Source organism: Pelodiscus sinensis, chromosome 3, assembly GCF_052426305.1.
Source record: "Pelodiscus sinensis isolate ZL-2025 chromosome 3, ASM5242630v1, whole genome shotgun sequence".
In the NCBI taxonomy this organism is placed as follows: domain Eukaryota; kingdom Metazoa; phylum Chordata; order Testudines; family Trionychidae; genus Pelodiscus; species Pelodiscus sinensis.
The window spans coordinates 37,812,443-37,937,418 of record NC_143054.1 but is presented as its reverse complement, the minus strand read 5'-3'; the positions used below and the strand labels follow the sequence as shown (position 1 = coordinate 37,937,418).

The following is a 124,976-nucleotide window of genomic DNA, read 5'->3' as shown; positions in this document are numbered from 1 at the left end:
TGCTCCTGCAACTTTTGTGATCTGTCATCATTTTAGTTAGTTGTCTGCTTATCAAGGCTGTGGCTAAGTTTCCCATGGTCTTGTAATGTTTGTTTACAGCCATCAGTCTTGGTTCTCAGTGTTCTGTGCTCTTATTTAGCTATAAATTACCCCTAAATATTTTGTAACAGACCAACAAGCTGTGGAAGTGCTGGTAATTCTGCAAAGCATAAGCATGTTTTTGTGCTTTACCTACTTATTTCTTTGTGCCAACACAATGAAATTGTCTAACAACACTATCACTTTATTTTCAAAAGAGCTGATAAGCCTTGGTTAGGTGTAGGCTTATTAGGGTATAATCAGGACAGTCATACATTATTAAGTAGCATTGCAAGCATCTCCATGTATTCATTTTATCCATTTGTTTACCATGGTGGAAAAAAAAAAATAGAGACCCACTCGCTAATATCTTGACCTCCCATGGTTTGGCAAATTCTCTGGTTCAGCACCAGTTAGGTCCTGAGAGTGCGGGACTAGCGAGATTCAAACTGTAGTAAATTTGAAATAAGTAACTTGTGTTACAGCCTAAATCTAATCTATTAAATTAGTTTAAATAATACACATGTATTGCTTAATTTTTGTAACCCTTTTGCCAGGTGGGGCCAGCAGCAACTAGCACCAGGTTCAGTTTTTAGGGGTTCAATTATAAACAATACAATGCAGAACTCAAGACTCCACCCAATAACCTGGGAAAATTGGACATCGCTACTGGGTGCCTCTGAGAGGCAATACTTCTCCACTTGTAAGCAAAGAGTCTGACTGTAGAAAAGAAACTTATAATGAAAGGAGGAAGTCCCATGGCATCAGTTAGGGTGCGTCTACACAGCAGGGATAAAGTCAAATTAAGATGTATGCAACTTCAGTACGTCAATTGCGTAGCTTAATTCAGCTTTTGGTGCTGCCTACACAGCAGGAAGTCGAAGGAAGAACACTTTTCCTTCTATGTCCTTTACTCCTTGTAAAATGAGGGTTATAGGAGTCAGAGTAAAAAGCCCTCGAGCTCAACATTATTTCAAAATAATGGCTTGTAGTGTAGATGCACTTTGTTATTTCGGAAGGGTAGGTGTACCCTTAGGGAAAACGCCACTAGGGATGTTTAGCACGTAGTCATTTACATGAATAACCAATAAACCTGGTCTTAATGGTTAATCCTAATGACTACATGCTCTCCTTTGCTGCCTCTGTATCCGCTCCCCCAGCAGCAAAGGCAGCAAGGGGGAGGGAAGCAGGAGCTTTTAAGTATGTGACCCACAGGCTGTGTATTGAGTGACCCTGATCTTGCCCATAGTGATTGTCAGCTGGAGGGGCACAGAGAGGAGAGGGATGATACTGAGAGTGCCTACTGAGGGTAACTGCAGCACCAAGACAGTGGCCAGAAGAGCTGGGGCTCTGCCATCTTGCCTGCCAGCACATCATTAAGGAGCACCCCTACCCCAAATCTGGAGCTTGTCCCCTCCATGGAGAGCCTGCAGGCTGTGAGGGTGGGGGTGCTGGAAGCAGGGACAGCCCCAGAGCCTGGTAATGCCCCAGATAGGGGAAGCCTCTAGAGCCTTGCCTCCCCCCACACAGCCTGCCAGTTGTGGGAGGGAGGGCAGATGCAGGGAAGAACAGCCCCAGAGCTCAGCCCCTCCCCAAACAGCCTGCAGGCCTCCAGCTCCCAAGGAGGAGTTGTCACCAGCATTGCACCACCTTTGTAATCGGGGCGGCCACAGTACCCCCTTCCAACACACCTTCCCTCTGCCCTGAGTGCTGCACCTCTCACCTGCCTTGACCTCAGCACCCTCCCGCTTCCCCCCCCCCACATTCCAACCTCTGCCTTAAGCCACTGACTGCTGCACCTTCTCACCCCTGAACTCGCTCTCCAGCCTTCATGTTAAAGAAAATCATTAAAATAAAGGATGTGTATTTTTCATTTATCCTCCCTCCCTCTCCCCCCCCCCCCCCCAAAAAAAAAATTATCTCCAGTAGCGGGCCTGAGCAATGCCGGATACATAAAGTACCAATTGTAGTGTAAAGTCTCAGTTTAGTTGCAGCTCAGCACATTTTATTGGTTATCAACCAACAATCAACATTTCTTTAGGAAAATAATTTAAAAACACACACAAAATAAAATTACATAAGAACATAAAGTGGGCCATACTGGTTCAGACCAATAATCTATCTAGCCCAGTATCCTGTCTTCTGCCAGAGGCCAATGCCAAGTACTTCAGAGGGAATGAATAGAACAGGTAATATCAAGTGATCCATCCCATATTTCCCATTCTCAGCTTCTAGGAAACAGAGGCAAGGGATACTTCAGCACAGGGGATTCTGTATTCCTGCCCATCCTGGCTAGTAGTCACTGATGGATCTATCCTCCATGAACTTATTTAGTTCTTTTTTTAATCCTTTTTTAGTCTTGCCCTTCATAGCATCCTCTGTCAAAAGAGCTCCACAGGTTGAATTTGCACTGCATGAAGAAATACTTCCTTTTGTTTTAAACCTGCTGCCTATTTCATTTGGTGACCTCTAGTTCTTGGTGTTATGAAAAGTAAACAATAGTTCTTCATTTACTTTCTCCTCACCAGTCATCATTTTATAGACCTCTATCATATCTCCCTCCCCCCTTACTCATCTCTTTTCCAAATTTAAGAGTCCGGGTTTTATTAATCTTCCCTTATCAATCCATTCTGGCTGTGAGGAAATTACACAGATTAAAATTAACCACTGTAATTTAAATATGGTTCTATTTGTTAGGAGGGGAAAATAAGCAATTACATAATTTGTAGACAAAAATCAAATTAATGTTGTGGGAACAGTTTCCTGGTGCTGACCAAAATTGTCTTGTCGTATTTCATTTCTCTAGTCTGAACTGTTGAATTAGTAACTTATGTTGAGGAGACTGCTTCATACTACCTACTCTCTGAAGGCCAATTAATATGAGAAGTCATTTAATAAACTTCTTAAACCTGAAATGGAATGACCCCCATGACTTAGTAATGTCACTCTTTCACCACTGCACCCCTGAAAATGCCATATGCCACTATTAAAACTTCTTATTTCTTTGCTGGCATTTTCTAGATGATGTCTCTTCAAGTAATCTTGAGGAGTAGAAACTACCCGGCTAAATGAGTGCTCTACCCTAAAGAGAGATTAAACAAAGGGGCTGTGTCTACACTGCACCCCTTTTCCGGAAAAGGGATGCAGATTAGACACATCGGAATAGCACAGTCCGCGGGGGATATTGTAGGAATAAGAGATCCTCCGGAAAAGGGCTTATTTTCCGGAGAATCACGTCTAGACTGGCGCTTTTCTCCAGCTTACACCCAAGCCGGAAAAAAGCGGCAGCCATGTAAATGCAAATGCCGCGGAGGATATTTAAATCCCCCGCGGATTTTGCTATTCCGAAGTCTACATTAGCATCCCTTTTCAGGAAAGGGGTGCCAATGTAGACACAGCCAGGAAGTGTGTATTAAAATGTATTTGATTTGAAGGGAAAAATGACTCTAAATTAATCAGGGTAATAATTTCACCCGAAGAAAAGATTCACTCCTGGTACCAATATCAGATATGTTAGGTCACTCTGTGCTGGCTCCAGTCCCTGGTACACCAGTCAGTATTGGTAGCTGCTACTGTTTCAATATCCTAGTGGCTTCCATCAAGGGTCTCCCTGGCAAGGAGAGAAGATCAGTCCTAATACCAGACATTTAACATGAGGAAAATCTGCAAAGGTCCTATGAAAACAGACTTTTCCTTGTTACTGGCCCAGTACTACTTTTTCATCTAGTCCAGTACTGTATTGTTATTGTTGCAGGGCTGTTGTATAATCCACTTTAGGAGGGGAAGTATATGCAAAAGAATCTGTGCTGTTAGTGGTTCCCTTAAGAACCACAGCTTGTCAGGATAAAGGGTATTAAAGCAAAATGGAAAAATGCTTTGAGATTGAGGAATTTTGAGCCACAATATGATCATTGTATGTGAACAGAGAATTACGCCTTTGCAAACTAATTACATTTCCTCCGTCAGTACTCAGTATAAAATAATATAGAAAAAGTGACCATTCAAGGGGAAAGAGACTGTATGAAGACTGTAAAAACATCTAACTTTAAGTAAGACTGTAAAAACATCTAACTTTAAGTAAGATCAGAATTAAGTCATAACCATTTGTGCATGTCTCAGATTGTTATTCAGGTTTAGAGTTGAAGGTAAAATTATCCAGGAAGGGCTTAGAAATTGATGCCTGAGCACATTTTAATCATAATTTAAAAATAACTTATATGGAAAAAAACTAGGGAAAACAGTCACAGCCACTTGTTAACATATACACAGAGGCTATGTCTACACTACAGTGATCTACCGGAAAAAGGTATGCAAATTGCGTGGTGAAATTTGCATATCTTTTTCCGATCGTTTTTTCAGAAGAGGCTTTTCCGAAATTTGGCCCGTCTACACTGGGTCAAATTTCAGAAAAGCCTCCTTTTTCGGAAGAGCCCTTCTTCCTTGCGGGAGGAGGAAGACAGGGCTTCTGAAAGAGCATGTCTGCTCTTCCATAAAAAAAAAAGTGGAAGAGGTTAGAGCAGATGTGTTCCCTAGATGTGGCGGAGTTTTTTTGGGATACTTCTGGTGTTGCTGTTCCTGAAATGGTAGTGCTATTCCAGGTTTCAGTGCAATACAGGGAGACATACTAGGAACTTAGTTTTCTTTATGGTGTTGATACTCCCTCCACCTTCACACATTTGCTTATGAGAGTTCCTGTTCATATGTCCAAATGGGGGGAGAAGGGGAGACATAGCAATTGAATAATGAGCTGGTTTGGCTCCTGCTTCTTGTGATGAGACAAATGTCTCTGCGACGAAGTAGGTGATCAGCAACATGCTGGCTGCAATGTGGCAGAACTTTCTGACACCTGTGAGGTGGCTGACTTTGAGGTGCATGACAATTCATCTGGCTCCCAAGGTAGATACGGTGACTGCTGGTATTGCCCTGTGTGGCCTGTTGCTTCTGGCTCAGGAGAACCAGCACAGTGTGGTGGAATCACATCATTTTGGAACCCTGGTATGGCAGAGTGGTAATGTTCTGTAAAAAAAAAAAAAAAAGTATGAATATTGTGTGACTCAGTTTCCCCTGTATCCTTCACTGTCATCAAGGGGCTGGAAAAAGGCAGTTTACTCTCAGGAATGCTACTAAACAGGTGTGGCTGATGCCTGGCTGTCTTGTGTTTGAGGCCCACATCACTGGATAGTCCATGAAGACACTGGCAAAGCCAGGTCCCAGTGCATTTGCTTTTTAGTGGCTAAAGACCATGGATGGCCCACCTCTCTGAAGGAAGCCAGCTGTATTTGACCAGCTGGGAACAAAGGACTGGGAAGGAGACTGGTCTAGGAATTTGAACAAAGAGGACAGATTTAGAGCCAAGGATGGAAACTGCTTTGCTGGGACTCTGGGTAGCCAGAATGGACCATGCTGTTACTTTCTTTTCTCTGTCCTAATCAAGGATTTCTGGGCTGTGTTCCAGACATCTAATAAACCCAATTGCTTTTACAGTGCTGGCTGAGAAGCACTGCAGATGCTGAAAGGGGGGGGGGGGGGGGGGGGGAGGTCTTTGCTCCCTTTGAGTGTAGATGTAGCTCTCAGGTGTTCATCTGAACTGGACTCACTGACCAGAGATCATTGTGTGAAGCAGAGGTGATGAGGACTCGAAGGTTCAGTTCAAGAAGGCTTACTCTAATGAGAGCTGCACACTGAAGGGGTCTTCCCAGGGATTGTTGCACAGATTGTCCTTGGCACTTGGAACGATCAGCTGTTGCTTCAAGAAGCGGTGCTGGAAGTTTGCACCATTCCTCTAGCGCCAGAGGTCTCGATTCAGGGAAACTGGGTCAGAAGTAGCGGCAAGGAGTTCTGTGGCATTAATTAATCAACTATCCGATAAGTAAAAGCTTATCAGATAGTTGACACACTAGTTGACTAGTTGCTTCGGAAAGAGGCAGCAAGGGGTGGGGGGAAAAGAAGAGAGGGTGCTGGGGGGAGCTGGCTTAAAAGGAAACTACAATATCAGTAAACTTCCTGAAAACACTATCCTGGCCACTATGGATGTAGAAGTGTCAGAAGTGGGTATCTATTGCTGTAGGGAAACTGCCAACACCAGAAAAGTGTTAATCCATTGCAGATCACTTCGGTGTTGGAAAGCCACTTATCAGGACCAGGATCAGGATTGTGCAGGTGTGAGAAACCTGATCTTTGTCATTGAGTTATTAGTTCTGGCACTTTGCTTATAGCAACCATCCACTGTGATCTACACTATCCTAATCATTAGTCCTTCATTCTTGTGATAGTTCACAAAGTACTATAATAACAGAGCACCTCAACTGGGTTATCCTCTTAGGGTTGGGTTAGAATCATAGAGCTGGAAGAGACCTCAGGAGGTCATCGAGTCCAGCCCCCTGCCCAAGGCAGGACCAACCTTAACTAAACCATCCCAGCCAGGGCTTTGTCAAGTCGGGACTTAAAAACCTCTAAGGATGGAGATTCCACCACCTCCCTAGGTAACCCATTCCAGTGCTTCACCACTTTTCTAGTAAAATTTTTCCTTCATATCCAACCTAGACTCTCCCCCCCGCACCCCACTGCAACTTGAGACCATTGCTCTTTGTCCTGCTGATAGGTTAGTGCTGTGCAGAGTGGCAGGTGAGTTGTACTGCAGTCACTGTGCAGTTCTTTTGTCTTAACTCTTCACACTTGTATATAAAGCTCTTATCAGGAGTGCTCATTCTTAATTACCTTATCAATAATTGCTTTTCAGGAATAGGCTATGTACCCATCTTGGGATTTTTTTTTTAGCTATTCTTTTTCAGCAATGTTACCTGCATTTTGTGCTGCTACAAAGCACTAAGCCCAGAACTGAAACTGCTCTAGGTTTGGAAGTGGGAAACAGGAGCTGTTTTATCACAAGGTGACAGATGGCTGCATTGTTACTTGAACTGTGTTGTGTTTTTCTGCAAATGAAGCAAGCCATAAAGACATTTCACTATCCATTTTCTGTGCTGTGAGTTCTTTCCCCATTCCTCCTGCATATCCATTTACCTTATTCCAATCCATGTGCTGTGTTTCATGGGACCCAGTCCTGAATCTGAAAACCTCTTGCATTCATCAGAGTTAAGGAGGGTCCACAAACAAGTCCAATACAATATAACATCTATTAAAAATACTATACAGAATGTCCCAGAGAGGCACCCGTGTTAGCTTGTGTCTGCAAAAACAATGAGAAGTCCTGGGGCACCTTAAAGATTAACACATTTATTTGGGCATAAGCTTTTGAGAGTAAAAACCACATCATCAGATGCATTGGAATGGAAATTACAGAGCCAGGGAGATTTTATATATAATCTCAAAAGAAGGGAATTACATATCAAGTGTAGGACCAGTGCTAACAAGGCCAATACAGTCGAGGGATGTAAGTGACTAATCAATTAATCAACTATCTGATAAGTAAAAGCTTATCAGATAGTTGACACACTATTCGACTAATTGCTTTGGAAAGAGGCAGCAAAGGGTGGGGGGAAAAGAAGAGAGGGTGCTGGAGGGAGCCGGCTTAAAAGGAAACTACAGTATCAGTAATCTTCCTGAAAACACTATCCTGGCCACCATGGATGTAGAAGCTCTCTACCACCAACATTCCACACAAGGATGGACTACAAGCTGTCAGGAACAATATCCCCAATCATGCCATGGCACACCTGGTGGCTAAGCTTTGTGGCTTTGTCCTCACCCACAACCATTTCCTGTTTGGGGACAATTTATACCTTCAAATCAGCGGCACTGCTTTGGGTACCTGCATGGCCCCACAGTATGCCAACATGTTTATGAACAGTACGTTCTCAGCTCTTGTCCCTTAGTACCCTTCTTTCACTTGCACTATATTTATAGCTTCATCATATGGACCCATGAGAAGGAGACCCTTGAAGAATTCCACTGGGATTTCAATTATTTCCACCCCCCCACCACCGGCCTTAACCTGGCCCAGCCCATGCAAGCAATCCAAGTCCTGGACCAGGGTGGGCAATAATTTTAGACAGGGGGCCACCACAGACGTTTTTGAAGTGGCCCCGGGCTGCCCCAGAACGGGCGGGGCAGGACATTTCTGTGCTTTCCCACCCACAGACCCTGATTGGCCTGGGTGTGGGGGGGAGTGGTGAAGTCTTTGCTCCTGCGGCCCCTACCCCCCCCCCCCCCCCCGAGAGAATCACCGGCTGTTCTGAAAAGCTGGCAGTTCTCTCTAGGTTCCCAAGCACCAGGCAGCAGAAGGAGACTGCTCACCGCCCCCCCCCCCCGGTCAATCAGTGCCTGGGGGGAGGGGGCTTATCGGAAGTTTCTTGCTCCCTACCGCTACCCCTGCCCTGCAAGGGAGCGCTGCACTTACAGTCAACCGCCAGCTGGTGGTTGACTTTAAGCACTGCATGCCCCCTGCAGGGCGGGAGGAGCCTTTGCATGCTTTGGCCCCCTCTCCTTACCTCCCCAGGTCAATCAGAGCCTGGGGGCAGGAGAGCAAGCACTGGAAGTCTCTCACTCCCTGCCCCCACCATGCAAGCGAGTGCTGCACATAGTCAACCCTGATGGTTGACTAACCACTGCACGCCCCTGGCGGGAGAGACGACTTTGTGTGCTCCCTCAATCCCAGGCCCTGATTGGCCTGGGGGTCAGGGAGCAGCAGAGAATATGTGGGTCAGATCAACCTGCTTGGCAGCCTAGCGCTGGTGTGTAGAGGTTCTTTTGCCCACGCCGTCCTGGACACTATAGTACAAATAAATGATGGTCACATAAACACTGCCATCTACTGACTGTTATGCTTAGCTACATGCCACTGGCTTCCATCCAGGACACATCACATGATCCATTGTCAATAGCCAAGATCTAAGATACAATCGTATCTGCTCCAGGCCCTCAACCTCCTGCAAGATCATTGTCCAGCATTCTTGACTGGCTCCTCTCACTCAATAGCTAGCTGGTTGGCAGCTGGAGGAGCTGATAATGATGATTCATGGAGAGATGCACCTGTGACAGCAGGTGGCCCTGTACACATTAGGTCCTCAGTTCTATCAGTCTCTCCATTATGCCATGCCCCTGTTTGCTAAGGTGTGTAACCAGCTCTGAACTGATGCATCAGTGTCTCATCCTGGTGGAAGGCCTGTGCCTCCCATGCTCTATGGCACTTAGACATCACATGTCTGTGCATTGAGCAGGTTCTCCAAAGTATTCCTCCCTCTCCGGTGCTGCTCCTGCCCTCCTGGTGGAATGGCTTACAATTATTTTCTGTCCTTTGGAAGAAGCCAATAAATTCTCTCACTTGTGGAAGGCCACAACTATTGATCGTTTTCAGCATTCCAGAGTTGTGACTGTTAGACTCCCCTGAGTTGTCAGACTTTTGCAACCTATGAAGCAGCACTGGCTACAAAGGGTAAGATATATGGATTAATGCTTTTAGAAATGTTCATAGTGTGTCAAGGGATGGGGCAGGGGTGACAATTCCTCCAGGAGCTAAGTTACCAGTGTGCAATTTATTTGTGAAAAGCTGGGCAACCTTTGGAGAACATAGTATGGTTTCATGATACCCAGGATGACTTTCCACTTCTGTGGAGGAAACCTATGCCAGAGATTTTTCTGCTAATGGGCACCAGCCTACCTCTTGCAGAATGGTGGGATTTGGTCACCTATGATTTGCATTTTCATTGAAGCTCAAGATGCAACTGGAGTTTTGGTTACACAAAGTCTGCAGAAATTTGCCTCCTATTTCTGAAAGCCTCTCAACTGGAAATTGAGCCTATTCTTGGGTAGCATAAGGAGCTATGATGGAAAGGGAGATGTGCACCACAAACACCGCCCTCACCAGAAAATCCTGCCCTTGTGCCTGCCTAATAATGATGAAGTAACCAGAGAAAGAAAAAGACACAGTGCTTTATTTTTATTCCCCATTGTTTTAGGTCAGCACCATGTCATTTTTGCCTCTTTGTGACACCAGCTTGTATTTATGCATCTGCCACACAGGCTCCTTCTCTCAGCCCCATTTCATGCTGTATGGCTCACTATGAGGAGATGCCAGACACAGGAATGGTAAAAATTCTGTGACTTTCCAAGGGAGAATGGACAGCTGTGACCAACTTTTCCTCAGCCAACCAGAAAGCATTCCCTTCTCCTTCTGAGGGTCTAATTCCTACCCTCCACCTCAACCCTTGCCTCCATTCTGTGTGGTTTCTGTGCAAAGGGATGTTATGATCAGAAGTAGGTATAAGAAGTGAAAAGGTGTAATCTTTCAAGAGACAGCTATTACTAGGGGCAAATAACTAGCAGTCCCACCTGGGACCTTTCTGAACTCACCCCTTCTTCCTCTGGTCCACACAACATCAGCACTAGCTTTACTGACAGCATGTTGGTTGAGAAATGAACAAAGATTGTTGATAATCTGTTATTGCTTCTGCAAAATGCACAATAATGGCTTACTGGCAATCAATCCAATCATTGATTTATAGCTGTTTGTTGCTTGGGGACCCTATAAATGTTGAAGTGATGTGTGGGGGTTGAGAAACTCAGGAGTATAACACCAGAGCAGAAGGGAATATTGGCAGGGAGGATGGGGGAGTCTAGTTTTAACAACCTTAGGTCCCGATGCAGTTCAGGTTTGCTGGGGTGGATTTTGTCCACCAGCATCACTGGCTAGAGGGGCAGAATCGCATGTTCTTCGTCCTGTGAGTCTTTGTCTTCTGCTGTCCCCTCACCCTGGCCTGCAGATGGGGTAAGAGTCAGGCAAAAAAATGGCTCAGTACATTGGAGGAATATTGAAATTCAGAACCTGAGATATGCTCCTGGCCCCATCGCACTGCACACTGGCACTGGGCTTCGGCATGGCCCTATACCTATATGAGTCTTGTTACACACACTTCAGGCATGCTCACTTACTTCGCTTCAGATGTGTTTCAGGGCTTTAGAGATGGACATCACATACATAGACACATACACAATCACTAGTGACCATGTAGCCTGGGCATGAGAGATTTATGCAATGTTTGTAAAACACTGTGCGCTTTAGTTGAAAGTATGTGCAAAGTAACCAGCCAACTAGCACAAGCTCAAATAATCTGCCCTGTACTACAGTATATCAAGTACAGTGAAGCATTTAATAAATATTTAGCTTGCAGAGGCCAGCCTGGACCCAGGAAATTTATGCTAATACTCTCATGACAGTTTTTCCTACTTTTGCCTTTGAACTGTGAATTTACCCCATCCTGCACTCCCCCCAATCAAACAAAACACTGCAAATAAGCCAACTAAAGTGAGGATGACCAATTCTAGGGGGAAAAAATCCTCACCATAGGCTAAGGTCGATATATTTGAACAAAAGATCTTCAAGGGCTAAAACTTCCCCACTACTAGAATGGGGCAGGAATAAAATTTTGCAGAACCACCAAAGCAAATGAATCAGCTTGAATAGTTGGACCATACAATAGCTTTTAGGGTTTCTCTCTCTCTCTCAACACTGAAGTGTCCACCCTTTACATAGATCCAGGGGCGGATATAGGGCAGGGCGAGCGGGGCGGCTGCCCCAGGCCCCGCGCTTCAAAAAGCCCTGCGCCGTGGCAAAGGGGGGCCCCGTGAGATTATGCTGCCCTGGGCCCCGCAAAACGGTCATCTGCCCCTGCATAGATCTGTTTAGTAAGTGCCTCTAGTAGATTTCTCTTCCCTTCTGTTTTACAAGAAGGGCCGTCTCAGTTAAATACCTACATACACTTACCCAAAGATCTGTAAAATCATTCGTTAGGATATGAAAGCTTCTGAAAAAGGAGCCCCTTGCTTGATGTCCTAAAGTGGTGAGAGGCCATATTGCTCTGACTTCCCTTTGGGACTTTATGCATAAATCAAATTACATGATGTTGCAAGAAATCTTGTAGCCTATGAAGTCAATGGCAAAACTACCATGGACTTTAAGGAGACCAACATTTAAGCCTTTATTTCTGGTTGTCATATGTTTTACCCTCATCTTAGTAAACTGCATTGTCTCAGAGGACCACAACTGTCCTGGGAACTTGGGCATGGAGAAGGGGTTACTAGTAAAGTTTGGTCCTTGTTTTGAGAGGAGTAAGAAGCTGAAACAGAAGCAAACTAAGGGTGTGTCTAGACTACAGGGTTTTGTCGACAAAAGACTTTTGACAAAACTATACACTACCGCTGAGTTCTGTCAACATAACATCGACAAAACTCAGCAGTTGTGTCAACGGCAGTACACCTCATTCTACAAAGAATAACGCCTTTTGTCAACAGAGTTCTGCATCTACACTGTCCTTTGTGTCTACATTATCACGTGGCTTGCTTTGTCGACAGAACTGGCTGTAGTTTAGACGCTCTCCGTCAACAGCTTTGTTCACAGTATCTGTCGACAAAACCTCTGTGGACAAAAGCCTGTAGTCTAGACGTACCCTAAATGTACTGAAGCAAGTGGAGCCCAGTAGTTATGTGAGTTATGTTTGTGTCCCATGGAAGAGGTGTCCACATTCATTCAATCAACAGCAAGTTTTGGAGACATTGAATGGATTGATGATTTTAGGCAGATCTCATACTAGATGGCTGAAGAAAGCATTTACCACTCTGCTCCTGAATCCTTATTTATTTAAGAGCAAGTTAGATAGACTTCAGGGATGGTCTAGATGGTACTGTGTCCTGCCATAAGTATCTGACGACCTTGCTTTTAGAACAAAAAGATTTATTACCATTCACATCTGGATGGATAAGGACATACCAATATTAAATCCAGAGAGTAGTTCAAATTGTGAAAAAGTTAACTTTTCTTTTGAAGCACTTAAATATTCTTCCTTTCTTGCACAAATCACTAGTGCGAAACTTCTGGCTCTTAAAATAAATTCAAATTTTCTTGGACTCATTTACAAATGAAAAACAAACAGTTAAGAGTTATAGGTAAAACATGATTTATTACATTGTGTACAAAACTAGATTCAAAACAAGCAGTGTGATATCACATATTTTGTATTTTGTCTGTACATTGCACAGTTGGCAAATGATCTCCAAAAACTTTGATCACTTGTTATTTTTTCCTGTCAGCACCCCTTCCCTCCTCTGTAATTACTCCTAATTTACAATGGTATAAAAAGGTAGCTTCTTGCAGAATTCATGTCACTATGGGGTTAGTCAGCAGGAGGAGCTCCAGATCAACAACCCACCTGCTGGTATAAAGAATTTCCAGCTCAGCCTCAGTTACTAGAACAATACAGTACCACCACTATATCAGAGACCTAGCAACACAGGGTATTCATTTTCTGAATTAAAGTCCAGTAACATATCTTTTTTGGATGTCTAAAAGTCTGTCTGCAAGTTTAACAGAAAAACTTAAAACTGAAATAAAAATGAAGACTGGGGCTACCACTGGGGGAAAAAAACCATCATTCTTTAGCAGCCACTGAACAATCTCCCATACTATTTAGGATACCTTTAAACAGATTTGATGTGGTTAATAAAATACCTTTTAAGAAAAATAAATATTTTGCATAATGTACAGAGGATGGTTTCCTTCATAACAAAGTTCAGACAGACAGACAATCACAACTCTATTATTTTATTCACAAACTCACAATGACTAATGCTGACTTGATAATTGACTTCATAAATATCAAGGAGTCCAAAAAGGTATCAGATGATTAAGTTCTTGGAAAATGGTTGCATCAAATGAATAAAGGATTAAGACAAATTGTTTTTGGTAACTCTAAGACTAGCACTTTCAATTACTCTCCCCCCCAAGTCCCAACAGTTTGAATGAAATGTCAAATCAGTACAAAATGGACTTACAGGCAGGACTAAACATGTATTTCTTCTTGGATTTAGAAGAGTCTCTTACAGGCATCTCTATAGAATGTGTCGTCTTTGGAGATGTTTATTCCTCGTCAGTTCATTTCTGCACACAAATGATACGTGGAATTTGTTCAATTTTCCCCTTCCTCCTAGACTTCCCTTTTAACTATGAAATACATTAAAAAAGATATTGCACAGGAAGAATACTACTACTGCATGATTCTTTACAAAAATAAAAAAAACAAAAACAAGGCTATTGCACATCTTAAAATTTGAAGAGATCAATGAAGTGTTGAGGAGAAACTGGCATGAAGCAGGTGTCTGGATCATTGGCTGTGCAGGGATGTCCTGTATCCTAGAGAAATTAAAAGGTATGATAAGGTTATTTTCTCCTTAAACAAACAAACAAACAACCTCACAAAAAAAAAAAAAAAAGCTGCCAAGCACTGATTTTGGAAGAAAAAGCTGCAAGAATTCACATTGGTTTTTAAGTCACTGGCCTTTTGGCACTGTGGTTCAAGACCTATGAGGCCCTTAAAAAGAAAAAACTGCCTAGGACACACAGGCTATGTCTACACTACAGGGTTTTTGTGCAAAAATCAGCTGTTTTTGAAAAACAAAACAAAACAAAAAAAAAACACACCAGCGGAGTGTCCACACCTTAAGCGTGTTTTTGTGCAAGAAAATTGACAGAACAGAGGGCTTTTTTGCTGATAGAGTTATTCCTCTCCCCACGAGGAATAACTCCTTTTTGCACTACAGCTCTTGCGCAAAAAGGCAGGTGTGGACATGCTGGAGGGGTTTTTGCACAAGAAATCCCTATTGAAAAAAGCACAGGTGCTCTGATGGCCATTCTCTGATGGCCATGAGAGCTTTCTTGTGCAAGAGTGTCCATGCAGTGCACATGCTTTCTTGTACAAACGCGCATCGCTTTTGTGATGCACTTTGAGATTCGGATGCACTTTTGCGCAAGAACTCTTCTGCAAAAGGCTTCTTGTGCAAAAACCCTGCAGTGTAGACAAAACCATAGTTACTTAGAGAGTAAAGCTCCTTGTACACATGGGTTCACCATGCCTATGTAGCAACAAGTTCTGATTGAGGTTTCTAGATGCTACTGGGATACAAACAAGTAGTAATAGCAGAGATGATGTACCAGATGTAGCAGAAGTAGTTTATGATCTTAGATCCTTACTCTAATTTTGCCTGGCTTTAGACCTTAAGGAAAATATGGGCCTTTATGATGGAAATTAATGTGGAAGGATGGTGCTGGAGGAGTGAATTCTAGAATATAGTGATGGCCCTTCATGAAGAGGAGAATAGTATGGAAAGTAGGGGGTTGCAAGATTGGTGGCATGAAAAGAGAGAATGGGGAATACAATAAGTAATTAAATCTATAGACAAACTGTTGGACAGGACTCTGAATCTCGAGGGGGAGGGTGGGCAAGGCAAACCCAGTGGAGTAATTCAAAAAGGGAAATTATATAGTTTGATCCACCAGCAAGGAGTATAATTTTGGCAGAGAGGGTACACAAGTAAACGGGAGAAGAACTTTATTTAGAGTTTCAGGATTGGATACTATACGTTACAATGTTAGTTTTACACACACATACATATGGTTAATGCTGTTAAGGCAAAATGGCTGGAGAAAGGAATCGGAGAAGAAAAATGGTTGGGACAACTAAATAAAAGTAGCAGCATTTACATTCTACCAAACCAAATGAGCAATTGTTTATTTGATTTGGCTGGTGGAGAAATATTCTTGGAGAATTATACAGTAGCACATTTTCTGTTTCTTTTATCTTCTCTATACAACTGTTTTTTCCTCTGTCTTTTCTCATTTTAGTGTTAACTGTGCACTCAGCAAGGCAGTCTCTACAACACATGTGGTTAAATATGAACAAATAAAGACTGGAGACATCTGTTTGTTTTCCTTTTTTCCTACTGTTTCACCCCCATGCTTTCTTCTTCTTGTATTAACTCACACTTGTGAGTTGCATTTTTTTTAAAAGGAGGAAAGGAGTAATGTGGAACTTTTGTACAGCAGCGGAATATGCTGTACAATTAGATTCTCCTTCTGCAGTGTGCTCCATTTCAAAAGTGCTTCAGTCCTTCCTCTTTTGCAAGGGAGGAAGTAGTCAAGTCACTGAAGTGTACTTCATATTGTTCCTCAGATTAGTTAAGAAGATAGGGCAGGGAACTCATAGCTCTTCCCCTGTACACATACCATGGAGTAGAACCACCAGTTACAATGTAGTTCTTGTGTTGGAGCTAGCTATATTTGTGATTGGGGGTGGGGGGTACATATCAAGAGGCTCACAAGGTAGTGGGGACTGCCACATATATCAATTTGGGAGAAACTATCAAGGAGTACATACTGCGTGTCATTTATAAATTTCAATAGCATTACTTTTGAGTTTTAAAGATTTAACACTCTTAATGCTTAAGCAGTAAACTGTGGACAAAGAGCTTCGTTACAATTTATGCGGTCACAGGAGGCGAAAGCAGCTACTTTTATGGCTGATCCCCATGCTGTTTCTAATTCATAGCCAACAAGCTGGCTCTAAATTTTCTCCATTTCAACATCTCCTTTATCTTCTGAGAATTTACTTTCAGGAAAATGGCAATGCCTTGATGTAAGTATACCAACACGTACACTTCTGAGTAGTTTAAGAACTTCCCTGCTGTGGTTATTTTACTGTTTTGTCACATTTCACTATACCAATGTACAATGGAACAGCATTCAGAAGGAATGTGAGACGATGTGTTTTAAAGATATATTCACCAAAATTCACATATCTTGCAAATATCCAACCATATACTAAGCATACATACAATGCTAGTCATACCCTCATTATTTTCAATGATTAATCAAGTCTAAAATATTCTAGCAAAGACTTGTTTGTATACATTTAGCACTTTAAAATACAGGCAGTCCCCGGGTTACGTACAAGATAGGGACTGTAGGTTTGTTCTTAAGTTGAATCTGTAAGTCGGAACTGGCATCCAGATTCAGCCGCTGCTGAAACTGATCAATTTCAACAGCGGCTGAATCTGGACACCAGTTCCACTTACATACAGATTCAACTTAAGAACCCCAGGTGTCCCCAAGTCAGCTGCTGCTGAAACTGATCAGCAGCTGATTCCAGGAAGCCCAGGGCAGAGCAACTCTGCCTCTGGCTTCCTGTAGTCAGCCGCTGGTCAGTTTCAGCAGCGGCTGACTTGGGGACGCCTGGGGCAGAGCAGCTCGGGTGCTGCCAGGTTGGTCCAGTAGCGCGAAGGAGCGGTGCTGCGGGACCAACCGTCAGTGCCCCACCTGCTCTACCACAGGCCCCCAGCTTTGCTCCACGTCTCCCTGGTCTGCTGGGGGGGGGGGGAGCACTAGCTGCGTCCCCCCCAGCAGACCAGGGAGACGTGGAGCAAAGTGGCGGAGGACCCGGGCCGGACCGCGGCGCTTCCAGATCAGCGCCGCGGTCCGGCCCGGGTCCTCCACGGCTTTGCTCAGCGTCTCCCTGGTCTGCAGACCAGGGAGATGCTGAGCAAAGCCGCGGAGGACCCGGCCGGACCCGCGGCACTTCCAGCTGATCTGGAAGCGGCCGCGGGTCCGGCCGCGGGTCCTCCGCCACTTTGCTCCCCGTCTCCCTGGTCTGCTGGCTCAGCCAGCAGACCAGGGAAACGGGGAGCAGCTTTTCTCGTCCCGGAGGAGGTGGGCGGCGGGACCAGGCATCCCGCCGCTCCAGTCCTCCGGGGCAAGAAATCCCCGTTCGTAACTGCGGATCCGACATAAGTCGGATCCGCGTAACTCGGGGACTGCCTGTACACGCTTTCGTAACAGTGGACCTCTTCATTCTTGCCACAGAGAGACATCTGTTGTACTGTATTTTCCCCTAGTTCCTCCCCCCTCCAAAAACAACTTCCCTAAACACTCAAAAGAATGGCAACAAAGCAATCCTCTAACACTGCACTGGACCTTGTTCTAGGCAGAGCACTTGTAATAGGAGTGAGGAGAATGTAATTTGCATCCATCCAATTCTCTTTTCCTGAACATGTAGCCAATTGTGACCCTGGAACAATGATTGACAGAGCACTAGTTGCTTTTGGACACAGCATTTTCATCTCTGACTTATGATCAATACTGGACTAGTCAAGGTTTAAATTGGTGACCTCAAGTTGAAAGGCTCCATCAATGCTTTCCCATTGACTCATGTTGAACAAAGTGCTCTTTGGGCACTGTGCTAAGAAATTAACTAAGATATGAAAATTATATTCAGCAATGACCAGTAGGTTCAACAGTAACATATATTTACAGTGGTGTGGCCCAAAATGCATTCATTCTTATGTGGGTATATTTATTCTTGCTTTCAAACTGATGTTACTGAGAGCCTATCCTCAGCATGAGGCTTTTGTATTGCTGAAAACATTTAGGATTTGAGTTAATTGTATGATGTAATGCGCACATCTCATTACCTATAACAACCATTATTGAACCAAAATGCTACAGGTGCAGCGAGCTCAAAGTCTTTAACAAGTCTGGATAGTGAGTTTAGTAAATATCTTAAAAATAATCACTCAGAAAGTCATGGACAGCATCTGCTTTTTAATGTACTTGCTATGTGCAACCACAAGGAAGGCTCAAAAGGTGGTGAATACACATTAAAGAAGTCGCACAGCCTCTACCATTAATGTTACACACTATTTCCGGCAATGAAGTATTCCATGACGACATTTCAATAGGTGGGAGGGAGGGAAGAGAGAGAAAGGAACTGTATTTCACAGAAAGCAAGAGCTTAAATGGAAGCTCTGAATTCCTTAAAAACTAGATATGGAAGCACGTATGGCATCCCTGATATAGGATGTTCCAAGACTACTGCAATACATTGGCACAATAAGGTGAGCTAAGGATGAAATATTCATTTTAAACGGGGGACTTTAATTTCTATTGGGGCCCATGAAACTTTAGAAAGGAAGAGTCTCACACTATAAAAAAAAAATACCCTACTCTGGATTTAAAGGAAAAAAATAATAAATGAGATTTTAAAACAAAAGATCTATTTATGTTCCTTCTTTGCTAGCAGCCTGAAAATTAAGCCTGAGGGTATGTCTATACTACAGAGTTTTTTCGGAAAAAAATGGCCTTTTTAAAAAAAAACCTTAGTTCCATCCACACTGCAACCACTTTCTTTTGAAAGTGAATCGAAAGAAAAGAGGAGTTTCTCCCGACATTGGTAATCCTCATTCTATGGAGGAAGACGACTTTTTCCGAAAGAGCTCTTTCGGAAAAAGGCGTGTGTGGATGGGGAAGAGAGAGTTCTTTCAAAAGAAAAGGAAAGAGGAAAAAGCAAAGGTGCCCTGGTGGCCACTCTGTCCATAGTAATTACAGATTAAATGAGAGAGAGTATCCACACTGAATGGAGTGAATCTTTCGAAAAAGCAGATAGCTTTCTCAACGTGCTTTGGCAGTGTGGATGCTCTCTTTCGGAAGAACTTTTACCGGAAGGTCTCTTCTAGAAATGCTTCTTCTGAAATAAGCCTGCAGTGTGGACACAGCTTGATACTGAACATCTAACAATAAAGTCCCTAACTGAATTGGCTTCAGAGAGAGTGAAGAGAGAAGATGCCAAGGGTTCAGAACATATGAAAGCTGAACCTCACTTACTCTCTTGAAAAAGATTTTTACAGGGGTGGAGAACCTACTCCGCACCACAGGATGGAAAGCCCAAGTCTCCATGACTACTCTCCACCCCCCCCCCCCCATGCAGGACTGAAGCATGAGTGCAGGCTCATCCTGCTGCAGGAGTAGCCCCAACCTGGAACCCCCTCTTCCCATGGATCTGGAGCACAGTGGATAGCAAGTTGAATGTGAGTAGGGAAGCAAAACAAAAAAATCCTATCTTGGGAGCAAATGTATCATGAGGAAGCGTTTGTTTTTGCTTGTGTGGCCCCCTGATAGGTTTTCTGTGTGTGGCGGGGGGAGGGGGCAGTGCAGGGGGGAAGGTTCCCCACCTGTTTTGCAAACTACAGTGGCAGAGTAGTTTCTCTCCCTGGAAATCAGATACTGTAATCTACTAGCACCCAACTTCTCCCCACTGCCATCAGAACTCATTTCCCAGCTTCTGGGACCACTCCACCTTTAGAGACTTTCTAAATGTAATTTCAAGGCATAGCCTGCCAGGTGGTATCTGTATACCTCTTCATGACAGCAGGAAAACACCTTCCCAAGCTCTTCTCTTCAGTCAGGAAGAAAAGCCTGAAGAATCTCAATTACAATCCATTTTGGTTTTTTAAAATCTGGATTTTACTATAGGAGAACCTTATGGAGTTGAAGAGCTATATGAGGTTTTTTTTAGGTACAGCACTGCACATCAACTGGTGATTCTGAATGCTCCTGAGAATTATTTGTTTAAAAGTTTGCTCATGTATAATGATTCACTTCTAATCAAGTTTCAATAAATCTGTTTAATTAGATCAAAATAAATGTACATTAAAAGAAAATGTGTACTGTCTACAAGGAATACCTAATGACAAATATAAAATTGTATTCTTCCTCAAATTTCAGCTTAATTGCAAATTATGATGTCCCCATGACAACCCTGGGCCTATAGTGCTCTAATGTGTGTCTCATTGAGAAAGCAATGTGATAATTTCCTTTTCCTCCAATCACAAGAGGTATTTTTTTAAAAATTTGCTGTTTGGAAAAAGTATTCAAGTAAAACAGGTTATAGTGTAATTAAATTATTCAATGGAGTAAAAGCAATTTCAGTGCCTTTGTTTCATAATACAGAGAGAGAATTTTGTGATGTTTCCTTTATTGTTCTTAGATTTCAATATGGAATTTTATTCCATTAGAATGTGGAAACAATCATTAAATTGCCTACTTTTTGCAAAATCCATCCTTAGCGTAAGAGGGCATATAACCTTCTGAGTTTGACAGCAGCACCTGCTTAATTCAGCTAGCTGAATGTAGTCTTTTAAGTTGAAACAGTACAGTAGGGAACACTGCAATAAAAATAGCCATAACAACAAAGGGTGCAAAAGCAGAAGTTGAAAGATGTTAGTATCTAACAGTGTCAACAGCTGCAGGAATAGCTTGTTCTTAGCTGATCATGACAAACAAACAAATTACAAGTTTAACATCTTGTTCACTTCAACATTACAGAACCAGCACAGATTAAAGTAGGGATGAACCACACATGAAATACCTTGAGTAACAAAGCAAGGTGGTAGTCCTTTGGGATCATGAAGGAAGAAGCAGGAAGGAGTGCAATAAAGTAAGAGAGAGAAACATTAAGATTTATTGGAGTGGCTGTCATTTAGAGTAAGAAATTTAGTAATTATTAATTATTTGCCACAGGACTATTCTGCACTAGAGTATTTTAATCTGTTGGGAGACAAAGCCCACATAAGACAACATTAAAACTCGAGAAGTAAGAACAAGCACTAGATTGTACTATCTGTTCAAAATAACTTTTAGTCACTGCATAGTACTTCGATGATGTGCCTACCATTGAAAAAATTACTATTAAAGAGGGACAAATACTCCATCATTCATATCCATCTCTAGACCTGCTGAAATATATCATCCAGTTAGTGGAAGAAATTTACTCTCCTTGGTGACACCACATAGTAACATGGAAGATTTATGATATGAACAAAGTCATGCTCACAAAAATGCATCACCTAGTATTATATGTCAGCTTTTTTACTCCACTGAGTAATTACATATTTAGTCTATATTAAAAGTGAACAATCTTAAAAAAAAATCACTTCTCAAAATGTCAGTTAAGGTGATGAGTGTGCACCATAATAATTTCCTCTTAATATTTAAGAGTACAGGATGTTTTTATATCACCACACTTCCTATGAAATAGTTCATAATGGCTTCATTGCTGTATTTACGTTTCCTATGATTGTTTTATAGCAGGGGTTAGGAACATTTTTAGGGCCAGGGCCGCCGACCCACAGAAAAAAAAAATCAATTGGGGACCACACACACGCACACAAAAGAAGCAAACAACAACACACCTCCTCCCCTCACTGATGAGGCCCTTGACTGAGAAGTAGAAAGACACTCCCCATGTTCCTCTTGTACACCAAGGCCTAAGTGGGCCCTAGTAGATTTTGTGTGCTCCAGCCCCGCAGGGGAACAGTGGAGGGGAGGCGGCGGAGGGTTGGAGTGCTAACGTGTGCTCCCCAGTGCTGAGGGGGAGCCCTAAGCCTCAAGGGCAGGATCTAAGCAAGCCAAAGGCTCAATCTGGCCCCCAGGCCTTAAATTACCCCACCCTGTTTTAAAGGAACACAGTCCCCACCCCCAAAAAATATCCTACACACTGTTGTCTGAAGGTTTTTAAAAGCTATTATTGTTATAAAAACAGCAGATAAAATGACTAGTACTGAATGAATTACAAATGAAAACTGAGATCATTTTCTTTACTGTTTGTATTTGAAAACAATTTTATAGTCAATTTCACTAGTTCCATCTAGTCAAGCCAGCCTCCTTTATGTGTCTCTTGTGTGACAAAAACATCAAGATAGGAAAGCAACTATAAAACAAAAGTGGAGTGTCAAAATTTAACTTTTAAAATTTTACTAGCTTTCAAAATAATGATATCCAATTAAAAAACTCTCTTTATATTCTTCATAGTACGTATTAATAATATATAATTTAACAAAATATAAATGTCTTACCAGATTTCCACCTCTGCCCCAAAATTCAAAATTACTATTTTTCCTTTTAAAAAATACACAAATTATAAAATTACAGAATAATTTAGATTAGATTTGAAAGTATCCAAAAGAATTGTAGAGGGTCACATTTCAGTTGGGGAAAAAATACATGATAAGTACAGATACTACCTTGTACTGTATGCATTTTATTCACACCAAGTTAAGATCCAGTGTAGTACGTGGTTTTAACAGTTGTTTATTCCCATTAATATATTTAAATTAATATACCTCTTTTTCCAGTTAATATAGCTGTTTCCAAAGAGTGCATCATCTCAGAGATGACATGAACAGAGGTTTCATTTCTATTGGCTGAGTGCCCCTTTTTAGGGTTAAAAAGCTTATGAAAGGATCAGAGCAAGGAGGCAAGTCAGGCTCTATTGCTGATCAAGCCTTTGGCATCTCTGCCAACAAAGGTGCCAGGTATAGTGTAGAAATCAGTCTATTTAGAAATGAAGTTAACACCTCCAGTTATTTCAGCAATGTTAAACATTTGTTAAAAGACATGGATGTGGTTCATATTCTAATGTTGTGGATGAGATAAATTCTGTATTTTATCACTAATCTCAGAAGACACCCATGCTTATTCCACACCTGAAGTCATAATCATATTTGATATCATAATCAGTTGCTATGGAAGTGATCATGGTGTCAAAGATTACTGAATTTGCATCTGGAGTAATGAATTAATTATTCTGCACACATCACTTGTACTAGGTCCCTCAAAACAGCAGGCCCAAGAATGGTCATAGTACTGGAATGGTAATTCAGTCATTTGAGCATGCGTGCAACATGCTTCCAGTGACATGTGACCAGGACTTCATCACTAAAATTGGTCCTCTGGTTGCATCATTAGGTTCCCCAGTTTGGGCCAGGTACTGATAGGGAGTTCAGCATGAACACTGATCTATGCCCCCAGTAATTCAATAAATGGCTCTCTTCCCTCAGATTAATTACTGAACCAATAACCCACCACATTTGAAGGGGTGTGCGTGTATGTTCTGCTCAAGCTACCATCCTTTGGAAGATGTAAGTCAGATTCTGAGTCACTAACAATCTTGCTACAATTCCTACATAAAAAAAGTATTAACCTGAGTACACTGGCCATATTCCCAATTGAAGGAGTAAATAATAGAAGGTACACAATACACAGAAGATACCCAACTTTACAGCCCCTTTGCATTGGACACATTCTCCCAGCTTGACTGACATTAACAACTGCTTTGAGATTGCTCTAGTTCAGAACCTCAGTGACCACTGGTCCTGTGCATGCCATAAAGCTTATTTTTCATTCACAGATAGTAGGAAACCTACACAGATTTAGCCATGGTGTCCAGTGATTGGCACATCTGTCAACTTCAAACTTGACTATTGTAATTTTCTGCCTCCAAGGATGAAGCCATCGATTTTTTAAAAAAGCTACTACAGATTCAGAACACAGTAGAATGTGTGCTCAGCCACACCTGAGGCCTGATACTCTGCCTCCTGCTCTTGCTTCCCTTGGATTAAAGGTTTTCATCAAACATCTTGATGAGACTGTCACATACTACCTATAGGACCTCTCCCACCCAGAGGAGGCTGCGAAGGCTAGAACTATAACAGAGTTTAAAGAGAAGCTAGATAAATTCATGGAGGTTAGGTCCATAAAAGGCTATTAGCCCAGGGGTAGGAATGGTGTCCCTGGCCTCTGTTTGTCAGAGGCTAGAGATAGATGGCACGAGACAAACTGCTTGATCATTGTCTTCAGTCCACCCCCTCCAGGGCACTTGGTGCTGGCCACTGTTGGCAGACAGGCTACTGGGCTAAATGGACCTTTGGTCTGACCCAGTGCAGCCATTCTTATGGCCTCCCATGATAACCACATTCCACTGGAACTGGAAACATCAAAGCAAAACATGCAAGATGATGCATTGTGTGTCGTCCTCGCAGGTGAATTTTTAATCCGCTCCATCATAAAATACCAATAAACCTCAGTATCCTTTGAACAAAATACAACACCCTTCTTTGACCTAGTCACCATAAGATAACACAAGAATAAAAAGTCTCACCAAAAAGAGATTTAGTAGCACTAAGCCAAGCAGTTAAATCACTTTGCATACAGGAAAAAAAATAGTTCTCCTCTACAGGCAAACTTCAGTAATTACTTCTCTAGTCCGGCATCCTCTGGACCAGACCAGTGCCAAACAAGAATGTTTGCCAAACCACAGGAGGTCAATTTTGTTTTGCAGCATTACCAACACTTCCCCTGCTTACTGGGCTTTTAAAAGACACTTAAGGGTAAATCAGAGGTAAATAATCGCACAGAACACTGAGAACCAGGACTGATGGCAGTAAACAAATTTTATGGAACTGCAGAAAACTTGGTTACACCTATGATAAGTGGACATCTGGGTAACTAAAATCATGCTGGACCATGGATGTTGCTGGACCAGAGTGTGCCAGACTAGGAGAGGTTCAACCTGTATTTTAGCAAGTTGAACATTTGTCACATTCCCATATTTGCTTTTCCCAAGAGCCTGAAAACTAAAGCCACTCAGCTTAGTTTTTAAATTGTTCCCATCCGAAAGTTATAAAAATCCACCATCAGCCCAAACAAACAACTCACTTCTATATATGAAGTCCTGCAACTGCAAACACTGGTGCCAGTGCCACACAGAAATTATTGCTACCCTGTCTGGGAACTGATCTGCAGAGCAGCACTCAGTACTATAATAGGAGGAAGGACTGAATAAGTACATTTGCATGGAATACTCAACAATTCTTAGTATTTAGCTATTCTACCATGTGTGTGGCATTTCTGCTTCATCCTTGTGATCTCTGAACTTCAGTTTTAGTCTTTTAGGAATACCATGAACCTGGTCATTCCCAGCATTAAATGCACCATACCCCAAATCACAATAGGAGCAAACACTTGAATGGAGGCAAAAAGTCAATACCAGGCTATCCCTTTACACAGGAATACCTTTGACAACAAAGCCTTCAGACTTCAGAAATTAGAAAGAACTAAAATCCAACTCTCTCAACTACATGGTCATACAACCAGCTGCATTTTTCAGAGAGAAAGCTGTATCCTACAGAGTCTTTTTCAAGGGGCACTTATTCCCTAGCAAACCTTTATCAGACGTGCAAAAGCTATGTATTAATAAGACGTCCAGATTTTTTTTAAAAATCAGAAGCATATACTGGCTATGTAAATTTTTATATTGCCGATTTAATTACGGTTTGTGGCTACAGTCAAGATAATATGGATATTCAAATTCAGAATGACACGGTTCATACATTGTTATTGGCATGCATGCTATTACGCGTCATTGGACAAATTACAAAGCCACGCAGAACACCTATGGTCACACAGGAAGAATTATCTTCTTTGGGAGGAGAGGGCGGAAAGTGCAGACAAATTTGTATACAATCCTGCGTTCACATGTCTTTAGAATTTCAGAATCATATAAGTGGAAAAAACTCAATGTATTAAAGCAAAATGATTTCTAAGGAGAAGGCTTTTCAAGGTTTCCAAGCAACTCTTGCTTCTTTTTTGCCATTTGAAATCTTAATTTACAGTAGTCTTTGGCTTGCAAATTGCAGTCAAAGAGGCACTATAATCCACTTTTCCAACCATCGAACGTTCAACCAAAATAGGATTATGACTTCAGGTGAGTTAAGAAGCAGATTACCATAGAGAAACAAAAATCTTTCTTAAAGGGTGAATGTACTTATTTTTAAATAGCAAGATAAGGGAAACACAACATGCATGTATAGAAAGATGATTTCCAACACGTTCTTCAATGCTTTTCATGAGACAGTCATACATGATTTAGTAATCATGCTATAGAAATAATGTGCTAAGATGTGACTATTGATGCCTTTTTATTAGATGGCATAATGTGGAAGTTAATCCTCTGCCTGCCTCCCCATTGCTCCTGAGCACTTGTACATTACAGTTGTACTTAAACAAAAAGGCTGCTGGAAATGGGGGGAGTAACACCCTTCTCTTCCTTCTTTACAATGTACAAGCACAGAATATCAGTTACTGGTGCAGATGTTATCACTAAATATACTGCAGAACTGAACTTCTGAATTCTCATTTTGTCACTTTTGAATCCCTTTTTGGAACACCACCAAGCTACGTGACCACACAGCTTGATTTAAAGCCCGATTACTTTCCACTTAAGATGGCACACAATTATACAATTCTAGCATTTTCCCTGTCAACTATGTAGAGTTAGCTACTGAAAAAAAGTATTTTTTAATATTAAGTTACACATTTCCAGTTCTCACCTTCCAAAACAGAATACTACAATGTCGACAAAAATGCAGCGTGTCTCCATATTGTTCCTTTATGGGATAATATTTTTGAAGTGCAAAGTACATCAGCTTCCAGTCAATGTGACCTTTTTCTGACAGGATCAAATGCCTACAGAACTGGACATAAAATTAATATTTTTCTTTAAATTAGCAGAAAGTATTCAAGACAATAAAAACTAAAAGAATGGTTTAATATAGAATATTAGCACGAAAGAGTCCCAATTATAAAATATTTTTAACTCATACACAGCTTTATGGAGTATCAACTTGAAACTCCAAAAGCACAGTTTTAGAGACTCTCTGTAAAAGTACAGGCAAAGCAACAAAGGCTTTAGACCTTGTAAATGCAGTTGGAGACTACGTATTTTCCAAATTTAAGATATTTTACACAACTATTCTCAAAATTAAATAATGCTTTTCTTTAATTTTAAATGAATGCATACTGGGCTTACTTGCACATACTTTGTATATTTTTTTGGAAGCATGGTACAAAGCATGTGGATAAATGTACTGCCTAATTTTTCCAAGCAACAGTCCTTCAGATCCTTATACAGGTTAGGATTCCCTGGTCCAGGACCATCAGGATCTGAGCAGTCCCTAACAAGGGAGTTTGCTGGACCAGGGGAGGTCAAGACCTTAAGCTCTCCCGGCCAGTGCATTGACCCCAGCCTACTGGTGTGGCTCCTCTTTGGGTTACCGGCCCCATTTTGGGCAGCGGGACTCTCCATCCCCTGTTCAGGCTCTTCTTTGGGCTGATGGGATTCCGTTCCAGGCTGGTTTCACTTTGGCTATAGCAGGCCTCTGCGCCCCAGCTAGCAGGGCTCACTGCTCGCAATGCCACTGGCTACTTCTGTGGGTGGCAGTTCTCTGGTCTTATACATCAAATTCAAGGTGATCAACCCCATCCTGCCTACTTCTCAGCTATCATTCTTCTTATTCCTGCACATTTTTACCACATTACCCTCCTAACCTGGCCTTTGGATACTACCTATTCCCCTGCCTTTTCATCTTTTGCCAAGGTGCCACGTCAATGTGAGCTAATCACCATTTATTTATTAAATTAGTTAAGACCCACAATGAGCTCAATGTTGTATAGTCAATAAAATCATTCTTGCCCCCAAAGAGTTTACAGTCTAAAGACAGAGGAAATAAGCTCTGCCCCAGGCTTCCTGGAATCAGCCGCTCGTCAGTTTCAGCAGCGGCTAACTTGGTGACACCTGGGGTAGAGCAGCTGGGGTGCTGCCGGGTTGGTCCCTGCAGCGCTGAGGTGCGGCGCTGCGGGGACCTACCCGGCAGCGCCCCAGCTGCTCTGTCCCAGCCGTCCAAATTCAGCCACTGTTGAAACTGATCAGCGGCTAATTCCAGGAAGCCCAGGGCACAGCAACTCTGCCTCGGGCTTCCTGTAGTCAGCCGCTGGTCAGTTTCAGCAGCGGCTGAATCTGGACGCCAGTTCTGACTTACATACAAATTCAACTTAAGAACAAACCTACAGTCCCTATCTTGTACGTAACCCGGGGACTGCCTGTACAGGTTGAACCTCTTTAATCTGGCACACTCTGGTCCGGCAACATCCCCACTCTGACATGATTTTAGTTAGCCAGATGATCATTTGTCATGGCCGTGGCCAAGTTTCCTGTGGTCCTATAAAGTTTGTTCACAGCCACTAGTCCTGACTCTCAGTGCCCTATGCTCTTATTTAGCTCTGTGATGGATAGGAGGAGTTCTGACCAGCACTTGGGGACTAAAGAGTTAAACTCATGTAGCTAAGGATGTTGTTGGAAGAGAGCAAGAAGAACTAATGGGATACAATGCTGAAATTTAAAATTCAAATCATTCTCTCCCCCCCCCCCTGCCCCCAACTCCTGTCTTAAAACTTGCACAAAGAAAATGGCAGCAGGTATATATTTACACATTCAGGCAGGACTACAATGCCGCCAAGAAATTTGGGGCATGAAAGTGGACTGGGATATGAAGGGATCATGAGTAAATAAGGGAAAAGTGTATATTTAGTCACAATCAGGGTATTTTTCTTTGTTTTGGTTGTTTGGTTAAACTTCTGTGTGAATCTATCATGTATTCCCTCTCCCACTCGCCATATGTGAGCTACTGCTCAGATGTGTCATTTTTCTCTGTTTTAATCTGTTCTTTTCTCAGTTGCTCTGTACCATCTAGCAACAAGTATGCTTTATCATGTATATTTTCTTTTGTTAATAAAAAACACCTTTTCTAAGGCGATGATTTGATTCTTGTGTCCTGGAAAGTAACAGGAGTTCTGTGTGTTTGCCTGCCTAAACTGAGAGAGGTCAGCAATCATGGACACAGTTTATTTTCTGTGTTTTTTGTTTCTTTCCCCCCCCCCCCATAAGGGCAAAAGAGATTGGGGTACACCTTAGGAAGTATTCCAAGTGTTTCTCCCCCCTTTTTTTAGGGATTAAATCACTTGATGGTGGCAGCTACCTCACAAAGTCAGTGAAACCGTGACTCTGAGGAGTTTTTGTGAGCAGAGACTATAAAGGCAAGGTACTTAAGGTCTCTTGAGGGCCCCCACCTTCTGCACTCTGAGGGCCAGAGTGGAGAACAGCTCTGACAAGTTCTAATTTACCCCTAAACGTCTTTTAAGAGCCCAGCAAGCAGTGCAAATGTTGGTAATGTTGCTAGACAATACTGACCTTTGGTGGTTTGGCAAATTCTCTGGTTTGCCAGCGGTCAGGATCCAAGGGAGCCAGACTAGAGGGGTTCAACCAGTAATAATAATAATGTGGGATTATACTCAGAGAAAAGAACCTGGGTTACAATTGTATTAGCTCAGCCTAATGAGACGAGAACAACTTCTATTCAGCTCATCTGATTGATAGTTGCAGGAGTGCTACCTTGAATGCACCACTTTCAAATCTTCAGAAAGCAGGAACTTCCCCCAATCTCATGTCTGCTAGATCTCGAGAATCCCAGAATTACTTGCATAATGAAAAGTGTACACTATTTTGTATACATATTCAATATTTAAGAAATAATTTACTAGTGCAGTGTATAAATTCATGAATGGACAGCCACAAGGTTTTACACTGTTCTCCTCTTTGACTATTAAGGGTGGAAGTAGGGTTAATTTTGGTAAGTTGTGTCCAAGGCCTTAGAGTTCACCCAAGTTAGCAGAAAGAGGTACTCTGATTCACTTCCAACCTGTACTTAGATTTTCTTGACAGTTGTTTGGAAAAACAGATCTTCAATAGTTAGCCTTGCATGTTAAAAGGTAGCAGTGTACGTGTACACATATACACCTACTAATGGGTGTTTCAAGAATGGGTAGGTTAATGCCACGGGATCTCAATGTTATTAGGTGAACTCTGAAACTACTGCAGGCCTGATAAAAGTTACTTGTATACCCCTCCCTCCCAAAAAAAGAAAATCTACACAAAATAGTCAGGCAGAGAAATGTAATCTAGGAGTTCATGGCTATTTGTGGAATGAATGAACCATCTTAGCTTGAAGCACCTTGGCATCTAACATACATATAACAAAGCTTTAAGACTCAGATTTGCCACAATTGGCAGGAAGGATGGAAAATATGAAGGAGAGCAAAAGCTTAGTGTAGACGTTGCCTACACTACCTCTCCATCCCTCCCACGCATAGGAAACATCCAGATGACATCTCTTGGGATGATTTACAAAGCACAATTCTCGCAGAAATCAATAGAAACCAAGGGTAGACACCACCTCTGAAAAAGTATTTTCTTGTTACTCATAGTGCCATAGTTCAACATTAAAGCAAGAGAAATGTCACAGAGGAATTTATACTGAGATCATCTACATTCAGTGTGACAAAACAGTATTAGATTACATACACACACCTCCCTCTCTCTCTCTCTCTCTCTCTCTCTCTCTCATTACCTGTTTTTCTGCAAAATGGTACTGGCAAAGTTTTTTCCACAAATGCCTGTCTTCACTGAGCATGTATAGTGTTGGGGTCACTTGACCTAGTGTAATAATATCCCAGCCATCTGAGAATCTGTATAAAATGTTATTCAGCATATGCAGAGGGAGGTCGCTGAGTGTGAGACCGTTGCTGACTTGCTGAAAAATAAGAATTAACTTTTAACTGCATGGAATTATTAGTTTAATTTATAAATACAGATTTCAATTTTACATTTACACCAATAAAGCTACCTCACTTTTTTTCCCCCTCAGCTTTTAGAATTATATTTTTTTATAATTTATAATTACATAAAAACAGCCATACTGGGTCAGATCAAAGGTCCAGCTAGCCCAGCATCCTGTCTTCTGACAGTAGCCAATGCGAGGTGCTCCAGAGGGCATGAACACAACAGGCATTCATCAGGTGATTCCTCTTCTATAACCCATTTCAAGCCTCTGAGAAACTATTTCTACCCAGCCTGGTTGATGAACCTATCCCTCCATGAATTGATCTAGTTATTTTTGAACCCTGCTAAAGGCTTGGTCTTCACAACATCCTCTGGCAAGGAGATCCACAGGTTGTACATTGCGTAAAGAAATACTTTTGTTTTTTTTAAAACCTGCTACCTATTAATTTAAATGATATAATTTTAAATTGTGTGCGTGCTCCCTGAAAAAATTTGCACATGAGTATTTTTGCTAGTTTGATATTTTGATCATTTTATTTTCAGTATTTGTTAAGATTATTCTGCAAGTTTGTTGTTTAATTTTCAATAACACAAGGAACAGAAGTTGAATAATGTGATTTTGCAGCTCTTAGTTCTTCTCGTGTAAAGTGAGTGATAATTCTGAGAATGTAAAGTTATGATTTTGATGCAAAAGCTTTGGAAATTAAAAGCAAATTAATTCAAGGATTACAAAATTATCCAAAAATATGGAATCTGAAAGTTAGTTAAAAGTTACATACAACAGCATAGTATAAATTGTGTATATTATTTTGAGTTTAGGATGTTGTGTATACACACTCTTATTCTATTAAGCAGGATGTGCAATAGATTTGGAATGTAAGAGTTGGAGGGAAGAGAGTAAGACAAATCCCACCTCTGTAGAGAGCTCCCCAACAGATGAAATACTGCCACTGTCACACTTACAGGAGATCAGAATATACAGTGGGTGACCAAAAGGAGTCCTCTTTTATAGTCTCTGTGCAGCAGAACCTAAGGTGGGGGCTAGGGAGAGTCTCTTCCTTGCAGTAGGGGAATGTAAAAAGTACTTCTCACTTTCCTCTATTTGAATTTATTTGAACTTAATGGAAGAGCGCTATCCCTCCAGGATTTAAATTTCCCACTTTTAATTTGCATAATGGCAGCCGCATTTGTTTCCAACACGGGGCTTTTTGATAGAAAAACAGCAGTTTAAACGGGGATCTTTCGAAAATAAAACCCTTTTTTGAAAGATCCCTGTTTAAACTGCCATTTTTCTATCAAAAAGCACCGTGTTGGAAAACCCCCCGCGGCTGCCACTATGCAAATGAAGTGCGGGAAATTTAAATCCCAGCTTCATTTGCCATTTTGAAGTGTCTAATTTACATCCCTTTTTTGAGAAAAGGGATGTAGTCTAGACACAGCCTAAAAGACACTGTTAGGGCTCTACACTCTACCCAGAGCTCAAAATAAATTACGCAATTTTTTATTTTGAGTTAATTTTGAAATAGCTTATTTCAAAATTTGATGCTGTCTACACAGTGCCAAATTTCAAAATAGAACGCTATTCTGAAACATCCCTTACTTCACGCAGAATGAGATTTGCAGGGACGTCGGACTAGCAAGTCTGTTATATTTTGAAATAACGGGCTTGCTCAAAAGACACGGAACAGCTATTTCAGGATACTGACAGTATCCCGAAATAACTCCGCAGCGTAGACGAGCCTTAGGGACTATATAGAGCTAGCATTGCTGTCAGTTGTTTGTGCAAGAGAGATAACAGTGGCCTCACTGAGTAGACCTGATCAGATGTGAAGGAGAGCCTATGCATCATTCTCTTCAATGGTATTATAACAGCTGCACTTCTTAGGATGGCTGGATATAATAGACAGCTCTAGTTTAATGCCATAATTTAGTTCATTAAACTCATTTAGTTTTGCTTACAGAATATAACTTTCTGTAGTGATATCTTGCATAGAGTTTGAGAGAGATCACACTTAGGCATCTGTGAACATAATGATTCCAATCTTGCATTTGTAACACATACCTAAAGCGAAAGCACTCTAGTGGCAGATACAAAGAAAACAAATCAAACAACTGTCATTTGTCAAGCCACGATGGTGTTTTGGTTTGTTGGCCACATGACATCTTCAATGCTGAATGTCCCATTTCTTCAGAGTGATCTATCTTCTATTTCAAAATTTGTTGTGATTCATTCAGGGCAGAATGATAAAGTCAAAAGTTAAAGAAAAAAATTCCCCTGCTGCTCCCTACCAAGTAAGCAAATTTGCATATTAGATAATCAGTTATATTAGTTTATTGCTGCCAAGATCTTTTGACTTTGCTTCAGGGTAGATTTAAATGATTAAGATATAATATGCTTTGCGCTGGTACTTTTTAGTTATTTTCCTAAAAAAAGGTCTATTTTTTATTGGTTGTTGACATGTTGATTTGCAATTAAATATAGACTTTACACTAAATGCAGTACTTCTTTTTGCTAACCAGGAGAGAGACACTGCATCTATATTCATGTATTTAAACAATTAGATATCTTAATATACATTCAGTCTTAATTTGTATATGTTTAATATTAGAAAATGGAGAATGATATGTTTCTCATTTACTAGGTAAGCAGGGGGCTAAGTACTCTGCCTTGAGTTAAACTTGTGCACACCAGAGAGAGGAGGGGGCTAGCAGATGCAAGAGACAGGAAACAGGTAAAAATATTTGGGAATCTCTCTCCTAGGGTATGTCTAAACTGCATTCCTTTTTCGATAAAGGGATGTAAATTAGACATATCGAAATTGTAAATGAAGCCGGGATTTGAATTTCCTGCACTTCATTTGCGTAATGGCATCCACGGCATTTTTTTGAAAAGCCGCTTTTCAAAAAACAAAACAAAACACAAAACCACCACACACCACTGTCAAGACAGGAATCTTTCAACAGAAATGCCTCATTTTGAAAGATCCTGTAAACCAGCAGCTTTTCGAAAAAAGCCACAGCCACCATTCTGCGCATGCACAGATCGCCCAAACCCGGCTCTTCCGGGTTGTAATCTACTCACCACGAGCAAGTAGGTTACATAGATTGTTGAGCCCTGATTATGCAAATGAAGCATAGGAAATTCAAATCCCGGCTTCATTTATAATTTCGATTTGTCTAATTTACGTCCCTTTATTGAAAAAGAAATGTAGGTTTAGACATACCCCTAGTCTACAGCTGACTGCCTCTCCTTTCTTCTTTACCCCCAAGTCTCTCAATACCTCTGCTTGCTTGCTCTCCTAACCTTCTGCCCCCCCATCTTGTACTGTATGCTTTAAAAAAAAGTTGTAACCATATCCAAACTTTTAAAGCTTCCAGGAATCCACGAGTTACCTATTTTCATGGCTGGCTGGCAAAGTTTTGGAATCATTACTTCAATTATCTTTTTTTAGTCCATCTCTAATCTTGGATTTCAGGTCTGAGTTTCCTTAGTAAGAGAATTATTATATCTAAATAGTCAGAGTAAGGCCAACTGAGAGCTATCAGTTTTGAAATTTATGATTGGACTATCAGAAAATTTAGTCTCTGAACATCTGTCATGAGTCTGTTAATGTGTGTTGCTAAAGTTTAAAGTTACTGTGGTCCTCACCACAAAAAAGAGGATAAAATACTGAGTGTAAAACAATCCTGAACTTTAATTTTATACCTGTATGAAATACTGTGTACAAAATGACTAATGAATTAAAAATAGCTTTAGACATTTAAAACTTTGCTTCTATGCAAACCAAAAGGCAGTATTCAAAGCACCTTCTTCCTCTTTCCCAATACTGATTTAACAAACTTAATATACCTTGTTCATCTGAAGATTTTTTAGCTGTTGTTGCCACGTAAGGATAGTTTCTAATCGGCAAATCCAAATATTGATGTTCCCGACCAATACAGATTTCCCTACTCCCCTAATAAGTATACAGAGGGTAGAACTCAAATCCTGAAGAAGATCTTTGATTAAGCGTGGATTATGTTGGTCTTCCAAAACTAGAAAAAAAAAGAATGAGAGATACTGTTGATTTTTTAGATTTAACACCAAACTGACATTCCCCTACCTGAGCTAACTCAAAACTACAGCCGAGCAGTGGGTTCACTTACAAGCTGCATGTCATGATTCCACAAAGAAGTTTGCTCTGGCAGGTCCCATGGGTGCAAGATTAATGTTGAAAACAATACCGCTATCAAAGCATCAGTGCAACATTTCATGCCACGTGTTAATAAAATTAATGCTATGTCTTAGTTTTTCAAATAGATTTCCTATTTTCAAGACAGACAGTATTAAATATACAATGGTCAACTTTATAAAATTCATTTTTCAACATTACCATGCAAGACCCAGTTTTCTTATGACACATACCGGGAATAATTGTGTTTTCTTGCATACTTCTGTGGACAACTTGGCAAATTTGGATTAAAAGTGTTTTAGTTCATGATGTAAATGTTTTCAATAAAGACATACACAGTAGTCAGGTTAATAAAGAATGGTTTTGTTCTGAACTAAGAACTTTCAGATTGGATAAGGAGTATAGTATAGTAAAAGAGAGCAAAGAACTTTTGACCATGAAGAATAATGTCTTCTTTGACTTTATAAATTGTCTGAATAATATTCTTCAATATTGAGAACCTGATTAAAAGTGTATTAGATTTCTACTAAGTAAACATGTTTTTTCAAAATAGTTAAACTAGCTGAAAGTCAGAAAAGCAATATATTCAATGTTAATGAACCCATAACATACCCTTTCGTACAATTTTGTCCAAAATATTAAAATAGTTCTTCTGTGCTGCACCACTCAGTGAAGTTAGCTGTGATTTTGCAATTAACTGCAACAACTAAAAATAAAAAAAAAAAAACATTAAAAGGAAAGACTACAAAACCAAACATGTTTTAGATATTCTTCTATGAAAGACTGTAGCATCACAGTTATGCCTTATGAAATAACAGTGCAAGAGAGAAAAAGCATAAAAGTAAAAGAAAATTAAAAGTACACATAAGGTTCCACTAATTAACCTCCCATTACTAGCTCAAATTGAGACATACATTTTCAGTGTACTGTACAAATATTGTATTCTTGAGATTACTACCAAATGGCTTCTGAGAAAAATCCACGTAGTCTAAGAATAATAAAATAGTCACATTTCTTACAGTTCATGGGATAGATCCCCTTTTCACCATAGCTTTTAGAAAAGCTACCCATGTACAACTGCAAAGGGCACATAATTCATAATTTACTTTAAGCAATGTTTTCTGAGAGAGCATGTACACTGATTGTAATTTTTCTCCTCCTTAATCTGAACATTCTTATCTGAAATTGCTGTGCCAAACTCCAAAATTACAAAAAAAAAAAATCAATCAAATTAAAGGATTTAGTCTAGACTAGCTGTTCTCAACCTGTGACCTAGATAGCATACAACAGTGGCCCAGCTCAGTTGTGTGATAAACACCACGATGTCCTGGCTGTCACCTGGCCTCACACAGTAGGGTTCGGGGTCACAGCTGGCCCTGCCCCCAGCTCTCTGCTCTTGGTCCCATTCAGTGGAGGGGCATCTGGGCAGAGAACACTGGATATGTGGGATTGAGGGGAGTTAAGTGGAGGACATAAATAGGTTGAGAACCACTGGTCTAGACGATGTTAACAAACGCCATGCAGCTATCTGAAAGGAGCCACTGCCAAAATTCTTAGAAATGTAGCTGAGAATCTGAGGACTAACTCAATGGTAACATTCAACTGCTCTTCAGGTACATTATATTTGTCTAGTGAGGTTTGCTGAACAAGATGGAGTTTTAATACTTTAGATGGAATACATGGGCTAAAGGCATTAACCTAACTCACCCGCTATCACTCAAACAGTTTTAAAACAAGTTTCAGAGTTTGGTATATAGCAACCTTAGCCTGTGCAATACCTTATTGAACCATATGAAACATCCTTTAAACTTTATACTAAAGTAATAGAAAAGAAAAAACAGTTAAAGCACTTGAAATGTGAAGTATTACATAAAGATTTCATTGTTAACATCTTCCCTTTCTCTTTAGCTGCAGACAGTTTTCAGAAGAAAAATCCCCTTCTTGTTGGACTTTCTTTTATATGGTATTAAAGATGGCAATTGTCTTTTTGGTAGAGCCCTGCATAGGTTTGAAATTTGTATTAGCATCCAATCTACAAACATGATCCATGAATATCTGTATCCACAAAGACAGATATCTGCAGATTTGAGAAGCTCTACTTTTTGAGAAAATAAATTAGTTGAGATGGGCTGACACTCTCCTTGCTATTGTTAAAGTCTAGAGAGAACCCTCCCCCCAGCAAGGATAGAAAATGCAGCTTCTGTCAAGATGACTCATTTGCAACCTCACTGCTGATGAGACACGCAGGCAGCGTTAACAGTCTTATTTCTAAGATATGCAAAACATATACCAGCATCAGGCTCTTTAGGGCACTGATCTTAGTCTATTATTCTGGTCACAAGAAACAGCAGTAATGCACAATGTACAGTCTTGACCACATAAGGCCAGTCTCTTATTAGACAGAGGGGGAAAAAGGAAAGAAGAAATATTGTGGGGAAGGACAAGGACATACGTGGGGGAGGAAGGAAGAGACTAAGTTGCATATCCTAGGTTGAGTTTGGCATTCAGGCATAGATGGCAGTGTCAACTAGATCTCTTTCTTTAGCCTGGTCTGGTCAGGACATGTCTCAGGATCAGGACAATGAAGGCCTGAGGTCTCATGTGGCAGTGAGGGTTAACAGCCATGTTGGCAAAGTTCATTCCAGCAACCAATTTTTCTACCAAAGTCTCTTACTTTACAGATCCTAATAGGGAATGGCGGGTGAATTAGACCATCCCCTCACTATTTTGTCCACCATTTAAAGCTATTTCTGACAATTTCTGATGCACTGATTCCTTGTTCCACAATTCTTTTATTCACCATGCATGATTTTAAGTCCTTGAGTTATGTCAGCAGGCCTTTTGTTTGACTGATTTGGTCTGTTTCCTTTTCATACCTTTTACATAAAAATTTGCTATAGGCTGTTCTGATATCTTATTAACTTATACCTCACTTGTAATAATTTCATGGTTTCAGCTATTTAAATCTGAAATTTCATAGCACTGTAATTTTAGGGATCCTGACCCAAAAAGGAGTTTTGCAGTAGTCACAAGGTTATAGTGGAGGAAAGGTTGGTTGCAGCACTGCTACCCATGCTTTTCACAATGCTGCTAGTGGCAGTGCAGCCTTCAGAGCTGGGCAACTGGAGAGTGGTAGCTGCTGACTTGGAGCCAGCTTTGAAGGCAGAGCTGCTGCCATCAGCAGCATAGAAGTGAAAGGTGATACGGTGTCATACTGCCACCTTTACTTCTGGCAAGGCACTGCTTTTGGAGCTGGGCACCCAGCCAAGAGCCACTATTTTCCAGCTGCTCAGGAGTAATGGTGGCACTACCACAATTCCCCTAAAATAACCTTGTGACCTCCCCTGCAACTCTGTTCTGGGTCAAGAACCCAGTTTTAGAAACACTAGTCTCCTCTGAAATCTGAGTAGTATTGGGTAAAAGCACCCACAAGACCAGATTTCACAGGGGAGATCAGGTTTCACGATCCATAATACATTTTTCCATGGCAGTGGATTTGCTAGGGCCCTAAAGATGTGGCCTCTGATAGGTATGGACCTTTGCTCATTGATAGATTTGAAGATCAGGGACAGGGCTTAGAATCGCCAATGGTAGACCATACACTGATTGAATCATGGGATGATGGGCTCATTGTAATGCATCAGAGTCAAGAGGAAAGGTGCAACATCTTTCATGAATTCAAGTACTCTAGATTATTTTCACATTCAGCCTCAGAAACAGATAGCAGCAATAATCTGATGAATGGTGTTCACATTACAAGACATGCAACAGTTTAATAGCAGTCAAAATAAAATACAACTGTATATTTTTCAGATTAATACTAATTTATGAATAGTCAAAATAGATCCGAGTATTCATAAGTTAGTATTAATCTGAAAAATATACAATTGTATTTAAAGAATTAAACACTGCCTCTTAAACATAGGTTAGTATGGAGCTGATCTAAAGCACAGTGAATTGCAGATGGAGAACTCTGCTTTTGATTTCAGAATAGCTTTAGTATTTGACATTAATCATAGCTCCTGGCTGGTTTTCTCACTTCTACAAATACTGAGAGAGACATATTTATCTCAAATGGTCTCCACCACTTATGCTGGGGAACACTGCTGTAGGACCAGCCAGAATGCAGTTGTGAGGCAATTTACAGAATTCTCTCCTAAGATCCTGCTTTAGTTGGTTAACAGATTAACTGGGATTTTACATCCTCAATACAAATGCTAGAAATCTAAATAGTAAAATGGGAGAACTAGAGTGCCCTGTACTAAGTGAGGATATTGATATATGTATCATAGAAACTTGGGGGAATGAGCATAATCAAAGGGACATAGTAATACAAACCAGGGTACAAAATATATCGGAAAGACATAATAGGTCATTCTGGTGGGGGAGTGGCAATATATAAAAGTGTAGACTCAAATGAACTAAAAATTGTAAATGAACCAAACTGTTCCATAGAATCTTTTTGGATACCAATTCCATTTTCTAAGTACAGTAAAACTCCATTAGTCCGGCATCCAATGCTCCGGGACTCCTGATGGTCCGGCACCATTAGGAACCCGGAAGTGCTGGGGCAGCCGGACAGGCTTCCCGCATTCAGTTACTGCTGAAACTGACCAGCAGCTGAATCGGGGAAGCCGGCAGCAGAGCAGCTGGGGTGCTGCCGGGTTGGTCTCGTAGCGCTGCCCCTCGGGGCTGCGGGACCAACCCGGCAGCACCCCAGCTGCTCTTGGGGACCCCTGGGGCAGAGCAGCTGGGGTCCTGCCGAGTTGGTCCCGCAGCGCCGAGGGGCAGCGCTATGGGACCAACCCGGCAGCACCCCAGCTGCTTTGCCCCAGGCATCGGGATTCAGCCGCTGCTGAAACTAACCAGCAGCGTCAGTTTCACCAGCAGGCTGAATCCGGATGCCTGGGGCACAGCAAGCCGGGGTGCTGCGGGTTTGGTCTCGTAGCGCCGCCCCTCGGCGCTGCGGGACCAACCTGGCAGGACCCCAGCTGCTGTGCCCCAGGCGTCCTCAAGTCAGCCGCTGCTGAAACAGATCAGCGGCTGATTCCAGGAAGCCCCGGGCAGAGCAGCTCTGCCTGGGGCTTCCTGGAATCAGCCGCTGATCTGTTTCAGCAGCGGCTGAATCGGGGACCCCTGGGGCAGAGCAGCTGGGGTCCTGCCGGGTTGGTCCCGCAGCGCCATCCTTTGGCGCTGCGGGACCAACCCGGAAGCACTCCAGCTGCTCTGCCCCAGGCGTCTCCAAGAGCAGCTGGGGTGCTGCCGGGTTGGTCCTGCAGCCCCGAGGGGCAGCGCTACAGGACCAACCGGGCAGTACCCCAGCTGCTCTGTCCCAGGCGTCCCCAAAAGCAGCTGGAGTGCTGCTGGGTTGGTGCCGTAGCACCGCCCCTCGGCGCTGCAGGACCAACCCGGCAGCACCCCAGCTGCTCTATTGCAGGCATCCCCGATCCAGCTGCTGCTGAAACTGACCAGCAGCGGCTGAATCAGGGACGCCTGGGGCAGAGCCGGACTATCGTAAGGGGGGGGGGGCTATGAGAGGTCTGGGGTGGCATCCCCTCCCACCCCACTCCAGACCCCGCATAGTCCCCCCTTCTGATAGTCCGGCATATCTGATAATCCGGCACCTATAGGACCCAGGGGGTACCGGGTTATCGGAAGTTTATTGTATATGAATATAGCAGTAGGGATACATTAATGACCATCACCAAGAAAGTGATCGTGAATGTGAAATGCTAAAGGAGATTAGAGAGTCTATAAAAATAAAAAAAACCTTAATAATAATGGGAGATTTCAACTATCCCCATACTGACTGGATATGTGTCACCTCAAGATGGGATGCAGAGATGAACCCACAAAAGGAGAGGCAATTCTAGATTTAGTCCTAAATGGAGCATAGGCTCTGATCCAAGAGGTGAATCTAACTGGACCACTTGGAAATAGTGACCATAATATAATTAAGTTTAACACCTCTGTGTCAGGAAAAACACCATAGCAGCCTAACACTGTGACATTTAGTTTCAGAAAGAGGAACTACACAAAAATGAGGAGGCTAGTTAAACAGAAATGAAAAGGTACAGCGCCAAAAGTAGATTTCCTAGAAGCTGCATGAAAAGTTTGCAAAGACACTAGAATAAACTTAAATGTAAACCCAGAATTAAAAAACACAGTAGGAGAAACAAAAAAGTGCCACCGTAGCTTAACAATCCAGTAAAAGAAGCAGTGAGAGATAAAAAGGCATCCTTTAAAAAGTGGAAGTTACAGCCTAGTGAGCATAAAGTCTTATAATCTGCAAAAATATAATTATGAAGTCCAAAAAGGAATTTGAAGAATATCAGCAACTACCTCTCAAGCCCCAGCCAGGGGTGAAAGAGGGCCCAATCCTGGACTGGTGTGAAAATTCTAGACCTTGAAGTGTGGGATGAGCAGTCCAATCTCCAGGATCTCTGCACCAGGTGCAGGAATGCAGACGTTTACGGCTGAATGGCCACTAGCTTGGCCCAGTAGCCCCCTCACACTGGACTAAGTACGCATGAAAATAAAAATGGTAGTAGTCCTACACCAGGGTATGCCCACATCTTGAATACTATGTGCAGATGTGGTTGCCTTATCTAAAAAAAAAATACCTTGGTTGGAAAAAGTTCAGAGAGAGGCAATAAAAAATGATTAGGGATATGGAATAGCTGCCATATGAGGAGACATTAATCAGACTGGGACTTTTCATCTTAGAAAAGAGGAGACTAATGGGGGGGATAAGGTAGAGGTCTAAGTCATGACTGATACGGAGGAAAAAAAATAAATAAAAGGACAAGTTATTTACATGCTCCAAAAACACAAGAACTAAGGGTCACCAAATGAAATTAACAGGTAGCCAATTTAAAAGACAAAAAAAGGACATATTTCTTCACGCAACCTGTTGAACTCCATGCCAGAGGATGCTGTGAAGACTTGGACTTTAGCAGGGTTAAAAAACAAACAACAAACATCCTAGATGAATGCATGAAGGATAGATCCATCAATGGCTATTAACTAGAATGGGCAGAAATTGTGTCCCTGGACTCTGATTGTCCTACGCTAGGAAAGCAACAGGGGTTGGATCACTTGAGGATTCCCTGCTCTGTTCATTCCCACTGCATCATCTGGCATTGGCCACTCTCAGAAGCCAGAATACTGATCTAGACAGACCTTTGGTCTGATCAGTATGGTCATTCTTTGAACTCATGCTCATCCCCTACCATTACAACAATGAGAAAATAGTTTGCTACCTCACTAATGATATTCTTAGTTTCTCAAATTTTCTGTATTCTTAATGAGTAATATTAAGAACTTGCTTTGATAATTTTCCTTTAAAAAAGGGAGGTGGAAGTTACAATATCTAGCATTCATGAGCTGATATTTAATGTGTACTAAGTACGCTCAGCCATTTTAATTTCATTATTTAAAAAAGGAAATCCCAGATCAATTCTTTTTGGCGACATAGTAGTTACGTCATATTATGAGAGAGAACTTTTTGAACTTGGTCTGGACAATTTCAACAGAGCTCAATCAATCATTTTATAGAATCTCACACTCAAGAAGTGGTATTCCTGATCCACTGAAAAGCTATTTTGAAAGTGAACAATTCTGGTTGTTACTATACAATGTATTAAACTATATTTTGCAAATATTAGAGGTGGCATACGATTGTGTTATAAAACCCTCAATACAAAACTCAAATATTTTCTGGAATGTTTGGGGGGGAGGGGAAGGGGAGAGGAAGGGAAGACTGCCAGTTTGGTGGGAATGTTTAGTATAGATTAGGACTGTTCATTTTTTTTAATGGGGCTTATACTAATCCCTAGCTTCCTTTCTGACAAGATAAGATCCAACCAAAGGGGAGATGCATTAGGTCATTAAGTAGGACTAAAAAAACCCTAATAGATAAGGGGAAGAAAAAGGAGATCTAATGCCACTTCATGAAATACTAACTCAATTTAGATAAAACTGGAACGGTCTGAAACTTGTAATTGGGAACTAGTTTATTTCAAGCAAATCCACATTAAGACTTGGTCCAATGAGTAGTCAATTTGTAGCAACCAGCTATGGAGATGATAGTGTCAGCAAATCCTAGGCCACCACCACCACTTTTTGCTGGGTCAAAGGCTGACTGCTTTTTCTCTCTTCTCTTCGACACCGCTGAACGCAAATGCACAAGATGTGGCACTTTTAAGAAACCAAAAACACAGAGTACAAGAACTTAAGATGTATTTAGGATGAGATTTTAAAAAGCCATTTTTCTAGACACTCTTAGAATGGTGCACTCTTGAGAATAAGTGGAGGAAAATGAAATTCTTAAGTTTTCCTATGCAGCATGGGCTTTGAAACTGGCTGACCCTTTTGCAAATAATTGTCAGTAGTGTCTGGTAATGAGAGATTCCCATGCTGTTACAAGAGATCTAAGAAATGAATGAAGTAGAAATTTAAAGTGTTTTTTATTGAATTCTTGTTAAGCACTGAAGCATGAAGTAATACCCCTTTCAAAAGTTATCATTAAATATCACTACTTTGGATATTCTTAATATGCATATAAATATCCAATCCTTTTTGAACCTTGATAAGTTCTTGGCCTTAGCACCTTCTTGTGACAGAATTCCACAGTTTAATTACAGGTTATGTGAAAAAGTATTTCCTTTTATTGGTTTTAAATTTCCCTAACTGTAACCTTAATTCAATGTTGCTTTGTTCTTGTGCAATGAGATAGCAAGACAAGATTCCTAATTACCTTCTATTTTATATACTTTCAGTATATCCCTTTGTGATGCAAGTCACCTCTATATTCATCTGCTACACACTAATGCAATGATATTTGTATAAAATATGCCTAAGAGATATCATTAGCAAAAGTAAGCACTGTAAAATTATGTAGTATTATATGTGAAGTTATAAATTCTCTGTATGATGTGATTACGTGTTTAAATCCAGACAGGTAAGCTTCGGCAGAGTTTTATCCTAGACAAAGAAATGGGGTTTACCTCAATATACATATTAGCAGTTTAAAAAAAAAAAAAAGGCAATCAGCTAAATCAGCAGGAAATATCATGAGACTCAACTGGAGAAATGGAAAATTAATGTAGCTCACGAGGCATAACGGATCAGTCAGCAAAGGCTTCCCTAGCCAACAGACCCGCATCTAGACTGCCGCGCTGTGCTGGATCAGCTGATCGTCGGCACAGCGCAGTGGCCACGGCTTTTTTTAATTGCTTCTTTGCCAATGCTGGGTAAACTAGTTTACATGGCTCCGTCGACAGAGCCATGTAGTCTAGACATACTCTCAGTGAACTACATGCTTATGCACTGGCTGTTACCTGGGCTGTGAGCCACAGAGGCAGAACATTTCAGCCAGCCAGGATTACATCTCAGGCAATGACAACCTATTGCTGGTCTGGACTGAACCTCCAGATATTACACTACTCCAATTTCTCTCTTTTCTGGGGTAAACATACACAATTTTTGTACTCTTTTGCTAGGACATTTTTTCCATGCCCTTGATTATTCATCTTTCTCTGAACCCTCTCTAATGCGCAATATCCTTTTCAAGATGGGAGATTAATACCACGATGGGAGATTAATACCACATACTATTTCAGAGGAAGCCACACCACTAACCTATATAGAAATATTTTAATACGTTTCGCATTAATTCACCACTGCAGTGCTTATGCATCCAAGCCTTGATCTCTCTACAACAGCCATGTCCCTTTCTTAATTTGATGCTGCTAATTTAGCTTTTTAAAAAGGTGTACACATTTACATTTTCCCCCTTCAATGCAGATTAGTTCGCATTTACCAATATTTTATATGTCATCACATTGTCATTTCAGCTTAATGTAAATAACTTTGAGTCATTTTGCAAATATAACTCATTACTTACCACTTCCAGATGATTAATAAATGCATTAATCATAAGACCTAAAATGGAACTTTGAGATACCCTGCTGGTAAACTTACCACACTGAAAATTGGCCATTTAATTTACTCTTTTTGCTTTCTGTCTCCTAGGGTAGCCTGCACAGCAGTGTTATTTCAGAATAACTGACATTATTCCAGAACAACACAGTCTGCGTCTATACATAAGCAGTTATTTTGACAATGTCAAAATAATGTTGAGCTGGAGGAATGCTTACTCCAACTCCTGTAACTCTCATTGTACGAACAGTGGAAAGTGTGTTCTCTCTCAAACTGCTATGTAGACAGCACCAAAAGTCGAAATAATATATTTCAACAATGCAATTAGCTTAGCTCAACTTGCGTAGCTTATTTTGCAAGGTGCAATACTAAAATCTTGGATTGCATTCCAGTTCTGGAGGGAAATTGGTACCTGAATCATCCTGCAATCAGTCACGTTCTTGTCTTTTCCCTTTAGCATACAGTTAAATTTTGGCAAAGCTAAAGGCAAGACACAGAAGACAGGCACTATACATGGGAAGAATGATGTAACATTAACTAAGGCAGATCTGCTTGCACTGCTTATAATGCCAACCAGTTCTCTTTAATTCACTACTTTGTCACGTTCTTTGCAGAGAACCAACTGCTTAGTCTATATTATACCATGATCTTCTATGTGGTTTGTTATTCCTTTGCAACCAATTTGACAGGTACAATCCAGTAAGCATTACTTATGTAAATCCACTGGATCAACCTCTAGAATTGCATTTTTGTAAACTTTTTACCTTCCAATCTTCTGAGCAGTGGCTGTTTTTAATGACTGATTGTTTTAACAGCTCTGCTGCTTCTACTTAAGACTTCTTCAAAACTCTTCGATTTACTATTTGGGCCTGGCGACTTACTGTTTTTTTAATTAATTTTCTCCAGCACCTATTCTGACATCTCTGAGGACATCATCTTTATTACAAGAAAAGAGCAGGTGCAGGGTAAGAAACTTTCCAGCATTCAAATGTGCTTATCTTCCTTAATTGCTCCCTTGAACTATTGATGAGTGAATAGACACATTGATTTATCTGCAGGCTTTCTGCTTTTGATATACTTAAACAAAATTTTGTTTGCAACTTAAGTTGTTTGCTCTTTGAAATCTATTTTGGTACTTCTAGTTCCACCTCTTATTGGATACTATAATTTATGCTCCATCCAAAAAAAAAGTATAACTACTGAAGTTATCACTAGTGTTATACTTTTTTTATGGTTTTTCAGATAAACCATCCTATTTTCTTCCTTCTGGAGTCTGAGAAGTTTCACAGGATAATAAATCAGTTTCACACACAAAAATCAAAGTTTACTCCAGAACTTGGACATTTTTATATTTGTGCAGCTTATTTGTGTATTTGCCAATTGCCAGAATATTAGATCCGACAATCCAGCAAAGTGTTTATGAAATATATAAACAACTTACTTTGACCACGTAATTGAACCTTCTGATGTCCTGAATTGCACTTGAAAAGTCTAAGCGATTAAAAGCTTCTCCCAGAGTGCAATAGCCATGTCTCTTGAAAAAGAAAAAAAAACACTTTAAAAGCAAAGAATAATAATTCAGTTCATCACCATTAATGTTCTGATTCAAGAAAGCAATTAATCATTGAATTTTAAATATCCCTATTCAATAAGGGCACTTAGGCATACTTTCCCAAATACAGGCTGGGGTGAGGAAGTTCTGGAGCTTTGGCCACACATGGTTCATCAGTGAGCTGCTGATAGGCTGCCAGATAGCTTGAGTGTCTGGAGACACAGCCACTCGCAGCTCCCAGAGGCCATGGCTTGCAGTCTTGGCGCAAACCAGGTTAACAGCATTCCCAGTGCAGGTAGGAGGTTCCTCACCCTGATCTAGCCCAAGCATCTATTTTACTTCTTAGGGCTTGTGTACCCTAGCACTTTACTGTGCTGTAACTTTCTCATTCAGGGATGTGAAAAGACATGCCCCTGAGCACAGTACAGTTAGTGCCTGTTAGCTCTCACAGTCCTGTAAGTAAGCCACCTCCACCAGGGAGTTGCTCTCTCCCTCCACTAGTGCTGTGACCACACTGTCACATTAAAGCGCTGTGATAGCAGTGCTGCTGCAGCTGCACTTTACACTTCAGTGTAGACAAAACCTGTGGGCTTATCTAGACTACACGGAACAGTCAAAAGAGGATATGCAAATTCTGCGGGAATTTGCATATCTTCTTCCGATTGCACTTTCGAAAATAGTTTAGATGCAGCTTTTTGATGGGGAGGAGGGGGGGGAAAAAGAGGTTCGCTGAAAAAAGCTGTGTCTAAACTACTTTCACTTTCATAGAATCACAGAACTGGAAGAGACCTCAGAAGGTCATCAAGTCCAGCCCCCTGCCCTAGGCAGGACCAATTCCAACTAAATCAACCCGGCCAGGGCTTTGTCAAGCCAAGACTTAAAGCTGTGCTTTTGAAAGTGCAATCCCAGAAGATATGCAAATTCCCACTGAATTTGCATATCCTCTTTCAACTGTTCCGCATAGTCTAGATAAGCCTTGAGAGAGAAGAGGAGGGAACTACAACTAAAAGGTACCTGATTTCACATGTTAATGAGGCTTTGTCTTTATTACCTGTGAATACTCCCTGGAGAATTCTGAACCAAAAAATTAAAAATTCTGTGAACAATACTTCATAATTCTGCAAAATTCTATATATTTGTCAAAGTAGCACAAGTTAATCACAACCATTTCAATTATCTGGCTAATTTATTCCAAAATACTTGGCTGCACTTTTTCAGAACTTGATGTATCTTTGCTGACAATTATCTTCTATTTTGCAAAATTAAATATTTCATTTAAACTAAGTCATTATATATAAATGCATTTTATCATACTTAAGGACTGTTTTGTGTCTATGTGTATTATAAGGTTTTATGGTCATGTCACTGTAGCAAGATGGGGGTTGGTGTGTTAGTAATAGTGCAGTTGTAGGACACGGTGCTTAGCATGGAGAATGGAGAATTCAGGTAGAGTATGTGTTGAAGGAGTGTATGCACTTGTGTTGCAAGTTGTGTTGAGTACATGGTTCACCAGCCAATGCCCTTTTGTTTTTGGAGGGGGTATGTGAACCCCCATGACCAAAGTAAGGAAGAGTGCTGAAGAGGTACAGTAATAAGTGAGAATGAAGGGGGGCGGGTTTGAGAAGACATGTATACATAACTAAAACCTCTGAAACACACAAAACTGGAAAAAGGAAGTCGAATTTGACATTTCAACCAAACTACATGAAAAAATAAATGTCTGTGGGAAACATTAAATTCTGCATTTTGCAGTGGTGCACAATTTCATCAGGCGCACACATGAACCATGGAATAAGTAATCATGTTTGTAAGTGCCTAGTAGCCTACCCTACTACTACACAATTGCTGTTGACATCAGTGCACTGTTGTCATGCCCAGTTTCTATAATGACATATGTGGCTATGACAAACAAACAAAGGGTACATCTAGACTACATGCCTCTATTGCCAGAGGCATGTAGATTAGGCTACCAGACATAGGAAAATGAAGCGGCGATTTAAATAATCGCCGCTTCATTTAAATTTACATGGCTGCCGTGCTGAGCCGACAAACAGCTGATCAGCTGTTTGTCGGCTCAGCGCGATAGTCTGGACGCGCGGGTGTCGACATCAAAGGTATTAGTCGACCATCCAGGTAAACCTCATCCCAGGAGGCATCTTGGTTCATATCTTGAGATTCATAGTGTCACAATTCACTGTGTCACTCTAAGCTTGCATTAGCAGGGTGCTGTAGAACAATTTGGCTGTTTATTCTTGGGATTGAGAGAGGAAATTGTCTGGCCCACAAAATTCACTTCCTGGCAGTAACCAAGCTGATGCAGTGATGTGCCATTTGGTTCCCTAATCACTAGGGCCAAGAAATACTGCTTTTTATTAATACAATTTTTTGTTTTTGTGCCTCTGCACTAGGTGTCTGGAGATGCTGGCAGGGTTTTCAGAGGCTGTTCTGTTGCCAGAGAAGACCGACTCAGCAGCTTGTAGTCAGAAGTAGCAAAAAAGTAGTTGAATAGGGCCAAGTGGCCATGGAGGCATAGACTGAGAAAATGCTGTTTTTAAATGGCATTACAATCTTACACAAGCCACTGCTTCCAGGTAGGAATACAAGCACACACTGGTGGGAGCACATTATGATGGAAACATGGGGTGACTATGAGCCCAGAACTTTCACATGAAAAACAAACCACATTCATTAAGCTCTGTAAGGTGCTTCCCTGTGCTCAAGTGACAGAGTACTCCAATATGAGAGTGAATAAGGTTTAGTAGAGTGTTACTATTGCCCTGTATAAACTGCTAACTTTAGACTGCTGCAGAACTGTTGGCAAATCAGATAAGATGCTGAATTCTTTCCTGCTTCTTCAGTGTGGATACACGCTGCCATATTGTGCTTTTCCTGGAATGTTTAAAGGGATTAGCGCTTGCCAACTAGAGACAAGCTTGTGGAATCGGCAAGAGCCCTCCTCTTCTGCCTCTCCATGCTGATTGGCAGGGCTTGCCAAACCACGGCGAGCCCTGCTCGCCAGCCACGCTGTCCGGCGATCTGCACATGCGCAGATCGCCCGAACCCAGCTCTTCCGGGTTACAATCTACTCACCCGTGGTGAATAGACTGTATTATTTGTCGAGCCCTGCTGATTGGGCTAGGTCATATCTCTATGGACATCCAAATTCTGAACCCACATCTCTCCGAGTTCCACACATGAATTCATGCTAAAACAGATCTCTGCTCATTGAGCTGTTCAAAACAGTTCATTTCATTGTAAAATGAACCCATTGTTGTGGCATCACCAGATTTCTTTGTTTTGGTCTTCCAATAGCTTACCTTGAGCCTTTTTACTGTCTCCCTGCACTGCTGTTTTGTCTGCTGAATCTTGTGATCAGCTGGAGACTGCTTAGATTAACTTTTTGTAGTTTAAGATTTCTCTTTGTACAATTAAAGATGTCAGTTTGATTTACTTCAGCTCAAATCTGCACCAAGATTCTGGTTCATTCATAGGGCCAGGAAGCTGCATATCTACACACGTGCTTCTTAGGGACCACTTTGCTGATGTTTCCAACACTGGGGATAGGGTAGCTGGGGAAACTGCATGTAGTGGTGACCATGTACTTCCCTGAGTAAAGGAAAGTAAAAGTAGACCATTTCTGGCCAAGGCTCAGGGCACAGGGAAACAGCAAGGTAGAACACATGAACAGGTGCCTAAGTAGCTTATGGGAATTAACTAAAGACCATAACTCAGTTGTTGAGCAGCTATGGATAACCATGTTTTAACATGGTAGCTACACATATTAAAAGCTAACTTATAGACCATCCTATTGCTCAGAGTTGACACAAGGGTGAGAAAAAGGGCTTCCATGGGTCCACCAAGCAGGTTAATGTGGCCCATGGAGGCCCTGTCACTCCCCTGCTCTAAAGCCAATCAGAGCTTAGGGACATATTGTGCTTAGAGTCAATCCTGGCAGTTGATGCCAAGCACTGCATGCTGGAGGGCAGGGAGTGAGAGACTTCGTGTGCTCTGCCCTGCCCCTAGGCCAATCACAGTTTGGGGGTAGGGGGGGGAAACAGGTGAAGTCTCCTGCTACCCTGCAAGAGCTCGGCACTTGAAGTCAACCGCCAGTTGCTGCTCAGCTGGTGGTTGACTAAGCACAGCGCTCTCTTGCAGGATGGGGTCTGTGGATGGGGAAGCATGGAAGTGTCCTGGCCCCGCCCCTTCTGCCTGAGGTCCTGCCCCATCTGGGACAGCCTAGGGCCACTCCAAAAATTTCTGAAAGTGGGCCCCCAGCCAAAAATTATTGCCCACCCCGGTGTGACAGCTGCCCTAATGTAAGGCACAGGTAAGTCACATATGAATATATACAGCGTTAAGTGTGCACATGGTGGTGGGGGTGGGCGGAGGGGAGGGAGAGAGAAGAGAGACCAAGGATTAAGCATAAGGTTAGCATGCAGTGAAGATAAAGCTTAAGATGCATACTTAAACATCACATGTAATTACACAGTAAATAGACTTCAAGTCTTGGCCCACAGCACAGGACACTTACTTCTCTGGTGCTTTCTTTGTGAACATAGATCCATTTTTCATGATAAAAACCTAAAAATAAATCAGTGTAACTATTTTAATAAATGCGCTGAAAGTTAAACAGAAAGTTACATAAATGGATCCTTTTTTGATAAGACCCTTTGCAAATGAGAGGTTTTATTAAAAAAATGTAATAGGTTTAATGAAGGCTACTTACAAAAATTTGAAACAGCTGATTAATAGAGAGTTCCAAAAGTACTTAAGTGACTTAGATACTTACCAAAAAACAAACAAACAAAAAAGCCCCTAAACTAAATGAAAGCTATTTATGTTGCAAAATCAAGCATTCAAAAAGTAAGGAAACGCCAGATTTAAGGCTGTATCAGCAATCTATAGTCTACTCTCTTATGAGCACACATTAAGATACAGTTTTAATTACAAGATCACATATTTTACACAGGACCCCACCAATGTTCCCTCTAAGATTTTCCATCCATGAGCAGAGTGAATTGTGTCTTGGGCACCAATATTAACATCATATATGCTTGTTTGTATGTGACACACCATAGTACCCAAGTTATTAAGGTTATATATAATATATTTTTTAAGAAAGAAAGCTAAAATAAGGGATAATTAACAAGGTGCATGACTTTAAGCTTTTATTTAATATGAAGTCAAATAAAAAGAAAGTTAATAATGCAAAGTTTTCAGTATGTTCAATTAGCCTCAAGGCTGCTCTAAATTCATTTTTCCTAAAGCTGTCAAGTTGAATTAAAATGACATACAAAATTAGCACAAATTTACAAAGGAAGTATTTGAAAAGTAAATTTATATACTAAGAACCTTAAAGTAAAAACCCTCCAGAAAAAAAAAGTAGACTTTGATTAGGAGAGTGGTATCACAAATGAATTTTCCATTAGGATTAAGGTCTTATGCCCTTCAATGACAAAGTTTAAAAAAAGCTGCATAATTTATGTATGCATTATTAATGCTGATTTTTGTAGAAGCAGTACTAAGGATTAGTGAATTATGTCCACTTCATAGAAATATTTAAGTACAGGTTGAACCTCTCCAGTCCGACATCCTTGGGACTTGACTGGTGCTGAACCAGAGTATTTGCAGAGCTGCAAGAAGTTAGTATTATCTGGCAGCATCATCAGTACTTCTACTGCTTATTGGGCTCTGAGAAGACATTAGAGGCAAATTAGAGCTAAGTAACAGCACTAAACACTGAGGGCTCATCTAGACTATGCTAAAGTGTCGAAAGAAGATATTCAAAGCTATGTGGCTTTTTGAAAAAGGGGGTTCGCCGAAAAAGCCACATCCAAACTACTTTCACGTTCGAAAGCTCTGCTTTCGGAAGTCAGATCAGAAGAAGTTATGCAAACTCCTGCGGAATTTGCATATCCTCTTTCGACGCTTTCGAATAGTCTAGATGAGCCCTGAGACACAGGACTGGTGGCTATAAACATACTTTATGCAACTGTGGGAAACTTGGTCACACCTCTGAGAAGTGGACATCCGGCTGACTAAAATCATGCCAGACCATCATTGTTGTCAGAAGAAAGAATGCTAGACTAGAGAGGTTCGCCTTGTACTTCCACATTATAAACTATCCTCTAAACTAGAATTAAAAGCAATCCAGTCTTACATTGTGATTTTGTGTTACTCCGAATATGATCTTTTTTCCTTTTCTTGGCTGCAAATTCACAGTCTTCAGTCCTGTATATTTCTTCTTCATCATCAGTTAAGATGCTGAAATAAATACATTTAATTAAAAACTGTCTAATGATAAGTCTGAAACACTCACTATACTGAAAGAAGACTATCAATTTGAAATTCATAATGTAAAGAGAACATTGTGTCAGGTGGTTCCCAATAATTACCATTTTCGGGACCTTAATAGAGCAATTGTTATGTTCAATACTTCCTCTCATTTTTATAGTTGTGTAGCATCCTTGTTTCAACTATAGTAACAACTTCCATAGAAAAATTCACATTAGGCACATTTTAATTTTTTTTTTTTAAAAGGAGAATTTATTAGGAGGATTCTCAGTCAGGTGGGGGAGAAGCAGGGCCACAGTGGTTGGGGAGCTCCATCCCCAGGGAGCCCCAGTAGGCTGGAGTCCAAGTCCAAGCCCTGCAGGCTGGAGCGGAGCCAGTCGCAGGGCAAGGAAACGTCCTGGGTGGTCGGTGGCAGGGGAACCTCCCCATATCTGGCAAATTCCCTCAGTCGGGAAAGATCAGGTCAGGGCCTGAGGTGCCAGATAAGGGAGGCCCAACCTGTAGTAAATCACATGAGGCTGTTTCAGTCGTTTAAGACTGAAGACTGGATGTCAAAACACAAACCTTAAAGTCACAGAAGTACGGGAGTAAAAGCATTTACAGATCATATAGGAAAAAAACCCCTGATTTAATAGTGTGTCAACTTTTTTTTTTAAATAAGAACCTCCTTTTAAAAAAAATAAATACCCCCCAGTACCTACAGGTTCCCCACCCCACACACACACTTTTTTTCTACCATTGCAACACAATTGTTTAAGTAACTTAATTGTAGCCGGGTGGGCAATGAAATTTTTGGGTGTAAAAAGTACAAAAATAATAAAGCGCTGTAAAAAACTTAACACAAAAATTTTCTCCAAATTTCAGTTTGTTGATTTATCCTCCAGACTTCTTGAGTACCCCTAAGGGTACTTGTACTACTGGTTGAGAAACAATGTAATAGAATACTTGCTTAACTGATAAGCATTTAATACCGGATACAGATTTGGTTGAGCTCCCTGAGCTGACACTTGCCAGACTGCTGTGAGGAGATCCACGCACTCCCAGATTCTGCCTGTCCCACTTCATGATTGCTGGGCATCTGGTGTTTGACCAAAACACCCAGTCGAAACACCCACATGGCTTCTGGTTCCTGGTGGCTCCAGTCAGCACCGCTCATTAGGTCATTGAAAGTCTAGTCAGTGACACTAAGGCAGGCTCCCTGTCTGCCCTGGTGCCACGCAGCTCCCAGAAGTGGCTGGCTACCTCTGGCTCCTAGGTGCAAGGGCAACCACAGGGTCTACATACGCTGCCCCCATACTGAGCAGCAAACAGAGGCCTCTGGCCCTCCTCACATCTGGAGCTGGATGCCACCATTTCCAGAAGCCATGTGGAGCCAGGGAAGGCAGGGAGCCTGCCTTAGCCCAGAAACACTGAGCACTAGGAGCTGTCTGAGGTAAATGCTGGTTGGCTAGAGGCTGCACCCTGAACTCTCTCCTACATCCTAACTTCCCCATCCAGAGCCCCCTCTTGCACTGTGAACCCTTCATTTGTGGACCATACTCCTAGTCGGAGCCCTAACCCCCTCCTTCCCTACTTTCGTTGAGCTGGAGCTGGGGCTTGGAGTGAAGAATTAGCAAAGGAGGAAAATAGCTGAGGAGGTGCCTGTGGCAGGACCCTGGCGGGAGGAGGGGAGGAGAGGGCAGTGGAGGACCTGGGCTGGATGAGGGGGGGGTTGGGACTGGGGTGGACCTTGGTCCCCTCAGTTGCTGCACAATGGCTGGCTGAAGCTCCAGCAGTCACCACATGGCGGGCAGCTGTCAGCTGCTCCGTCGTGCCAGCTGCGGGACCCGCGGGGTTGGGAGGAGGGAGAAGAGGGCCTGGCTGACAGAGGTGTGCGTATGTGGAGGAGAGAGCGGGAAGGGAAAAGGATGGGGGCAAAGAGCCGGGGTTGCCTACCTCCTGTAGTGGGTTGGCAAGTGCAGCGGGGGAAAGAGGGAGGGGAGGGAGACAGAGACAGTGTGTGTGAGTTCCAATAATATATAAAAAAAAAATCCAGTAAGAGAATGGCCCACAAAGATTATCTGAAGCACTATATTAGAAGCTGCAACCATGACATTTTGCAATTGTTTTAAATATTTAATATATTCTTGAGCAGCAAAGAATCAGAGTCCCTCCTGCTTTCATTCCTCTTTTTAATTAACTTATTTTAAAACAAAAAACAAACAAACAAAAAAAAACTCGCCTCTACAATAAAAAGCTTATTTATAAAGCTGAGAAAAAAAACCTACATAACACAGCATAAAGCCAAAGCAGTTTCTTAAATTAAAGCTTATCTTTCCAGGTCAGCAGATAACTAGAGGAAACAGAAACACTAACCATACAAAGACACAAAGATAAGCATGAGTGCTCACTTTTCCAAAACACTCCTAATAAAAGATTGCCCTCATTGTGAAGGCAGCAAGCCTTGCATAGATAAGTAAAGTCACTAAAGCTATATGGCATGGATGACCAACAATAAGGAAGTAAAATTGCTTTATTTCCCCAGAATCATTTTTGACAAAAAAATATGTATACAAGCCTTTTATTACTCATGAATATTTGATTTTATTAAAACAAGTGAATTTGTCAACTAAACCTATTTTTCATTATCAGTTTAGACTTCAAGCAGCATCAGCAATAGTCTAGATGTTGTAAAGCACCAGTGCAAATACAAGGGCATTTGAAAACAACCTTTGCCTAGGCATTACATGGCTAACATTAAATTACATCAACCCATAACTATTTATTAATACCAATTAAAACCAGCATTAGCCAACTTATCAAAGTGACGTAACACAGGGTACTGAATGCTTTTAGATTAAAACCTTTTAACAGAATATTATACTATTCAGCAAAAACTATGTTTCGCTTTTACCCTACAGAAATGCATGTTACAGAAAGACTTTTACATTACCAGAGCTGAAAGAAAGAGTCCAATTTAAACAGAAAGTGATATTTTAGGCTCTAATCCCGCAATGTGCTCTGGCACACAAATGTCTGTGTTTCTGCAAATTCTACTTATTCAAATCCTAAATAAAAGCTACAAATGAATTTCTTGGTAAAGTGGGAGTAGCAAAAGATGCTTGCTTAAGCTTTTTGAATTGCATTACAGCCCCTTAAAGGAATGTTTGCAGAAAAAAATTCAGGAAGGGATTTAAAATAGGACAAATAATTAGCTTTGTTGAACATAAAATGGATAAGCATCAGGAACTTTTGGAATACTTACAACCAAAATTCACACCCATGAAAATGAATCAGATATCACAGTTCTTGAACTTTTCTGTGCTCTGCCCCACCCCCACATTATACAAATTTTAGAGAGACCACCAACATTTCTTAAACTGGGGGATCTATCTGAAAAAGGAGGTGCAAGAGGGTCGCAGGGTCATTTTAAAACATTGCTTTTAATTTAAATGTGTACTTAGACAAACATTACTAGCTTAATATAATGTGTGTTAATAACTTGGACACTATAAGAGCTACCGCAACCAAACTTTGCATGGGATAACCTTTCATCCAGGAGAAGGTTTTATGGTACTTTTGGAGCCAATCAGGCCTGAGCTCAAGCTGTAAAAATAAAAAAGTAAGCCGCCATGCTGCGCTACAGGGGCCACCCCACACACCCTAGGTCCTGTGCCTGCCGCCTGCGGCCCCCAGTGCTGTCCGGGACTCGCCACCTCTTGCCCACGAGGTTACATGAGTGATCCTCTTTGCCCCTCCCACGCTGGCACATAATGCCCTCACCCCCATGTGCACAATGGCTCGGGCACCCACCCTGCCCCCCCTCCCCCGGCACCTGCAGCCCCAGGCGCGAGCTGGGGCACCCCTCCCATATGTAACTTCCCCTCCACCTGGGGTCACCCCATCCCCCGCTCCGGGGATGATGCGGACCTATATTTTAATCCCTATAGAAGTCAGTGCAACTTTTCTACCATTCAAAAAAAGATAATGGACTACTGTTTTTCTACATTTTGTTCCTCCGGTTTCCTGAGCAACGCTGGTTAACTCCAGCTAGTTGAATTAATATATTCCAATAACATGGTGACTCCTACCTACAAATAGTGTGGTATATCAAAATGCTAGAACATAAGCTTTCTTCACATGGTCATAATATACTAACAGTGCTCTCAGAGAGACTTTGCCTAACATGTACTTGCGAAGTAATCAAAACTTCAGAAATTCTTGACAGGTCTGTCCAAAACCACATAAGTCACTCCAATAGCCTAGCCTATTTCTTTCAAAACACAGTAACAAACAGCAAATGGTTTGTAAGAGAGTGAACCAAAAAAACCCCACTAAGATCTTGTTAATTGCCATCGAACATCGTACGAGAGAATGCTAGGTTAAATGAAACACAGCCCAGATCCAGCTTGCTGGATGCTCCACTAGATTTCCGGTCTGCCCTGCCCCTGCACATTGCTCAGAGCAGCTCTCTGAGCGCTGTGAGCCCAAGGCGAAGGGGGAAAAAGAAGCTTCGTGTGCTGCCCCTACCCCTAGCAAAATTTTGAAGTTCCCATTGGCCAGCGAGTGAAATATCCTCTTCCTTCTGGCCTTGCAGCATTCTGAGCCACACAAGGCCCTTGCAGCCAGTGCAGGGGCATGGAAGAAGGAGACCCTAGCTGAGGAACCCATTAAGCTGCTGATCAGAAGCTGTCCATGTAAAAGTAACTTCTGGCCACAGCCTCTCTCTGGCACCCCAGTCCCTCCTTCCCTTCAACCCTCTGTCCCTCTTCTGCCTCCTCTACCTCATGTAACCCAAACGCTCTGCATGTGTTCCTGCACCCGTAACCCCTCCCACACTGCTCCTCAAGGTCACAATCCCTTCCAAGTCCCTGCATTCCCTCCTACACCGCTCCTTTGGGCCACAACCCCCATTCAGACTTTGCACCCCAGTCTCTGGTCATAACTCTGTGCCAGATCTCACACTCCCGATCCCTTACCCAAGCTCCCTTCTGCACCGAACCTCAACCCCAGACCAGGGATATTAAATCTTGTTAAACTGAATAGTCCATTAGTCTCATGAATTCTTATTGGTTACTCTACTATTCTATAACTAGCCAATAAGTCCGTCATAAGATGGGATTTTCAGGTCTCTCCTCCATGTCGGTCTTCTCTCCTGAGCCTCCCCCTCAGCTCTCCTCCGCCTCCTGCCTCTCTCTCTCTCTCTGTCTCTCTCTTTCACTTCTCCTCCCCTTCCTGCCTCTCACTCGGGGGACCGCGGAGCCTAAACAGCCATTTAAGGCTCTGCTCTCCCCTTGCTGCATGGGGGGGGGCGCGGATCCCAAATGGTCGCTCGCGCTGCTTGCTCCCACGCAACGGCCCAGCTGAGCAGCGCAGAAGTCAGCTGAACACCACGGCGGGAGGTGAAGGGAGGTGGGGCGGTGACGTTCACGGCTAGGGGGCGGGGCCTGCAGCCACTGTCACACCACACATCACTGCCCCACCCCCCTTCACCTCCCACCGTGGCGCTCGGCTGACTTCTGCGCCGCTCAGCTGGCCTCTGCAGGGGAGCAAGCAGCAGTTTGGGCCCCGCACTCCCCATGCAGCACAGAGCGGCCCCGCACTCCCCATGGGCCGGTCAGAGGGAACAGCCAGCATTTCAGGCAACAGCACCCCCCCAGAGGGAACAGCCAGCATTTCAGGCAACAGCGCCCCCTCCCCTCCCCCCCCAGAGGGAACAGCCAGCATTTCGGCATTACAGACTCTCAGACACTGGGCTACTATATGTATATGATGTCAGGGCTGCTGTATCAGAGGCAGCAGCATGGGGTACCAGGTAGGAGGTGGTCTGCAAGGGGAGACAGTTTAAAAGCCAGCTCCCGTTGCAGACCAGTTGCCCTGCATTGCTGCCTCTGATACAGAGGCAGCTGCACAGGGTGGCAGCAGCCCGTCGGGGGGGAGGAATGGGGGGTCGAAGGGGGATGGTCTCAGCTCTTAGACCTGGTGCGAGCCGGAACTGAGCTGGGCTGCCTGCCTGGCTCCTAGTACACTTTAAATGCAGAGCCACAGCAGGGGTAAGTCCCGGACCCAGTGCAAGCTGGGATTGAGCCAGGCTTCTGGCCACCCTGCTAAAAAGTTTACTGACTGGGGAAAAATGCGTGTAGTCTAGAGCATTAACCAATAAGCTATTGCTTATCAGTTAATCGACTCTGCTATTACATCCCCACCCCAGATTTCACACTTCCACTAATATCATGGAAGAGTACAGCCCTTGACCATTTACCAAATTCTTGGAGTAGCCACCCCCACTTCCCAAGATTATTGCCCACCCCTGGCCTAGGCATCTCTCACAAGGACAATTTACTTGTTAAAACAAATTTATGTTGTGCCAATTATAACCAAGACTAGAACCAAATCTACAGATCCCTTTCTAATGCCACAACCCTTATTTTGTTGACAACACATCTCACTTGTGGCAAGATATTTTGTGTAAAGCAGAAGAAACCAATGGGTTTTTAAAAACATCCTAATGAATAAAGTGACAAAGAAGTAAACTCCCACCTATCAGAAGGCTCAACAGCCATGCTGGGCCCCTGGGCAAGGTGTGTGTATTGGGAAGGAGGGGATAGGGGGGAAGAAGGTCTTGAGAGCACAGAGGCAGGGCCTCAAGCAGAAGGGGTGGGGCCTAGGCAGCCAGCCCTCACCACTGCCTGGAGTGCACCACCCCACTCTTAAATTGCTGCTGGGGTGCCACATAGTGCACTCTATGCGGCTATAGAGGGCCCAGAGCTCTGGCCACTGCCACAGAAGCGATGGCGGCTAAGAACCCAAGGCTCTTTTGAATCATCAGGTCCTGAAGCAGTTGCCCCTTTTGCTATCCTTTCCCTGCCCCCAAAGTCAGCAGGTCTGCACCTTAGCACTAAATGATGTGCTAAAGTTCTTCTAAACAGAAGATATTCATACATAGCTTCCACTTTTCAGACAATCTGCACTGTTCACAGGACTGTATGGTTTTCTCCAAAATTCCTCCCCAACAGAAAAAGAAAAATATTTTTAAGGTAATTATATTCCCCTTTCAGACCTTGCACCCCAGTCTCTTGCTCCAGGTCATAACTGCAGGAGGAATGTGAAAAGAGACCAATTACGGCAGACACGGTCAGAGTTCAATCAATAGCTAAGTTTGATAGCTCATGTTTAAGTGCACTTTATAATCTCACGGTGCCTCATTCTGGCTGCTAAGTAAAACAGATGCTTAGGCTTTTCTGAGAATGAAGTCTTTCCACAACATCCTACATTAGAGATTTCCAAAGGAAGGAAGCCAAAAAAAAAAAAAAACCCAAACAAAAAAACCCATAATCTGAAAGGTTATCCCCATGAAAGACATTGACCTGCACCGACCATAGAAGTATTTGAATTGTTCCCTGCAATTTCTTCAATACTAGAAAATTCATCTCTGGACAGTGTGGCTCTAGGCTCAAAGATGAATAGAATTTTAGGACAGAATAGGTGAGCATTTATTTCTGTAGATGTTCCAGGGCTGTTGTACACCCGGTTTTAAGGAAGCTCCTCTTTATACAAGGATGAAACTTTGGCTTAGAAGGCCATCTAAACTGGGACTCTCCACTAAAATCTGGTCTATATTATAAGAAGTCTAGAGTGCCTGTATTTGATTTCATGTAAACTCTGTGGCAATTATATCAGTCAGAAGAATATATGTGTTTTTCACTATTACTTTACAGAAAGAAAAGATGAGAATGTGACCATACTTTAACAGTAGTACAAGAGATCCTTGGGATTCACAGGTGTCTCCTATCCAGGCCTGGAGGGTGTGGCAAGGATGGGAGCCATGGCAAGTTCCCTATGGTAGCAGATGCTGGCAGCTGTGGTGAGTTCAGAAGCCACAGAAAGCTCAGCATGGTGACCGAGAGCTGCAGTTCCCAGTATTCATGAACTTGGCTATTCACGGTGGTGAATACACCATGAACGGCAAGTGTTTCTGTATCTTTTTCATCACACTAAAGCAGTATTGTCTCCAACATGCTCATTTCTAATTATTTTGATATCTTAGACACAATGAGCACAATAAAACTTCCTTTACTCACGCCAATAAGCAAAAGCATGGCAAAATTGAAACCCTATTTTTCCATCTCAGTTCCCATAAATGTATTTAAAATTACACCCAACAATCTCAGAGTTCAGGAACAATCCTATATCTATTTCTACATTATGCGGTTTAATTTATAATTAAATGGCTGCATGTGCCAGACTACAATTTTCATTAAGTCCTGATTTGACAGTCTGCCAACTGAATTACCTGAGGCAAGAGATGTTTAACCAGTCCCTCTGTTTCTAAGAAAGCCTCTGCTGTAACTATTAGATAATTATTCTCATTTAATTGATTATGAATAAATGTAAGAAGTATTCCAAGTGATTTACAAAGATAAGATCCAAAGGCAACTGAATATTTTCCCCAAAATAAGAATATGAGAATGGCCATCAGAAGTGTGTGTGTGTGGCGGGAAGGGGGTCTTACATTCATACATTTTATATTAAAAAAGCATTGTGTTTAACTTTTCCAAAAACTTTTGATTCAGAATTTTAATGCATCAATGCCTACCATCTTGTTTATATTGAGGTAAGAGGTAGAATACCAACACAGTAAACAGTAAAATAACTTTCAGAACTTTCAGACAGTCAGATAAATTCTAGTTCTCTATATAACAAAACTGAACTTAAAGAAAAAGAACAAACACTTAATTCATTTAATCACAAATCAAGTAAAGCAACTTCACTCACCCACATTCACTTTCAAGCCTCTCCCTATGATGGATTTTAGATGGAGAGTAACAGATTCATAGTTACTGTATATCGCAATTTAAGCCTAAAGAAACTGTCCATTATTTCTTTCAAGGATATTTGCTATGTATTTTATTTATTAATACAAAATTTTTCACTTGAAATTGATATTTCCAAAAGCCAGCAAACATTCAAGTACTGTCATCAGTGTTACGGTGGATTTTTGTTTTTTGATAAATCCATTTTCGGAGAATAGACTTGTTCAAAACCTGTCTAAAATGAAGACTACAGCTTTTGCCTATCCACTTACACAGATTGCAGTGAAAAAAAAATCCAGACCACTCTGCATCTGGGATGTTAAAATAAGTTTATTTTTGTAAAAACGTGTAACTGTTGAACATTTCAGCAGCTACACATTCACATGCAGGCGGGAGCAGCTTTTAAGTTAGCTTCTCCTGTCTCCCCGCTCCCCCCCCCCCGTATCGACTCCCGCCTACCTCCCCCCCACACACACAGCTGCCTCCGCAGGAGGTAGTTGCTTCTGGGGGCAGGGAAGAGACGAGGTTGTCGACTTGGCAGGAGCCAGTATTAGCGGGGAGTCAGCTTGAATACAGAAGTGCCTGGGGGAGCAGGAAGGAGAGGAGGAAGGTGCAGGTAACCATGAGGGTTACAAGATGAGCCCAGGCATTCACAGGTGTAGTAAAATATACTACTACTCAAGGACACTTACTACCTGCTACTTCCATTATCTGAAATTAATCGTCCCCCATTTAATGAAGCATGATTCTTCCTCATTCAGCGCTACATTCCATTTTCAAAGGTAAGAAGGGGCTAATGGGATTAGTTGTTATTTGAAGTCTGCAATCTTTTTTGTTTCAAAGGATCTTAAGTGATATCCTAGAATCAGTAAACAAAATGGGATGTATTCTTGCATAAATAGCTACATATACTGTGTTTAACAGTGAGAACAGAATTCTATAGATGGAAAATCAAGTTTAAAGGAAATTGAGCAAAATTATTACAGGACAGATGTCAAGTCCACAGTAACTCTAAATATTTCATATGTAGTCACTTGGAAGTGCATGAGTTCACCACATCTGCATAGAACTTAAATTAAAATCATCCTTTTATAAATACATTTAGTTTCATGTTAAGATAAAACAGATTCTTAAAGATTTTTTTTTCAAATAGCAGCAGAGTAGTTCCTTTGGAAAGAAAGCTATAGGCATGATCTTGAAATCAACTTTTAAGAGATCAATCTGGACCATTTCTAACTGTGAAGAGGCAACCTAAGGACAAACAGAAATTAAGATTTTTTTTGAAAGTCAATACATTTAGGATAAGCCGAACAAAGTCCTTGACAATTTAATGTCGGCTTACAAGAATAAAGAAATACAATTCATACCATATATACTAGGAAACTTTCATTACGTTAATAAAAAAACCCCTCAAAGTACTACATAGAATGTAACAGTGTCTTTCACAAAATGCTTCAGAAGTTAGGTTTCCCATTTTCATTTTTCAACTGCAACTATTAAAGAACACAGGCAAATGAGAAATCTTCTGAAATAGATCCTATCTGAAGGCAAGAGTTGATAAGATGAAGGGATAACTGAACACTGTTCCAAACAAGAAGTTACAGAAAAGAAGTCTGTCACAATCATACCAACAAAAGCCTAAAAAACTAGAAGAGTCTGTAGTAGATAAGCAGAGAAAAAAGATAAGTAAAAAAACTTCAAAGATCTGAAATGTAGGCAAGTCTCAAGACAGGTTTAAACGAGATGGGCACATAAGTCACTCTTTTCTGTCAACAATTCAAGACTGCATTTTGTACATGGCTAATTGAGGCATTTGTCAAGCACAGGGTACCCTTCTATGCAAAGTTTTCTGTATTTGCTAATAAATTCCCTTTTCAGTTATTTTCCCCATACTCAAATCAGTCAATATACTGTGCTCATTTGTTCATTAATAACAGCTTTCAATGAACTAACAAACTTGAATACTGTATGCTCCCTTTCCTCAGGATAGTAAACTGGTTGCACTTGAAGTCCTAACCAAGAGAACTGTCCCCTAATTTTGGGGAAAAGGAACCGATATAAATTGAACGAAAAAAAAATTCATAAGAGTTATCATAGATTGGATCTTCTTGGCCAGGCACCCTCAGGACCTGACTGGTCACAAATGAGGGATTTTGCTGGACCAAGAGAGATCATTTCTTGCCCTTTGCTACCAGCCTCACCCCTTATCCCGCCACTTTACTGGGCTCCCCGGCTCCCTTAATAGCCCAGCTGGGTTGTTCTCTGGACTTTCTGCAACCCCTCTTAACATTCCCCTGCAGCCCAGCTGATCTGCGCAGCACACTCCCCAGCTCCCTCATGCAACCCAGCTGAGTCATGCATGCTAAGCTTCCCACTCCCATTCCGCAGCCTGCCTGGGCTGCATGTCAACCTTCCTGGCTCCCCACCCCAACCTCCAGCCCAGCTGTGTCACATGCACTAGGCTCCTGTGCCCCGCATCCCCCTTGCATTGCGCTGGGCTCCCATCTCCCCTCACCCTCCCCGCAGAGTGCCCCGTAGAGTGCTGGGATTCTCTGATCCTGGAACATCTGTGGTCCTGCCAAAACACAAATATTGCCAGATGAGAGAGTTCCAGTTTACAGAGACGCAACCTGTATTTTACTCTCACATTAGCTAACATTTTAAATAGGATAAATTTCTCAATAGAGCCAAACAGCCAAATGCACTCTCGACTCATTGTGGAGAATTTCCAGTAATAGCAACGAAACTTATGTATGATCATATTTACCATGTGATAGCTGTAAATTAAAACACCAATTAAAATCAATAGAAAAATTTCCAGCTCCCACTGAACTTGGTGGACCAGTGTTTTAATGCCTAATGTTTTAACCCAGAAAATGCTATCCATGCTGTTTGGTAAGTAAATGAGATACAAACAATGGTGACTAGACTCAGGCTTAATTTTGGCAAGAGTTCTGAAATCTGCACTATTAAAGCATCTTCATCTCTAGTGCTCCTGCTTAGAATACATTTTTATGACTGTCCCAAGAGAAAAGCTACAGTTGTAGTCATATCAGTCACAGAGTATTACAGACACAAGCTGGATATATATTTTATTGAACCAACTTCTGTTTGAGAGAGAAACAAACTTCAGTTCTGAAAAAGAGCTTTATATAGTTCAAAAGGTTCTCTCTCTCTCAGCAACAGAAGCTGGTCCAATAAAGGATTATTCAGCCTTGTTTGGTCTCAGAGAAGAATGCCATTCATGACATACTGTATGGCAGCTGTGAGCTGGACGATACTCCATTAAGGACAAATATACTGCCATCAGCCTTCGCTTCTACTAGTGGCTAAATATGACCCCCATTTTCTTTCCAGAGATGATAAACTAACACACTATTTCAGATTATAAATGAAAGTCATTCTAATATTGCAAATGTTTAGGGATGTAAAATCCCGTTTAATCAATTAACTGGTTAAACATTATGTTTAACCATTAACCACTTAAACAAGAATGGGGGCTGCTCTGGCCAGGCTGGAGAGCCCTAGCCCAGGATGGATTAAATTTTGTTTAATCAACTAACTGATGGATTGTCCATCAACTAGTCAATAGGCAGGGGAGCCCAGCCCCAGGAGCTAACACCGCTGCGGCTCTACCTTTTAAATGTATTAAAAGCAGGCAGGAGACAGTGTGGAGGAGACGGGGGGGGGGGGGGGGCAGGAGAAGGACGACTGGCTTTTAAGCCATGTCCCCCCCAGCACCAGCCCTTGCTCCTCCCTCTTGCAGCCTCGGGAAGCAACTAGTCAAGGGATTAGTCCACTATCTGATAAGCTTTTGCTTGCTGACTAGTTGCCTACAGTGAGCCTCGCTGGACTGGAGCAGCTCTCTGCCCGTTGTGGGCAGGGGGCTGCTCCAGCCCCGATGGTTAACTGTAACCAGTAAGCATCACCCATAGCCAGCTTTCTATCCATCTTACAGTCCATTTATCCAATCCATACTCCCTTAACTTGCTGGCAAGAATATTGTGGGAGACTGTCTCAAAAGCTTTGCTAAAGTCAAAGTATATCAGATCCACAGACTTTCCCATATCCACAGAGCCAGTTACATCATCATAGAAGCTAATCAGATTGGTCAGGCATGACTTGCCCTTCGTGAATCCATGTTGACTATTCCTGATCACTTTTCCTCTCTTCCACGTGTTTCAAAATGGATTCCTTGAGGATCCCCTCCATGATTTTTCCAGGGACTGAGGTAAGGCTGACCGGTCTGTAGTTCCCTGGATCGTCCTTCTTCCCTTTTTTAAAGACGAGCACTACATTTGCCTCTTTCCAATCATCTGGGCTCTCTCTCTCTAGCTCCACGAGTTTTCAAAGATAATGACCAAAGGCTCCACAATGACATTTGCTAACTTCCTCAGTACCTTAGGATGCATTAAATCTGGGTCCATGGATGTGTATGCTTAGCTTTTCTAAATAGTTTCCAACTTGTTTTTTCCCCACACTTCATTGCCTAGTGCATTTGTCTGGGACCTGACCTTGTCCGTGAAGACAGAGGCAAAAAAATAAATAAATAAATAAATAAATAAATAAAAAAAGCATTGAGTACTTCAGCTTTTCCCACATCACCTGTCACTAGGTTATCTCCCTCATCCAGTAAGGGCCCCACACCTTCTTGCTAACATGCATGTAGAAACCTTTCTTGTTATCCTTCACATCCCTCGCCAGCTGCAATTCCAATTGTTTTCGCCTTCCTGATAACTTCCCTGCATTCTCGAGCAATATATTTATACTCCTCCCTAGTTATCAGTCCAAGTTTCCACTTCTTGTAAGCTTCTGATACTTATCAGTTAACCAGTCACATCCCTATGTTGTGTACCTTTTATTTATAGTAGACAGATACTATTAAGAATGTAAAGTATGCAAATTTACTAATACATCTAGAGCAGCCATCTGGCAAGTAGACACCAACCCAAGATGAAGAAATGTTACTTATAAAAAGAAAGGTAATTTGTATGAACTGCCATGCATTACTGCTATATTCTAAATGAGGATTTAATCAATAGTTTAATGAAGATCAAAACTTATTGTAATTTACTCCCATTACTTTATACATTTTGAATAAAAATTAACCACACATCAAGTGAGCCACTTCCCTGCCCAAGTTAGTTTTTAAGATAATTCCTTTTCTTATTAAGATACTGATTGCCATTCCGTGTTCAAGGTGCTTATGATAACTGTGTTGCTGATAAGTGCAGGTGAGAAGAATGTGTAAAACACAAAAAAAAAGTCATAATTTGAGTAAGAAACTCTGTCATAGCAAATATTAACCTATTAGCACAATTTCTTCTACTTCCTGGCTGAATTTTATTCATCATTCTTTGTTCTGAAACTTACACAGAGTGACTGATGCTCTTGAGCTGGCTGTTCTCATCCTCAAGTTCTGGACTGAAGGATTCACATCTTTTCCAACCATCTTCTGTTTTAATCCATCTCCATCCTGGAGATCTCCAGTCTTGGCCCAAAAATGGCATGGCTTTCCTGTAAGCAATAAGTAGTTTATTCATTACAGGTATGATATTTAACTGAAATATTCCTGGACATATTTCAGAACCTCCCTCACATTTGTGTCATTACTCCACCCTTTCCCCATTTTAAAGGGGCAAGCAAGTTTCAGAAAAATTAGATTTCTACAGTTAACGGTGTCTGGCAAAGAAAAAAAATTATTCCCTTTTCTCTTTCATGATAAATAAAGGATTACCTGAAATTATAAAACAAATGTTTTACTGCATTAGAAATTCAGAAGTCATGTACCTTCCCCCCCATCCCGAAATCTGAAAGAGATGGAGAATTGGTAAGTGTAACAAAGGTACAGCAGAAGCTGAAACCTGATTAAATTAAGAAACAAAGTGATTTTTATTCAGATCATTTAAGATGAACGATGTATTTAATGCAAGCAAGACAAAAAGATCAAAGAAAATCTTGTTAAAGAGTCAAAAGCTCCTTCCATTAAAGAATTAGTGAGTTTCCAAACCATCATTCTTCATTTTCCAAGTCTCTCTCCAGAAAACAGGAAACATTAAACTAGAGATGTAATAGTATAGTTGATTAACCAACAAGCAAAGCTCATACGTTAATGCTATAGACTACACCATTCTCCTCCACCTGTACCAGTAAATTTTTTAGCAGGCTGGCCAGCAGCCCAGCTCAGTCCCAGCTTGCACTGGGTCCTGAACCTACCCCCACTGCGACTCTGCATTTAAAGTGTATTAGTAGCCAGGCAGCCCGGCTCAGTTCTGGCTCGTACTGGGTCCAGAAGCTCAAACCCGTCCTGCCCAACAGGCTGGCTGGGGACTACAGAATAGTCAACTAATGGATAAGAATTCATGACTATTCAATTAACTGATATTTCAAAGGCACTAATCTAGAACATATGTTTGAAAATTGTGGAGGACTTTTAAAACTCAGTTGCTTATTAAATCAGAAAGAAGGCATACAAATATCATCACTCTCAACCCTCAGGTCACCTTCAAAGTACCTACAGTACAAAATGAACTATTTCTTCTGCTCATGCATTTTGCACAGGAAGAATTGCTAGGTTACAGATCATTAGTGTTCCAGAAGTGAGAGAATCTCATGAAAAATAGTAAATTAGAATTACTATGAGTGGGAATACACAGGAGTTAGAGAGAAATTAAAAAAAATGGAGACCTGCAAGCCAAATCTTGAGAATTTATTTATGAATAAAAGATAACTAAGTGATTCAGTGGATGTATATTTCCAAGAAGATATATTATCCACAATGAAAAAAGTTTGAACTTTAAGTGAAACACAAAAGAGTTTTCACACAATAAAATGCTAAGATGTCTACACTATCCCACAATTTGGACTATGGAAGTGTGAACAGCAGTGCACACCAAAGAGATGCACTATAATTCCCATCTGTGGCCTCTCACAGACATTTAAGTGTGTGCCCACAGCATCCACAAAGGGGAGTTATAACATGGTACCTCACTGTGCGCTGGTATTCACAACCCCTTACTCCAAGATGTGGGGCAGAATAAACATTCCCTAAGCCTGTAAAAATATATTGGAATAGGACAGATGAAAAACAAGTTTTGTCACATATTTTCTTTGTATTAAAAAGATTGCCAATAAAGTTGTGAGGTAGGTGGACAGAAGTGCAGATTCTGGAAAACTGACAAAAGTATAATTCAACTCTCCGGCCTTCCATGATTTTGCTCATACAGTAGCATGGTATAACGTTGTAAGGAACTACGCAAAAAAGAGGTGGTGATTTGGAATCAAGTTTCTGTTCCAGACTGAGGATCTAAATTTGGGTCTCGCACATTGGTTCCCAAATCACCGGGTTATTGGCTGTTAAGAGCACCACTTCCTCCTCCTGGGGTTTTTGTTCATGATGCCTATATACCCCTGTGCATCTAGACCCCAAATTTAAAATGTTTCAGTTTGATGTTTGGTTCATTTTGTTCCACTGTTATTCCCCCCCCCCCCCCGCCATTTTGACCAAAAAACTTTGGATAAGTCTATTCAGGATCATGCTTCAGCCACCCTATTTTAGTCTTGTATTAATAGAGATCATCAACAAGCTCCACAGAGAAGTCCCATCATGCTCATTATCAAGTGAAGTACACTTATGATAGCTTACAAAAGTATGGAAACACAATTATCCTGAGAATTCTAATGTCAAGAGGAAGTAAAGACAATAATCTTAATTATTTGGTCAGTTAGACACGAGGCTGAAGACAGTTATTCATGTCTGAAATTCTAAAATCTGTTTTAGAGATTTTGTACAAGTCTGGTAAGAATTGAAAACATTTCATAACATTTTAAATAGAAAATTATTTTTTTTAAAGTATGTTTAAAAAATGTTTGGGAAAAAAATTCTATGTACTGGATTTACTGCTCTCTTTTTTTCTTTAAGTGGCAAAAGGAAAAATGAAACCATCTAAATTTGCCACTAACTTCTCAAACTTTGGAAAAGCTTTAAAAATGTATAGAATGGTAGAAGGAAAGAGTCTAGATTTCATTTTATTGTTTTCAGTGGTTAATCAAACATTGAAAGGAAAAAAAAAAATCAATTTTCAAATCTGAAGACCCAACAAATAATAATTTAAAATGAGAATTTTCCATTTTAGTGCTTCCTGATTTTTGCATGGGAAAAGGATCAACATACACGTATCCTAAAAAAATTGTTTGATAAACACCCTTGTTTTTCCAATGGAAATTTTAGTTGAAAATATTGAACAGCTCTGCTTAGAGAGCCATTATTCATCTTGTCCAGCACAAATTTTAAATGGCGTGCTGACCAACAATTTAGTACAGGTTATGCAAATAGCGTAAGCTGTTTATATTTTCCTGGATTCCTTAATGACAACTTGGCCACAATATTCTGTAGAGTGTTTAAAAAAATTAAAAAAAAAGAGAGAGAGAATGCATATGAGCGACAGTCAGTTGGCATTGCCGGTTGGCTGTTCCATCAGATCACATAGTCTTTAACCAAAGATTAATCTTTAATTCTTGAAACTCCAGGACAATCCTGGAGGTTGCCAACCATAGAATCAACAGTATTAGAAAAGAATATGTGAAACCTTATTCAAGATGCTTCTCATGTTCCTATTATCTCAGGCGTATGTCAATGTTATGCTTCTGCTTCTGCCTTCAATTTCTCCTGATTCTGACTTGCAGCTTCTAGCAGGTGAGTTTCAATTTTAAATGTCTGCAGGACTGTATCCCTCCCCAAAGAAGTCTTTCAATCATGTCTTTCGACCGCATACATTGTGCTGTACTGAAAGCAATGCTGTTCTTATAAAAGGTTGTTTTACATTTCTTATCAAGGTACAGTAAAACTCCGATGGTCCGACATCTGATGGTCTGGCACTCCTGATGGTCCGGCACCATCAGGAACCTGGAAGTGCTCCGGGCAGCCGGACCATTGAAGCTGCTCTGCCCCCAGCTTCCCCGATTCAGCCGCTGCTAAAACTGATCAGCGGCTGACTACAGGAAGCCCAAGGTAGAGCTGCTCTGCCCCGGGCTTCCTGGAGTCAGCCGCTGGTCAGTTTCAGCAGCAGCTGACTTGGGTACACCTGGGACAGAGCAGCTGGGGTGCTACTAGGTTGGTCCAGTAGTGTCGCTCCTCGGCACTGTGGGACCAACCCGGCAGCCCCCCAGCTGCTCTGCCCCAGGCGTCCTGATTTAGCCGCTGCTGAAACTGACCAGCGGCTGACTCCAGGAAGCCCGGGGCAGAGCAGCTCTGCCTCAGGCTTCCTGGAGTCAGCGGATGATCAGTTTCAGCAGCAGCTGACTTGGGGATGCCTGGGGCAGAGCAACTGGGTGCTGCCGGGTTGGTCCAGTAGCACAGAGGAGCGGCGCTGCCGGACCAACCTGGCAGCACCCCAGCTGCTCTGCCCCAGGCCTCCCCAAGAGCAGCTGGGATGCTGCCGAGTTGGTCTTGCCGCGCCAAGGGTCAGCGCTACCGGACGAACCTGGCAGTCACCGATTCAGCCACCGCTGAAACTGACCAGCAGCGGCTGAATCAGGGACGCCCATGGCAGAGCCGGACTATTGGAAGGGGGAGCTATGAGGGGTCTGGGGCCAGACCCCTCATAGCCCCCCCCCCCCTTCCGATAGTCTGGCATATCTGATAATCCGGCACCCCTGGGTCCTAAAGTGCTGGATTATCGGAAGTTTACTGTATCTAGCTTTCAGGTGTTTGTGGCAATCACCAACTGAGCTATACCACTACAGTGTCAATAAAAATAGAGCCTGCTACGTTAAGACAATGTGTGAAGTGCTGCTGTAAGAACTGGAACACAGGCAAAGTAATCACTCACAAAAAACACAAACTGGTATATCTCATTACAAGAAAGGTACTGACAATCTGGAAAGATTTCAGAGCATCAAAAGTCATTAGAGACTAGATGGAATGATTTGAGGGAGGAGGAAACAAACCTTTGCAAACTGTTCACTAGGCAACATTTGTACCAGACAGGGATATTGACTAGATGAAGTAGTACAATTAATACTGTAATTATGCATCTATTTATGGAGAAAACTATGGTGATCTCAGAAGCCAATGCAGTTCTGTGTCATTTTTAGAGTCTTTAATATATCAGTACTTCCATCAAAGTAAAGAAGTATTCTAGATTAGAAGATATTACAAAGAAAATTCAATTTCATTTTTTTAAAGCAATGTTAGCACGAGTTGAACCTTTCTAGTCCAGCACCCTTGGGACATGACCAGTTCTCAACCAGAGAATTTGCCAGACCATGGGAGGTCAATATTGCCTACCAGAATTATCAACACTTCCACTGCTTATTGGGCTCTTGGAACAAATGTAGGGGTAAATTAGAGCTAAATAACAGTACAAAATACCAAGAGCCAGGACTGGTTGCTGTAAACAAACTTTATGGGTGTACCCAAGTTTCCAGTGGTCCCATAGTATGTGGACACTCAGCTAACTGAAATCATGCTGGACTACAGATGTTGCCAGACTAGAGAAGTTCAATCTATAGTATCCAATCAAGCCCTACACAAAATCACAAAGGAGTAGCTGAACCTCTCTGTACTGAATTTCTTCATTACCTTAATGTTTCAGTTTATGTTCTTAACATGTTTTTATAAATGTAGAGGGATTATTCACATCCACCAAGATAAACAGATGTACAGCAATTAGCAGGATTGGGATCTAAAATTGTGTCATTCAAATTTTACATTAAATAGGAAGGATATGATTACCAGTGAAACCCAATTAAAAGAGTGAATAAATTAAATTCTTAAAGAGTTAAATGTGCCTTTAAGCTCTTGAACTTTGACAATTCTAGCAGACAGAGTCAGTATAATTATGCACAAACCCTCCTATAAAAGTTATATCTGCTTTAAAACAGCATGCCTTACTATACATGTTCAATAAACTCTTGATTAGTTGATAGGCCTTAAAGATGACTTGTAAATCACTGGGATTAAAATCGCACTCCTACTGAACTTGTATTTCCTTATAAAATGTTTTCTTTATCCCTACAAAACAGATAACTGAATTCAAGCTTTTAAAAAGTACTAATGAAAGTGATAGGCAATACTTCTGTTGCTCCTACACAAACTAGTATTTAAGACTTTGTCTCTCAGTGCACTTTTATGACCTCCCATGCTTAGGGCAAGTAAGCATACTTCTATTTCAGAGGCAGAAAAAAACCTAGGAAACCAATTTAATTAGCAATAAAACCTTTGTGGAGAAATCCATAGTGAGAGAGAGCCACAGAAAGCCAGTAACTCCGTGTGAGATTAGCACAATTACGTGAATTGTGAATTCAAAAGAACAAAATATTCTCATCCTGTGCAATATTAAAAATATGTCTAGCTCTGCCTGAAAATGCTGCAACATGGTTTCCATCTTTAGTTGAGATATATACACCATTAGTTGAGACACAGCCCTTTAGTATGCAGAAACCTGCTTTCATAGACTTTGCTTCTCTGCTGCAGCATGTAAAGCTCCAACCTCTTACTGACATTAGAAAACAAGGGAGGCTGCATTAAGGAAATAAGACCCAACAGGGCACTCAGAAAATGGTCCAGTTGTAAAATTGGGACTTAGATTTGATCCTCATTTCCTGGAAAATGACTAACATAGCCCTCAGATGAACAAGATTTGGCCACTCCTGAGATCATCAGTTTAAAGAGCTACCAGCCTGCATAAACCCACACACCTCATACATAGAGTGAGATCTTCATGATCTTATTACCTCATGCAAAGAAAACTAGCACCACCACAAAAAAAGTAGAGTTCTCTAGGATTTCTGAATGCTGGACCCATTATATTTAGTTTTCCCTCACATCTCTTTCCCTGAAAAAGTTATCCTCCAACTTCACACAAGATATAGTTTACAATAAACTTGTTTATTTAAATGTGCAGTGACTGGCACTATATAAAGAACAGATATTGTTTAGCTTCTTTGTTTCCATGCATTTACAAGCACAAGCTAGAGTCAATTTCTTGATCTTTTGGGATTCTACCCTTTCCTGAAAGGGCACGGGAAATCATAAAGTCTGTTTAACAAAGCATTTCCGAGACTTTTTCTTTTGGTGGCGCGGACAGAGCATCACACAGGCAACTGACAGAACCAGAATTCCCATTCGGAACAGGGTATGCTACTAAGTCATTCTTATGGAGAAATCCCCCATCAAGCAAAGAAAGAAAAATGTGATCCCAAGTTACTCCATCCCTTCCTGTTGAGCACTGTGCACCTGGAGGATTTCCCTACTCAAAAAATCACCTCCTCATTTTCACGGTCTTCCATCCCAAATCTCTAATGCCTCTCGTCACAGACAGCTGCCTCACTCCAACCCTGTCTGCCACTCTTAACCCCGACCACTTCCTCTTTGCCTTGAACTCACCATGTCTCCCTCCTCCTCCGTTTCTCTACCCTACGGGCTCCCAAACGTGCCCTGCTTTTAACTATCAACCATGACCCCAACAACCCGAGGAATGTGTTTCCAACCGCCGTCACTCCTCATTGCCCGCCCCACAGCTCGCCTAGTCCATGCTCCTCCCGACACCCCCCCCCCCGTAATCCCAGCACCCTGTGCCCGTGCTCAACAACACAGCCCTCCCCGCCCCGCCCGTCCCAACCCCCCGATCCCTGCCCCCTCCAACCTCAGCCCAAGCCCGGCCCCAACCCAGTCCTCGTCCTCGTCCTCTCCTGACCCCGGCCCCGGCCCAGCGCGCGCTACCGTAGCCCCGACGCAGGCCCGAGGAGACGCGGCGCCCACCTGGCGAAGCCGCAGCAGCAACAGCTCAAGGCTGTTGACGGAACTAAGGTTGGGGATGAAATCCCCGCCCCCAGCTTCCCGCTGATTGGTTACTTACGGCTGGGCTTGTTGCTACCCAGCAGCACGATTTTCGATTGGCGGCGGGTGTTTGTGACGTCACGCGCCCGCAAAGCCCGCCCTCGTCACGTGACTGAAGGACGCGAGAAGCACATGTCAATGTTTTGGTTGGTGGGAGGGAGGGAGAAGCCCGGCCCCGCCCTATGGGCGGGGCAAGGGGCGTATCCCGTGCCCTGAGGCTATGAGAACAGTTGCCCCTCCCTCACTCGCGCCCAGGACTGGTCGTTGCGCCAGGGGTCGGTCCATTGTGATGTCACTAGCTCAGCTTTCCCTTACTCCTTTTACGAGCCTATTCGCTGGGGCTGCTTCCCGCCCCCCACGTGGCGCCTGCCTTGAGGAGCGATCTGAGCGCGGCCCTGCGGGGAAAGTTGGACGCGTAGACGAGTGTTTTCTTTTGGTGGGGGCGGCCGGTTTGTGGGGTTTAACTCTCGAGTTGTGAAGGTCTGTCCCCGCTGCAATGAACAGCCCACGGGTGGCCATGCTATCTGGGGAGGACTCCTGGCGCTTGGGCTGCTGGCTGAATTACCACCTGGCTTGTATTTGACTTTTTTTTATGGAGTTGCCAGAAAAATAATCTGCCTTTTCCCTGGGTCTAAAGATTTGCAGTAACACTACAGACTCCACTAGGTTAGCTAATGTTAAAAGTTTCTGTGTATAGCTGGAGATACTGCTTCTTCCTACTTTTGTATTTTAAGTGAAACAGATCAAAACTGAAAATACAGCAGCTGTGGTGCCCACCATTATGCAAGTACACTGAGTGTGCAGTGTGAGAGGGTTTGTGTCATGGGAGAGTGAGCTGATGTCTGTGGATGTTATTCTTCAAGTATGTAGAGAGGCTGGACAACTGCCTTAGGAAGGCCTTGCAATTTGGGGGGGATACTGTAGGGCACAGAGTGGCCTGGGGGATTACCGTGGGGACAGGTGTCTGCAGCAGGCAGCTGGCCATAGTATTATACCTTTCTCTGCTAGATTTATTAGCTCATTATTAAATATTTGTTCTGCAGGTGGGTAATAGTGCATGGTAATCGTCACTCATTAACTTTTCTTAAGCAAAATGTGAGCTTGTTAGGTCAATCACTAATAATTCTAATCCTTCAATCATTCTTGTAGCTCTTTTCTGAACCCTTTCCAATTGATCAAATCCTCCTTGAATTGTGGGCATTTGAATTATATACAGTAGTTCAGCAGCAGTTGGACTAGTGCCCCAGACAGCAGTAAAATAACTTCTCTACTCCTACTTGAAATTCCCATGTTTATGCATCACAGGATCACATTAGCTCATTTTTGCATTGGGAGCTCATTTTAAGCTGACTATGCACCACAAACCCTAAATCTTTTTTAGTGTCACTGCTTCTCAAAATAGAATCCCCCATCCTATACATTGGCCTACATTCTTTGTTCCTAGATGTCCTAGATTTACATGTAGTAGTATTGAAATGCATGTTGTTTGCTTGCACTCAGTTTAGCAAGCAATTCGAATCACTCTTTATCAGTGACCTCTCCTTTTCATTTTTTACCACTCCCCCGATTTTTATCATCTGCAAACTTTATCAGTGATGATGTTAAAGTTTTTGTCCAAAAATGGTAAATAGGTTCTCTGTCCGATGCTATCTGTGGAAACTGGAGACATCTGATTAATGATCATTCCTTGTTTACAGTTATAGTTTGATACTGAATAGCCTGTTTTTAATCCACGTAATATGTTAGGGCCCTACCAAATTCACAGTCCTGAAAAATGCATCATCATGATGTACTCCTATTCGTTCAAACAATCTTGCTGACAGAAGGAGAGATGGAAGAAGGGAGGTGACAAAGGCCTTCTTTCCTCCCTTCTTATAATCTATCCCTTTTTACTGGAAAAATCTTTGCTGGGTAATGGGATCAGCAGTTCCATCACCTATGTGCACTGCCAGCTGTCCTGCAGGTGAATTGTAAATACTTTGTTTATAACTCTCCGATCAAACAGATACTGACCTTTTAGCACTTAGTTGGTGTGCGGGTATGCCTTTGTCTTAAAGAAAATGGTCCGAGGGCATTATTCAGAACTACAACATATTTCAGTAACAATCATAAGTAAAATCAGCATTGATACACACATTGTAACGGGACGATGATGTCAAGTCGATAATGTATTTTTAAATGATATCTCACAAAACATAATTTTGCACAAAATATATCAAGACCATATAATAGGGGTGAACACCTGGTACAGTGTTACAGTAAATAACCATTCATTTGCTGAGTGGATATAATGCAAATGGAAACTCCAAGAAGCTGCTAGAATTAAACCATTTCTAGTCAAATTTCCCAGTCATAAACCAAATAAATACACTAAATAACTTGAGTTTGCACCCTTTATGGTTTTATGCTTCATCTCATAACTGATGGAAGCAAGAATATTTTCTTGCCCACACTGTATGCTATCTTTTTAATTATCTGGAATAGGCTATTACTTACTTGTATCTTTGTTATAATCTTGGCAGAACTGTGCGTGACCCATGTGAATAATAGGTTTGAGATCAGAATACAAGTTGGCATATAGGATAATATACTTTATGCTTTCTTTTTTTCCTTTGACAGCAGTTGAATGAATATGTTTGTGGCTGCTACTAATTGTTTACTTGCTGGAGTGACACATGTAGCAACTATCTTCTTCCATAATTGTAGACAATAATAAGTTTGACTTAGTGCCAAATGTTATAGCATTTTCCCTTGTCTTCCCCCTTCATACGCTCATTATAAATTTGTGGGAATTATAAAACATGCCTCTTTTCGTATTTTGATTTGTTCCAGCACAGGAGTGCTAGTTGTATGGGACAGTAACTTTAACCTTTTATTGTCCAGTATTTTAATTCAAATGGATCAAAATCTTTTACTAAATAAATGTACTAATTGTCTACACCATAGTTAGAGTTGAGTCATCCTTTCTGTTTCAAGGACAATTTTAGTACTCTATGTATTCCAACAAAAGTCCTTTCAGCTTCAAATTTTGCATATGTGTTCTTTGACCATCTGACAATATTTTGACTAAAATTGACATTCTTCAGAAAAGGGACGTTTCTAACACTATTTTTGAGACAGTCACCTCTGATAGTATATGACAGGTGATAAGACTCAGCTATGTTTATATTTAAACAAGAGCAAAAAATGCAAAAAAATAACATGAGCTGATTTGGTTACTTAGCAACTGGACTAAATCCAGATTCCATGGGATTGATGATGACATCACAAACAGGTGAGATGTTTATAGCTGGTGAGAAACAAGGATGTGATCATGCAGCAAGAAAACAGTAAACAGTGGCACAGGGTCCATGACAATAGTAAAGAGAGATAACATAGGGCAGGGGTCGGAAACCTTTTTGAAGTGCCAAGTTAAGAAACCTCCTGCCCTGGGCTGTGCTGCTCTCCCAGGAATTGGAGTTTTGCTGGCAGCTGCATTTTTTTTCAGGACAAAAATTAGAACAAGAACAAAACTTGGCCAAAAGCCTTGCTGACCTGAAAATTATTTATCATACTAGGGGATTTATCTGGTGTTGCTCAGGTCCTTGTGGAGCTCAGGGCAAAGGGATGCAGGAGTCAGGGCTGAGAGCTGGGAGTGTTCACCAGGGCTGCCTGCAGCAGCGGCGAAAATGATGCTGCTCGAGCAGTTCCCTGGAATATCCAAGGCCTTGCTGTCTTCGGGAGCTGAGGCTGCACTGCCTGGCCTGTGTTACTCCTCCAGGGGGTCGAGGGCTGCACTGCCAAACACCAGCCCACATGTCTCCTCCATGGGAGAGTGGAGGGAATGGGACTGCACTGCCTAGCCCCATCCCACCGCTCTGGGGGTGGGGCAGGATTGCACTGGGGCTCAGGGCCAGGAGAGAGGTTTGGAACAGGGGAGCCAGTGGCCAGCAATACGGAGAGCTCTGGCCTCGGCTGGCCTCTCTCTTCCTGGTGAAGCCGCTACTCTGCTGTATAACTGCTCCAACCCACATTTACTGTTCCCAATGGTCATTATGGAGCATAACTGTTCCTGCTCTCAGACCCCTCCCTTTCCTTGTTATGGAAAACAATCCCATTCCAGGCACTTCCTGTTTTCCTGGCACAACCAAAGCCTGACATTGCTTTAAGTTAGGGGTCCCCAAGGCGGTGCCTGCAGACACCATGGCGCCCACTGGGGCATTTATGTGCACCCGTGCCAGTGTTTTAAAACAGTAGTCTCCAAAGTGGGGTGTGCACACCCCAGGGGTTGCGCAAGACTATCGGAGGGAGTGCATGCCAGTGTGCAACAGCTGAGAGGGGAGACGCTGGTTCCCAAGATATCCGAGGGAGCGCATGCACAGTGAACACGCTGCTCATGCGCTCCCTCGGATGTCTTGCCAACCAACATCTCCCCTCTCAGCTGTTGCATGGCGGCATGCGCTCCCTCCGATCGTCTCGTGCACCCCCTTCACACAACAGCTGAGAGGGGAGATGCCAGGTTCGCAAGACATCCGAGGGAGCGCATGTAGGGTGGGTTTAAGTGCCCGCGCAACAACTGAGAGGGGAGACACCTGGCATGCCGTGATGTCACAGCCTGGGACTTTAAATTTTAAAACCGTGCAGCCCAGCTCCAGGCCCAGCATGTGGCCTGGGGTCACGGAAGCAGTTGGGGCCAGGCCCAACCACAGACTCAAACTGGAAGGCAGAAGGTGGGGATGCGGGAAAAATAGGGGGGAAGGTGTGGGAGAGGAAGGGGCTTGTGCTGAGGGGAGGAGGGCAGGTCAGGAGAAGAAAGGGAAAGGCACCAAGGGACAGCGTGGAGGAGAGACAAATGCCAGGGGGCCAAGTGGAGACAATGAGGAAAAGGGCAGAAGGGGAGGTGTCAGTGGGAGGGGGGGACAGGGTGATGCTGGGAGAGGAGAGGATACGGGCATTGGGGGCTAAAGGGAGAGAGGAAGGTTCTGGGAGAAGGCTTGAAAGAAGGGATGGGCATGAGGAAGGCGGGATGGAGCAAATCATGTGTGAAGGCACAGGGCATGAGGGGAACAGGGGCAGTGAGGGAAGGGGGAGGCACCAGGACGGTGCAGGGGTAAGGGAAGGTGCAGGTGCCAGGGGATTCTGGGGGTGAAGCAGAAGGGCAGACACATGCAGGAGAGGGACCAGCACCAGAGGAGAGAGGCAGGACAGGTGTGTAGAGGGAGGTGGGGCTACTAGAGGAGTGGGCACAGGGGGGAGAGAAGGGCTGGTGGAGGGGGGCAGGTCTCAGCAGTGAGAAGGGCAGGAGTCAGGACAGCAGAGGAGAGTGAGAGGTTGGGGGGCAGCAGGCACCAGGGAAGCTGATGGAGCAAGGGGAGGAGACATGGCAGCAGATGGTGGGGACATGGTGGGGATGGGAAGTGTGAGATTTAAAGGTGCCATGATTTTTTGGGGGGGAGGGGAGGGCACTTTTTTGTTCAATATTTGGACATCCCCCCTTTTTATTAATGCAGAATTTTGTTTAAAATGAATTACAATATAATTAAAATAAAAATTATCCAACTAAATTAAGTTTCTATCAAATTTACCCAATTCACATTTAATATGAAAATAGCCTTCAATTTGCGCATTTGATGCCTTTTTTCTATTTTTTCTCCAAAGGGGGGGGGGGGCAAATAATTGCTGAATAATTTAATTAATACCTTTTACATGTAAAAGTACCTTTTTTATCTTATGGATTCATATATTATGTAATATTAAATATGATGTTTTTCATATTATTTAATGTACAAATACAAAATAAGCCTTGAAAAATTGTTAGTGCCCGCCACACTCTTCTGAAAACATGAATGTGCTATTAGCCACAAAAAGGTTGGGGACCACTGCTTTAAGTTTTTATAAGAGGAAGCTGCATACTAAATTTGGTGGTCCTAGCTCTTATAGTTTAGGAGGATTTCTTGAACAAACAGACTTACAGTTGGACGGATGGACTCACAGATAAACAGACGCACAAACTCTCATATATATATATATATATATATATATATATATATATATATATATATATACACACACATACACACACACACACACACACACATAAAAAAATCTGTGAGTGGACAGCTGCTAACTGGACTTCAAGGGCACGTCTACATATCAGTTGCATAGCTGAAGTAGAAATAGCTTAATTTGGCCTTTGGCACTGTCTACACAGCAGGAAGTAGAGGGAAGAACACTTTTCTTTCAACTTCCCTTACTCCTCATAAAATGTGGGTTACCGGAGTTGGAGTAAGAAGTCCTCCATCCCCACACTATTTTGAAATAATGGCTTGCTGTGTAGATGCGCACTATGTTATTTCAAAATAACGTCAGTTATTCTGAAATAACGCTGCTGTGTAGAAGTACCCAAAGGAGGACACTTTGGGTATGTCTAGACTATATGGCTCTGTCGCCAGAGCCATGTAGATTAGTTTACTAGACATACCCAAATTGTCTGGCAACAGAGCCATATAGTCTAGACATACCCTTGAGGTCTAGAGGGGAGAGCTTGCTAGGTGAGACCTGTCAGACATCAGGAATTATAGAGTTTAAATTCAGAAGGGCCCACTAAATCATCCAGTCTGACCTCCTGTATATCATAGACCATCAGCACATGAACCTGACACCAAAATTAGGTCAAAATGTTATAGCCCATGGGAAACTATACTGTTATGTGCCACAGGCAGAAAATATCAGGTGCCTGAGTCCTTGTTAATGGCAGGAAATGATCAAGTGAGATGTATGCAGATAATCCTGGTAAGTAACTTGGATTCACACATTTCAAAAGCAAGTGAAAACCTCACAACGTCACTGCCAATATAACCTTGGAGAAGAATCTTTCTCAGTCTCACATAAGCTCCGTCTACACTGTCAGGTTTTTGCTGAAGAGGAAATGCAAATGAAGTGCTCTTTAGCATTTCTTGTGCTGTCATTTGCATATTCTCTTCCGATCCTTTTTCTGGAAGAGGTTTTTGCGGAAAAAAATGCATTGTAGATGGGATCATTTTGCGCAAAAAAAACAACAACCCCTTTTCTGTAAAAAAAAACCTTCCTCAAAAAATGAGGAATAAGCGATCTTGCGCAAAAGGGATTTTTTTTTGCACAAAATGGCCCTATCTACACTGCATTTTTTTCCACAAAAACTTCTTCTGCAAAAAAGAGAAACCTCTGAACTGTCATTCATGCTTAAATTTGACACTTTACAACTAGGCCTCAACAAAGATGCTAATTATCTTACCCATTACAAAGATAGCTTCTCCAATTATCACCTCTAATATCATTAGCTCACAGACATTAACCTCCTCCTCACATCCCCCCTCTGTTCTGAAATTTGATTTGTCCTTTTTTATACGTATTCACTTTTTTTGATTGTATCCCTTTGGTATACATGGTCATTCCAATTTTCTTCCACAATTTGATCTGAGGACTGGGTCTGGCCCATGAAAGCTCATTACCTAATAAACCATCTTGTTAGTCTTTAAAGTGCTGCATAATCCTGTCTTTTGTTTAAACTTAGAACAGTATTCCTTAGAATCAGAGACCTAATTTTTCAACTACTGTTCCCAGTGGCACCAAAGGATAAATATTTTCTTCAGTGGCAGCCTTCCAGGTGAGTTTAAGTGTGACAATGGTTGAAATTATTGACATTGTTCCAAATAATTTTCCTTAATTCCAATGGCATGTTTCCATTGAAACGTCATCATGTATAATTGATTTAGCCACACTTAGCAACCATGTTGCACCTCTATGCAAGCAAAAACTTCCAACAGATTTGATTGTCTAATTCCAATGGTACCTAAAACCTGGAGATGATCTTGCTCTTGAATTCCCAACCACTAAGGCAACCAATTTACCACATCAAATTCGGTTGTTCCTAGATCTGAAGACAGAGGTTCTGTCAAAGATTAAATATGGCCCAAATTTCCAATCCTTCTAACTAAAAGATGCTGCTCAATAGTATCGATCATCTCAAAAGAGTCCTTTATGGGCCACCTTCCATTGTATAGAGTGCTGATGTTTACCATGAGGTATCTGATGCCAGATACTGTAAAGCAGCACAATTATCATCCATTCTACAGAATTTAGAATTAACATAATTATTTAACATTGGAGAACATTGCTTTATACAGAGATGCCAGTGAAGATTCATGATTAGGTGTTCACTTCAAGGAGGGTAGATGTATATTTTGATTGAATAAGCATATATGTTATGTTATACAACATTGGCCATGAGACTCTCAATGCTGGTTTATAAGAGGGCTATCCACTTTAAAATACACATTGATGAATTCCAATTGGCCAGTTTCTTAGAAACCTTTATCACATGTTCCATGTCCATCATCAAATCACAACCATTGAGAGCTCTTTTTCCTTAATATTATCAGACCAATTTTCTGGAACTGATGTGCCTTTAGAAGCTGCCTAAATGGATTAATTTGGTTCCTTTTCAACTCTTCTTCTGTGATAAGGTAACAGTACCTCTCATTTTAATACCTGTACAAAATAGCTGCTAGAAATTGGTTGTCAGGGTCAATTTTTCAGACCCAGAGGAATTAATTAACTTTGGCAGATCTCGTCGTCATCTTCCATTACTCAGTACAATATCTGGTACAATCCTTCCAATGGCATACACTCTACTATAGCCAGAATATCAAATTTCAAAACAAATTCTACACCATCTGTCATTTGTACTGTCATTTAATTGACACTTCCATTGTTCGTTTTCCCTGATGTTCAAACAAAAAATTGAATACCAAGTCATTGTTGTAACTATGTGTAGTTCCCTTGCTAAAGGGGCCTCTGTTTTATTCTTGTAAGCGGGGGAATGGTCCCGCTCTTGTGGGGAACTTTCCTGGCTTCTATACACCCCGGTGAAATGAACCAGCGAAAGGATCTGAGTCCCCGCTCCCACTTCCTTTACCCCACGGCTCCCTGATCCTGAGGGCTCCCCCTCCACTCTCCTGAGTAGCAGAGCCCTTGAAACCCCAACAAGGCTGGGCCCAGGTTTCCTGGGGCTTAATCCCTGACCTTGTAGTCACTAGGGGCAGGAGTTAGGGTGTCCCCACTCCGAGGTGCTCTCTTTACACTGCAGGTCTTCTTGGCCCAGTGATCACTTCATAAGGTTCAAAGCAAATACAATTTATTAAACATCAACTGATTAAAGAGAATAGAATAAGAAACAATGAGAATGGTTAAATGAGAACACACAGCCCTGCTCTGTAGCACAGGGACATCAACACAGCAGTCTGCAGAGTGTAAGGACAGTTCACAGTCTCTTCCTTAGAAGCCCTGGAAGTGCTGCAAGGGGCTGCAGGCTGGACACACTTGCACTGGCAGTGACCACACAGCCTCAGTCTCTAAGTGGCCAGACCCCTCTCCCAGTCCAGAGCCTTTCCCCACACTTTGCAGGTCCCAGTAGCTCACCACATCCAGCTGCAGGCTGTGCTGCTTGGCCAGTTCCAGCTCCTTGTGTTGTTTCTCTGTTCCTTTTGGCTTTCTGAGCACTGCCAGTCTGCTGCTCAACACAGGGTCTGCACTGCTTGGCCAGTCTGTGTCTGGTTCTGTCGCTGCAGGACTTCTTCTTGTACTCCTCTTTCAGGTCTCTGTCTTTGCAGGACCTCTTCTGCACACAGCTTGTTTGTTCAGAGACAGAGCCAGAACAATCCCCACTTACAACCTGTCAGTCAGGCTGAGCTGGAGTGTTGACTGCTTTCCATTGTCTCTGGGGTCTGTCAGTCTCATGAACCCTTCCCCTTCTGAAGCTGGTAAACCAAAAAACTCCCACAGAGTTTTAGTAAGGGGTAACAGTCCCCTTACATTCTGAAAAGACCATGTGTGCTACAATCCAGACTACAGTTCCCACGAGCCCTTGGGAAAAACAGGAAGGAAGAACTCTTGTGTGAGAGAGGACTGCTCTCTCCATGTGCTTGAAGAAAAGAGGCCTAGTAGTCTGGGACTCTGCCTTAGAGTTTGGAACCAAAGGAGGAGCCAGGCTGCTGCCAAGGACATCGATCCAGTCTAGGGGCTGTTGGAGCGCAGCTACAGACCGGACTAGATGCCTGTTGGAACTGGGATTTAGCAGGCTGCTTCCGATAGGCACAGCATGAGGCAATAAGTTTCTGGGCCTTGTTGAAAAAGTGCTGTCTGGGACAGAGCTGCTGTCTAGCCTGGACCAAATCTCCACTACAGCTGCAACATCAGCGTGCCAACGCAAGCGTCTGGGACTGTGAGTCCAGGGGTGTGCACACTCTGGGGTGGGGTCACTGTTAGTACAAATGTTAGCTATATAAGCTTCAATTATTGTTTTATGTTTTGTTAATGCTATTCATTGCTAATCTGTTAATCCCTGTTAAGTTAAGTAAAGATTGTTTATTTTAAAGTATTCTATTAGATGTATATGATTTGTAGCTGTTCTGGAAAAGGGGGGTTATATATGTATACTAAAATTTCTGTATTAATCGCTATCCTCTTTGTTTTTTACAAAGAAAACGGAAGAATTAGTTGTCCATTAAAATGGGCTTTTTAAAATCATCTTTCTTTTCCTTTTCAAGAGCTCTATTATTGATATTGCTGTAAGTTCCTTTCCTGCGAGCTATGAAACCATTTCTGCACACATTTTCCAGATCTTAGCTCAAGCAAATAAGTAGCTTGATTTGCCTTGTTAATAATGGTCACAGGTCTTATCCATATTGGGCTTAAAGGATGGCTCTTTAAATACCTAAAGGGGACTTGGTCCCCGGCATTCCATTTAATATACTTCAAATTATTATTGAATCTTTGATCAACTTTTCAGGTTGCTTCCATCAAATTAATGGGTACTACTCTCTGTACATCAGTTCCAGTGTTCATAGAATCATAGAGCTAGAAGAGACCTCAGGAGGTCATCAAGTCCAGCCCCCTTGCCAAGGCAGGACCAATCCCAACTAAATCGACTCAGCTAGGGCTTTGTCAAGCTGAGACTTAAAAACCCCTAGGGATGGAGATTACACCACGTCCCTAGGTAACCCATTCCAGTACTTCACCACCCTTCTAGTGAAATAGTTTTTCCTAATTTCCAACCTAAACCTCCCCCACTGTAACTTGAGACCACTGTTCCTTGTTCTGCCATCCGTCACTACTTTGAACAACCTTTCTCCATACTCTCTGGAACCTCCCTTCAGGAAGTTGAAGGCTGCTATCAAATCCCCCCTCACTCTTCTCCAGACTAAACAAACCCAAATCCTTCAGTCTCTCCTCATAGGTCATGTGCTCCAGCCCCCTAATCATTTTGGTTGCCCTCCACTGGACCCTCTCAGATGTATCCACATCCTTTCTATAGTGTGGGGCCCAGAACTGGACACAATACTCCAGATGTGGCCTCCTAGAGCTGAATAAAGGGGAATAATCATTTCTCTAGATCTACTGGCAATGCTCCTCTTAATGCAACCTAATATGCCATTAGCCTTCTTGGCTATAAGGGCACACTGTTGACTCATATCCAGCTTCTCATCCACTGTAATCCCCAGGTCCTTTTCTGCAGAACTGCTACTAAGCTAGTCAGTCCCCAGCCTGTAACAATGCTTGGGATTCTTCCGCGCCAGTGCAGGACTCTGCACTTGTCCTTGTTGAACCTCATCAGATTTCTTTTGGCCCAATCCTCTAATCTATCTAGGAAACTCTGAACTCTGTTCCTGACCTCCAAAGTATCTACCTCTCCCCCTAGCTTAGTGTCATCTGCAAACTTGCTGAGGGTGCAATCCATCCCTTCATCCAGGTCATTAATAAAGATGTTGAACAAAACCAGTCCTAGAACCGATCCTTGGGGCACTCCACTAGAAACCGACCAACAACCTGACCTTGAGCCATTGATCACTATCCGTTGGGCCCGACAGTCTAGCCAGCTTTCTATCCATCTTACAGTCCAAGAGGGCCAGTGTAGACAGCTAAAAACTGTTTTGCGCAAAAAAGCCGCGATAGCGAAAATGGCGATTGGGGCTTTCTTGTGCAAAATTGCATCTAGATTGGCATGGATGCTTTTGCGGAAAAGCACCCGTGCCAACCTAGATGCTCTTTTCCGCAAATGCTTTTAACAGAAAAACATTTCCGTTAAAAGCATTTGCGGAAAATCATACCAGTCTAGACGTAGCCATTGATTCTATTAACTGCTGGTATTATAATGCCCACTTCTTCATCCTCACCTCTGGTAAGGCTTAGGGAGGCTGAAATACATAAATGTTCCACAGAGCAAAGAACTGCCATGAAAGGTATTGAACTGTCCTTTCCATTACAGGGTATGAGAGTTTGCATATCCTTAATAGGTATTGCCTTTACTTCAGGATTGGCCTTTGTATATATTAAGCTGGTAAATACCCCTGTATCAACCCAAATTTGTTGATTAATACAGCTGAAATTCCCTTTCAGTTGAACCGTCATGCTGAGGGTTCCCTGTTGATCATTAATTAAATGAGTAACATAGCTGAACTTCCCATGCTCTGGGTATCTCAGTACTGTGTCCATTGGTTAGACATCACTGATGATTAATTCACTAAGCTGGAAGCCACTGGTGGAGTATTTTGACTATTTCCTTCTTTATCTGTCCTGGTTTGTTCTATTTTACATCCAGCCAATTTCTGGAACATTTCCTCTGCTAATAATCTTTGCTTTATCCAATTATTCTATGCCTTGTCATATTTACTAAGTTTAAGTAAAAAAATTTCATCTCTGCCAAGCCATGAAATAGTTTATTGCTAAATTCAGGTGTTGTAATTTGTTGCAGGATTTGTCCTTTATTTGAAAATTTACAAGGAGCTGTTTTGTTATTAACCACTTCTACCCTTTTTCTTGTTCCTTCACTAGGGTATGCTACCTGATGTAGCGTGCATACTTCCTTTACCCTTGCTTCTAACACAGGTAATTGTGAAACAGGCATCTCTTGGGCCTAGTCTGAACCTTATACTGAGTAACAAACCCTGAAAATATAATTCTCAGTTCAGGGACATTATAGTTAATCATACCACCATTGTTCACACCCATGGCAGCCACCCAAAACGAACATTTTTTTTCCTTTAAAATTACCTTTCTGGTTGCTCATCTGGCATTTGCTTTCCGCATATGTCTTACTCTTAATATTCTCATTAGGAAAGTACAATTTCAATACACATTTACATACAGTTGATTATCAGCATTAATATCAACTATTGTTCCATATGGTAAACAAGTAAATATCTCGATGGACATGAATTCCCTTAGGAGTGTCACTACATCATCTTGACTAAGATTTGGTATCACTGATAGTTTAGCCTATCAATTGAATACAGTTTCCTTATTACAAGGACTCATCTGTTTCCCATGATCCCTAGTCTGCTCTGGGGTGAAGGTCTTACTCTCATGCTTGATCACTGGAGGTCTCTGATTATCATACTGCATTATGGCAGTCACTGTAGGAGCCAATGGGCACCCTTTAGCATCAGGCATGTCTTCCCCAAAGCATTTAGGTGCTGAGGGTTCCAGCCTTTCTTTCAGAGGATACCTTGGTGGAAGGTCTCCTGTTTCAAAATCTGAGTTTGATGTAATCTAGCCAAGAATTAAAAGCAGCTAAAGTTTTAATTTCCATTGCTCCCATCAAACCCTTAGCTAACTGCAGTTGTCTTTGCAGCTTTTCTATCTGGTGTTGGCAGTATAGATGGCTTACTGACCATTTGCAAGCATGGGCCTCTTTCACTGTGGCAAATCACCATTGCAGTGACTCCTGGAATTAGGTCGCTCCATGGAATTAGTTCTTAAATCCAGAGGTCACCTCCTTCGAGCTGGTGTCTCCCCCATCCTCATTCAACACTCCTGTTCCAGACCCACATCACTCTCCAACCACAGCATCCTCTTCAGGACACTGACCTGCAGAAGTACTCACTCCATTGGTCTCTCACCCTCTTTTGGGATGTTATCAGCAGTCCTTCATTTAGTACTTGCCACCATGGCCAACCACACTCCTTCCAGGCCACACAACCACAGTAGGTAGAAACAATACAAGGTAATAATATGGGGGTGGGGAGCAGGCCCACACAGTACTCTAGGTTCCAACCCAGAAACCCTTTTGTGGCAGCCTTTTCCTACCCTACACTACTCCCCTTCACTGCCTCCTGTCCCCTGGGCAACTTCCCTTGTGGCCCTTTGGACCCTTTTGGTCCTTGAAGCAAGACCAGCAGCCAAACAGGTATCAGACCAAAGCCTCCCTCTCTAACCTGCCTGAGCATACCCAGCACTGCTCCCCCAAAGGTGCTTCTCCAGGTTTTATACCTTCTATGGGCAGGGCCTAACAGGCTTGCTCTGCTCTGCAGTTCCTTATATACAGGGATGGCCCAGAAAACTACTCTGATTGGCTACTAAAAAAGCCTCTCTTTAATTGGTCAAGGCTCCAGCAGGCTCCCTCCTGCCTGCATTAACCCTTTTTGGCCAGTGTGGGGCAGTCATCTCACCACATACTGCTTGCAACTCCTGATGCTTCCTATATTTCACCTCCACAGCAGTTTCTGTAGCAGCAGCAGCAGCAGCTGAGGTGTTCAAGTTCCACAGTTGTGGTTCTAATTAGGAGCCTTATATTGTAAGGCTGGTGAACTGGACAGTTGTTGCCTGCTGTTCTGCCATTTGCCATTTGCTTCTTAAGCTGCTGTTCCTCAAGTGCCTGTGCTGTCTGCTGTGCAAACTGCTGCACTTGTGAGTTTAACTCCTGTCCCACCATGGCTAGGCCATAAATCAATGCACATTTTGGTGCCCTTTTGTTTGGATCAGGCTGAGTAGTTAAATGCCCAGTCCTACTATTGAGCCACTTTCCAGGAGTTTTTACCTTTACCAAATAATCAATACAATAGTTTCAACAAATAGAAAAATAAAATAAAAGAGAAATTGCTATCTAAGAATAAAATAAGTAACAGCAGAAACATCAAAGAAAGCAACATCTCATAAAATTAGAGGTTTGTAGGGTTTTTTTGTTTGTTGTTGTTTTAAAATCCTAATAGATGTTTTATCCTGAGGGGCAATTACAGTTATCAAAAGATGCAATTATTTTTGGTATTGATGCATAAACAAACGTAGATAGAATTTTGGTATAAAAAGTACTTCATTGGAAAATAATCCATGGTTGGATTAACAAATTATTGTTCTCAGAAAAAATTGGCAACAACTTGCACGGGAAATAGTAGAAAAGGTGAAATAGAGTGAGTCCAATAATGCATTAGAAACCTTGGTTTCTCCCTGATACGCAGGGCTTAGATTCAGCAGGAGGTGTCTGGAGTAGAGTGCCAGTAAATATTTTTAACCCCACTGCAGTTTTCATAGCATGTTAAGGGGAGTGTCTGGGTGACTCTGGAAAATATGAAAATGTAAGTCCTGCTGAGAGGAATGTTGAGAATAAAACACTGGAGAAAACATTAAGTACAGTGAGTATTTATCTGGAGAGACATATTCAAATGAAAGTACTGGGAAATTAACACATGAATTGCACTGGTTGATAAAAGGCAGGTTGTATGGTATTCAAAGTAAGAAAAAATGGGATGTGAGAAAATATTTAGAGTTTACATTTAAAACTTTCAAAATGTAATGTTTGTATTGATGCTGTAATGAAATAACTATGTTTTAAGAGCAGCAATACATTCTTCTAGAAAATTGCTATGCTGGGTGGATTGTGGCTGGATTCAGCAAAATGATTCAGTGGAGAAATCAATGGGAGTTAAAGGTATATCTACACTAGCCCCCTAGTTTGAACTAGGGAAGCTAATGTAGGCATTCGAAGTTGCAAATGAAGCCCGGGATTTAAATATCCCGGACTTTATTTGCATCATCCCGTCCATTCGCCATTTTGAAATTTCACTAGTCCGGACTAACTGCCCGGGCTATATGTGGCAGGGAGCCGGTAGTTCAAATTAAATCCCTAATTCAAACTACCTGTTATTCCTCCTGCAAGGAGGTCAAAGACTTAAAATGTGTATCTCATGTATTAACAGCTGGTAAAATTGTGTCAAATGTTGCTTTAGATTATAAAATGGAAGGATAGAATGATAAGAGGCCAATTTATCAGAGTTGGGAACACCATTTAAAGCCGCTTAGCAAAAGGGAAATATGATGGTAATGGGAGAATGGGAGTGCTCAGTTTTTTGGGTAACTGGGTTTGGTTCTTTAAAGGATTTGAAACCACAGAGAGAGGAATACTTCTTTTAGGGTCAAACAAAGATTTTTTATTTTTTCTATTTACTTTATAATTAATTTTTCCATTTAAATCAATTCACTATTTTTTATTCTAAGACAATATAATATACAAAGAAAAAGTAGAAAAACAGTACAGTTAAAAAAACATAAGAAATAATAACTTCTCCTACAGATATACCCTCCTGAGTTACCTTTAAACAATTTATGGAGTTAACAAATATATAACACTCACGTTAAGAAAGATAGAAGCATTGCTTAGATTCAGGAGATATTCTTTTCTTTATGTTTTTCCTTTCTTTGGATTTTTCGTTGCAACTTACGACCGGTGTTCGTTCCCCTTTCGGAGCTTATTTGTTCCCCTTTCGGAGCTTATGTGCGGCAGCGAGATTCAGCGCCGGGGAGGGAGCCCAGGTTGATCAGACCTGGCTTTTCGGATTCGCAACCCGTCCGCTCTTGGTCTGTTTCAGCCAACCTTATATACCCTGTTTCGGTATTTTGGTACTCCTCCACTCGCCTGACAATTGCTGACGTTAGATTTTTGTTGTCTCATTCTGCCCTTACAAAAAACTTTCATCTGCTCCATTTGGGGTAATCAGCACTTTTGTTGCATACTGCTGTCTGAGTTACATACTTCCCTAAAAGCGGGATTATTGTTGGTTAACCAATCAAATTTTGTTTTTATTTTTATCTCCTGTATCTGACAATGCTGCCTTTCCTTTCCACTTACAATTAAACTGGTGCTCATTTGACATATTCTGGGTAGGCCTCAATACCTTCCTTTTACAAGTTTTACCTCATTACTTTTGGGTGTTGCAGAGTCTGAAACTACTGATTTTCTGTTTGGGAGGCTGGCAAATTGTGTTTTTCCCTTTTGGATATGATGTTAATGAAACAGGATTAAAACCTGTAACTTTCTGTAATTTCATAGAATCATAGGACTGGAAGGGACCTCGAGAGGTCATCGAGTCCAGCCCCCCGCCCTCAAGGCAGGATCAAGCTCCGTCTACACCATCCCTGACAGATGTCTATCTAACCTGTTCTTAAATATCTCCAGAGAGGGAGATTCCACCACCTCCCTTGGCAATTTATTCCAATATTTGACCACCCTGACAGTTAGGAATTTTTTCCTAATGTCCAATCTAAACCTCCCCTGCTGCACTTTAAGCCCATTACTCCTTGTCCTGTCCTCAGAAACCAAGAGGAACAAATTTTCTCCTTCCTCCTTGTGACACCCTTTTAGATATTTGAAAGCCGCTATCATGTCCCCCCTTAATCTTCTTTTTTCCAAACTAAACAAGCCCAGTTCATGAAGCCTGGCTTCATAGGTCATGTTCTCTAAACCTTTAATCATTCTTGTCGCTCTTCTCTGTACCCTTTCCAATTTCTCCACATCTTTCTTGAAATGTGGTGCCCAGAACTGGACACAGTACTCCAGCTGAGGCCTAACTAGTGCAGAGTAGAGTGGCAGAATGACTTCACGAGTTTTGCTTACAACACACCTGTTGATACAACCTAGAATCATATTTGCTTTTTTTGCAACAGCATCACACTGTTGACTCATATTCAACTTGTGGTCCACTATGACCCCTAGATCCCTTTCCGCCATGCTCCTTCCTAGACAGTCGCTTCCCATCTTGTATGTATGGAACTGATTGTTCCTTCCTAAGTGGAGCACTTTGCATTTCTCTTTATTAAACCTCATCCTGTTTACCTCTGACCATTTCTCTAACTTGCTAAGGTCATTCTGAATTATGTCCCTATCCTCCAAAGAAGTCGCAACCCCACCCAGTTTGGTATCATCTGCAAACTTAATAAGCGTACTCTCTATCCCAATATCTACATCATTGATGAAGATATTGAACAGTATGGGTCCCAAAACAGACCCTTGAGGAACTCCACTTGTTATCCCTTTCCAGCAGGATTTAGAACCGTTAACAACCACTCTCTGACTACGGTTATCCAGCCAATTATGCACCCACCTTATCGTGGCCCTATCTAAGTTATATTTGCCTAGTTTATCAATAAGAATATCATGCGAGACCGTATCAAATGCCTTACTAAAGTCTAGGTATATGACATCCACCGCTTCTCCCTTATCCACAAGGCTCGTTATCTTATCAAAGAAAGCTATCAGATTAGTTTGGCATGACTTGTTCTTCACAAACCCATGCTGGCTATTCCCTATCACTTTATTACCTTCCAAGTGTTTGCATATGATTTCCTTAATTACCTGCTCCATTATCTTCCCTGGGACAGACGTTAAACTGACCGGTCTATAGTTTCCTGGGTTGTTCTTATTCCCCTTTTTATAGATGGGCACAATATTTGCCCTTTTCCAGTCTTCTGGAATCTCCCCTGTCTGCCATGATTTTTCAAAGATCATAGCTAAAGGCTCAGATACCTCCTCTATCAGCTCCTTGAGTATCCTGGGATGCATTTCATCAGGACCTGGTGACTTGCTGACATCTAACTTTCCTAAGTGATTTTTAACTTGTTCTTTGTGTATCCTATCTTCTAAACTTACCCTCTCTCTGCTTGTATTCACTACGTTAGGCACACCTCCAGACTTCTCGGTGAAGACCGAAACAAAGAAGTCATTGAGCATCTCCGCCGTTTCCAAGTTTCCTGTTACTGCTTCTCCCTCCTCACTAAGCAGTGGGCCTACCCTGTCCTTGGTCTTCCTCTTGCTTTTAATGTATTTATAAAAGGTCTTCTTGTTTCCCTTTATGCCTGTAGCTAATTTGATCTCATTTTGTGCCTTTGCCTTTCTAATCTTGCCCCTGCATTCCCGTGTTGCTTGCCTATATTCATCCTTTGTTATTTGTCCTAGTTTCCATTTTTTATGAGACTCCTTTTTTATTTTGAGATTGTGCAAGATCTCCTTGTTAAGCCAAGCTGGTCTTTTGCCATATTTTCTATCTTTCCTACACAGCGGAATTGTTTGCTTTTGGGCCCTTAACAACGTCCCTTTGAAATACTTCCAACTCTCCTCAGTTGTTTTTCCCTTCAGTCTTGCTTCCCATGGGACCTTACCTACAAGTTCTCTGAGCTTATCAAAATCTGCCTTCCTGAAATCCATTACCTCAATTGTGCTGGTCTCCCTTCTACCTTTCCTTAAGATCATGAACTCTATTATTTCGTGATCACTGTCCCCTATACTGTCTTCCACTTTCAAGTTCTCAACTAGTTCCTCCCTATTTGTTAAAACCAAATCCAGAACAGCTTCTCCTCTGGTAGCTTTTCCAACCTTCTGAAACAGAAAGTTGTCTCCAATGCAGTCCAGAAACTTATTGGATAGCCTGTGCCTCGCTGTGTTAGTTTCCCAACATATGTCTGGATAGTTGAAGTCCCCCATCACCACCAAATCTTGGGCTTTGGATAGTTTTGTTAATTGTTTAAAAAAGGCCTCATCCACCTCTTCCACCTGGCTAGGTGGCCTGTAGTAGACTCCTAGCATGATATCACCCTCGTTTTTTACCCCTTTTAGCTTAACCCAGAGCCTCTCTACACAGCTATCTCCTACATTCATCTCCACTTCAGTCCAAGTGTGTACATTTTTAATATACAAGGCAACCCCTCCTCCCTTTTTTCCCTGTCATAACATTTGTCTGTTTAAATGTTATGATTTCATGAGGGATTGTTACTGAAATAAATTTGTATCAGTTTTGGTGGCAGTGGGACCAACTCTGGACAGTGGATTTTAGTAGCTTAGGGTATGTCTACACTACAAAGTTAATTCGAACTAACAGCCGTTTAGTTCGAATTACCTTTAAAAGCAGCTATACATGCAAACCGCTATTTCGAATTTAATTCGAAATACCAGAGCGCTTAATTCAAACTAGGTAAACCTCATTCTACGAGGAGTAACGCCTAGTTTGAATTAAGTAGTTCGAATTAAGGACTGTGTAGCCACTTAATTCGAACTAGTTGCAGGCTAGCCCTTCCCAGGTTGCCCTGGTGGCCACTCTGGACCAAACCAGGGAAACTCTTCTGCCCCCCCTCCCGGCCCAGAGCCCTTAAAGGGCCACGGTCCGGCTACAGTGCTTGTGCCAGTTGCAAGCCTGCCAGCACCCAGCCAGCAGACCCTGCACCTGGCACGGCATGAGCCAGCTACCCGCTGCCACCCAGCCCTCCACCTCTTCCCAGGACCAGGCTGGCGGCTCTCAGGAGACTGCCCAGGGTAGCAAGAGGCAGGCGTCCACCTGGTCTAGTGCGGAGATCGTGGACCTGATCGAGGTTTGTGGGGAGGCCTCCAACGTCCACGATCTCTGCACTAGGCACAGGAACACGGCCGTCTACAGCCACATGCCTGTCTGCCTGGCCACCAGAGGCCACATGCGGACCCAGGAGCAGGTCTGCTGTAAAATAAAGGACCTGCGGCAGGCCTACTCCAGGGCCTCCCAGCCAAGGGCCAACCTGGAGGCCTGCCCTCATTATGAGGCCCTGGACAACATCCTGGGGGCTCACACAGTCCATGTCCTCTGGGTGGTGATCGAATTAGCGCTGTAGTGTAGACATGCCCTTAGTGATTGTTCCTGTATTGTGCCAGATTGTTCTTAAAAGATTATTTTAAGAGGGATAAGGGATCTTTCGGAAAAGGCTTTATTTTCCGAAAGATCCGCATCTAGACTGGCAAAGCTCCGTGCCAAAAAAAAGCGGCAGCCATTTTTATGCTAATGAAGCAGGGGAGATTTAAATCCCCGCATCATTAGCAATTGCGATACATCTAATTTGCATCCCTTTTTTACAAAAAAGTGATGCAATCTAGACGTAGCCTTTAAATTTCTGCTCTCGAACCTATGCAAGAGGTACTATTTTTAATTTATTTCCATTGAATCTATATTACTTTCTGTATTTAGCATAATTAAAGTATTTAAAGTATTTTAAAGTATTTAACCATATCACATTTATCTCCTATTTAGCAATCTCTCTTCTAAAATAACCATTGCTTAATGGAATAATATAAAAACAAACTGGATAAGTATGGATAGGAGTTATGCTATCAGTATCTCAAAAGTTATAACCATATATGTAACAGTGGAATCATTCTCTGGATAAACAGAATCAGACACACAGCAAAATGATAACAATGGGAAGAAAAAAGTTTGCAGCTATAATCAAGGGCTGAATGAGCTTTTCCCTGTCACCTGTTCATGAACTAAGAGAAAAGATCACAAGAGCAGGCCATATTTGAGTAAGTACACTTGTTTTATGTAGGCGATAAACAGATGGGCCTGCTTTGCTAAAGTGATTAATTATATCTATTTTGGGTTCAAATTTACTTTTGTTGTGGATGTAGGGGTAATGAAATGTTATCCTTATTGTATGACTAATGGGTAAGTAGAGCTTAATACTTAATATGTACTTAATATATATGCTCTACTTGAGGAGGTCTTTAAGGCTAGGTCTGCACTGCAACGCTATTTCAGGATACTGGAAATCCCAAAATAGGTATTCCACATCTTCACAGCAAGCCCCTTATTTTGGGCTCGCTATTCTGATGTCCCTGTAAACCTCATTTTACAAGGGGTAAAGTGACGTTTCAGAATAGTGCTTTATTTTGAAATTTGGCGCCATGTAGCAAATTTCGAAATAGCATCAAAATAAGATACTAATTTACGTAGCTCAAACTGCATATCTTATTTCAAGTTACGGTGCAGTATAGATGCACCTAAGGCTATGTTTAAGGGTTCTTGCGAAAGAATGGCCGTTCTTCCGCAGAGCTTCCACACTGCCCGCCCGCTCTTGCGCAAGAAGATTTACAGTAAAGTGTGGTAAGAGAGGGCTTCTTGCACAAGAGCTGCACTCTTTTCTAACAAGTGTAAGCTCTCTTGTGCAAGAGCTCTTGCAAAAGAGGGCAGTGTGGATGCGCAGTAAGGGTTTCTTGCACAAGAAAGCCCTATGGCTAAAATGGCCATTAGAGCTTTCTTGCACAAGAGTGTGTCCACACTGCCACGGATGCTCTTGTACAAAAGCACATGGCAGTGTGGATATGTTCTTGCGCAAGAGTTCTTGTGCAAGAACCCACTAGTGTAGACAAAGCCTAAGTGTGTGATAGTAATCAGTGTTTCCTCTAATCTTTCCATCCATATGCAGATTTTTTTTCTATCCATGCACAGAATAAAATTTTATGTGCACTGAAGCACGTGTGAATGTGCACCATCAGTAGAAATAAATAAAACTTAGCTGTGGACACTCTGCTAATCATCTGTCCAGCATTTGTATTGCTCCTGAGTGGTCACACAAGCGCACAGCTTACAGGGAATAATGGTTACATGGTTATCGATGTTTTATAGCTCCATCGACTTCAGTACAGTTTTTATTGACTATTAAATGCATGGGAACAGAATCAGGATCATTGCTTATACTTAGCACTATGATAAATTGATAGATTTTAAATGATGACATTTCCTAGTGTGGCAAGGTCCTTACTCAGATCCCTCGCCTTGGGACACCTTCTTTGTCCACAAATCAGCCAGAAACCCTTTCTGGTAGAGTCACCCATGCCTTTTATTGTCAGTGCCAATGTCCCACCACCTTCTATTTACAGAGCTTTGGTTTTCTAGCAACTAACTCAGCCCAGCCTTGCCTTGCCTTATATAGCCCTCTGACTAATGCGGCCCACAGCTGCTTCTATTAGCCCTTCAGGCCAGGGCTTGTTCAGCTGGCTTCCATTTGGCCTTTTCAGCCAGGCTGTAGTAGCAGAGCTCTGACTTGGCCAGCAGTCTGTCACACTACTTACATTGGGAGGAAAGTTCTGCTGTGACAGACACAGAGCAGATGGCTACAGTAGCTTGGTGGAGGGCAAATATACAGGAAACTGGGTAAATAGTTTTCTGTTCCCTGAATGAACTGACCATGCACTGCTGCACATAATCAAGGCAGACACCAATTAAAAGGCTTCCCAGCAGGAAGTGCAGGGGAGAAGACTAAGAACTGAGAGGTGCAGTGAGAGAGATAGGAACTGGGAGTGTGAAAGAGGGCTGTGGAGAAGCAGGAAGAATTGCTCAGGTATTAGGGAGAAGGTACTGGCAAGAATCGTTTGGGGGAAGCGGCCCAGGAAAAGTCTGCACGACTGGTAGTGGAAGAAACGCTGACACTGCCTTAGGGTCCCTGGGCCAAAACCTGGAGTAGTGGGTGGGTCTGGGTTCCCCCCAACTCTTCCCATGCCACTATAGTCTTTGCCCCTGAGGGTGGGGGGACCAACACTACAGAGTTTTATGCCAAACTATGGATTTGCTTATGATGAGGATGGTTCAGTATGCTGTGACCTTTGCCTTGAGTAAAATGCAAAGGTTGTGTGGAGGGTCACAGCGAGCCTGTGAGGCAATCACTAACCACTAGGAAGTGCAGGACCTTCAGGGCATGGCCAGAGCTTTGCCACATAACTCATGTCAAAACATCTGTTTTCCAAGTCTAGACATGGGGTTAATTACAGCAATAGATCCCTACTAATGTTAATGAAATGTAGCCCGAGTTCTCTAAGGGTACGTCTACACATCAGGGCTAAAGTTGAATTAAGCCATACGACTTCAGCTACCTCAATTGCATAGTTTAAGTTGAAATAGCTTAATTTGGCATTTGGGACTGTCTACACAGCAGGAAATTGAAGGACAAATACTCCTTGTGAAATGAGGGTTACCTGCAATCAGAGTAAGAAATCCTCCAGCTCGAAATTATTTAAAAATAAAGTCTTATAGTATAGATGTGCACTATGTTATTTTGGAATAACATCAATTATTCTGAAATAACACTGCTGTGTAGACATCCCCTAAGTGGTCCCCTTCAAATATCCTGTAATGTAAGTAAACTATGGGCATGGAGCAAGAAAGAGGGAGGAAGGGAAAGAAAATGTTTGTACAATAAAAGCCCCATCCAATGCCCATTTAAGTCAATGAGAGTCTTTTGATAGACTTCAGCAGATTTTGTATTAGGTCCTAAATTAATTAGCCTGTTTTCTGATTATTTCATCTGTCTTCTCAATTCCATACCCAAATAATTTATCAGAATTGGCAAGTTTCTACCTTTTTTTATAAATGGAAAATTTTGGATGTGCAATTTAATGGATACAGATGGTGTGTGGATATATGCATGTTACCCCTCCACTTTCCTGGCAATTATTAATTTAGTTCTTGGTTGTTTACATTTTTAATGTCTTCTGTTCTTTTTTCAGTTCTGTCATTGTTTGAATGTGAGTAATTAATTGGTGGTAGAGTTAGGTTTTTGATGTTCAAATGGTGACCTTTGGAGAACTCTAATGTATTTTATTTTATGCTGCTCAGTGTATGAACTACATAGGCTCCGGAGTTGTGCTGCTGATCATTTTTATTTTATTGAAAAGGTAAAAAAAAATACCCTTGATTATTTGTTACCTCACTATAAATTTTAAAAAAATCAGATTTAGTGGCTTTGTCACAACCCCTTATACAGTTGACACTTCAATGGAAAGGGGACACTGAACATTGATGGAGCAGATGCAGTTATTGTAAGTATCTTAGGGTATGTCTACACTACAAAGTTAGTTCGAACTAACTTAGTTCGAATTAGTTAATTCGAACTAAGCTAGTTCGAACTAACGCGTCTAGAACTAAAAATTAGTTCGAACTAGCGTTTTGCTAGTTCGAACTAGCAAGTCCACATTGAGTGGACTCTGAACAGGGCTTAAGGATGGCCGGAAGCAGTGCCGGCAGGGCATAAAAGGAGGACTTAGAGCATGGAGATGCTGTCTCAGGCTAGCCGAGGGCTGCGCTTAAAGGGTCCCGACCCCCACCCCGGACACACAGTTCTAAGGGGTGCCCCGCTTGCAAAGAAGTTCTGGCTTGGAGTGCCCTGAGTGCTCACACTGGGCACATCACACCACTCGGCCATCAGCCCGGCTGCACTTGCCGCAGGCTGCCATCTGGGGAGAGGGAGTAATTGGGGGGCTGCAGGAGAGCTTCCACCCCCAGAAGCCCGCAGAGCCAGCCCAGTCCTCCCCATCGGGGGCTCGTACCCCATTCCTCCCTCACCTCCTTCCACTTACCCTTCCTTAGCCCCCCTTCTTATTGATGTACAAAATAAAGATAACGTTTCTTCCAACATTGACTCTGTCTTTATTGAAAAAAACTGGGGGAGACTGGGAAAAGGAGGTGGGAGAGGGGAAGAGAAAGGCTGGGAGAGGGGAGGGCAACTAACATGATCAGGGGTTGGGAACAGGTCCCAGATGAAGAGAGGCTACAGAGACTGGGACTGTTCAGCTTAGAAAAGAGGAGACGGAGGGGGGACAGGATAGAGGTCTCTAAAAGCAGGGGTTGGGTGGAGAGGGTGCATTCAGAAAAGTTCTTCCTGAGTTCCCATAAAGAAGGACTAGAGGACACCAAAGGAAAGGAATGGGTATCAGGCTTGAAACTAGTAAGAGAAAGTTGTTGTTGTTGTTGACAAAGCAAATAGTTAACCTGTGGAACTCCTTGCTGCAGGAGGCTGTGAAGGCTACAACTAGAACAGAGTTTAAAGGGAAGTGAGATAAAGTGATGGAGGTTGGGTCCATGGAGTCCTATTAGCCAGAGGGTAGGAGTGGAGTCCCTGCCCAAGGTTTGTGGAAGGCTGGAGAGGGATGGCACGAGACAAATGGCTTGGTCATTGTCTTCGGTCCATCCCCTCCAGGGTCCCTAGGGTTGGCCTCTGTCGGCAGACAGGCTACTGGGCTAGATGGACCTTTGGTCTGACCCAGTACGGCCATTGTAAGCTCAGGGCTCAGTGTCGGGGGTCTCAGTGGACCCCCTTGATTTTCATGCACACCTGGTCCTGGGTGGCCAGGCTGGCAGCTCTCCTGCCCTAGACGGCCACTTTCCTGTGCCTAGTGCGGAGATCGTGGACGAGGTCCACGATGTCCGCACTAGCCCAGGAAGGTGCCCGCCTCTTGCGGTCCAGGGCAATCTCCCGGGAGCCGCCAGCCTGGTCCCGGCAAGAGGGGGTGGGCTGGGGGGCATCGGGTGGGTGGCTCTGTGCCGTGCCAGGTGCAGGGTCTGCTAGCTGGGTGCTGGCAGGCTTGCACCTGGCACGGGCACCGTAGCCAGCCCGTGCCCCTTTAAGGGGTCCGGGGCCGGGAGGGGGGCATAGAGTTTCCCTGGTGTTGGCCAGAGTGGCCACCAGGGAAACCTGGGGAGGGCTAGCCTCCCACTAGTTCGAACTAAAGGGCTACACAGCCCTTAGTTCGAACTAGCTAGTTCGAACTAGGCGTTAGTCCTCGTAAAATGAGGTTTACCTAGTTCGAACTAAGCGCTCCGCTAGTTCGATTCAAATTCGAACTAGCGGAGCGCTAGTGTAGCGCATAGGAAAGTTAGTTCGAACTAACGTCCGTTAGTTCGAACTAACTTTCTAGTGTAGACATACCCTTAGTATCTTTGATTAATTTTCCTTACTGCTCTTCAAGATGCACTATTGCTGTTGACAGACAGACATAGGCTTTTTTTTTCATCCCCCACCACCCAGGTGTCCATTTAAACCATTTTGAAGTCTCTTTCTCTCCCATTTTTACTCTGTCCTTTCTCAGAAGGTCCGGAGTTCTGGCCTTTCCTCCAAATAATGGGACGTAGATGTAGCTCATTGCTGGGCCTTTGGCCAAAGGAGTCACTTGCAAGTATAAAGAGGTTCTTTTTCCCTCTTGGGGCTGAGTGCACTGTCCCCACAGTCCTGGACAGCTGTTGGAGACTGACTCTGTGTCTAGACTACCTAGTTTTGTCGACAAAAGTGGACTTTTGTCGACAAAACTATACCAGCGTCTACACTACCACTGAGTTCTGTCGACATAACGTCGACAGAACTCAGCAGTTTTGTCGACGCTGGTAAACCTCATTTTACGAGGCATAACACCTTCTGTCGACAGAACTCTGTCGACAGAAGGTGTGATTGCCTGTAACACTGCGTCCAGACTACGGAGTTCTGTCGACAAAGCAGCTTGCTTTGTCGACAGAACTCAATGTGTCTGGACGCTCTTTGTCGACGGAAGTTTTGTCGACAGTATCTGTCGACAAAACTTCCGTCGACAAAACGCGGTAGTCTAGACGTACCCTAAGTATCAGAGGGTAACTACGTTAGCCTGTATCTCCAAAAATGAGGAGTCCTGTGGCATCTTAAAGACTAACATCTTTATTTGATCATGAGCTTTCATGGGAAAAAATCCACTTATCCCACTTTGTTGGAGACTAAGTATAGCTGATCTTTATACTCATATAAACCCAATGATTACTCTTTTATGAGAAATAAAATGTGCTTTAATTAACATTATCAAGTTGTTTTTAAAGGAGAACCTTGCAGTACCTCAGAAGAGCAGCACTAGTGGGATACCAGTCTCACTGGAGCTGAGAAAGCACAGATCGACCAAGCAAGCTGATAGATGTAGTTCCTTACCAGCCCTGTGGCTGATAAACTTTGAAGGCATTAAAGTGGAGGAGCTTAGAATAATTTTAGTCTCTCTTTGAAAGACAAGAAGATAAGTGGTTCTAATTAGACTGAAATTAAAACCTGAAGGTCAAATAAGATATGAGTTACTGTATGTGAAGCTAATTAGATGGCTCCAAAGACCACTGCAGAAATGCAGTAATAGCTTATGGTTACTAATGCTATAAACTCTTGCAGCTGTGAAAGAGTTCCCCTTTGGAAGTGCTAGACTGAGAGAGCATTTCGAGTAATATACATTTACAACATTGTAGTACAATATACATTTGCTATCGTCATTTCCAGCCTTGTTCAACATTTAATTACAATCTGTAAATTTCCGTTTCCTTCTAAAGACTAGAAAATTGACTTTTATTATTATTGTGAGTCCAATAAAAAACTTACCTATAATTCTTTGAATCGTAGTTGTTTATTTTCAGCTTACTGTGTTAGTACTGGATGCAGAGTGGTGAACATATTTTCATAAGAACTGAGGTTAATAAAAGTTTTGTCCTTGATTTCACTGGAACAAGATCAAGGTTGTAACAAACTTAACTGTACACTGATTGATTTGCAGTTCATTGCTGAGTTTCTGGTGCATCTACAGTGCAGGGCTTAACTCGAAATAAACTATGCAAATTGAGTTACATCTTCTACACAGCACTTATTTAAAAATAGAGCACTCTACCTCTGACTTTCCTTATTCTTCTTACAAGGAGGGTTACAGGAGTCAGAGTAAGAAATCCTCCAGCTTGACAGTATTTTGACACTATTTTGTAATAACTGCCTGCTGTGTAGATGCGGACTAAGTTATTTCGGAATAGTGCTAGTTATTTAAAAATAGTATTGAAGTATAGAAATACCCTAGTAAACTGTATCTATAATTTAACACTATCCCAGCAGTAGTTGAAGCTGTAACATACACAAAATCAGATGGTATTAAAAAGCTTGTATCATTCCAGGAGCAAGGCAGAAAGAAAGACCAAATAAAACAACCAGGAGTTCTGTGTCATATTAAAGAAAACAAATTGATTAGGGCATAAGCTTTCATAGTTTGGAGCTTACTTTGTTAGATGCATGAAGTGGAAACTTCACTTTGGCAGGAATATACACACATGCAAAATGGGAGTGTTACATTACTATGCAGAAGACCAAAGCTAATTAGACCAATTCAATCAGGGTGGATATGGCCCACTCCCAACAATTGATGTAAAGCTGAGGAGAATACCAAAAAGGGGAAAATTTGCTTCTGGGGGTGAGCTAGCCACTCCTAATCTCTATTTACACCTAGTCTGATTGTCTCAAGTTAAAATATGAATTCCAGTCCTGCAATTTCATGCTGCAGTCTGTTTTTAAAAGTTTTTTTGCTCACGTATGGCAATTATCAAGTCTGTACTGTGTGTCCAGGGAGGCTAAAGTGCTCCCTCACTGATTTCTATATGTTACCATTCTTGATGTCTGATTTGTGTTCATTTTTTCTTTTGTGCAGAGATTTCTCCAATGTACATGGCACAATGGCATTGGTGACACATGGTAGTGAAGGATATGCATGTGTTCATTTTAAACAAAATGTGGTTTGGAAAGTAGATATGCATAAAGAAGCATGCTGTGGCTCACCACCCTAGGAACAGTCTAGAAAAGGCCAAGGGGAGAAGGGTGAACTCAACATGTGGAGTGGAGAAGTACAAGCATGTGACAGACAAAGCCATATATGGAAAGGTTGAATCTGATTGGTTTAGAAGTTTGTGTTATGTAACCTGTTGTGTAACTGCCATGTGCTATAAAACAGCAAGGGGAGGGGCTCCTTGCTCGAAGGGCTCTGGCTGATTTTAGTACCAGGGGCTCTCCCTTTGTGCACATTGAATAAAGTCTTGTTGAATTGAATTGAATTGAAGTATGGAAGACTCTTGATTCTGCCCAGCACCTGACTCGCTGGGAACCACAAAATCCCAACAGTAGCATATATCATTTTTGTCAATGTGATAAATTTGACTCTATCACAAATAGGTTCCTGGTCTGCCCCTCAGGCCACATACATACTTCCCCTTGGTCAGGCTCTTGGCTTGTATATTTGTGACCCTATGGGCAGACTAGACACATCTCTCATGAATGCAGGTAACTAGACAAGATAACCTTTTTAAGGTTCCTTTCAGTACCATGATTCTATGTTTCTCATGCTAGCCCTAAGTAAGGGTTGATAGCAGTTGACCTTGAATAAACCTTCCCTCTCCCTCTCAACTGGTAATGTTTAGAATTTTATATTTTTACATGAAGCTTTTAAATATGCAGTCACTGTCTTATTAAATGGAAACAAAGGTTTAAAAACTTTTAGATGAGACAGTCCAGCCTATAAAGTGTAAATCCTTTCCCTGGCACACCTTGGTAAAAAAGGAAAATGTGTCTTGGTATGTATATTCCACTTTTAGAGATTTCTAGTGCTAGGAGAGAGTCACACTTATTAATTCCTTTAAAACACAGCAACATGCAAAACATTGAATTATTTTTTAAAACTATTATGATAAAACAAACTCATTTACAGCAATATTAGAAGAGAGAAACAGCATGAAATGAGCAAAGTGCCTTAGAGTAGGAAATTGATGCTAGCAAATACCAGTAAACAACTGTGAGCAGGCATGCAGGCAACATCAGGCATGCTATTTAAACTGACTTTGCACAGTTGGATATACAGTTCTCCTACTGTCTAGAGCCACTGAAGTACCTAACATTACATTTTTTGTCTTGTATCCATCCCAATTAAGTGAGCATACCATTTGTCAAGGTGTTGGTTAATTTGTAACTTCCAAAGGATGCATAAACACATCTTTACAGTCCTGAGGCATGGGTCAGAAGCCACATTTATTGACTTAGTGTTCTCTTCTTGTTTACCTGCCCTGCTTCCTTCTCAACTGTTTGAACCCCATAGCTTCAGAAGGCAATGCCTTCTACAGTGTACCCCGGTGACAGGCAAAGGACTCACGTATACACACACCTTTGATATAGCAGGCAGATAGCTTCGTTTTGCTGGTGGGATTGGCTTAACTAGTCTGGGAACCTGGCCTTGTAGATTTTGTGGGCCTGCCCATAGGCTCTGTGGTGGGGCCAAAAATGAGAAGTTCAGTGAGAGGGGTCTGCCAAGGAGCAGGTTGGAGGTAGGGATATAGGGTCTGAGTGAGTGGTAAGATGCAGGAGCAGACTTGGATTGGGGTGCAGGGTATGAGAGTGAGGTAGGGTGCTGCATTGGGCTGAGAGTGGAGAGGTGAGGTCTGGAAGGGTGGCAGAGTGTGGGAGGAGATTGGGAGTGTGGGGTCAAGGAGGGAGATAGGAAGAGGGAGGGGACAGGAGAGTGGGGTGTTTACCTGGCACAGCTCCTGTTTGGCAGTGACTCTGCACTGCACTGTGCTTGCAGGCACCGCCCCCTGCCTGTGATTTCTGACCAATGGGAGTGGTTGGAGAAAAGCCTGCAGGTGAGCACAGGGACAGAGAGCTTTCCTGAACTCATGACAATGTGGCTCCAACTGGAATGTAGACGCATTTTGGGTTCTATGATTAATTTTCATCAGTACTCAGAGAAAAGGCAGGCTGCCCTAGACCACCTTCTACCCCAGACTTCTTCTCTCACCACATCACTCCTTACACAACCCCTAAAAGGTTAGGGTGGTTATACTTTGGGTCAGGATGTACGATCCTTACTTGAGCTAAATAGTGCCAATCAGATTACACATAGTTCCACTCAATTTGATAAAAGATGACAAAATCTGATCCTCTTTATTTGTCTCTTATCATTAAAGTTAAGGGTCAAATTCTACAGTTCCAGAACAAAGAAACCCTATATTAAAGTTAAAGGGAGTTTTGCCGAACTAACAACTCCAGGATTTGGCCCTAATTGGAGTCTGCTGTCTGTGATCTATCTTATTTTTAAATCGATATGTTTAACAGAACATGTTGACATTTACACTAGAACTTGTCACGGTTAACCTCAACCATCATATTAATTCTTCAGCTTTGGAAAGATGCAGCAATTACATATTGATCATTAGATTTATCACATCATTTTGATTTACAAACTTGAAAGATGTTATACATTTATGCCAAATTAAGGAAAAGTTTCTCAATCCTAAATTTAAAAAGTCTGCAGTTGACTTCCTGTGCTCATTTGTATTAAAGAGATAATTTTCTGGTAAAAATGCAGAGATTTCTAAAATGTCAACACACACAAACAGCGGAGCCAACAGAATTGCTGAACCACTGGATAAGGTGGTGGGCAGCAGCTCTGTGATCCCGGAAGGGGCAAGGCCTTGGGCAGAAGGGACAGGACTGGGGTAGCCAGCCTTAAGCATTGCTATATTGCATGTTGCCCTCCCAGCCATCCCTTTCCACTGCTCCGAGTATGACGTGCGGGGCTTCAGTGTTGTTTTAAAGGGCCCAGGGCTCTGGCCACTGCTACTGCCACAGTAGTGGCTCGGTGACCAGGAGCCTTGGGCCCTTTTGAATCTCAGGGCCCCGGGGAAGTTGCTTCCTTTGCCCTCTGTTGGCAGGCCTTTACACAAGGCAATATTTTTATATTTTGGAAAATATTTATACTAGGAGATTTAGCCAGTGTTGCCTGGTTTCTTCAGGGCAGAGGGCTGAAAGATGGGGGGTACAAGAGTCAGCAGGGCCTTGGGGTTGTAGTGGGACAGTGCAAGAGGCTGGGGGTAGGAGTTGTGAAAGTATAATTTGGGAAGTAAGAAGGGGCTCAGGGCAGTGGGTCCCATCCAACACAGGCCTTTTTTCTCCCCCAGCTACCAGGGCTGTTTTCTCTCCCCCCTCCAATCCCGCCCCAGCTGTCAGGGGCGTTTTCTCTTCTCCCAGCCCCACCATAGCTACTAGGGGTGTTTTCTGTTCCCTCAGTCACTAGGAGCCTCCTTCCCCCCGACAATTCCCCCGGGCCATCAAGGTGCTACAGCTAAGGGACAGGAGTGGGTGGGGAGGGGAAGGATTTGGGGCAGAGTGACTACTTACTTGGTGTACTGGCAGGCAAGATGGTGGAGCCCCAACCCTGCTGGCCTCTCCCTTGGTGGTATGGCTGCCCCCAGTGGAAACTCAGAAGGATAGCTTTCCCCTGCAGGCTCACTGCCCTCAGTGGACAATCTTATATGCCTCTAAACAGCAGCCCCTCACTTTGCATGTTATGGAAAACAGTCCTTTTTCTGGGGTTTCCAGTTGTCCTGACAACCAAATCCTGACTTTGATTTAAGTTAAGAGGAAGCTGCCTACCAAATTTGGAGGCCCTCGCTTTTACCTTTTCAGAGGAGTTCTTGAACAAATGGACTCACAGTTAGACTCTGAGAAACGCACTTTAAAATTTGAGAAAGATATAGATGTGTGATTCAGCTTAAAATTGTTCTTCAGATTTTATTTATTTGGACTTGCATACTGGATATTTTGACTCCAGTCCTTGGATCTAAACAAACTATGCAGAGGAGAGTGCCTGGATGATGAAGGACAAGGTTTACCCATCTTTGTGTTTTCTCAGTCCATATGGCTGTAGATTGGCTCCCGCCATAAGTCAGAGCAGCGTCAGAGCTATTCTAGTTTATGGTGGCAGACAGTTGCATGCACATAGAGATCAAAGGAGTGCATGGAGTTATGAACATGCCTCTTTGCCTTCAGCCTTTGATATATGCCTGGTATAACATGTGCCCTGTGGTATGATACCAAAAGACTGTGGTTTTGTCTTTTCAACTCTATCCTACCCAGGTACCTACCCAGGTATTCCACCAGACCAGGGAGATTCTCAGCTGCCTGATTATGGTAGGAGACACACCATCACCCTAGCATTCATATGGACTGAAGAAGTACCAATGAAAGTATTATCTCCTGAGAAATCTTAAAGGAGGCAGCACTGCTTATGTAAATAAAAAATGTTTGTGATGCTTCTGCTGTCTCAGCAGTTAATTAACAAACATTATTTCCAGAACTGTGCTGATGTCTGTTAATATTGGACCTTCCCCAGCAGTTCTCACTGAAGCATAAAGTCCCATGACAGTCAGTGGGCCAATTCCACTGCTGGTGTAAACTGGTGCAATTGTTTTGTCAGCTTATACCAGTGGTGAAATAGTCTCATTGATTTTAACACTTTAAGGGTGCTGAATCAGAGACACATCATTCCTTGCACTAGCTACAAAAACAAGTAATAGCGGGTCTGCATCTGTAGAAATTTATCCCATTGTTCTGAAGAAGTGGGGAAGATGTGTGTCAAAGTAACAGAATTCTGTACTCAGAACCCATGGATCCTATTGTCTGTGGAGGTGAGGCACATTCATATGAAAGCTGTGTATCTCAGCAGTAGCCCTCCTTTCCCTGCTTTCTCTAGCTCCACCAGGAGCTGCACTTGGAGGAAATGCCTCACTGACTGCTTCTCATGAACCCTTTCAGGGGATTAACCATCACAGGAGAGTCAACTGATAAAAGAGTGTTGACAAAGTCAACACTAACTCCTCTTTTAAAGTCCTGTGGGTTTGCTAGGATGATGATGCCAGGGATGGTATCCATCCATTGGGTTCTGCCCTGGCCCAGCATCTTCCTTTATTCCAAATCAAATCCCTGCACAGGTGTGGGGGGTCTCTGGGCGCAGTCAAAAAGAGAGAATGATTTGGGATAGGGAACACTTTGTACTTCCAACGCTCATTCTCATTGGAATCCATCGGTGGGGTGGGGGGTCACATCCTATCTTCTCCTCCTATAACACCCTATTTTAAAAAGCATTATTGGAAAACCAAGAGTGCCATATTAGTGCCTAGTTGGAAATGGTAGAATTATCAATAATGTAGTAAAGGCAGAAGTGTTCAATAACTATTTCTGTTATAGCGGCGAGGAGTCCTGTGGCACCTTATAGACTAACCGAAGTGTTGGAGTGTAAGTTTTCATGGGCAAAGACCCACTTCGTCAGATGCATGTCATCTGCGTCTTTGCCCATGAAAGCTTATGCTACAACACTTCGGTTAGTCTATAAGGGTATGTCTACACTACCACCCTAGTTCAAACTAGGGTGGTAATGTAGGCAACCGGAGTTGCAAATGAAGCCCGGGATTTGAATTTCCCGGGCTTCATTTGCATCTTGCTGGGCGGCGCCATTTTTAAATGTCCGCTAGTGCGGACTCCGTGCCGCGCGGCTACACACGGCACAGAGTCCGCACTAGCGGACATTAAAAAATGGCGCCACCCGGCAAGATGCAAATGAAGCCCGGGAAATTCAAATCCTGGGCTTCATTTGCAACTCCGGTTGCCTACATTACCACCCTAGTTCGAACTAGGGTGGTAGTGTAGACATACGCATAAGTGCCACAGGACTCCTCCCCACTTTTGCAGATTCAGACTAACATGGCTACTCCTCTGATACTCGACATATTTCTGTTATGTATTTGGAAAGAAAAACTGATAATATAATCATATGATATAATAATGAAACATTTAGTGCTCCAACAGTAACTCAGGGGGACATTAACTTTAGTAGTTAATGTTAAAGATTTCAGAATCAGCATGTCCAGATAAGTAGCATTGAAGACTGTAGAGAGCTGGTCAAGGAGCTTGCAAGACTGCTAATACTGGGTTTTAATAATTCTTGGAAGACGAGAAGATTCAGAGGATGGGAAGAAAACTGTTGTGTCAGTATTTAAAAAAGGTAAATCACATGCTGTAAATAATTATAGGCTTGCCATTCTGATATTGATCCTGGGTACAATAATGGAATAGCGGATAGGGGATTTGACCAATAAAGGATAAAAGGAGGGTAATATAATTAATGCCAAACAAGATGAGTTCATGGAAAATGGATCCTATCAAACTTGATATCTTTTTTTGATTAGATAAAAAATTTGGTTGATAAAGGTAATAGTGTTGGCATAATATACTTAGACTTATGTAAGGCATTTGTTTTGGTATTACAAAATTTTGATTAAGAAATTAAGAGACAAAATTAAAATGGCATACATTAAATTGATTAAAAGATGCCTAAACTATAGGGGCTCGTCTACACTGGCCCCTTTTCCGAAAGGGGCATGCTAATTTCACAGGTCGTAATAGGGAAATCCGCGGGGGATTTAAATATCCCCCGCGGCATTTAAATAAAAAATGTCCGCCGCTTTTTTCCGGCTTTTAGAAAAGCCGGAAAAGAAGGTCTACACTGGCCCCGATCCTCCGGAAAAAAGCCCTTTTCCGGAGGATCTCTTATTCCTACTTTGAATTCCTCTTATTCCTATTTTTATTTAAATGCCGCGGGGGATATTTAAATCCCCCGCGGATTTCCCTATTACGACCTGTGAAATTAGCATGCCCCTTTCGGAAAAGGGGCCAGTGTAGACGTAGCCTAGGTGTCAAAAGGTAATTGTAAATGGGGAATAATCCTCAAATGGACTAGTTTCTAGTGAGGTCCTAGGGATTGGTTCTATACTATTTAATGTTTGTCTCAGTGATCTAGAAGGAAATATATTGTTACTGACAATGTTTGTAGACAACACAGAAAGTAGTGGTGAAGTAAATAGGGAAATGGGACAGGTCCAGATACTTGATAAAGTACACAGTATGCATTTCAATACAGCCAAACATAAATGTGTACATCCATGAACAAAGAATGCAGGTCCTTCTTACAAGATGGGAAATAATGACTCTAAAAAAGATTATTATTACCACAAAATTACAAATATTGGTAACCATATTTTAGCTATCCCTGCATTTAATACAAATGTAGCTCGTGTTGGGACACAAATTTAAGATCTTCCAGAAAAACTTCTTTTGAGAGAGAGCATCCACACAGCAAAAACGCATCGAAAAAGCAATCTGCTTTTGGAAATATATCCAACATTAGCAAGATGAAATGAGTCACAATAACTGGAGGCCTGAGCGATGGCAAAAATTGCATCTCTAATCCATCCCAGCAGCAACAGCAATTGAGGGGCTGTAAAATTCTGAAGTCAGAGGTTGAAAGTATTAGGGAATGCAACTTTAATTCATCAACTCCACACGGGAGAAGCTGGGGGCTCCTGCTCCTTTGATGAAGTTACCTTTTAGTAGCATCAGCACAAATGTTTTGGAAGAAGATTTTTAGACAATCTTTTGCACTGTTGCTAAAACATGACTTCAATGACAAAACTTCCACTGACTTTAATGAGACTAGTCTGACACCTTTATTGAATCCACACTAACGTAAACAATGCTGAGTTAAAAGAAATATTGTCTCACATGTTTCCAACATTTTACAGATGGTGCCATAATGGTAAGTTATTTATTATGAGTGAGGATTGCATGCAGATTGCCCTCAATGGAGATCCCATCATGTGTCCCAAAAGGTCACAGATTACCACTTGCTATTAGGATAATGCATATAGTCATTCTCTCGCTTTCAGAGTTCTAAGTCTGATAAAGGTTACTTGTAGTTGGCAGCCTTCATGTATCAGCAGTTTAGTTTAATATATAATCAAGAGACCTTTGTTTCAGTGTACTATGGACACCAGACTCTGTTTCTTGAAATGATTAGAAAATATTTAGGTATACAGTCTATCCCCAGTGTGCACACATAACTGTAAAAATCTCATTAGCATTAATGGGAGGTATCCATAGCTTGTGTCAAGGTCAAGAGAGGACCGATCTAGAAGTGAACTAAGGGCACTAAAAGCAGGGTGCTTAGTCTCTATATATTTTAGAGATTTGTGCATTTATCTGACATGTCCCTGTTTGTTCAAAAACTCCTCCTAAACAGTAAGAGCTAAAATCACCACATTTTGTATCCAGCTTCCTCTTATTCCCTCTTCCTATCCCCAAACCCTGGCACCAGGCTGGCTTTCCCTCCAGTCCCCAGCTCTGAGCTGCCCCCCACAAGCACACAGCTCAGAGACCACTGGTGGCAGACCTGTAAGTCTGCTAGTTTTACAATAAGGCTATGTCTGCACTGCAGTGCTATTTTGGAATACCAAACGTATCCCGAAATAGCTATTGTTACCTAGGGGACTTAGGTAAACAATTACTGTGGAAGCCAAAACCTGTAGTGAAGCCTAAGGCAGGTTGCCCCCACACAGAAACCAGATTCGGCCTGGTGTTACGTATCTAGTCACCGTTGGATTGGGTAACCACAAATCAGGCGAGAGACCAATGTTTAGGGCCAAACCATATATTTTGGAAAGTCAAACGCACAACAACGACAACGGTATAAACCCACCCTATCCCAGAAGAGAAAGGAGATAGATAGGTCCCGAATACACCAGGGGAATACGTTACAATATCAGTGGCGGCGATTAAGGCCTGCGACCTTCCACCCTGTGGCTAATGTGAAGCCTTAGGGGAGGACAGCAGGGCGTCCCTCGCTGACAGGGATTGGTCCAGTCAAATGTGTCCTCCTGCAGATGGATCCTCGCCTCCAGTGGAAAAGGTAAGTTCCTTTAGGGGTTGGCACTCGATAGTCCTTCAACTCACAGCCCAATCCAGGAGGTAAGGATGATGGTAATAAAGTCCAAGTCCATGTGGCAGAAGCCAGCAACCAATTAAACGGGGTATTCCCACACTCACGGTGGCTATCTCCCATGACTCGAGCTAAATCCTTGTACCAATATCCACAAACCAAAATGGAGCACTACGGGAAACAGACAAACACTGACAGGACTCTAAACGGTAGACAGTGACTGACTGACAATAGCACAGACGGACAGTGGCGAACCTGAACCCCTCTTTGGTCAGGGCTTATAAACTCTTCAAGGCGGGAAAAGGGTGATAAGGGTTGGGTGCACAGAATGGTGCTGTGTGCAACGTTCTAGGAGGGAGGAGTGCACAGTTTCCGGGTGGTGTGCAGCTCATTTGAGTGCCTAGTGCACAGTTACGAGCTGAGTGCATAACTATGGGGTGGGGTGGACATAGCATAGTGCAGTGTGCACTTAATGTTTTGGCGGGAAAGGGGTTACAAAGGAAAAAGAGACAAGAAGGAATCTGAAGAGACTCCATTTTAAAAAGCAATTGCTCTAATCATCCTTACCCAGGCAACAGTTCCCCTCCTTGATGGCAGTAACTGAATAACAAGTAATTGGGATTTATGTTACACAGCCATCACAATATGTATTTTAAACTGGTTACATGTATATAACAACATAACAATATCAACAATATAACCTTTTTACATTTCCTCATCCTTCTTTAACACAAAAGTATCTTTATATCTCAGTTTTGGTTTACGACATACATACACTCTTAATATAACTAAATACACTAACATACATTTTTGCAACGGATGGTTAGAGGATGACTAAACATAGAGGTAAGATCATCAAATGACAAGAATATGTCCCACCAATGATGCGTCTCAATTTCAGTTTGGACCTTTTTACTGATTTTACAAATCTTATCAACCGCATGCTGTATGATAATTCCTGTTTTATTGCCTAAAGCAGTAATTTCTTTTACTAAGCAGTAATTTCTTTGGTGAAACAAAGAAGCCATAGCATTTATATTTGGGCCTATATGAATAGGTTCGATCCTTCTTAGAATTTGTATATCGATGCTATGTTGTTCCTGTACCGTCTTATATAGAGTTATCTCTATATAGCACACTTGCAGATGGAATACCCCACATAAACACATATTGCTTTCCTTTGAATTCTTTACATTGTAAAAGATGTTAACCATAAAGGTTGCACACAAACTGCGGATGCATAGACATCCCTCCGCAATCTGTACCACTCCGGAGTGGTTATTAGTGGGATCAGAAGGGTGAAGATCGTAGTGGCATTCCCCTTGATCTGAATTAAGGCAGATATGGTTTTCCTCCCATAGACCGGTAGTGCAAGTATATCCCAGGCCCATTTGCTCTACGCAAGCCTGTAGATTTACAGTTTTAACGGTTTGTTCATTTACATGGGCCCACATTCTATCTTGCAACAGAAGCATCAGGGAATAATTTACAAACAACCCAATAGGAATGATGGGATGTAAATGCTCTTTTTGGGCATTCACTAGGGTAAGGATGGCCAATTGTAGACATTCTTCTTTTATATCATAAGAGATGTCAATGATCGCCCACCATTCCAGATTCTCCTGTCGAAGCTACTTAATTGAGGCTTTAGCAATGTAACGATTTCGACGGGGACCTTCCCCGCGATGCTATCTCGGATTATATCTTTAACAACATCTATTAACAGGGTTTGTGCCTGAATACATGCTAAGGCAGTAGATAAGTTAGCCTGAAGAGATCCTATGGCATGTAAAAGTTTGAGATTATCCTCTTCTTGCAGGGTAAGCCATAAGGGTAACAATTTCGCAATTTCTACCTGCAGATAGTTCAGGGCTAACAATGCTTCTTGGATGGGATGTGTTAGTGCCGCAAAATTGTTGGACACACCGGCTAATCTTTGGGCCATACGGATTTGATTTATGGTGTTTATTGTGCCTAAACTTGCTCTGACTCCTCCCATTAACTTTGTGACCAAATCTCGTTTTGGTCTTTTAGGTGTAATATCTTGTTCCACGATGTGCAACCATCTATTCCATCTGCTCAACAGGGGAACTACTTACTCTTGACATGCAGGATCCAATTTGATTGTTGAGACATGCAGCGTCACGGTGACAATTTTCATGGAGTATCTGGGTTCCACCATAACAGTTCTTATAATATCCTTTTTGATGACATATGGGCCTACATTAGTAATAATCGGAGGATGAGCTATAGTGATATTTAGCTTATATTCAACTTCGTACGGGCCTCGGATGGTCCATGTACCAGTTATTGCCACCACTTCCACATACCCATTACCCATGACCGATCATATACCTTCTCTTCTCCCATTTACAATATGGAGATTCATGATAAGTAGTGGATTGGGCCGCTTGTCCATACAACCCACATGGAATCCTCTGATCGTATTTGCACCTGATAGGATTGAATATGGTGACTGGAACACTCTCTACTTCATTGGCCATGTGTACCACTTGAACGGTGATATTCATGCGCCCTGGTTTGATGAAAGTGGGACTCAGTATGTCCATATAAACGTATTTGGTATTGTCCCATTGACTAATTAAGCGATGGCAATTAATGATGCAACGTACCGGTCTTTTTGTCTGGCACCCTACTTGTTCGATGTCTATTCCCCAATCGCATCCTCCATGAGGGCCTAAACCCATATCGAACCAGTTATGCATCCGCAACACTATCTTTTTGGCCTCCTTTTTAGCAGCAAACACTAATTCCTTTTGACCTGTTTGCTCATCAATTACATTGAAGTAGCACTCATCCCCTGCTGCATAGGCATACATTATAAGATCTTGTGATTGGAAGTGTACCAAATCCACTCTTCTCTGTCTGGTGGTAATTACAGCTGAAGTTTTTGGGATGTTCCAATAGCGCAGTGGTCTATCAATTACAGTGCATCTCCAATATTCATTTTCTCTATATAACAATCCTCGTCCCATCCAAGCTTGAATTAACAGTAAGATCTCGAACAGTAGCTCCTCCATCTGTTGAAAGACAGAGAAAGAAGCATAATTAGTCTCAGTCTCTTAGAATTATGGGAGATTTTCCAGCACCTGGTTCCCTCCTAAGGATAATGACACCTGGGAATTAACATCTTTAGACTTTCGTTGTTTTAATTGTGAACTATGGAACCACTTTTTATTTTTCCATTTTCCCATGCTTATTTCCAGCTGATAAACAGTAGGTCCTGCTTTATTAATGATGTAACATGGTCCTATCCATCGTGGGCTCAAGGGATGTTGCTTTTCGCTCACGTAGCAGTATAAAACTTGATCTCCTATCTCCAACTCCTTAATTTGAAGATGTTCTGCCAATCTTTTATCCATTTTTTGCATGTTTCTTTTCAGAGTTATAGCTACTGTTTTTTGTATGGAAGATATCGTTTCCAACAGCTGGCGTATATACTGGTCCGTCAACATTCGTGGTCGAAATTCATCTGGAGGCACCCCTCCTTGAACCCACCATAGTTCTGGCGTTTTCATCGGTCTTCCCAAAAGTGCCTCATGTGGCGAATACCCATGGGCACTCACCATGGATCATATTGCCATGAGGATCAAGGGAAGGTGTTCATCACATCTCTTACCAGAAGAATCAATAATTTTACGTAAAGCGTTTTTTATAGTTCTATTTGACCACTCCACTAAACCGGAGGACTGGGGGTGTCCCGGAATATGTAATTGTTGACGTATTCCCAGAGCAGTGCACAGATGTTGGGTCACTTCACCTGTAAAATGCGTCCCTTGGTCACTGTCTATCTCTGATGGCAATCCGAACCGCGCAAACACTTCATTAAGTAAAACTCGAGCAGTAGTCTTTGCCGTACAATTCTTCATGGGTATTGCCTCAACCCATTTAGTGAAAGGGTCTACTATTACGAGATAATATAGATTTCCTCTTGCAGTTTTAGGAAGTGGCTCGATAAAATCTATTTGTAATTGATACCATGGTCCATTTATGGGTTGATGTCGTATTGGCTTACCATAATTGTTGTTTTTCGGGTTATTTTGTACGCATCTAAGGCAGTTTTGAATAAAATGCTCTACATCTGGTTGGATCTGTGGCCACCAAGCCACAGCTGACAAACGATCCAAAGTATTCTCCACCCCAAAGTGTCCTTGGGTGTAAGATAGAGACACTAACTCTTGGCGGAGAGCAGTAGGCATAATTACCACCGGGGCCTCTTCCTCAAGAGTGTCACAATTTTGCCATTGCTCCATTACCACCCCACATGGATGCTTAAAGATATTATAATTCTTGTATTTTCCATAGTCCCCTGATCTTCTTTAGGTTCTATGGAATTAATCTCTTGTGACGTCGGCGTCTTCCACGATTGCTCCCAGGGTAGGGTGGCTGCCTTTTTAGCCAACTGATCTACTGCATTGTTGATGTCTGAGATTTCTGCGTGGTTCTTCCTATGTGCTTTTACTTTAAACAAGTATGTTCTGTCCAATCGTTGTTTGGCTAGGTTCCACGCTTGATTTAGTAGAGTCGCGTGCACTACTGGCTTATTGTTAGTAGTATTCATTCCTCTCTCTCTCTCTCCACACTATCATCCAGTCAATCAGAGCTCTAAGCACCCATTCTGAATCGGTACAGATGGTCATGTCTGTATTGGGATCACTATTTTCGAGAGCCAGGATTATTGCCACAATTTCTGCAGCTTGAGCAGAGGTAACGTTGATGGATCGCAGTATCTCCTTGTTGGATCTTACGTGTAATGCAGCTGCTCCGGCAGACAGTTTCCTGTTAGTTTGAAGGCAACTACCATCTACTACCCACATTTCTTCTGGGGTATGTTCTTTAATCGCCTCATGTTTTTCTATCAATGAGAAGGGGGAGGTCTCCTCCGGGGCTCGATACTCAGGAACAGGGCATTTATGATCTTCAAGCGCAGTAGAGTCTATGGGTTGACAAAGCAAAGCTGGGGCAATATTTTGAGTCTTTAATGGCTCCACTCGAATTGGGTGGTTCTAAAGGCCAATGTCCATTGGGTTATGCATGGGTGGCTTACACACCCGTTGTTGGTTCTTCCTGATACAATGTACCTCACTGGAGTATGGCAAGTTCTCAGAATGATGGGGGCCATCCCGGCGAGGTACTCCCAGTGTTGTAGAGCCCACACTAAAGCTAACACCTCCTTTTCGCAAGCTGTATATTGTTGCTCTACCTCGGATAATGTCCGGGACACATATGCAGCTGGTTTGACCGATGTTCCCTTCTTCTGCATCAATATGGCCCCAATAGCTTCTTTTCCGGTAGACAACTGCAGATTGAATTCCTTGCTGGGGTCAGGATAGATAAGTGCTGGTGCTTGCATTAAAGATTGTTTTAACTGCATGAATGCCTCCTGTTGTAAAGTGCCCCACTGCCAAGGCTGGGATTTCTTCAGTAGCTTATAAAGCGGTTTTGCCTTTAGCCCAAAGTTCTCAATGAAATCCCTGCTGAAACCCAGAAGGCCTAAAAACATACTTAAAGTATGAACGTCTGTTGGCACAGGGAGGCTAGCAATCATTTTAATACGTTCTTGATCAGGTTTCCTGCCATCTTTGCCCAGCTCTACTCCTAAATATGTAACATTGTTCTTAACCAATTGGGCTTTTGAAGAATTGATCAAAAATCCAGCTTTTTTCAGAATGTCCAATACCTCGTCCAGAACCTTCAAGTGCTCCTCCCAATCTTCCATTGCAATCAAAATGTCATCTACATAGCTTAAAATGTGTTTAGCATGTTTTCAGTTCTTCCATAAACTCGAGACAGTTCGGTGACAAATTGTAGGGGCATTAAGGAACCCCTGAGGTACTTGGGTGAACGTAAATTGTTGATGTAAATAAGTGAAAGCAAATTTGTACCAAGACTCTGGATGGAGGGGTATTGAAAAGAAAGCGTTGGATATGTCGATAACTGAGAACCATCGCGCCCCACTGGCAATTTGGGCGATTATTTCGGGGTATTTCACAACCACCGTGGTCATCCTAGGAGTTATTTTATTTAACTCCCAGTAGTCTACAGTAAGCCGCCAAGATTTCCCATCAGCCTTCTTAACTGGCCATATTGGGGAATTACATGGGCTATCGCACTTGACGATTATCCCTTGCGTTAATAAAGCCTGGATGGTGTCATCTATCCCCTTTTGTGCTTCTATGGGGAATTTGTATTGCTTAATTGGTCACGGGTCTGGTTCATTTTCACTAACCATCTGTTGTATTTTCCCGCAACTAAGCTTATGTTGTGCAAATACCTCCAAATGACGGTTTACTATATCTTGCACCTCTGGTTCCCAGGTAGGCATCGCTATATCCTGGCATGCTTTTATAGATCCTATCTGGTGAGAGGGTAATATGATGGTTCCTACTTCATTTTCTTCACTCATCTTATATAAGCACTGGTTAGGCAGATCTGTGACAAGTCCATAGGTTTTAATTAAATCCATGCCAATGATGCCTACATTATCCAGTTCCTGCAAACCAATAGTAGTTGTAATCCATAAAGATCCTAATTGACAATTAACATCTTTAATGAAGGGTACAATAGAGATCTTGCCATTATAAGGTTGTAAAGTTCTTATATGGTCCACTGTCGTATTTTTGATCATAGGTGATTGTCTTGTGCAAATCAAGCTGGTAGAGGTCCCTGTATCCACCAATGCTTGCTGTTCAGTGGTTCCGAACTTCCCTTGATATGTGATGTTTATCACTGGCCGTCCATATAAATCAAATGATAATGATGTAATCCATTGCATCTTCAGGGACAGGGAAACTCGGCATCCTCATTGGGAATCGTGGTTCCCACGGTCTTCAAAATGGCGGCATTGGTTCTCACGGTTGCCAAAATGGCAGCACCCATCTGACCCCAAAGGACTGTGGCAAGACGGTGGTGCCGTACCCCTAGATCTCTCCTCACAAAATGGAGTCCCTGTTGCGGCAGCCGTTTTTCCTTCCCACCGAACCAACTCATTAAAAATAAAGTCTGTGTTCATTGTTTTTATCTTGTCCCAGGGCAAATATTTAGAAAGCCTCTGTGGCAGAAATTTCTTCTCTCTTTCCCCACAGCACTCGAGGGGGAAACCCAGACTTCACTGCCTTTTGTTCTTTTGGTTGATTTTCAAGTTTGAAAGGCTTTTCTCCAGCCTGATTTTCCTCATTCAAGGCTGATATTCTTTTTGTATGTTGTTTGGCCCCAGCAGCTGCCATTTGCTGCAACTCAAAAACCTCCCTTAATTTTTCCTCTAACATGGTAAGGGGAGCATTCAAATAATCAAAAGCTCCTATGGTCAATTTCAAAGTAGGGGAGTAAGCCTTGATAGCACATTTTCTTAAATTGTGGGTTATCACACTCCAATCTATCACCCCTCTGATCTCCAAGCTCGGCCAACCAAGATAACGTTTTTTTCCTGATAATATATATTTCTGGTTTTTCTCCCTCTCTTTGCTGATCTGAGTAAGCCTTCCCTATAAGATCTTCTTGAGGGAAGAACACCTTGAATACAGCCGTGAGCAATGCTTTCCCTTCTGGGTTAGGCTCACTGACCACAGAACATGGGAGAGCCAGATAATCCTCCACTGGCATACACTCTTTCAATAAGATTACAATATCCTCTGGGCTCCAATTTGGGGTGGCACATATCCTGGCAACCCAATCTAACACCTTTTCTCGGTTACATAGTCCCATGTTCTTACCCAGAGCTTGAGCTTGTTCTGAGGTTAAGGCTGACCAGGATATTGCACCCGGGTGGTGGTTATTGGAGCCATAGCCATCGACTCTAACGTTTCTTCCCTTCCTGGATACGATGGAGGGGGAGCGGAGGGAAGACCAGACTGCTCCATCTTCTCCCAACCAATCCACCTCTCGGTATTGGGGCTGAATAGCCGCCACCACTCCCTTTGCCATCCCTAGCTGCTGCTGCAGCTTACAAATGGTCGCATTACACTTGGTGTGATCCCCTTCAGCTCGCACACTGCTTGCTTCTTTAATAAGATGCCTTACAGTGGCCTGAGTGTCGTTAAGCTGCTTAGTCTTTTCTGAAATTATTTCCTTTGCTTTGTCTTCCTTTATACATAGACCAGCTATTTTATTCTCCAAAATGGGAGTCTTTGGATTCTACCTCAAATTCCTTCCATTCCAAATTTCCCTCAGCTACATTCAATTGATGCATTGATTCATCATACATTGATCTTAACAATCTCATTTGGGAGGCTAGCTCCTGACTTGTCATGGCCAACCCATATAACAAGGCCCTTTTCTGGTGTTTTCTCTTTGGATGAGGCTTAGCCTCCACATATTTCTCCTATAAACTACCAAACTTGTCAAGGGAGTCTTCCCCCTTGAAAGAATCTTTTATCCAAGGTTTAGTTCCATTCCCAAAAGAATTCACAGCAAATTCTAAAGAACCTTTATTATGCGTGGGCCTCCAGCCGTCGATGTCAAATAGCTGAGTTGCTGCCATCCCGCTAAATTGGGCTACTTACCCAGCCCACACTAAAGAGAATCTGAGTCACTGGGTTATGACTAGGCTTGGAAACCAAAGCCTGCCAGTCAGTACCTCACTAAAAAAACCCTGAAAACACAAAACCGCAAACAAATATGGAGCAGCGCTCTTCCGTCCGCGAAAAGCAGCGGAGGGGTTTAAAGATGACTATGGCGCCTAGGTGCACCACCCGGAGTAGGCCTTCCACCTTCTCAAGCTACCGCTCCCAGAATTAGGGCTTTACCCTCAGCTGACAGGGTCGGGAACCTGTCACTGTCGGGTGGTCTGGGTCACAGAGAAGCGTCCCCCTCAGCTGGAACCACAGCACCACCTTGAAACCACAAACGGGGATGATGGATAGGGCCCCCGAGGATGGAAACCCTCCCTGAGCCAACGGACAGTGATACAATTGTTGTTGTTGTTCGCTCATGCACCACCCATATAAGTGTGAGTGTGCCCAGGGCCTGATAAGAATTGAACCAACCCTCACCAGGTCCTGCCGCGGTCACCAAACTGTTACCTGGGGGACTTAGGTAAACAATTACTGTGGAAGCCAAAACCTGTAGTGAAACCTAAGGCCTAAGGCAGGTTGCCCCCCACAGAAGCCCCCCACAGAAGCCCCCCACAGAAGCCAGATTCGGCCTGGTGTTACGTATCTAGTTGCCGTTGGATTGAGTAACCACAAATCAGGTGAGAGACCAATGTTTAGGGCCAAACCATATATTTTGAAAAGTCAAACGCACAACAACAACAACGGTATAAACCCACCCTATCCCAGAAAAGAAAGGAGATAGGTAGGTCCCGAATACACCAGGGGTATACGTTACAATATCAGAGGCGGCGATTAAGGCCTGCGACCTTCCACCCTGTGGCTAATGTGAAGCCTTAGGGGAGGACAGCAGGGCATCCCTTGCTGACAGGGATTGGTCCAGTCAAATGCGTCCTCCTGCAGATGGATCCTCGCCTCCAGTGGAAAAGGTAAGTTTCTTCAGGGGTTGGCACTCGATAGTCCTTCGACTCACAGCCCAATCCAGGAGGTAAGGATGATGGTAATAAAGTCCAAGTCCATGTGGCAGAAGCCAGCAACCAATTAAATGGGATATTCCCACACTCATGGTGGCTATCTCCCACGACTCAAGCTAAATCCTTGTACCAATATCCACAAAATGGAGCACCACGGGAAACAGACAAACACTGACAGGACTCTAAACGGTAGACAGTGACTGACTGACAATAGCACAGATGGACAGTGTTGAATCCAAACCCCTCTTTGGTCAGGGCTTATAAACTCTTCAAGGCGGGAAAAGGGTGATAAGGGTTGGGTGCACAGAATGGTGCTGTGTGCAACGTTCTAGGAGGGAGGAGTGCACAGTTTCTGGGTGGTGTGCAGCTCATTTGAGTGCCTAGTGCACAGTTTCGAGCTGAGTGCATAATTATGGGGTGGGGTGCACATAGCATAGTGCGGTGTGCACTTAATGTTTTGGCGGGAAAGGGGTTACAAAGGAAAAAGAGACAAGAAGGAATCTGAAGAGACTCCATTTCAAAAAGCAATTGATCAAATCATCCTTACCCAGGCAACACTATCCTGTGTCTTAACAGCAAGCCCATTATTTCAAAATATAATAGGCTCACTATTCCATCGTCGCTGTAAACCTCATTCAATGAGGAGTAAGGGACATTTTGGAATAGTAGGTTATTTTGAAATTTGATACTGTGTAGACAGCACCAAATTATGAAATAAGCTATTTATAATTTGACTTGAAATAAGTTACGCAATTTGCGTAGCTCAAATTGCATAGCTTATTTCTAGCTATGGGTGCAGTGTAGATGCACCCTAAATGGAAAATATATTACTTAAGTATGTTGCTTGGTTTGGACACTAGATGGCAGCAGTATACACTGGAAATAATCATTTGCTAAACCAGAAAAAACACATATTCAATAAAGAAGTGAACATTTTGTAAAGAATCAGTTCTGCAGAATCATTTCTGCATGAAATTAGAACAAATTAAAATAAGGCTTAAGTATCATATGTTTCAGCAATCAGCTTATAGATCCTAAAGAGATTCTGAGATCCAGCAGCCATATTTTTGAGCAGTTTATACTTCATTTAGGTCAAAATATGCCCTCATTTGCTCCTAGTAAATCATCTCAATTGAGGTTTTATTGGTTTGAGTAAAGGCAGAATTTAGCCTTTAAATGTTGTAATATTATGCAACCAGATATAAGATCTGATACTTGGTTGCTTGTGTACTTAAAATTTCTATAAAAGTCAATGGATGAACCAGTGTCAGGCTGTTATAATCATGTTAATGCACAGAATGACAATAAATAATGTTTTATAGCTTAGTAATCAAATGATAATCTACAACAGGGAATAAAAATATTATTTATTGTAGTGTTTACAAAAACACTTATCAAGATATTCCAGACTAGTAATATTTGTGAAGAATTTATTAAGGGTGTGTCTACACTGCACCCCATAGCTGAATATAAACTACGCAGTTTGAGCTATGCAAATTGAGTAGCTTATTTCAAGTCAGTTTCAAAATAGTTTATTTAGAAATTTGGTGCTGTCTACACAGCACTTATTTTGAAATAAATCGCTGTTCCGAAATGTCCCTTACTCCTTGTGGAATGAGGTTTACAGGGATGTTGGAATAGCGAGCCTGTTTTATTTTGAAATAATGGGCGTGCTCAAAAGATGCAGAATAGCTATTTCGGGATACCACAGGTACATTGCGCTGCAATGTAGACATAGCTGAACAGCCCAGATTGTGCCATTCTGGAAGAGTCTTTGGTGAAGGAGAATAAATAGAGGCTGTACATTCATTGCAAAGGCTAAGATTTTGTCTCATATATTTTTAGTAAAAGCCATACTAAAAGGTCACGGGTAATGAAGAAAAAATCGTGGAAGAGTATGACTTGTCCCTGTCTTTGGTGAAAAATATCCATGACAAAATGAGGAGCTTAGTGGTGGGGCCCCCACACTGGTCACTGTGGCTAGGAAGGTCTGAGGGCTGCTCTAGCTCCTGGGAGACCACCCTGCCACTTGCAGTAACTTGGTGGTACTTTGCATTTCCAACACCTGTGGTAGCCGGGAGCTCCAGGGTACCCCTTCTGCCCACAGCAGCCTGGAGCTTCAGGGGTCCCCACTGCCTGTGGCAGCTAGAAGCTGCAGGGAGCAGTGAAGGAACCCATAGTTTCTGGTCCCTGTGGCCGGTGGGGGACCCTGCAACTCCTGGCCACCATGGGATCTGGTTGTTGGAAGTCATGGATTCTGTGACTTTTGCGGCCTCTGTGAAGAAATTGTAACCTCTCTCATTTCCTCATCTCTTTCAGGGTAGAGCTCTCACTCTCCAGCACTTCCCACTAGCCATGCATAGGGATAAGGAGGTGTGAAGCCATGGGCATTGCTAGCTCCTTTCCCTTGCCTGACTCACTGAGGCACTGTGCAATCCTAGGAAATGGGACTGGAAATCTGGCCCTACCCAGCGGCTCAAGGATAGTGGGCAGAAAGATCCTCCCCATCTTTACTGTTCACCTTTAAAAGGCAGAATATGGCCCTTAAGAATATAAGTTTACATATGCATGATTCTCACTTCAGTGGGAAACCTGAGTATGGAACTGGACTAAAGAGTTTTGAGGCAATGTTCATTATGGAAGTTGGGGTGTTTCCAGCTCCACTCCAGTCTGGCCCAGTTACTCTTCCCGTATCCCGATAGAGGGATGATTGGGCCAAGCCTGAGTGTCACTGCAACCCTGATGTAGCTCTGCTCCAGCTGCTGCTAGTCCCTGCCCCATACAGATCCCTGAATGTCCGTTCCACCCTACATGTACT

General features: G+C 42.3%; 1 protein-coding gene across 8 annotated transcripts; it reads right to left on the bottom strand.

Annotated features, from left to right (window-relative positions):
* Positions 1-12,969: 12,969 nt before the first annotated feature.
* Positions 12,970-74,816, bottom strand: FBXO25 (F-box protein 25). 8 transcript variants are annotated; one of them, XM_025188607.3, is made up of 12 exons: positions 74,596-74,815; positions 67,473-67,545; positions 67,109-67,252; positions 52,810-52,913; positions 51,181-51,230; positions 46,539-46,631; positions 35,768-35,861; positions 34,834-35,018; positions 30,772-30,954; positions 26,860-27,003; positions 21,060-21,086; positions 12,970-14,218 (listed from the first exon to the last, which is right to left on the bottom strand). In XM_025188607.3, exons 3-12 carry the CDS (start codon positions 67,243-67,245, stop codon positions 14,129-14,131), a joined length of 1,107 nt encoding a protein of 368 aa, XP_025044392.1. In that variant the 5' UTR covers positions 67,246-67,252; positions 67,473-67,545; positions 74,596-74,815; the 3' UTR covers positions 12,970-14,128. The 8 variants fall into 8 exon arrangements, with proteins under 8 accessions (XP_025044392.1, XP_006131031.1, XP_089633193.1 ...); XM_006130969.4 differs by lacking the exon at positions 74,596-74,815 and adding an exon at positions 74,499-74,577; XM_089777067.1 differs by lacking the exon at positions 74,596-74,815 and adding an exon at positions 74,460-74,478.
* Between the last annotated feature and the right edge of the window lie 50,160 nt (positions 74,817-124,976).

Bases quoted from the DNA above. Each gene is read 5' to 3' on its own strand.
- FBXO25 (XM_006130970.5), bottom strand. From the start codon at position 67,245: ATGCCATTTTTGGGCCAAGACTGGAGATCTCCAGGATGGAGATGGATT. The intron at 35,862-46,538 runs GTAAGTTGTTTA...TTTTATTTTTAG, and splicing joins GGTTCAATTACGTGGTCAAA to TTGTTGCAGTTAATTGCAAA. The intron at 30,955-34,833 runs GTATATTAAGTT...CTTATTTTTCAG, and splicing joins AAAATCTTCAGATGAACAAG to CAAGTCAGCAACGGTCTCAC.